This window comes from Girardinichthys multiradiatus, chromosome 10, assembly GCF_021462225.1.
Source record: "Girardinichthys multiradiatus isolate DD_20200921_A chromosome 10, DD_fGirMul_XY1, whole genome shotgun sequence".
Taxonomy (NCBI): domain Eukaryota; kingdom Metazoa; phylum Chordata; class Actinopteri; order Cyprinodontiformes; family Goodeidae; genus Girardinichthys; species Girardinichthys multiradiatus.
This window is the reverse complement of record NC_061803.1, coordinates 5,143,586-5,284,666: the sequence shown is the minus strand read 5'-3', so window position 1 is coordinate 5,284,666 and position 141,081 is coordinate 5,143,586. Positions and strand designations below refer to the sequence as shown.

Here is a 141,081-nt window from a genome sequence, read left to right as displayed (position 1 = left end):
GCAGCAACCGCCTACTTGAATGATAAAACTTTGTGCCATCTCCGGTAAAGGAACGTTAATGCGACTCTTGCTTCCCGGTAAAAGTCCCAACTGGGGTGAAAATGAATGACAAATGTTTCAAACTAAAGGTTCACATCAGCTGGACGGAGAAGGTGTACTTGGAGAAGTGTACCTGACTGGACGGGGTTCACAAATATGGCAGCGAAGGCGGCGAACAGAAATGGAATAACGAGCGTCATGGAGACGGCAGGTGTTGCCTTCGAAATACCGCAATAATATGGGAATTTCCATTACCAGAAAATTGTCCTCAAAGAAAGCCATCTATTTTCTATTTCACAAAATACGGTTTAGCGTTGTTAACGTTAAAACGTAGTAGTGCTTTCACTTAGCTTTTCGTTTGGTTTATATGTCCGATTAGCTCTTATAAAGTTAAATAGCTATAATTTATCAGCAAATAAGGTTCTAATTAAAATAAAATATGATTTACATTTTTGAGGAAATTTAGGAATAAGATTTACTCACAGTAAACACATGCTGTTTCCATATATTTTTTTCATTAAATAGATGAAAACTGCACAACTCGTGATACTCGTGATGTAAGGTGCAGATTTACGAGATGTCCCTGAAGGCAGCAGAGGAGATGCACTTGAGGCTGCTGGAAGAGATCAACAAAGAAGTCGCAGATGGAGCCCACAGATTTTATTTTAGGATTTTGATGTCGGAAAAACATTTGAATTGTATCTAAAGACTCAACCATGTTTATGTGTTGTTAGTAGATGTGTTTAAACTGGCATTTAACATGTGAGGGGTATCTTTAGAGGTACGTATTAGAAAGAACAATGACAACCCAGTTACAGCCTCTTACAAATATATTAATACACATTAAACTTTTTTATATTGCAACTAAAATCTCTGACATATTTTATAGGGATTTTTGTGATTGACCAACACAAAGTTCTACATCACTGTGAAATCAAATAAAAATGACACATGGTTTTCAAAGATTTCTGCCAATAAAAATGTAAAATGTGTAGTGTGCATTTGTATTAAGCCTTTTTTATTCTGATACGTCTAAATAAAATCCAGTGAAACCTTTTGCTTTCAGAAGTGACCTAATAAGTCAAAAAGAGTCCAAAGGTGTATAATGTTGCCTCAGTATGAATTCAGCTGTTATGTCAAGGGTTCGGGGGTTTGTTTGGTGAAAAAACTGCATCATAAAGACCGAGGAGCACAGATAACAGGTCGACGAAAAGTTTGCGGAGAAGTTTAAAACAGGGTTTGGTTATAAAACAATCTTTCAAGCTTCATCTCACAGAGCTCTGTTCTGTTCTTAACAAATCTGGAACGAACAAAGCCATTGTTGAGAGAAAGCCCCCCTGCTGGAAGGTTCCTCTTTCAGCAGGATAAAGACCCTAAACATACAGCAACTACATATTTATTTGTAGACAATGAAAAGTCTTCCAAAGAAAGCAACACGATGAGGTTATTGATGAAGTTTTTCCCCCCTATCAAAGTTGTTTTGAAAGCCTTAAAATTAATTAATCTGGTATTACAGTAGCATAATCTCCCACTGAAGAAATCTAACCTTTAATTTAAGTACATTTATTCAATTGACAAAATAATCCCATATTAAGGAAAAAAATGTTTTTAATAAAGTCACATTTGGCATAAATGTTACCGATAATCGCTTTAAAGTAAATGTAACTGAAGCATTTTTTTATTTATACTTTGCTTTTTACGTGAATCAGATTTTCTAGGAACTTTCAGTTTGTAATCCATAGATTTCTGTTTCCCTGGGGTATAAATATGATGTTACACAAATACCTGTTTATTTTTACCCACTGGCCAAGAGGGCAGGTGTCTGCCACCTTTACAATCCAAAGAGCTTTTGTTTTTTTTTTTAAAGAGGACTTTTAATTTTTATATATGTACTATAGGACATTTGTAGTCATCTATGAACAACCACCATTTTATTTCTATTTTTAGGTTTTAAAATGAAGAAAAACATAAAACTTTAGCAAAATGAGAATGAATACATTCCCTTTTTGTATATATTTTAGGTAAATTATGATAGTTTCCAACCTACTAACTTGAATAATAGACCTAAAATAATGATGGAATGGAAATTATAACGCAATTATTCAATGAAACATTGCTAAAACCTGCATAATTAGGTCTGTGATGCGTTGGGCCTGTTTCTGTTAAAAAGAACCTGATAACCTGGTTAGAGTGCCTCACACCATGGACTCTGAGAACCAGTGCCCCTTCAGTAGAGTAGAGTTTTTATTGGATTTATGAAACCAACGAACATGGCAGCAATAACTTCAGCTGAACTTGCCGTGTAAAAAAAGACGAATATGTGAAAAAGTGCATAATGCCCACTGAGTAGTACGGTGTAGGATCTGTGATGCTGTGGGGCCAATTGTTAGAGATCATGAACTCTTTCAAATATTGTTTTTTTTAATTAAAGCTCTTATCACTTTTACCAAAAAACTGAAAATGGGCCATCACCAGGTCTTTCAGAAGAATAACAATTCTTAAAATATGGCCCAATGAGCACAGAAATGGTTCACCAGACACAAAAATCAACCTTCTTCCATGGCCATCTCCTGCAGACAACCTGTGGACATTCAAGAGAGATCAAGCAGAAATCAATGAATGTTCCCTCTTTGTATGCTCCAACCCTGTAAAATGTGCTATAGTACAAGGATAAGAGCACTTTTACTGGCAAATGGGTGTTGAACAAAGTGTAAACAGCATGGGTACCACTAATTGTGCCACCAATAATCTAGGTAAAAGCAAACATCTCTTAACATGGGAATCTTATACCAATTAAAAAGGTAGGATTTGTCTAAAATCTTTGCTGTGTGATTATGCTACTGCAGAGAAAGATTAATTTATTGTAAGGTTTTTTATACATCTTTACCAGAGGTGCCAATGACTTTGGTCAGCACTCCGTGGAAGTCTTTAGAGCAGGATGGACATTTTTGCCATGTCATAAACAGGCAGAAAAACTGTCTGGCAATAATAGAATGGGAAAATACTAGAGGAAGTCTGTCTACCTTTTCTATGAAGGTGAGAAAGTACTTAATTTGTAAAAATAAAAAAGTCAGAGGTTGCAAATTAGAAGTTAAACAGTAATGCAACTTGTAGCCACTAGGGAGCAGGAGTATTTTATAAAAAGTTCAACCAGCAGCAGATCTGGGTCTCCATGATTGGAGATGTTTGGAAAACAGGTTTGGTTTAGCACTTTGCTCAATAAGTAATTAAAGAAATACCAAGTTATAGCTTTAAGTCGTATAGGGGGACAGAATAGCTTGTATGATCAATTTATTCATATATAGCTTTTCAACATTCACATGATTGATCAAAAACGTTGCATGTACAAATCCCAATAAAGTGGTTGTTATTAATATCCTGTCACAGTCATAAAAACCGTAAAACGTAAAAATATATATATACAAATATATAGATATTCACATAAAGAGTAAAAATGTTTTCTTCAAAATGTAAATGATTGATTTCTTTTGTTGGAAAACCTTAGACTGCTGTTGGCTGCATTTTTCTTCTTCTCTGATTAGGTTACAGATATCTTGTTTGTCAGAGGGCTCATTATTACTTGGTTAATGTTTCATCTGCTGCGCTGGATCAACCATCCATTTATTCTGTGCTTGTTCTGGTAAAACAAACAGGCTCCAAATTGAAAGAACTTCAGGACGGTCTCAAAGAGTCTTTAGATAATTCCTCAGCACTGCAAAAACTCATGATTAATGATTGAATATTTTCTTCGTTTTGTGATTATTCAACAACCTGAAATGATTGCCATGTTTAACAAAGAGACAAAACCATTGAGATTTGATTTAACATGGTACAAAAAAAAACAAAACACAAAACCTTAATATCTGCAGCAGAGGTGACTTTTTGCCTAAATTTAAAAACCTTTCAGATAGTCTAAAGAGCTTATATGAGCAAACTTTAACAAATCAAAGCTCAACTTTCCTCAGCTTTCAAACCTTAATGTGAGCAATGCAGAAATGTTGTTTAGGTCTTACTTGCCATTGTAGAAACATGACAGATAAAAATACAGGTACAGACAAGATGTGTAAAAAGCCTTAACAATATTTAATCTTCTAATGCTGTAGCAACATAAAAATAATTGTTTTTAACAAAATCCCTGGAGGTAAAGTTATTGATACTTCCAAAAATCAGTTTATAATAAACCATATTAGATTTTGTACACCATCTACATGCCTACTGATTATCTGGGGGCAAGCCAGGATTGAAGTCATTGCTGTTCTACCATCACAAACACAGTTTTCTCTTACTGTGTCTATTAAACACAAAACCAACAAACATGGCAAAAACTAAGCCAGGTTGGGCTGGAGTGAAACGACACTGAAAACATGATAAAGAACTTTGTGTCCACTGTTAGGTACGGTGGAGGATCCGTAATGCCATGGGCCTTATTGTCTTACAAAGATCCTGTGAACCTTATCAGAGTGACTTTATTAAATTGGTATCTAACTAAAGTATTAGCAGCAGGTGAGGCAATAATACGGCCACCTATGACTCTATGAAAAACACTTATTTCTAAATATATTTTCCTGCTACACTAAATAAATTCACTCAAATTAAAGCTGAATTTAATGTTATTTGTTAGGCTTTTTACACATCTTTACCAGACAACACATGTCTCTCCATCTGTAATTTTTTTTTCCTAATCAATACATTGTCTATGTAATATAGAAAATAAAAAAGTTATATAAGTCTGATAAAACCTGAAGGCGTTACAAGCAAATCCCTGACAAGTTATAGAAAAAAAACAAAAGACAAATTCAAATCTAAAACAAAAACAAAATCTTAAAGTTGTCATTCTGGAACAAAACTCTTCAAAACCCGTATTAAACATGAAATCTGGGTGAATACATTCAGGAAATATCTAAGCCGCCCACTAATAATATCCTTTAATATTAACAAGGATTACACATTCATCTCAGAAAGGTTTAAAAAGGCCAGTTGTACAGTATGTCACTACTTTCTCATCTGAGGACATGGGAGTAAGGAAAGCATTGACAACAAGGACCGTGGAGGTCAGACAAGGGCTCCATTGAATGGGCTTCGACTTTCCACTCAGCCAAACGCCAATTAGCATGAAAAAAATAAAAGATGCTGATTATTAACTGGGAGGCAAGTGAGTGGGTTCTCAGTGAGTGGAATTTGAACCATGCATCGATTATCCAACTGGAGCAGGGCATCCTGCAGCAGACGTCTGCTTTTTGCTTCCAAAACGGAAGCAAAATTCTTCAACTTCTGTGAAATATCCACCACAACAGCTCACTGGAGCAGCACAAGCTTGGAACATGCAGAGATTTTTGCATGAATTAGGTGAGTGTCAATCTCTTATAAAACAATATATTTTACACAGCTTATGAAGTCAACTCGCACCTCACAAAGTAATAGCTGCAACCACAACCGCCAACGGCCCCATACATCACAGCGGCACAAAGCTGCTGTCTTTGCCATACAGGACGCCTTTCTTTCAGGGAGCATGCCCACAGGCCAGATGGGCTGCAGGGGCCTGCTCTGTTTGAGACAAAATGGCTTTGAGGGTACTAGAGACCGTCAGGGCCGGACGAAAGTGACCAGAATACTAAACACTATCCTCAATGCATATCATGGTTCATTTTGATTGTGGGAGAAGAGAAAAAAAATACAAGAACTGCTTCATATGTTTTGGAAAAAAACTAAACATGAAAGAAGACAAAGAAAAACCAAAAACCAGTCAATGATTTTTACTATCATCAGATTTTTGTCACGCTGTCATGGGTTTTTCACTGAACTGTCCAAAATGTTGATGAATTCACATGTCACAGAAACCATGTTAATGCTACACTGTGCAGAGGTCAACAGCAAGATTTTTGATAGTCACCTTCTCCCACATCGATGTGGCCAAACTGTGCTCTGATTCAAACAAGGATCCCACTCAGTTCAGTCACAAATAACCGTCTTCCCTTTCTTTCATTTTCCCTTAGAAGAACACAGTCTGCAGTTTCTATCGTTCCTGTTCCTTCTCCTCAAGTATGACCAGTCCAGGTTTCTGCCAGTCCGAGATACTCTGGGTTTTCTGCAGTGGGGGTCACAAACCCGTTAACATGTCTGATAATGTTCCCATCAGTCTCCACTGCTGCAGAGCCATCTCCCGCTGCTCCACCAGGAGCGGCTTTGTCCCCAAGGTCCAGGTAGTATGGGTTGTCGAAGGCAGGAGAAATGGAGTTGACGGGGATTAGGTCCCCCGGGTTTTCAACACTGTGACCGGAGCCAAGACCGTTGGGGAGCCGTCTGTCCACTCTGGATCCTTTACGTGGAAGAGTGGTGGGCCGATCGGGAATCACCGGCCTTGGATCCTGCATCCCCTGGTTTACATACTCTGAGAGTGAGGACAGAGGAGAGGGAAAGTCAGAAAACATTCAAAGCAGAAAATCACAGAGAAATCTGCTGGTGACCATGAGATGCTGTTTGGAAACTCAAAATATACACCATACCCAAGTGTTACCCAGCCACACTGAAAACAACACTCCTTGGTATGCACACTTTTGCTGAATGAAGACCAGTTTGCTATTTTCATCATCAGTGAGGTGGTTAAAATCAAGTCATACGAGCAAACAGATGTAAGAACTTCAATGATCGGTTGAAATACACCTGGTGTTTCTGTGGTTCATTCAGGCTGCAAGATAATGAAATTCTTATCTGTGCATTTCCAGCTATAGATTGGCTGAGAAATTCTCTCCCCAACTCTCCACTCACCTGGCATGGCGTGTTTATGACTGTGGGCGTGACTCCTCCTGGGCAGGGAGTGATGAACGTGATTAGGATGATGAAAGCCATCAATACCATCGGTTTCCATGTTGCACTGGCTCCCATTGGGGTAGGTGGGGTCTTTGCAGTAGCGTCCAGGGCTGGATGGGGGCAACGAGTGTCCATCCGGAGTAACTTCCAGAAAGACGGAGTCAGTCTGTCCTTCCGCTGACATGCTACGAGCCAACTGGGGCCACAGACCGTTAGCGATGCTTTCTCCCATTGGTTGGTTGTGGCTGTGGCCCAGAGTACTCAGAGAGGAGTACATGCTCCGAGGACCACCAATTGCGAAGGGCTCAACGTCCAGACCCTGGTCTCTGCTCTGTTGGTGCAGGAAAGCACAAAGAACAAACCCTTTAAAGGCAACAAAAATTAAACTGATATCTTTTTTACAACTATGGACATTTGCAGCATCATTTAACACAGAAAAAACAGCAACAATGTTTTCATCATCTCAACTGGACAAACTCCTGTTGTAGTTATGCACTCTAAGAAAACAGCAAAAACTGAGCTGCAATTCTGCTGAGACACTCCAAACTGCGTGTATGAAACCAGAAACCCTTCTAACTAAAACTGTAAGTCAGATTAAATTAATAAGAAGGGAAAGTTTAACAACGACATCGTCCCAGACTGACCCTGTACGATTGGTGCCTGGATGGCCCGTTGGAATGAGCCTCCTCTGCCCTGGGTCTGGGGAAAACGTTCGGTTGTGGGACTAGATATTCCTCGGCATCCATCATGTCCCCCACGTTTTCCCCCTCTTCCAAAAGCATCCGGTAAAACTGGCTGTCCACTGGTTTGCTTGTGCTTATCTGATCGTCATTCTGGGGAAAGGTAACAGAATAATACACAGTTCTGGTAAGGACAGTCATCAGTGGCATGAATGTCACATGCTTTATCCAGTTCAGAACGAGCTTCAATGTGTTTGGATCACTGCCCTGTTGAAACACCCAGCAGGGTCCAACTTTCAACCATTTAGCTCTTGATTTGAAGAGCATTTGAAGAATTTGGAGGAGGTTCTACGTCTTTATTATACCATCCATCTTGAGCAATGCACCAGTAACACTGACAGTGAAACAGACCCTCGGCTTAACACTACCACCACCATGCTAAACAGTTGGTAGAGTAGTTTGAGCTTTAAAAGCCTCCCTTTGGATATATATCAAGTGACCTAAGACTAATATTGAGGAACAGTCCTGACCTCAATCGGAAGAAGAAGATGCAGATGTTGTTGTTTATGTTGGCCAATCTTCCTTCTTACATTTCTTATTGCTAGTATTTACAATACCAGGTCCAGTTCAAGAATACCGTTACATGTTTCAAGTTTTAAGGGTTTTCTTGAAATAGACCGTTGGGTCTGCTCTTTCAGTACCACAACAGATCGGAGAAGTTCCCATGTAACTGTAGACATATTCATGTCATGAATGAGGCACCAAGATACTTGAACTCCTCAACGTGAGGCAGCAACAGACCCACGCTAAAAGACAGGCTGTTAAAGGACAGCCTTAATTTCGAATTTTGACTCTGTGTGGGTAAGAGAAAGTCCTTGAAATAATCTTATTCTGGAAAAAGACTAATTAAAAAAAAACATTAAAAGCACAAAGGTAATGGCATTCATTCCTATGATGCTTACTGCATGAACACAGCCACATAAAAAAGATTTGTGAAGACAGTACAGATGAATGGGGCCAACCAAAGGTTAAACATCTGCAGCATTTCTCTCAATTAAATTTACCTTTATGACTAAAAAGCGAGATGGATCTCTTGCCATTGCACTAAACCCATTAACCAGGTCTTTAAACTTGGGTCTGCTGTCTGGATCAATCATCCAACCTGCAAAGCAAACAGAAAATCACACTGTGAACTCCTCATACCCTTCAGAACAGTAAAGAAATGGCTTGGTTAAAACAAACACAAATTAGTGATGCCGTACTGACATTTGACCATGATCATGTAGACGTCAATGGTGCAGATTGGGGGCTGGGGAAGCCGCTCTCCTCCCTCCAGCAGATCTGGGATGTCCCTCGCCGCGATGGTATCATACGGCTTGGAACCAAACGTCATCAGCTCCCAAACTGTAACCCCTGAAACGGACGTTAAAACAGCAGAGATTAGTTTATTAACAGAGATCTACTAACAATCAAGTGTTTATGATGCACAGTTGCAGATAACATGTCTGCACCCCACATGTTACAGCCTCAATTTCCGCTGTATTTTACTGGACCAAGTTAAATCTGACTGAACACCGAGGATCTGTGGCCATCAGTTTTTAAGCCCTACCACAGATCTGGATTCAGGTCTAGAATGAAATATGAATATGCTCTGGATATTCTGCAAGAAGAGGGAAACCTGTTCTCTGTTCCAGGGCCGCCCTGCTGTGGGAGTTCTTGCAGTTTGTTTGCAGTTAACTGTTATATACAAATGCTGCGGTGGGAGGAACCCATGAGGTCCTCCCAGGAGTTCTGCAATTCACCTGTTAAGAAAAGTAAAATGTTTTGGCCTTTACTCTTGCCGTATTGTATGTTTTCGGTGGTTGTCTTGCTGGAAAGTGAACCTTCACATCAGCATAAAGTCTTTAGGAGCTTCTAACAGATTTTCTTCCAGGATTGCCCTCTATTTAACTCAGTTTCCCTGTCCCTGCAGAAGAAAAGCATCCTCCAAATGCTGCCACCTCCATGTTTCACCTATGTGGTTAAACATAGGATGATGTAGGTGACAATCATCTGACCAGCACCCTTGAGAAGATTTGTGAAGTGGGTGACTAATAGCTCTCTAGTTGCAGATTCTCCAACCTAAGCTGTGCATCTCTGTAGCTCCTCCAGAGTTACCATGGGTCTCTTAGCTGCTTCCTTGATTAACACTTTCCTTGCAACTGCTCAGTTTAGGAGAATGGCCACTTCTTATGGCGGTATACACTTAGGGCCGTCGCAGACAAAAGAGGACACTTGACGACACACTGTCTTACTTGGCCTTGTGAGACAGGTTCACACACGGCCGTTGCTAGTGTTTTGCGACCAAACCTATATCTGCTTTCCACAGAAAGAAGAGACTTTAGTGGAGCTTTGGCAGCAGAAGCCTTGTTTGTTTGATGTTTCGTCTAGCAGCTATCATGACAGAGTGAAAAAGGACGCAACATGAAGAGAAGTTGCAGAAGAACTACAACTCCCAGGTGAGCAAGCTAGCACACGCACACACAGAGTGAGATGCAACAGTGCCCAGCAACACCAACCGTAGCTCCAGACGTCACTCTGATGGGTGAACTTCCTATGGAGAATAGACTCCAATGCCATCCATTTAATCGGCACCTTTAAATACAGAAACACCAGTGAAACAAAGGAAGCAGAAGGCCTGAGTTGTGCTTTGCCATCACAGTCCTGTCTCACCTTTCCTCCATCAGCGTGATACTCTGTCTCATCTATGTCCAGCAAGCGGGCCAGGCCGAAGTCCGTGATCTTCACGTGGTTTGGGTTCTTCACAAGAACGTTGCGGGCAGCCAAATCTCTGTGGACCAACCGAATGTCCTCCAGATAACTCATCCCCTACGACGACACAAACACAGATCCATCAGCCACAAGCTAGAGACAAATTAAATGTAAGAGAAAATAAACAGAAGAGAGGAGTCATTTAAGGGTACCTTGGCAATCTGGACACACCAGTTGAGGAGGAACTGAGAACCAATGCGGTCCTTGTTCTCCCTGACGTAGTCGAGGAGGCAGCCGTACGGCATCAGTTGAGTGACCAGCTGCACGGCGGACGTCAGACAAATCCCTAGGAGACGACACACGTAGGGGCTGGTGACCGACGCCATCACATACGCCTCCTGGAAGCAAACAGGCAAGAGCTGCTGGAGGATTCTGGACTTTAATATCCTCAAATGTGGACTGTTTCGTATTTGATTTACACTCACATCAAGAATGTCTTTGTTGCCCTTTGGTGAGGTGTTCTCCCGCAACACCTTAATGGCTACTGGTATTTTTACGTGTTCTCCTTCAGGAGCCCACACTCCCTAAAAGAGCAATTAAAAAAAGCATTATCTTAAATCTTTACATAAAGAACACAAACATAACCTGAGGTTCACATACCTTGTAAACAGTCCCAAAGGCACCTGCACCCAGAGGTCTGAGCTTTTTTAACTCCGTCTCTTTCAGGATTCGCATCTGAGCTTGATTTGGAGACGCACCACTCGGTGTTAACGGCTCCACCAGCTGCATGGAGAAAACGGGCAGATTAAACACAATCACCCAACAGAAAACTGATCCAATCACCGTCAGCGCTCACCTCCTGTTCCTGCAGGAACCTTCTCACGGTCTCCTTCCTCCTCAGCCTCTTCTGTCTCCTCAGATAAAACACCAGCAGAGCCAGCAGGATGAAGAAGAGCACAACTCCACCGACAGCAGCAGCGATGGTTGTGCCCGGACTATACAGACAAAAGAAGTTTAGGGGAACCTCTGAACTACTAACAGTACAGGATTCTTAAGCACTTTTCAAGCATTTATAATATATATTTTTCAAAATTTGCAAGACCTAACAACAGCAATAAATTGTCAGTCAGTCATTTTCTACCGCTTCTTCCATAGTGGGTCGCAGGAAAGCCGGTGCCTATCTCCAGCAGTCTATGAGCAGGAGGCGGGGTACACCCTGGACAGGTCGCCAGTCCATCACAGGGCAACACACAAACAACCAAGCACACACTCATTCATACACCTAGGGGCAATTTAGAGAGACCAATTAACCTAACAGGCATGTCTTTGGACTGTGGGAGGAAGCCGGAGTAACCGGTGAGAACCCACACATGCACGGGGAGAACATGCAAACTCCATGCAGAAAGACCCCATGCCGGGAATCGAACCAAGGACCTTCTTGCTGCAAGGCAACAGTGCTACCAACTGCACCAACGTGCAACCCCATGCAATAAATGGTAAAAAGGCAAACAATTATACATGTCTGCAGCTGATGATGATTTGACCTTCCTCATCCTATAATATTAACATGAATATCAGAGAGTGGGTTGTTGGAAGGCCTCAGAGGATGGAAAACCACATGTGTTCATAGCAAATATAGAACTCCAGAAAATAAGTCGTCTATCATCTTGTTCTCAACAAGGTTTTATTTGAAAGTTACTCCTGGCCGGCGTCTGCTGTTTTGGCAGTGAAACAACTTCTTTAATGACTTGACTGTTTTACCACCTCTTTAACTTTTCAGCTGCATCAAACAAGTGACACCCAATACATTACAGGCATAAAGAGCTTGAATGCATGCGACTACAGTCCTAGCAGTTGTTCCTGGTATGTACATTGTGTATAGTGGTATTGCGATATCAATACATTTGCGATATATTGTGCAGTGCTAATATACACAAGACTACAACACAAGAAAAGGGCACGTGTGTCCAAACTGTAGTGGGGAACTGTACTAACATGCTTAATTAAATCTCTATGAGTAGTTTTAAACAGTTTACTAAAAAAAGCGATAGCTGTGTACTTTGCCAATGCTTCCTTTGACCCAACACCTCAAATGTGGGTGCTATGAAACATTAATTGTGGAAAGTTAAAAGATGAAACCCCTATCAGCTTTATATTCCCAAGAAATAAAGAAAACAATGCTACGGAGAGGAGGTGCAGCTGCTCAAACAGTTGGTACTGTGAGTATTTGGTACTGAGAATCTGTCATAATGTCCGTGTTGACTTGATCAGTCAGGATAAACGAATGCACTGACATGCTTTAAAGTCAGGCATCTGCTACTCAAACTATGCACGCATTGGCAAATCTGGATAGAAACACAAAACTACTTTGGTTTTAATTTTAAGTGCTTTAGTCAATATTTGGGCTCTTTAAAGACCTTGAAAATACCTTTTTAAAATTCAAGCATTTTCAAGGATTTCAGGCTCTCAAAGTAACATCAAAAGCTCAGGCTAGCGTGACTTTACCCTGTCCTGGTATCAATGGGGCAGCCTCTGTCATCCATCGAGGGACAGCTGAAAAGAAAAAGGTCTTCATGTGAGTTCTTCTTGCATGTGCGTTTTGTTTGCATGTGTTTTCCAGACTGGATGCGTGTGTTCACTCACGATAACGTGCAGTTAGTGTTGCAGGGCAGACAGTGTCCTGTAGCGTTGCTGTATTTCCATACGGTTTGTTGATCTTCCTTCACTCCACTGGGACATCGTTCCACACAAAACTTTTCATCCTGATGGTGCAGACACTCAGTGCAATGATCTGCACCCTGAGAGCAGAGGAACGTTTAAAGTGTAACCCCCAAAAGAGATATTTGTTTTCTTTTTTATCTTATGTTGATTTATGTTCAAAGCTCGGGCCATTATATTATAACCCCAGACTTGTCTAAACTTTATTTTATTTCCATGTAACTTTTGTTGTACCAGGTAAAATGTTTGAGAACTAGCGCTCATTTACAAACATAACCTCATTTAGTATAGTATGTCATAGTACGATATAGTAGACTACATAGTAAGGTACAGTACAGTCAGTGCAGTGTAGTGCAGCAATGTACAGTATAGTATAGTACAGTATCGTACAGTACAGTACAGAACAGTAAGCTGCAGGCAGTATAGTGTAGCATAGTCCAGTAGAATATGGTATAAGTACAGCATAGTATAGAATAGTAAAATGCAGTATAGTATAGTACAGTGCAGGACAGTGCATCATAGTGCAGTATATTATAGTATAGTATAGTATATTTTAGTGTAGTATAGCATAGCATATACTTATAGTATGCTATACTACATCATGCTATACTATACTTATAATATACCGCATAGTATAAGTATAACATAGCAGAGTACTATTCAGTACAGTATAGTACAATATAGCATACGTATAATATAGCACAGTGCGCACAGTGCAGCATGCAGCTGTATAGTATTGTGTTGTATAGTATGGTATAGTATAGCAAAGTGTAGAACAGTATGGTATAAATAAATCATAATATAGTGCAGTTCAGTAAGATATAGCATACTCCAGTACTGTATAGTATAGTATTCTGTAAGTATAGTACAACACAGTGCAGTACAGTACATTAAAGTATTAAACTGCAGTGCAACTCTGTACTGTATAGTACAGTACAGTGTAGTATAGTTGAGTGCAGTACAGTACATCACAGCATAGTATAGTGTAGTACATTACAGTACAGTACAATACAATAGTATACAGTACAATAGTATAGCGTAGTGTAGTACGGTATACGTTCTTTTGTGTCGTATGGTTCCTTACTGGGCCGTGGCAAGAGGCAGAGCCATTCAGAGGTCGACACTCTGCATGACAGGAGATACACGAAGATCCATCAATGTATTCACGCACAGCTCTGCAACAGAAAACATACAAGCATCTAAGATCACACCTAAAACACAGTCTGCCTTTAGCTGCATGGTTTTATTTGAAGTTGCAGCCAGAGATATCTACAATTTATTGTTTATGTAATATAAGTGTGTGAAATATTAATATCAAAAACAGTTACATAAGCATACATGTCATATTATAAGAGTCATTGTTCTATAAACTGCTTTTGGGCACCCTTTAAAAACCTTTTCACTGATTTACTATCTGAGTTAAATGTTAACATTTAAAAGTGCACATGAAGTGTGAACGTTATCCTGCATCATTAAGACGACCATTACCCCTGATAGACATCACATTGCTCCACACACACAGTGCCACGCTGGAACGACTTGCAAGACACGCACTGGCCGGGCCCTGGACCCCAACAACCCCCCTTGCACAGCGGATGACAAACGTTCCCCTCCTCCTCTGAAAGCACAAGCAGTAAATGAAACGCACGACATCTTTAAATATCATAATAGCAAATCTATATTTTGAGAACATACAGTCCGCTGCTAAAATATTACCACCCAACAAACTTCTTTTGATATTTTTTCACATTCCAACAACAAACCCCTCTGTATATATCAATGTATTTTCTTAGGATTTTGTGTGTTAGACCAACACAAAGTAATACGTAAGGTGGAAAGAAGTTTAATCCATCCCCATTGTGAAACATGGGGATGGAGTGTGATGTGCGTTTGTTTTCCCCCACACAAAGTATGATGCAGGCAATTGGTTGCACTGGATTTATTTACGGTTGTCGGAGGAAAAGGCAGCTAAATACAAATCCAAGCCAGATTTTCATCCCCAAATCATTTTGAAAAAACTACTTTGTGGGTCTTTCATGAAATCCAAATCAAATGCAGTAAAGGTTGTGGTTGTAATGTGACAAAATGTAAAAAAAAAGTTGTAGGATTTATATAATAAAATCTGACTTGTGTGCAGGACACGCTTCAGATTAAAGACCAACTTTTGCCGTAATCTGGCCTTCAGGTTGCAATGTGCTTACTGTGCGAGTGGTCACCTACCGCACATTTGAGGGTCTCGGTTGAGGCTGACAATGCGGTGGGGACCCTGGGTGGGATGGAGGAGCATCTCCCAGGGCATTGAGTTGGTGTAGCACAGCTGAGAATTGTTGTAGAACAACACCAGGCCTCCACTGATGCTGCGCAGTGAACGTAGCCCGAGAGACTGGATGTGTAGGTTCTGGATGGCCAGTGAAAACACACCCCTAAACAATAGAAAGAAGTCGTTGATGACAAATAAAGCTTGAAAATGTTAAACTGAATTAAATTAAAGTGAAAAACAAACTCATAAATAAGAAACTGAAGTTGCAACAAACATCTAAACCATTCTATGCAACTCAGTTATGTTTCTGAATAACACATCTGACCTGTTTTGCAGCAATAAAAATGCTTCCCAGAGACTTTGGTATTTCCTGCTGGTCAAAGCGTCAGAGCTGGCTAATAATTAGCATTTATTACCTTTACCAGACAGAAAAAACGTGCAAACAAAGACACACTGTGGGTGGGTGGACATTAACAGGCTGGCATTCAGTGTTTTGGGTCTTTCTCGGTTTAATTATTTATTACTGCACAAGACACAAAACGGCAGAGCGTCGCAGTTTCTGGGTTTCTAGTTGCAAAGAATACAAAGGCAAAAGCAGGGACATATATATATAGAGATACAGCAGGAGCAGGCAGTTTAGAAAAGTGTTTATAAACACATGGGTCCCAACCCAAAAGTGGGTTTGAAGACCCACTTTCAGGGGGCCTTTATCAACGCAAAATATGCCAAGAAAATAAAAAATTTTAAAAACTGATGCAGTCCTGTCTACTCTCAGTCTTTGCAGTAGGTAATCATAATGTCCTGTAATGTGAGCCGACACCCATTGTTTCAAACCATAAAAGAAGATGCAACTAAAGTACCTTTAGTTCAGATCTGGTTCTGGTTTAAATGTGGCTCCAGCTTTGGGCTGAGCAGAGGAGCGGGAAGGGCGAGAGAGGCTGGGTCGAAGATGAGCTAGCTCAAAGCATAGTGTGGAGCTCGACATGTCTGCCCCAAGCAAACAACAGTTGCAGGTACAACATTTATCACAAGGAAAGGACATGTAATGGTACAACCCCTCCAACTAGCCTCTTTTAATGAGATATCTTTATATAGCTTCTGCTGCCCTGCATTATGGGCCATGTAGTTTGATCCCAGCTTAAAATATCACTTATTACCCCTATGCCAGAGCTGAAACACATGGAACGACTGATAAAAAAGTTGATGGAAGAAACTATGCATAAATGAGCAAACAAATTCAAAAGGCATTTAGATGATAACATTTTAACACCCTGCGGAAACCATGCTAAAACTCTTAGTGTCTCATCAGGAGAAAAAAAAAACTGCTGAGTTAATCCTGCAAATTCAGGTTTATGGTGTAAGGTTAATTTTTTACGTTTTTCCTTGTTTGTTTTTTTCAGTTTGTGGATAAAGATTGCTACTAAAGAAACCGATTTTTTTCCGGTAGCGCATTATTGGTTAGTTTCAGCAAGAGGATTCTCAGCTAAAGCTGCATAATGTGAGTTTTTAAAAAATACTCCTCTGTAGTTGCACTTTAACTTTATGTATTTTGCATCAGTCTGATAAACATAATTGTTACTGATTACTCTGATTGTTACATGCTTCAAAGACTGAATCTTAAAAATTTCCTTGACTTGGATCATAGCTTGTCAGTAAGGGGTGACGGTGGGACCCGAACCCTAACTAGTTGAGTACCCCCAGCTTTAGAAGACTTACATGTAGAGCATCCTGCCTCTGATCACCTTTAGGTTCTCAAACACAGAGAGGTCAGCCCACTCCTCTGGCCAGGCATCGATGTACAAATAACCTGCATGTGAAAAATCACAGCAATACGCAGACTTTTGTTTGGCCTTCTCCAGGCAACTGAATTGAGATCTGTCATATTTTGCTGGTAAAACCTTGCAGAAACGTTAACAAAGAGTCTGGTACCTGTAATCTCCTCCAGCTTCCTGAAGGCTCTCAGCTGCTCCAAAGTCAGGCCGGATGTGTTGGTCACAGGGTCCCTGAACGAAGAGGAAGAAACACCAACAGAACACTTTTATAATAATCTAGCCTCAGGATTAAAGATGCTTCGAGTTCAACTATGTGTAAGTAAACAGAATAGGTGTGAGGAACCTCCTTGTTTTGTTCTCAAACCCACAGTTTTAATCATTTTCAATATTCACTGATAAAATCTGCAGCTATCCAGGCTTACCCACATTTATTTTTTGATCAATTTCACAACAAATCATACAGTTTTTTAGTTATAACCACATGTATTTTATGGGGATATTGTCTACCAAAAAACAGGAAATAGTGGAAAATTGTGAGTACATAATGTTTGTTTTTTCATATATATTTTTTTTGCGGCACTAGGGGTAATTTTTTGTTGCATTTGTTTTTCCAAAGTAGGCTTACAGTAAGTGGGGTGAATAGAGAGGGAAGACACACTGCATAGGTGCCCGAGGTCAGGACGCGAACCCGGGACGGCTGAGTCAAGGACTGAGGCCTCCGTATATGGGTCAAGCGCTCTACCATTACGCCACGTGCCGCGCACGTGACTATGTCATCTTCAGAAATTTCTTTACAAATGAAAATCTAAGCCGTACATACTGTATATATGACTGTATATATATTTAACTTCCTTTCTTTCTGACACCAGTACATAAAGTCAAATGCAACCATCTGCCTTCAGAAGTCCAATAATTAGTAAACAGGGTCAAACTAGATGTAACTATGTCCCACTATACACCTAGCTATTGTGTGAAGGCCTCAGTAGAGAACATTAGTGAACAAACAGAAGCATGAGGACCAAGAAGCACAGCAGACAGCTCAGGGAGATAGTTGTGGAGACGTGCACAGCAGGGTTATAAAACAATATCCCCAGCTTTGAACATCTCACAAAGCTCTTTTCAATTCATCATCTGAACATGGAGAAAGGATGGACCAACTGCAGAGCATGGATATGGATGTGCACCTAAACTGAGACAGTGGTCAAGGAGAGCATTAATCAGAGAATCAGAAACAATTTGTAACTATATGAACTTACAGAGAGCCACAGCTCAGGTGAGAGAATATGTCAACATCTGAACACTCATTCACTTCACATATCTGGCCTTCATGGACCACTGGCAAGGAGAAATCCATAAGAAGTCCTGTTTCCAGGCTCTCATAAAATGAGACCAAAATATAACCTTTTGGCTTACATGCAAAACATTGAGTGGCAGAAAGCTCCATGGTGAAACATGGTGATGGCAGCATCATGATATGGCGATACTTTAACTTCAACAGGGACAAGGAAGCAGTTAGAGGTTTTTAATTGGTTATAAGTCAGGATGTCTGGATGTTTTGTCTGCATTTGTTGTGTTGATTCACTGACTGAAAGATTCAGAAAAATGCTAGGTAAAATAATGCCAGCCCACATCATGATACTACAGCAAACATGAACCAGCAAACTTTTCATTTCATGTCTAGCAGCAGAGGTCCTAAGTCAGCCTGGCAGTCTGCCGATATTGAAGAAAAACCTTGATGAATCAGAGCCTCACGCTTCCCGTTCAGGAGTGGGGAGGCAGAAATGACCCCTATATATTTATCCCACCTTTTCTTCAGATTTCAAGTAATAAATTTAAGCAACAGCTGAATTATTTGAAAAATAATTTCATGACTAACTGTTCGCTCTAGTTTGTCTCTTACCTTGCAAAGCTCTGAGCCCGAAAGGCGAGGCTTCCAAAAATCTTGGAGCACTTGCTGAAATGTCCCACATTAGCAGATGTTACTATGGTGACGCTGTGGTTGTCCGTGACGCCGAGGTTGTCCATACCCAGACCGTAACAATCTGTGACGGATGAGGAACATGTTCAGTTTTACCCAGCACAAATAAAATCCAGACATAACACTGTACTCATAAAAGATGTTAAGAACTTTCAGTGATTAACATCTGTAGACATAAATGAAATATAAAGTGATGAACAGCTTAAAACAAAGAAAGGATTATTGAGTAGGCTAGCACGCATCAAACTAAAGTGAAAAGATTGATCCTCTTCCTTTAAATGATGTGCCTCTCTGTTACAAGCAACGTTTTAAACAACACATTAAAACAATGGCTAAGCTGATAAATAAGGTACCACTTTTGCCAAACAATTCAACCCAACCAGGTTGAAGTAAAATCTTTGATCCTATTGTAAGAAAGTAATTTTGCCCCTTGAATATCTTCACATTTTATCATGTTTCAACCAAAAACATCAATGTGTTTTATTGTTATTTTATGTGATAGGGCATCACAAAGGCGAAATTGTGAAGTTAAAGGAAAAGTACACTTAATTTTAATTTTATAAAAACAGAATGCAATGATATACAAATCCAGTCCAACCTATATGCAATTGAATACACTGCAATCACAAGATATTTAATGTTTTGTTTTTTGCAAATATTCACTTATTTTGAATTAGATGCTTGCCACACATTCAAAAGCAGCTGAGACAGCGGCAAAAAAAAAAACTGGGGAAGTTGAGGAATGCTCAAAATATACCTGTGTGGATCATTCCACAGGTGAACAGGTTAACTGGAAATAGGTGAGTGTCATGACTGATGCCGTGTCCTCTAGGCCAAAGAGGAAAAGGACTATCTGGATTGTAATCAGCGCAAAGTTCCAGCATCTGTTATGGTCTAGGCGTGTGTTAGTGTCCATTGCATGGGTACCTTGCACATCTATAAAGGCACAATTAATGCTGAAAGGTACATCCAGGTTTTGGAGCAACATCTGCTGCCATCAAAGCAACATGTTTTTCAGCGACATCCCTGCTTATTTCAGACTGGTCTGCCTTCAGTCCAGACCTGTCTCCCACTAAAACTGTGTGGCGCATTATGAAGTAGGTAAAACGATGGAGACCCCGGATTATTGAGCAACTAATGGGAAAGAATTCCACCTACATTGCTTCAGTCTCAAACGCTTATTAAGTGTAAAAAGGAAAGGTGACGCAACACAGTGATAAACATGCCCCTGTCCCAGCTTTTTTGAAACGTGTTGCAAGCATCTAATTAAAAATAAGTCAATAATTGCAAATAAACAACAAAGTTTATCAGTTTGAACAAATATCTTGTCTTTGTAGTGTATTCAGTTGTATTCTGTTTTTTTTTACATTTTACACAACATCATAACTTAATTGGATTGGGGGCATTAGCTCCAACTGACTTTGATGGGATAAAGAGATCCGTAAACATCATTTGTCAAGTTTGCCACATATTTTAATCTTGATTTAGGTCTGGACTTTGACTGGGCCATTCCACTGCTTAAATATATTTTGGCCTAAACTATTCCAGTGGCTCTATGTTTAGGGTCCCTGTCCTGTTGGCAGGCGAACATCTACCTCAGTTTTAAGTCTTTTGCAGCATCTTTCTACCACGATAACCCTGTATTTACCACATCTTTCCTGCATCACCCCTAAGCATGCTGCTGCCACCACTGTGTTTCAAACTGGAGCTAAATTAAGCTTTCAGTGAATGTTTGCGTCCCACCTTTGGCACAGTCTCCTTCACACTTTTCGCATTTCTGCATCTCAGTACCGTCCGGCTGCTTGATGAGGACTTCCTTGTTGGATCGGGGACAATTCAAAGTGCAGGCCACTTCCATAGCCAGGTAGTTATCTACAGAGAGAGAGAGAGAGTTCAAGGAGCAACCCGGAGTCTCTGAATATCTTGTTACACAACCAGGAGGAGGCCTAAAGTGTTTAACAGTTGCTATCAGCTGGAGCTCAATCTCGGTTCTTACAGGGACACATCTTAACACAAGTGGCTCCAAAGTTGAACTTCCTGTTGGGGTTGGGTTTGTTCTGATAGGTGACTGGGTCGTAGATTGTGGGCAGGGGACAATTCTCCCTACACACTCCACTATCGTTGAAGTGACGACACGCCTGAACAGAAGAAGCAGTAGAAGGGGAAACGTTAAGTATCGGCGGCATAAATAAATATAAGTGTGTGGATAAAAGCGAGGGTGTCCTTTACCAAACAGTCTGAGTCTTTGGGTCCAGTGCACCCGGCTGCACACTGCCTGTGACAGCAGTCGTTAGGAAGAGGACCTTTGCATCGCTGACAGCCAGACGCACAGTTTATTCTTGTCACTTTAAACAAGGGGAGATCAGAAAAATAGCAACAGTTTCATTACCAACTTGTAAAAATATTGCAGTATCACCATCAAGAATGCAAGATTTAAACTCACGTGTTTGGCAGTCCTGCTCCGTTTCCCCCCAGCACCTGTTCTCACATGTGGGATGACAGTTTGCACCTGAACCAGAGAAAAACATGCAACAGCAGAAATTTGAGCACATAATTCTCACAGTTTAAGCCAAAGGAAAAACAGACTCAGCTACTCACTAAGAAACGTCACTTGAGTAGCAAGTATCACGAGCTGATTGACAGAAAACATGGCCCAAACAGGGCAGCTGTCAGGAAAGACCAAACCGGCAGTTTGAAGGGAATTACAGTCACAACATACACTGAGAGTCAATGTATTGAAACTAAAGCAGCACCATCTATCTCTCTTATTAAGGCAACATTATTGCTTAAACAACAGTTGAGGTTTTCACCCGATTGTCTGGTAAGCAGTAAACTGCAGGCTGGCTACCTGAGGAGATAGCCTGATAATTAACCGCATAATATCAGCTAGTTATACTGCAAGTAAAAGTAGGTCCTTTTAGGCTGCTCCCTGATTCAGGAGTTGCCACAGCAAGTCGGTATAATGTGCACACAGATTTGGCAGAGTTTTTACGCCAGAGGCCCTTCCTGAGGCAACAGGGACTCGAACCTGGGCCGCTCATATCAAAGACCCAGAAAGCCCACTACACCACCACAGAAATGACTGACCCCTTTCAAAAGAAACTTATTCAAAGTGGTACATTTTATACAAAGTACCTATACCGGCAGGTTGCAGGGGAACCATGTCTACAACGCCTCTGAGCTGCAAGTTCACTTGAAGCAAAGATACTCACAAGTCCAAGTCAAGTATCAAGTCTGTAACGACTGAAATAAACATCTTACAGCATTGCTGTAGGTTAGGATTTAAAATCCTTTACTAATCAACCTAATCAAACACTTGAACATTTATTTTATAATCTTCTAACATTTAATTCAACATGTAAAACAAAAACGATTAAGGCTTGTTGTAAAATATATATAAATGGGACAAACACAATGTTCATCCCTTTAGAGATTTAAATATGTTTTAATGTTGGAAAAAATATAGAAACATTTATTTGTCTCTGTAATGACATACTTAACATCAGTTAGTCCCTTCATGATGTCCACACCTTCACTTGAAAGTCGAAGAGTTTTCCTCTCCTCAATGGATGACAAGCCATTGGAGGATTTTTAAATCATTAGAGAACCACATTCTAAATCAACATTTAAAGCCTCTGTTGTCAAGCCGGGCAATACATTACAACATAATAGGTCAGATGGAGTGTAAATGAGTAAATGAGAGAATTTCAAATGTCTGAATGAACACAAAAGAAAAGGCTTTTATTTTGACAAGCAGGAAGGGTCTTTGTAATAATGCACCTAAATCAAATGGCTGAATTACCTCCTTGGTGTGCCAGCAAGTTTTGCAAAGTTCTGATCATTAAACATTCATTTGATTCAGGTGTGCTGGAGCAGGGATGCATCCAAATGATGCAGGACAGTGGCACTCAAGGACTGGAGTTGCAGACCCCTGTATAACCAATAAACAGCATACGGTCCCCGAACGTTACTGGCTAATAAAACAAACGCACCCTTTCACAGTAAAATATGCACTAGAGGCGCATCAACAGTCAGAGCTGCACTTTGTCACCTATGAACCAGCTAGCTTTCGTTACTAAATAAATAAGATAAAGATTAATAATGAGACTCAAGTCCCAGACCACAAGTCCAAGTCAAGTCTCAAGTCACCATCTCAGAGGAAGTGTAACGTGGTAATATTCAGCATTATTAGTTATAATGGAGAGCAGCTTCGGTTTGGTCTTTTAACAGGATGTCACTGCGTCACATAGTGTGTGTTACTGCATAACGGTCTTCTGAATAGTTTATCTGATAGTTTATCACCGTTCTAAATACATATTATTAAATATTCCTAAAAAAGGAAAATACTTTTACACTTTTTTTAAAAGAACCTAAATCTGATTTACTTTGAATAGGCTGAACCTCTGTGACAAAAGTCTTTTTTTAAAGTTTTAATACTAGTCTAAATTTAAAAGTTTGAGAGGGTGGTACTGAAATAAATTCAATTCAATTCAGTTTATTTATATAGCGCCAATTCACAACACATGTCTCAAATTAAGCCATGTTTTGGACCAGGGATTCCCAACGCGCGGGTCAGGGGGTCGCGAGATGATTTTCAAAATCATCATGATGTGACAGCTGATGTTTTTGGAGGGCCAAAGGGACACATTAAATAAATGAATTTATCATGACATAAATAACTTTGAAAGTCCTATGAAATAAAGAAATTTTCCAGTCAGTCAGTCATTTTCTACCGCTTATTCCATAGTGGGTCGCGGGGGAGCTGGTGCATATCTCCAGCAGTCTATGGGCGAGAGGCGGGGTACACCCTGGACAGGTCGCCAGTCCATTGCAGGGCAACACACAAACAACCACACACACACACTCATTCATACACCTAAGGGCAATTTAGAAAGCCCAACTAACCTAACCTAACAGTCATGTCTTTGGACTGTGGGAGGAAGCCGGAGTACCCGGTGAGAACCCACGCATGCACGGGAATTGAACCCAGGACCTTCTTGCAGCAAGGCAAAAGTGCTATCAACTGCGCCAACGTGCAGCCCCATAAATAAATTTTCCATTCAATAATTAAATAATATACAATGAAATTAAATAATCAAATGTCATTTTTAAAACATAAATTGATTTATAAATACTGTACATATAATTATTTCACTATATTTTATAAATAAATATAGAGTATGTAAATATGTATGTATTTTTAGGGGGTCGGCAGTCTCTGGCAATGTTATTTTGGGGGTCACAAGCTGAAAAGTGTAGGAACCCCTGTTTTAGACTCTTCAGGACAGACCAGTAACCGCAAACATTTTTAAGAGGTACACCAATGAATGTATTAAAGAGGCTCTATATATATATACAATTACAAGATGCAAGACCATTCGTTCAGATGAATGCTGCTCAGTGGCATAAATGCTTAAAGGGAGTTTCCACATTTATTCTAAGTCATATTTGAGCAGCGCATTCCTGTTCTGTACTAAACTGTAAGATAACTGGTATAATAATCAGCAGCTCACAGTTAGGGGCTCGGGACTGCAGACGGTGCGGGCTCTGGTGGGGGGTGTTCTGCTCATCCAAGGTGTCCCTCCATATGATGCTCTGAGGGTCCGGGAAGCACAGCTGGGGGTTCCCCCAAATAGACACCCCACCCAACAAGATCTCTGCAGGACAAACAAGACCAGAACTCTTTTCAAATCTTTTAGTGAATATGAACAAACCCAGCTTGTCGCACAGAGCTGATGAGCCAGAACAGCTCACACAAACCTTACTTTTAGCATGTTTGCTTTTTAACAGACCTTTAAGGCTACGAAGCCGGAGCGTCTTTAGCCCCTGATTGTCCAGCACAGCCAGTGAATAGTTGGAGTTGTACAGCTGGCTGCCTCTTATAATCCGAAGATTGTCCAAAGGCACCAGATCCACTGAGACATGTGCAACAAGTACATACCCCTGCACCTCTATGATCCCCTGTGGAGGGAGACAACAAACAGGAGGACTGACTAAATAATTTACCTGAAAAAAACAACAACTCAAACCATTTCTTCTAGTTCTGCTTAAGCTGGACAGAGAATAGATCTGAAACCTAAAAATCTGATCTGTTTTCCAGGCAGTGAACACAACATACACAAGGACTTACAGGTCAGGCTAACAACAACACTTTTCAGTGTGGAAGTGGAAGACTCAAACTACCTGCAGGAAGGAGAGGTCCGGGTTTCCACTGAGGTATGTGATCTCCAGGTTGCCATGGATAACCTGGCAGCCGGTGTAGAGCAGCCTGAGGGTCTCGTAGTGATTTTCCAGGCTGGAGGGCAGGGCTAGTTTCATGTCTGTACCCAGGCAAACTGCAACACACAAAACATCATGAACACAACTTAGTAAGACACTCCCCTTTATGAGATGCATATACATGCACAATATAAATTAATAAAGACATGATTGGTAAAAGTAAAAGCTGTAGAACATTTAAAAGGGGTCAGTGAAATAGTTAAATTCCTTATATTTTTGGTTCCAGACAGAAACGGGATCGCCATACATACTTTGTGTCAAAAGTCCAAACTTTTTCAGACCCAAACCTCCAAAGCTCCCAGTTCTCCCAGTTTAAATACAAATTTTCCATCTAAATTTACGGCAGATATTTCTACAGAGTTTATTGTAGGGCTGCATGATTTCAGGGAAATATGTAATCGTGTAATATTTGGAAGACAATATGGATTACAACTAACCCAGAGCTGCGGAGCGTAAATGTGGGTGGATGGATGGATGGGATGTGTATGGGACTGGCAAAGTATGGAAATCATACAAAGTGAATTTCTGGATGCTGTGATGAGGATATACCTCATAAGGATGGAATAACCAAACCAACTCCATATGTTCCTACCTTCTCTCCTTTCCTTCTGACTGCCTCCCTTGACTTTAGCATCTGAGCTACCATCATCTAAATGTGGTGTAAGGCAGTTAAGGGGGTGGTCATTTGGAATGACCAAATATAATATTGGCATGCTGAGCGTGGATGTATCACACTTGGAAACATGATAGTTAACTATTCACTGCAGTCCATGCAATCATGTGCAACCCCTGATGTTGCACATGCTTATACTGTAATGAACTGTCTGACATGTTTGCACAGCCCTGAACTTTACTTTGTTACAGCCTATAACTGTTTGCATGCATCCGTGAACAGAATACACTTCCCAAAGCTCCAGAAAGACAGAGAGAGTGAGTCAGTGGAGGAGGGTTGTCTTTCAGAGTGCACAGATTCCCTGCAGAGGGTCCCACACTGCATTGCATTCAGGGTCATGCAGCACTGCAATCCACAAGGGCTTTTAAAAACACATAGCTCTCATGCCTTAGCAGGCAGTCACACAGTGGACAGTCCCTCCTCTTTGGAGGTTATAAATGACTTCCTTTTGGTATCTTTCCAACAGCTCTTCAACAGACAGCCTGCTTTTCTTGCTTGAGCCTCTTTACCCTTCTACCACCGCTGTACCTCTCTCTGCTTTAGGAGAAGAAACACTTACAATTCTCTGGAGGAGATGGAGAAAGTCTTGCCAGGGAATTGGACAGTGATTTGTTTGGTTATGCAGCCAATTTTATCAACTATGAGCATCAATCATGTGTAAAGCTTTATTTGTGATGCCCCAGTGCTCACTGCATGTCAACTTGGCATTGAGGTGTTTCCCAATAAAGCATAAATAAGAGCCGTATTAAAACCTGGCAGCCAGCTACAGCAGCAAACAGTGTGTGATTAAAAAATACACACCCAGTAGTTGGAGCTTGCGTCAAACAGCAAATTAAATGTCTTGTTCGGTCTGGCTTGTTCAGTGAATTCTTCATGGAAAATCATTTTACATGTTCAGCCAAGACGGGAGCTCCGTTTTCGTTTTTAATCATTTTTGTCAAAACAGATGTTAAAAAGGTTGTGAAACGAAGACTCACACACAGACAAGTAATCCTGGGATTAGATGAATGTGCCATGAGAAAAAGCACAACTGAGCAGTTTTTCCTGATTTCTAAAATGAGTATGTAACTCTAGTTTTGGGCTTAACCTTCCTTTATGCCCTCATTGTTTGCTCTCTAGAGGTCTCTCAGCAACGCCTGCATGTTTATATGTGGCCTTTTGAGGAGCTGCCCACTCCTCTGTCTCCCGGCAGCCGAAAATACCCCCTCGCTTTTATCACTCACTGTGCGCCCTGATTGTCCGCTGTCCTCTTGCTAAGATATTCGTGCTGTGCTCCAATCAATCAACTCCCCCTGCCACTCCTCTGTCCATTTCTTCCCATCTATGAGAAGTTCCCTAACTTTTTTAGACAGCGTAATCTCTCAGAAATTTCCACTCAGGTTCCTTGCTTCAAAGGTTTTTGCTTTGCTTGAGCTTTGATTCTTCCGATGCGTACGCTCATAAAAATATCCTTTTGTCGGTTTGAAGCGTTGGTCTACGGACAATAGGCGGGGTACACCCTGGACAGATCGCCAGGCTATCTCAGGGCAACACAGAGACACACAGGACAAACAACCATACATGCACACAATCACACCTAAGCACAATTTAGAGACCAACCCAACAGTCAATGTTTTTGGACTGTGGGAAGAAGCGAAAAGCTATTTGTTCTGGATTCAGTTACACTCTTATTTTGTCTTGCTTTGAAAACCATGTCCAACCTCTCTTGGTTCCAGGCTGCAACATGCTTAGTTCACTTCACCTGCGTTTAAAACTGTTTCATTAATAGGCTTCAAGTCTTTTAAAGCTTCTCATTGGAGTTTTGCTGATGTTTCATTATTTTTCAGTTCAGTTATTGCACATGACCAGTACAGCATGTTCTGCAGGTTGTGTTTCAAAACTTAGGAAAGTGGACAAATAAAGACATATCTGACCTAAAAGGGAAGAAAGAAATATTAAGAAATAGCAATAAACATTCAGAAAAGACCTGAGAGATGCATTAACCTTCTGCTGATTATCGTCTGCATGCCACATTTCCGCAAATAGCTCTTTACTAACCTGTTTGGTACTAAAAATCTTTTGTGTGAAACTGCGTCATCATCTGTCTGATAAGGTGCTTTCAGATTCAGTTTAAAACTGATTCAGTTATCTGATAAGTTTAGATGCAACGCAGGGTCGTCCCGTAAGAGCTTTTTTATGTCTGACTGATTTATAGCTCAGACATAAAAAGGGTAAAACCGGTGGGTTGGCGGTTCGAATCCCTGCTCTGTCTGTCTCAATCGGTGCATCCTTGGGCAAGACACTTCACCCGCCTTGCCTGCTGATGGTGGTCAGAGGGCCCAGTGGTGCCGATTGTATGGCAGCCTCACTTCTGTCAGTCTGGCCCAGGGCAGCTGTGGCTACAGTGTAGCTTACTACTGTCACTGTGTGAATGTGTGAATGAATGGGTGGATGACTGATGTAGTGATGTAGTGTAAAGCTCTTTGGAGTCCTTCGACTAGATAAAGCGCCAAGCACAGGCCATTAACCATTTACCAAACTAGACTGAAAATGAGTGAGAAAGCAACCAAAGTGCAAAGAAAAACTGAAATACCTTAAAAAGCCTCAGGAAAGTTTATTCAAGACCACCAAAATGTGAAAAAAGGTAGAATGACTCAACACTTTTGCACATTATTGCACATATTGACCAGAATATGCCACAATAATTCCACAATTCCACCATATCACTCCAAAAACTCAAAGGGAGCAAATTAGTCATCTAGTGACAGCAGTTAAAGCTTTAATGACAATATTTGCTTTTCAAATTAACGTTGAATTAAGTTTTTCTTACATGTACATGTAGAGATGTCCCAATCACGACTTCTTTTGTCCCCAGAATGGATTTGAGTCATTTAAGGTTCGGCATCTACCATTATCGAGTCGCAGCGCGACACGTTTCAAATTGATCCCAGCTTCAATATGCTGCTCTAACTCATATAAAAACCTACAGTAATGATCAGACATGTCACCTAAAGCATGTATGGCTTTATTTTTTGTCTTTAAATATTTATTTGACTCAGTGAATACAGCAACAGTCATCAGTAACGCTACAGCTTGCTGCTACTGAGAATCTGCTCTTATGTGAATAAGCATGTTTGCTCTGTATTTGTATATGACTCGTTAAAAAATGCTGCCCGCAACATATTTCACTGCTGTTCCAGTGAATTCTTTCTAACAAAAAATATTTAAGAAAAAAATTACTCTGAGCATTGTGAGGAGAGCATTTCGCATCACACAAAAGGACTGGGAGGTGCACCAACCGATACAGTTTCTCTTTCACTGTGAATATCATTATAAAAGGGAGAAAAGACACTTGTTTGGTAAGAAAAAACCCAGATTGGTTGGATCAAGAATTTAATATGAATGGATAATGGATTATAATACAGTTTTGCAAGCCGTGGGAAAAATGCACCTACATGGCCCACTGGGGAAGAGGCCTAGATAAAATTACATACAGTACTCCAATGGGGTGTGGGGAATTTAGTTAGGATTCATAGTTATAACATTTCAGGAAATACCCAACATTTTGTTACCTAAAGATTAAGATGATATTTCATAATTAGGTAGCAATGTGGTTTTTCCAAACTGTGACATTGTGAACACGATCAGTTAACAGTGGATCTGATTTAAAGCGCTTTAAGTGACTCATGAAACACTGTGTCATTCTGGACTGATTTTCAAAAGGAGGTGTGAAAATAATGCCGTACCTCCAGCAAGTGAACACGAACACCTTTAAGAAGGACCTCTGGCACCTGAAACCTGAGATGCTTTTAACTTCTCACTGGTGGGACACCATTAAATTACATAATTACATAATTATTATAATTAAATTTTTTCAAATGGCAAAATTTGAAACAGCAGGCAGAGTTTTTCAATTCCAAAAAATTTTGATTCATGACTCAATCAGTAAATAGACACATAAAATGTGCATTATTTTAATTTACAGCAAATTCTGCCTCAATTTAGTGTAAACTAGAATATTGTGGCTTTGCTTTAATGCAGTGGTTCATCAAGCCATTCAGTTAAATTTAAATGTCTTAGAGGAAAAAAACCAGCAGCTTTACACTTTCTACTCTTCTAAATCCTGCAACTATTTTACAAAAACAGTTAAACGTGTTTTACAAAACAGGGTTTCTGTCTTTTCTAGACAAGAAAAGTGTTCAACCCATCTCTGTCATTCTTTACAGTCACAAGGTTTTAAGGGAAATTTGATTTTGAAATCTTCTACAAGAGTGTATTTTTCTGAATGCCTCAACCTGAATGCTGCATCATTAACCAAAAGACAATATAGAAATAACAGAAAACCTTTCTGGACTGAAAGCATACTGGCAGCGCAACACTGATGAATGCTCAGCTGTTTGTTGTTTCCCTCTCCTCATCCAGATTTCTCATTGCAACACAGATATTCTCTAGATTTTAAATGTTGGGGCTCGGTGGTAAGAAAAGAAACATCTGTGAAGTTTTTTATCGTACATCTATTCACGTTATCCTGCACTGTTTCACCAAATAACGATCTCCTTGAACATCACATGGCAGACAGGAGCACTATTTAGCTCTGAGATCATAATGTGCCGCATTCACTTGCACCCCATCTGATATTTACTCATTTAAACACTGGTTCAAATGGCAAATGCATATAAACATTCCACAGTGACACTGAATACGTTATTTTTCTTTAACACATTATGTTTTCTGTAATTAATTTCTGTAATTAATTATTAATTAATTAGGAGAAGTCAAATTTTCCAGAGCTCAGGGCAACATCCTCATTTGTTCACGTTTGTCTGTTTGGTTATATATAAAGAGAAGAAATAAAAATATTGTAAACGCTGACAGATTTTCTTGTAAAAGCTATTTTTGTAGTAAGAGGTGTGATTGTGATTGCAGTGCCAGAGAGGTTGTTTTGTTTGTGAGCTGATTGTGAGCTGGCAGCGCTGAACTAATGAACTGCATGATGCTGAAGACTGAAAAATGAAGGCCAGTTTGAAGCCACACCTGTGTGTGGCAGCGTTCCAGTTAGCACAAGGAGTGTGCCTGCGTGTTGTTTAGCAGAGCGAGCAGGGCTGGCGACACAAACACGATGCTGCAGCTAGAGGTAGTCAGGCCGGATCAAGGTTGGAAGAGCCTTAGTGTGGCGTAACCAGAGCAATCAGTCAGATCCTCCGGTCTCCACTCTGCTGGAATGGACAGGATCCCTCCAAAGACTAGCACAAACAGACCAAGCTGATCCAACAGGATTTTCCCGGTATGTTTAAAAAGATAACATCACGTTGTAATCCCCACAGTAGCGCTCCTACATGCAGGATCGGGTCCTGCATAAACTACACGACCTTACTAAACAATGTTCTTTTCCGCCTTACGGTCGATAAAGGAAAAAAAAAAAAAAAACAGATATTGCTCAACAGACAAGCAGAACAGGATCTGTACTGTACTCTATGCAGTGGAGCAACAGATATGAGCTCCTTGCTCATTCACGCTGACATGCAGGACAATCACAACAACATACTCAGACGTACAAAAGATTGCAAGACTAGAAAACTTCCTGCTTTATCCCATGCATAAAAAGCCCAGTTGGATGGTTTTTCAGCTGGATTTACACAAGCAGAGTGAAAACAAGAAGGATCAGCAGATAAAAGAGCCTGAGGAGAAAAAGTTCTGATAATTATTATTACTACAATCATTTCACTGATGTATTAGTACAATAAACCAAAAACCACAAAAAATAACAAAGCCTTTTCATCTAGCTAGTCAGTTAAAGAGACAATTTTCCATCAGGATATAATGCTGCATTTGATTTGTCTCATAAACCAGAGCTCGGAGCTGGGAATGACATCACACTGGCTAATATCCATTACCACTATAATCCAATAAAACATATCTCTCTCCATTTTATCCATTCAAACACTAAAGAGTCACAAAACCATCAAGTGTATTGTTTATAAAGCTATATTCTATATGAAAGGATGGGATGCTGACTGGGAAAATTGCTCGGCAAGCTCCAATTTTCCCAGTCAGAATTCTGACTTTAGGGAGGCATTCCAGTTGTTTTTCCGACAGGGATCTTTGAACATCGAACTTCAGAGCCCAAAGGAAATGCATCATCAATATTCCATGAAAATTATAGTGCCTTGTAAAACTATTCAACTGCCTTGACATTATTCCCATTTTGTCACATTACAACCACAAACTTTAATGCATTTTATTTAGATTTCATGTGACAGAACAGATCTAACTAGTGTAATCAAAGATTGATGATAAGTGCAGAGCAAACATGTACAAGAAGGACCTCTGGTCAGATGGGACCACAACTGAAATGTGTGAGAACGGCATGTGTCATGGCAGCCTCATATTGTGGGGAGTTGATAGGAGGATGGATGAAGCTAAACCCCTCTTTTGAATTTTGAGGACCACGCATGGATGGAGCTAAATACAAGGCAACCCTTAAAAAAATCTTTTAGAGGCTGCAAAGACTTGAGACTAGGGTGGAGGTTCGTCTACAGCATGACAACAACCCTAAACATGAAGCCGGAGCTACAATGGAGTGGTTTAGATCAAAACATTTTCATGTCTGTGAATGGCCCAGTCAAAGTCCAGACCTAAATTCTATTGAGAACCCGTAGCATGACTTGTAAATTGATGTTCACAGACACTCTCTGTCTAATCTGACTGAGCTTAAACTACTGGGAGAGACATACCCCCAAAGGGCTTGCAGCTGTAATTGCAATCAGTATCGAGTCCGTGTCATAAATACATATGCACACCACACTTTTCAGATCTTTACTGCATTTCCTTCCATTTCATTGTTATGCACTACTTTGTGTTGGTGTATCACATAAAATCCCAATAAAACACATTAAAGTTTGTAGTTATAACATTACAAAATGTAATAAAAGACAAGGGACTGTAAATGATTACTTAGAATATGTTTCTGTTAATTTGTACTGAACAAACCATCCCCCAGTTCCCCTCACTGCCTCGGTCATCTTATGAGACCAGTCCGTTTTCCACACATTTGGAGCTCAGCATCTACAGTTCTTGCACCATTCAGGTCTCCATCCTGAGGAGGATTCTTACATACAAAATTTTTGCTGTCTTTTTTGTGCCGCTTTCGACAAGCTGCTGTTTCTGAAAAGTCGGACAGAGTAGCGTCTTATGTGACATACAAGATATTGTTCCTTGAATATCACACAAATGCACAACTTTCCCAGTCAGCAACTTTGTGCTCCAGTGTTTATGTTGAACAACTCACGTACTTTCAGACGCCTATGTCCTAATTTCTCCAGTCTGTCTCTCAAGAAAAGTGAATGGATCATATTTTACTTTACTTTTTTGCAAACAACTAAACAAAAGTATGGTATTTGTCTCAGCCCAGCCTTGTCTGGACATTTCTACACTTGTGTCTCTTCACTCATGTCGTTCTGCCACTGCTGCCTGTCCACATCATTATTAGTCCATATCTGTAAATTAATTTGCCAAATAAGAATAACAGACCTACCTTATATTCAGTAACATCACTCTAATAAACTTTTGTTGCCTGTTAGCTGAACCAAACATTAGAAAACCGGGGGCATAACAGTTACTTCAGCCTGATATGAGGACCCAGTTCTTAATACCAAAACGTGCAATAATTAGAGCTTTTTCAACCACAGTGTATGATTATAAGTAGAAAGTTAATCTCTTAATGGGATTATGCAGATCACAATTAAAGACACTTAATAACTTAAGAATCTGGCTGTTGCATTATTTTAGCACCTCATATTTGCAGTAGAGATTTGTCCCTACAAGCCTTACATGCATGATGGCCCCCACCGGTGGCCGCCTCCATCGTTAGGGGTAATTTAGATCACTAGCCCAGTCTAGGCCGGTGACTCATGACTTAGTTATGAGTTAACCAGTGGCTGAGGCCAACATGGCAAGAACGTGACACAGAATATCAGGGGGAGAGGCAGCAGAGTGAGGAATCCCTTTAGTGAATGTGAGACTGCGAGGATTCATCCACTGTGCATGCTGCATTGCCTAACTCTGGAAACCAGTCAGAGCGCTCGTGCTGATCTCCGATGCTTGAAAGATAAACACGGCAGGCTAAAGTACACCAACCAGTTCCCATCAACAATGCATTTGATTTGGAAGCGACATCACCTGTGACTATTGCCTTTGTGTTTGTGCAGTAGTAGCTGCAGCGGTGGGGGCGACCAGAGCAACCCAGCTGCTTATTTTGGGGTCATATGATAGGGTTGTTTTTTTGTTTTTCTACATGCAGGACTCCCTTTCCAACATGCTTTTAATGTGTAACTGTGCACGGCAATAAAAAATTGACGAGTATAAATCAATAAACTCTGCATTTGCAAAATAAAAAAATCGAAATCTCAGCTATCGATGTGTGTATTTTTTCCCCGTATGGTTTAAAGCTTTTAAACTGATCTGACTGGGCATATTATTGACTTTTCTGTTTCGGTCTTACCTAGATGTCAAATTCAATGTAAAAAAACATTAATGTGAAATAATATTGCTATTCTAGTATTTTTTCAGTGCATTTCTGACCGTTAACGTTTCCTAACAGCAAACATGGTCATTATCTAAAAATCACTCAAAGAGAAACACAAAACATTCTGCAGATGCCTTTACAACAAAAATACCAGAAACATTTCCTTTTAAGACTTTAAAAAGCAGGAAAAGTTTTGGGCTTTTTTTACATTTTGTTACGTTACACCCACAAACCTCAACTCATTTTATGACATAGACCAACGCAACGTAGCAAATAAGTTTAAGTGTGTCACTCCTTTGCATTTAGCCCCTCTGAGACAATACTTTGAAGAACCAGCTTTTAATGAAATTACAACTGCAAGTTTCAAGGGGGTATGTCTCTACCTGTTTGTACACCTAGAAATGAAACATTGTTTCAAATTCCTCTATGCAAAATTGCTCAAGCTCAGTCAGACTGGATAGAGAGCGTATGTGAACGCTGATTTTTAAGTATTGAATCTTGCTGCTGTAGCCTTGAGTCGTTTGTCACCTCTAACGGGTTTTAATCCAAGACTTCCCTTCATTTAACTTCATCCATTTTACCTGTTTTAGCTGAAGAAAAGCATCCCTAAGCATGATGCTGCCACCACCATGTTTCATAGCGGGGGATGCTGTGTTTAGGTTTATGTGCATTGTTTTACAAAGCATTCTGGATGAAGGTGCAAGAGTTCAAATGGACCTTCTTCCACATGTCTGCTACGTTCCCCTACAAGGATTGTTGCAAGCTGCAAAAAGTACTACTTGCTTCATGCCAGATCTGTGGAGTGCACAACTTAAAGCTCTCCTAACGCCATCATTTTGATTGTCATGTATAATTTTCCATCCAATTCACAATTTTGCACACTTTTTTGTTGTTTTCTCAGATAATATCCCCACAAAAATGCCTTCAGGTTTGTGTTTTTAATGTGAGACAAACAAACAAAAGATCAAGGGGTGTGAATACTTTGGCGAGACATTGTATGATTTGTTTTTCTGCAAATCTGCGCTTGCACTTTCAGTTAGCTCTTGTTTTTCTGGCTTGCAGTCAAGCTCTAAGTGTAACAAGTGGCTCTCTGTCAGACAATGTCCCCTTCAGAGCCAGCAGTGAATAATTGACATCGTCATGATCTTTTAGGACACAATGCACGGCCTGTTGTTGTTGTTTTGTTTTTATTTACAAATACAGGGCGGGGAAACAGCTTGTAGTACACAGCTCAGCTGCAGGTTTTCTGATTTCTTCTACATCTACATTTCTAGATCTGTTTTTTTTTTATTATTATTATTATTATTTATGTAACACAGCGAGCTGGAGGTTCCTGTGAGTTTTTATGTCTCCAGTGGGACTTGCAGCGTGACAGGTGTGATTTCCCTTCCCGATCTGCGCTTCCTAAACCCTGCGAGCCCCAGCAGGGACCGACTGCCTCTGCGGAGTCACGGAGGAATGTGGTCCTGACCAGAATCAACCATGGAGCATTTCACAGCGAACTCTAGCTGACAGAACTCCTAACCGGTTCCGGTTAGATCCAGTCCGCCTTCCCGACAGCGGAGGCGCTAGAGACGTTAAAAAGTTACCCACCTTCCCTGCTCAAAGCGCCCGTCGCTCCGAGCAGAACGGCCCCGACCAACACCAAACTTCTCGCCGCCTCCATCTGCGCCACTCAGTCCATATTCCCAAACTTGGATATTGTTTTTAAATAAATCCTGGTGAGTAAAGTGAAGCGCTCTGACCCCTTCCCTTCCTCAGGCTGAGTTTGGTTGTTTTTCCCGGTCCTGAGCAGAGTTGTAGTCCGTTTTCCAATCTCAGTGACTTCCTCCCATGGATTCCGTGCCTGTCGGTAGTAAAAGCGTGACTGCGCACAGGAGTAGAGGCGCGCTCCCGTGAAGGCCAGGGCTGGGAGTGGCAGGGTTCACTATTAGCCCGCCCTCACTCCAATGCAATGCTGCTGCTGACATCCCAGAATTGCTACAAACATCTGTCTGCATCCAAGCACCTGGAGTCCAGATGCAAGCAGCCTCACAACGAGAAGCTGGATTGTAAATTAAGAATTTACAGCCAAAAGGACATAAAAATCAAAGATGATCAGAAATCAACAGAATGTGTGGATAAACCACCTCCAATCCAGCCTCAACTCCTCCAATGCTTCTATTAGGTTTTCCCCCAGGGTTACCCTGTATTCAAATCCATCCATCTACCCATCACCTCTTACCAGGTTCCCGTTCCCGCTGAAGAAAAGCATCCCCAAAGCATGACTCGGCCACCAACGTGGTTCACCATGTGGATAGTTTGCAGTCTTTCCAGTGTTTTATCAGCAACACAGAGTCTGCATGTAGGTAGTTTTAAATTTTGGTCTCATCTGATCAGAGCACCTTCTTCCACATGTTTGTTGTTTCTCCCATATGGGTTATGACAAACTGCAAACTGGAATTATTGTGGCTTTCTCCTTGGCACTATTTGTGGAGGTTGGATCTCCAACCTGAGCTGATTCTGCAGCTCCTCCAGAGTCTTTTCTCTGATTAATGTCTGTATTATGTTCTGGTAGGTTTGCAGTGGGGTCATACTCCATTATTGGATAATGGATTGAATAGAGCTCTGTGAGATGTTCAGAACTTGGGATATTGTTTTATTACCCAACCTTTCACTTTACAGTTGTGAATTATGTTGTGTCACATAAAATCCCCAAAAAATAGAAAAACAAAATGTGGAAAAGTTCAAATGTCGGCTGACCTTACTTGTCTCGGGGAAGGTCAGAGTTCGTGATTAAACAATAAGAAAGAGACTGGGCTAAAATGTACCAAGGCGAAACACATTTGATTAAAAATATACTAATACCCAGGAGGTTTACGCAAATATCGTCAGAAAGAGACAAGACTGACCCATGACAACTGGTGTAAAACTAACAGCATTACAGAAAAAGAACGTCATAAGCACATTCAAACATGGTGGTGGTGTGATGTTCTGGGTCTGCTCTGTTGCTTCAGGATATGGACGGCATCCCTGTGCAAAGTACAAGATTAACCGTTTAACGGCCCAGTAAAGGGTTAATTGATGCAAATAAACATTTTGCTTGCAGAAAATCTGGGCTGCACAGTGGGTAGCACTGTTGCCTTCAAGCAAAAAGATCCTGGGTTTCCAATTCTAGCCTGGGGTCTTCCTGCATAGTGCTTGCATGTTCTTTCCGTCTGTTTTCTGCTCAGTCTAGAAAATGACTGTTAGGTTAAGTGATTACTCTAAACTGCTCTTAGGTATGACTTAATGTGGATGTTTATTTGTTGTGCATGTCTCAGTGTTGCCCAGTGATGGGATGGACGAATGGACAGATGGATGGATGAAATAGAAAATCTTGAACAAAAATGCCATCATTTTATGACCTTATAGGCTAAGTTCACTTGGGTCATGCAGCATCACAACAACCTATCAGCCCATCCACCTCTACATGAATCCAAAATCCAAAAACAAGGTTTTGAAGATGCCCAGTCAAAGTCTCGACTTAAATTTGATTAAGAAACTGCAGCATCACCTTAAACAGGCCGTTCATACTTGAATTAAATCAATTTTGCAAAGAAGAGTGGACCAAAATTCCTCCACTGTGATAGTTATCGTAAATGCCTGACTGCAGGTTTTGCATCTAAGGGTTGCACATCCAATTTCCAGGTTGGTTTGGTTAGCTTTTTCCCTTTAATAAATAAAATCCTCATTTGAAAACATATTTTTTGTGTTTACTCAGGTTTTCTATGCCTCAGATTCAAATTTGTTTGATCATCTGAAACATTTAAGTTGGACAAAAAGCAAAAAAAAGAGGAAATCTGTAAGAGTGCATATACTTTTTAAATGCACTGTGCAATGTCACTAGAGGTCCCAGTTCAATATTCTTCTCCAAGGTCATATTTAAAGTTGACGGGATCAAGTTGTTGGATATGTTGATAATATCAACATATCCAACAACTTGATATCAGTAAGTTGGAATGGATTTAGAAGCTTCAGCTTTAATTGTTGGGTGACAAGATGAAATCAAGCCACGCAGTTTTAGTTTTTGATTAAGATCATAAAAATGTGCTGTCTGCAAACTTGCAAATAAATGAATATTGTGCTCATGTACATTAAGCAGCTGAAGTTATCAACAAATTATCAATATAATATTAAAAAATCATCTGATACTGTAATGACTGATTTGCTACATATGCCAATGTATTTTCTTACGTTTGTCATATATATTTATTGGCAGTTTGCAAAAGTTTCATGGGAGTCAAGATTTACAAGACTGTAAATTAAAATAAGGCAGTTATGGCTTTATAATTTACAAACTTAGTGAGATTCTAAAATAAGCTTCTGGAATGATGATTGTTCTTCCCTGGTGCTCAGTTTACAAAGAAGGAGGTATTCACAATATGCCATCATTTTGGAGCATCTTTACATTTCTATCAGTTTTCTCATGCTCTCCAGTCATGCAGGAAGAATAAACTCCATTCATTCCAGTCGATCCAGTCTCCCCACCCACAGCAGCTTGGGTCAGAGTACGGCCAACTACGCGGAGCCTCCAGAAAACAACAAAAGGCTCCCCTCACTTTGCCACACAAAAAACTAATTCTACATACTTTTTACAAGGTGAAGGGGTGCTGCTCAAGCTAAAGTTTTTCTTGTTTTGTTTCCAGGAGAAAATGTGGCTGCAGGGCCGATTTAACATGGTGGTGAGCTTCTGTGAAATGAATTACTTGAGCTTCATGGTTAGTTGTGATGCATGTAAATCTTTTTGTTACAGACCTAACTTTAAAAGTGACAGAAATTTGGACAGAATTGTCTGCATTAAATATTAATATTTAGAAAAAGGTTACATGGGTTGAGGAGAGATGCTGTGGGAAAGCGAGAACATTAAAAGACTGTACTAATCTTTGAGATTAATCTTAAAAAAGGCTGCAACAGACTACTTCCCTTTGTACATCAAGTCATTTCCACAGAAAACTGTAAACTTACTGAAGAAGACCTTATCCTCATGTTTCCTGTGTGCTGGTTAACCTTCCTGAGCTCAGCAGATGTAAGGACAAAGAAACAATCCTGTTTCACATTAGCAAAAAAAGATGGGCCTAGGAGAATCTAGTTCTTTACTCTTTATCAATTAAAACAAAGCCACCAAACAAAAATGAAAATATACATACATTTCCAAGCACAAATTAAATTATATTAACTATTATTGAAGACAAGACAGAAATGCTGAAGTTTATGTTAAAGCCAGGCTAAAGAGATTTTTAATTAGCTTTGACCCCAGAACAGCAGTACCACAGGTAATAATTCAATTCAATTCAGTTTATTTATATAGCACCAATTCACAACACATGTTGTCTCAAGGCACTTCACAACAGTCAGCTTCATACATTCCAATTAATCCTAACAATTGAACAGTGCAGTCAGATTCAGTTATTTATTCAAATTGGATAAAAAGTTTTTCTGTCTAAGGAAACCCAGCAGATTGCATCCAGTCAGTGACTTGCAGCATTCCCTCCTCCTGGATGAGCATGTAGAGACAGTGGACAGTCACTGGCGTTGACTTTGCAGCAATCCCTCATACTGAGCATGCATGTAGCGACAGTGGAGAGGAAAAACTCCCTTTTAACAGGAAGAAACCTCCAGCAGAACCAGAACCAGGCTCAGTGTGAGCGGCCATCTGCCACGACCGACTGGAGGTTAGAGAGAACAGAGCAGAGACACAAAGAGAACAAAGAAGCACTGATCCAGGAGTACTTTCTATGAGAAGGAAAAGTAAAATGTTAATGGATGTAGCTCCTTCAGTCGTTTCACCTAGAAAGAAAGAACAGATAAACTCTGATCCAGTTTTCAAGGTTAGAGTCTGAAAGAGAGCACATACAGTTAGTTACAGTAGAAGCTCAGTCAGTAGCCATGTCTAGGAGAGAGAAAGGGTTAAACACTAAAAGACATGACCATGTGGATCATCGGTAGAGGGTGAGCATTAAGTTGTTTCCAGCAGAAGCTTGGAAGATGCCCCTCTCCAGAAAGGTGTCACAGGTAGACACAGAGTCAGGCCAGGTGTAGCTTCTAGGAAGAGAAAAGAGAGAACAAAGTTAAAAGCTGAAATAACAGCAAATAATGCAAAATTGGAGAGTAGTGTGAGAATGTAGCGAAGAGGGTGAAAGTGGTCATTATGTCCTCCAGCAGCCTAAGCCTATAGCAGCATAACTACAGAGATAGCTCAGGATAACCTAAGCCACTCTAACTATAAGCTTTATCAAAAAGGAAAGTTTTAAGCCTAGCCTTAAAAGTAGACAGGGTGTCTGCCTCACGGACTAAAACTGGGAGCTGGTTCCACAGGAGAGGAGCCTGATAACTAAAGGATCTGCCTCCCATTCTACTTCTAGAGACTGTAGGAACCACCAGTAAACCTGCAGTCTGAGAACAAAGTGCTCTGTTAGGAACATATGTGATTGACTAAGCAGTTTCTTTTTTTAAAGACTCCGGTCCAAAGATGACAACTTCTGTCTTGTCTGAATTTAGAAGCAAAACATTTTAAGTCATCCAAGTTTTTATATCTTCAAGACATGCTTGTAGTCTATCTAACTGGTTGGGCTCATCAGGATTTATGGATAAGTAAATCTGAGTATCATCAGCATAACAGTGAAAATTTATCCCATGCTGCCTGATAATTTGACCTATTGGAAGCATATATATAGTAAAGACAATTGGCTCAAGTACTGAACCCTGTGGTACTCCACAATTAACCCTGGAGTTTAAAGATGATTTATCATTTACATGAACAAACTGGAATCTGTCAGACAGATACGATTTAAACCAGCCTAGCGCTGTTCCCCTGATCCCTACAGCATATTCCAGCCTTTCTAAGAGAACATTGTGATCGATTGTATCAAATGCAGCACTGAGATCTAACAGAACCAGAACAGACACAAGTCCATTATCTGAGGCCATAAGAATATCATTAGTGACTTTCAGCAGAGCTGTTTCAGTGCTATGATGAGCTCTGAAACCTGACTGAAACTCTTCAAACAGGTCATTGCTGTATAAATGTTCACACATTTGATTAGCAACTATTTTCTCAAGAATTTTAGATAAGAATGGAAGATTGGATATAGGTCCGTAATTTATTAAATCATCTCGATCAAGTGAAGGTTTCTTAAGTAAAGGTTTAATTACAGCTAACTTAAAAGCTTGTGGTACATATCCATTTACTAAAGATAGATTAATCATATCTAAAATGGGGCTGGTAATCAGAGGGAACACTTCCTTAAATAATTTGGTCAGGATTGGGTCTAACATACAAGTTGAAGGTTTAGATGAAACTAATATTTCTGATAACTCAGGAAGCTCCACAGGATCAAAACAGTCCAAACACAAATCAGGTTCTGCAGTTATTTCCAATGTTGTCTCACTTGCTGAGGATGTAGTAATCATCTTCGGGAGTATGTCAAAGATTTTCTTTTTAATAGAATCGATTTTATTTTGGAAGAATCCCATAAAGTCATGACTGCTAAGAGCTAAGGGAATGGATGGCTCAACAGAGCTACGACTCTGTGTAAGTTTAGCAACTGTACTTCAGAGAAACCTAGGATTATTCTTGTTCTCTTCTATTAATGATGAGAAATATGCTGTTCTAGCTTGGCAAAGTGTCTTTTTATACAACAGTAAGCTATTTTTCCAGATTAAGTAGGAATCCTCTAGGTGTGTAGAGCGCCATTTTCTCTCCAATTTTCCCCACATTGTGCTTTAAAGTACACAGCTCTGAATTAAACCATGGAGCTAGTCTCCTATGAACAATTACCTTCTTTTTCAAGGGGTCTTCATTGTCTAATGCACCACGCAATGATGAAGAAACACTATGTACAAGAGAATCAATTTGTGAAGGGGAAGAAACAAAATTATTGCCCTCCATTGTGTTTTTCTGTGATAATGAGGAAATTAAAAATGGAACAGATTCTTTATAGGTTGTTACAGCATCGTCTGATAATGATCTACTATAATGAAATCTTCTTTCAGGTGTGGAGTACTCTGTTAAATTAAACTCAAAGGTTATTAAGAAATGGTCAGACAGGTCAGGGTTATGAGAAAATATTGTTATGTCTTTACACTCAATGCCATATGTCAGCACAAGGTCCAGAGAATGAAGACAAAGATGGGTAGGTTTGTTAATATTTTGAGCAATGCCAATTGAGTCTAAGATAGCATTAAACACTATATTTAGGCTATCACTTTCATTGTCAACATGAATGTTAAAATCCCCCATTATAATAACTTTATCTGTATTTAACACTAAATCAGATAAAAGGTCTGAAAACTGATCTAAAAATTGAGAGTAAGGGCCTGGTGGATGGTACAAAACAACAAACAGAAGAGGTTTTAGTACTTTGCAATTTGGATGAGGAAAACTCAGGATTAAATATTCAAAAGAGTTGTAGGTATTGATTGGTCTGGGACTAATCAATAAATCCGACTGAAAGATGGTTGCTACTCCTCCTCCTCGCCCAGTATTTCGAGGAATGTGAAAATTTAAATAATTAGTAGGAGTTGACTCATTTATAGTAACATAATCCTCTTGCTGCAGCCAGGTTTCTTTGAGGCAGAATAAATCAATCTGATTGTCAGAAATCAGGTCACTAACTAGCAAAGTCTTTGAAGAGAGAAATCTTATGTTCGGTAAACCACATTTAATTTTTTTATTTTTATTTTTAGTCTGAGTTGTGTTTGTTTTTATGAGATTTTCCTAATTTCCTCCTTTTAGATTATTTTTTAATCTATTCAATTTTGGCCGTGGGCGAGACACTGTCTTAATAGGGTAATGGGTGGGTAGCAGTACAGAAGCTGCAGAGAGGAGTGATAAACTACGACCCTGCTTCCTGGTCTGAACCCTGGGTTTTAGAAAACTAATAAATTCGGCCAGATTCCTAGAAAGAAGAGCTGCTCCATCCAAAGTGGGATATAATATAATATATAATAAGGAAGTGATACCTCGCCATTAATCATAGTTTCAACTTAAGATACAACCGGACCTTCTCAGAAGACCTCAGGGGCCCGTGGGGCCTGCAGGGTGAAAGCAATCACATCAACAGGTTAAACTAAGAACATTATGAATTTTAAATGCTTTTTTATATCTGTTCAGCACTTTGGTCAATTGTGCTATTTTTAAAGTGCTAATAAATAAATAGGCATAAATAGGCATGGCTTAAAAACTTATTAAGTACCTTTAAATAGATTCTATTTTCATTGGACACAATCGAATCCTGCAAGAATAAGGGGTGTCCTCAAACACCAGTTCTGATCCTCAGACTTTTATCTTCACTCTTTGTGTCTTTGCAAGTAATCCCACAAAACAGACAAGATTTTAAATGCACAATGTCCAGCATTGCACCATGTTAAACAGAAGTGACCAAAACAAGGACGACTAACAGCAGTTGTTCAAATATAAATGTTGTGTCAGGTTGTAAAATATCATTTAGTTAGTACTGTAGGTTTACTTGTATAGACTTTAAAGACACATGTACATCTTAATGTGTAAGAATATCATTTAAAAGTTCATTTATTTCAGTGATTCAATTCAAAAAGTGAAATTCATGTGTTATACTGGTTCATCACACACAAAGTGATATATTTTAAGTGCTGACTTTTGTTAATTGTGATAATTATGGATGACAGCTAATAACAGCTGTCCAGCAGACAGTCTTTGCTACCCCTAGAAAGCAGGGCAAGCCACAAAGTCAGTTAAAAAACTGTTTAAAAAAACAGAACTCTACATCTTATCAACAAAAACACTTTTATTTAAACCACATCTGGTTTTTTGTTTGGTCAAATATTAGATATGAGGTTGTTGAAAGTGCGCTCAGTGGAAGAGGTGGTGTTGCACAGGGCGGCAGGCAGGGGGCAGCAGAGATGTGTTTACTACTGAGGAAGACATGATTTATGGAAATGATCTAAGAGCCAAAATTGCTTTCAGGCTATTAAAAGAGAGGTTTTAAATTGTCCATTGATAAGTTTGAATCTTTATTTATGATTTCATAAACATATTCACAAATATTTATATAATTTTCTTTTACTTCAACATTCAAAAATTAATGGTTCCAAAGTATGGAGCCACAAGCGCCCCAAACGTTTAATTTTTTATGTGATAACTTAATTAAAATTGTATACAATCATATCAAAGAAATCAATTATTAATTATCTAAATGTGTCGGTTTATTAATTTCAGTAATTAGATATTAAACACTTTTATAATTATATAAATTATTATTATAAATTGAAACTTTAATTACATGTTGCAATTATGTAGAAATATTTCATGCTTTCTTTCATAGGTCCTGCACTATTATCCATAGTGAAATTATTTAAAGTCTCTTATCAATTAAATCCTGAGTTCTGATTGGTTAACCTGCCTTTCATACCAATCACCTTTACTTATGTGTTTGCCCCACCCACTCACCAGTTAAACTTGATTTGCTGAAGCACAAAACTAATAAATAAGTAGTAAAATAATTTTTCTTGTAAACAAAAACTATTTTAATTCTATATTCCCTGATTAATCTTACTAATAAGTAATATTGAAAGGAATCAAGAATGTATTGAATTATGTCATTTAGGTTCCATGTAGATATGGAGGGAAGTTAAACATAATTGGTCCAAAGTTACCTGGCTGTTTAGGTTAACCAATCATGTTAGGGTCAATCTGATGGGCCAAAGTTCATTTCGTGATGGACTGAAACAATGAAATATTGAATACAGAGCTGTAATGATTCCAATCTAACTGTATATTTATTGAACATTTAATTATGGAAAAGTTTATTTATGAATTTTATGTATTTATTTTCAATTTCATTTAAGTTATCACATATTTATTTATGTTTTGGATCATGGCACTTTTGGCCCACCGTACAAAGGATCCAGTCTTTCTTTCAACCTTTTAAAATGGTCTTGATCAGTAGTTCCTCTGAAGTTTTTCTTTGGACTATGGCTCCCACAGTTGATCACCCTCTTAGACACACAAACAGGCATTCAGTTTTTAATGGCAAAAGCAACAAAATGTCCAGAAAAGGCAACATGTTTCACGCCTCCACACTCCTCATTGTCTACGTTCTCATTCAGACGAACAACGGCAAAAACACGTGAATGGACGCTTAGTCGATAAAGTGCACATGTGGGAGTGTAGCTCAGAGGGATGAAGAAACATCATTTCACCTCTAGTAGGAAAAATAAAGATCTGAAACTAAAAAATAAGCATGCTCATGGACTAGAAGGTTGGAATCAGAAGTGTAAGGCAAACATGGATCGAGGACGATTTGTTTACCGGACTTTAAGGTTATCCAGCTGTTGTAATGTATGTGTGGGGAAATATGGAAGAAATAAATCAAAATACAATAAATAATATTTAAAAAATGAACACTGGAGCGCTCAGTCCAACTTACATCTAAATCCAGAATTTGGTAAAAACTCATCCTTCGACTTCGTTCTCCCACATCAATCCTTCCTCATGCTAAAAGGCAACCCAGGGGAATGACAGTATATTCATCTCATCATATCCCACCCAAAAAAATATTCAAACTCAGAAAAAGCACGGTGCAATAAAGGCAGAATTAAGCACAAACTGGTCCAACACAACAAAATCAAATGAGGCGGATGATGAAAAGAAAACTCAACAAAAGGAGTTATGGAAACAAGAGAGGCACAAAAATAAAGGTGTGATGGTGAGAACAAAATAGCAGTCAGCTAGAACAGCCTCCAACATAAAGGCCCTTCCCCGTCTTTCCAGAACAATCAGCTGGCAGCCTCCTCTTCATAGGAGGGAGCCTCTCTGTGTCCATCAGTCCATTTTTGGCAGACGACGGCCCACCTTGCAGAGCGGATGCAGGCCTGATAACTGATCTGCTGCCATCTATTGACTGCCGCTGACAACGACTGCTGTTGCAGATTTAAACCTGCGGTCATTGGAGTCATTTCTCAGGTCAAGGGATTCATTTCACCAGCGCAATTCAGGGACAGCTGGAACTCAACTGCACCTCTTCTTTTTCTTTTCAAGTACCTCTTTCCCAAGAGTTGTCTCAAAATGAGTGGTTGTGATAATAGTGAATGTAGCACATGTGGCAGTGCAAGGCAAAGTAAAAGACAACTTTAAAATGAGAAAGATGACACTACAATAAAAAATAGAAAAATGTAAACAAAGTCTACTTTGATGTGAGTCAGAGGTGTGATGCGTGCCATCTAGGAGGCGGAGCTGCTTCTGTGTTCAGGTATCTGGGTGCCCTGACTGGAGACGTGAGCGAGTGGAGGTGCAATGAAGAGGCGGTCAACTCCTCCTACTCCACTTTAACCCCCAACTTCTCTGTGTTTAGTAAGTAGAGGCTGTCATCTATCAGGAAACTGGAAGCAGAAAGAAGTCAAAATCATTCCAGATCAGGTCTGTTTGGTTTTACTTTCTAATCACTTCTTCAAGGATCTTTGAGATCTAAAGAGACAGGAATCGGTTCCTTTTTTAGCTTGATTGCCTAGTCAGAAATGTAACAATCAGACCTTTTTTCCCAAACAGTGAACCCATGATATGTAAGCACTACCAGGTCATGGTAACACCAAAAGTCTTCGGTGTGGAAGTGGTGACTGAAGGAAGACAATTCAAAGTTTGCTATGTTTAGTATCAGTGAAGCATTTAAATATGAAGCCAGATGAGCTATTAAAATTAAGCTGTATTTTCTACATTTGCAGTTCTTTCAGGCTGCAAGAGAGTGAGAGAGAGCAAGATGTTCAGCTGATAACATGAAGGCTGTATATGTTACAGCAAAACAAAGTAGCTCTGTTTTATCCTTTTGAGCTTTCTCCCTGTTATGGAACATGATGGGTTTGGAAATGGAAATGAAAGTTGAGGCAAAGATCTATGTTCTCCAGGAAGTACACAATTTTGATGAGTCATCTCTAGCCAAAACCATTATTCACACCCTTGTATTAAGCTACAAAAACACAGGTCGGACAAACCTGTAGAAAAGGAAGTGTACTGGGATGGTGCTGAGGTGCCACACAGCATGGGCGTCTAAGACCCAGAACAGCGGCGGAAAGTCCAGCAGCTCCAGCAGGGCCAGGCCGTGAAGCAGCAGCACCACTAGGCCGCACTTCCACCAGTACGGGAGAGTCCGTCGGTTCTGCCAGCACCAACACAGCCACCACAGCAGGTTCACCATGCCTTCAGAAACAGAAAAAAATATTAATATGTACTAAAATGCTGGTGCTTCAAAGTCATTGATAGGTTTTATGTGAGCTGTAGAGGAAAGGACATAATATAAGTGGAAGGAAGCAGGAAAGTGGGCAAAATACTTATAAGAATAAATAATTTAGGGACAACTGTAAGGTCATTTTTATTACTTTCTCTTAACACCCAGAATATTTTAATCTGGAATACAATAAAAAAAACAAGGAACTTGTGCCGTTTAATCACAATATTTTTCTGACATGTATTTTAAGTGATACAGCAACACAAAGTAGAGCATAACTGTGAAGTGGAAGGAAAATGATACATGGTTTTAAAATTTCTGAAAGGTGTGGTCCACCGAGGATCACCTTCTGGCGGGGCAGCGACCCTAACCATACAGCCAGAGGTGGTCTAATGGTTTATATCAAAGCATCGAAGTCCAGACCTAAACCAAACTGTGAATATGTTGCAAGACTTAAAAACTGATGTTTACAGATGCTCTACATCCAATCTGAGCAGGAGGGATTCTGCAAAGAAGACTAGGCAAAGATTTTTGTCTATATTTGCAAAGCTGGTAGAGACATACAGCAAAAGACTTCCAGCTGTTACTGCAACGAAAGGTGGTTCTACAAAGTACTGACTTAAAGGGGCTGAATACAAATACACCTCCCATTTTTCTGTTTTTATGCATCATTGTCCTGCCAAATATGAACAACCTAGTGTTGGTCTATCAGCAGGACACTTAAGTTAACATGTATTAGGTAACAAGAGTAATTTCCTCATTAAACTCTCAACAGAAACCTGATTTATTGAAGTGTGTGTTGTACCGATAGTTGCATTGGCTGCCATGTTATAGCCGTAGTCGAAACTGACAAAAGTCAGATAGGACACGTGGGATGTAAAGGTCAGGATGAGCAGAACCCCCACCATGCTGGACACACCTGGTCGCCTCAGACCCAGGGTTCTGGAGATGAGTCAAGGTTTTGCAGTGAGTTATAAGGTAATAACAGAAATAATAGCAGATATAGAAACACACAATTTAACATGTCTTAAAATATAAATAGGAAATATAATGTAATAGTAAATCATGGCACTCCAGCTGCAGACAAGAGCACCTTGCAGAGGATAGTGAGGGGAGCCAGAAGGATCAGTAGTCTTCCAACATTCTGCCTGTCTGTTGTATGCTATAAGTTATACCACAAAATGACAGCAAATTGATTTGATCTGAAATGTTAATGAGGAGGACTATACAATAGGGACAACTTCAATAGTCCACCCATAGGATTTTAAATGATTTTCAGGCTAATTGATGCAGGGTTAATGATATGTCTACTGATATTTAGCTCCCAAAACTTTTCTCCAACATCAGTCTGCTAACAAAGGCAAAACATCTGCAAGAAATCCAGATTTTCCAAGGTTACCTGACACAACAAAGGTAGATTGAGTAAAGAATCACTGCTGTTGCACAGAAATAGTCCATTTTCTGAAAGAGAAAAAAAATTAAAATGTTTTTGCATCAACTACTATGAAGACCAATTACTGCACTTTATGTAAAACAAATTGGGCAGACCTCAACAGTTTGTCAGTAATGGCATTAGGGTGTTAATGATTTCCTAAGCTCATTAGCCAACAAAAGAGAAGAGTTAATCTCAGCGGGGTGGGGCAATCTTTGCCAATTTCTACTCAAGACACAATAAAAAGTTTTGTTTTTTAATAATAAGTCAATTAACAGGAGTTTACCATGCGTAGATCACTGGATCTCATATCGGATCGGCTATTACCAGCTCCAGATACATGCTTTGGGCATGAGAGTCCAGCTGTGGATAGAAGTTGCTTTAAAATTGCAACCATTACCTCAGTGAGATATGTGTCCCGGGTGTGAAACACTGTAGACCAGAACCAAGCATTCAGAGATACCTGAACAAAACACACAGAGAGGTTCTTGAGAAAATGTGGTCATTTGCTCAGTGGGATGAACAAGGCGGAGGTTCTTTCCCCTAAACTTACCAGAGAGAAGGCGTTGATGGTGTGGTACATGGGGCTCTGGCGTGGCACCGTGCTCCGATAACGCAGCAGCATGAGCAGGCAGGCCATGCCGTTGAGCAGAGACGCCAGCGCAGATGCGGGCTCCTCAAAGCACAAGACGCGCACAAACGGCCACTGCAAGAAGCACATATAAATCTAAAATGTACAATCTGTAATGATAATAACAATGATGATCCAGTAGGAGTTTGTTGCAAAAGTCCTCCCTATTTTCAGGTCTAGATTATTGAGACAAACCTTCCCATGGAACTGTGGGACTCTGTAGCCCTCAGCCAGGTAAAGGCCAACGGTGGTCCACATGCACTGATATTTACAGTCGTCCCGGCATGTCCAACCTGGGATGGAGAACAAACAGCAGAGACAGTTGAGCTCAATGAATCAGAATGAAAATTTAAATAACCACCAGGCTTGAGGGATTGCTGCGAAGCAAAATACCTTCAAATGATGCTTGATGACAGTTGGTTCAATATAAATAAACTGAACTGAATTCAGCCGTTTGAATGAGGTCTTTTGGAGCAGGAACGGAAACACTGGACTGAACCTCAAAGACCAGAATTGCCCAGCTCTACATTATGTCATACATTTCCCTGCATTGTCCTATAATTTGGATCATATGCAAACTGATCTGTATCTAAATATATGTAGTAGAATGGACTGAACCCAACCTGAATTTAGGAAGAATTAGATTCCATATAATTACTTATGAATAGGAACTGTTTGTCTTGTTATGCCTTGAGATGATATCTGTTGCGAATTGGCGCGATACAAACAACAGTATTGAATTAAATCAGGTTGTGTTTTAAAGCCACTGTTCCTACCAGAAAATGTTTATTTTAGGGAGACGCCAGAAAAAGTGCTGCAGTGACCATCATTTCTCCAGCTGTAAGAACAATACAGTGAGGCAGAGCTCCCTCTCCCCCACCTGTTGCTGTGCACTGACAATCAGCTGCCAAAAAAGGCTACTACACTTCTCCCTTCCTTACAAGGAAAACAAGCCGACTTGTTGGTGTATCGTTTATCCATCCCTCCAGTGGCAAGTTGGCAAGCTACAAGCTGCATTTTTGTAAGGCTGTCAACTCTCAGCTAGCTACCTGAGCTGATAACCCAACTAATTAACTAGTTAATACGAGCTGGTTAGACTTGTGCTACTTTATTAACAGAACAGCAACTATTTTAAAAACTACTACCAAATTCACCAGGTAACATCAATATCAGCATAACAGTGAATATATTTTATAGATAACATTATCATAACTATAATAAAATAAATATGTTGTATTATTTTAGCAGTAGTATGAATGATTTTTTGTTAAAGAATAAAATATTTGGACGCATTATGAAAGCTTTTAAACATGTTAAGATTGTTTAAAATACTGAATATGTTTCTAAATAATCATCTATTGAACATACTAGTTTGAAATCTTTTTGGTATTTCCTTCAATAGAATTACTAATAGTATCCTTCAACTACTTTACTCCAGTTTTATATGTTGCATATAAACCTATGTTTTGCTGATTTAACCCAGCTAGAGTTAGGAGTTGTGTTTTCTTTTTCTTTTTAATAAATAAATTGTTAATATTACTTGGGTGGCTTCACAATTGTGGGCTACAAAATCAGCCTACAAACCTGATTCTGTTACAATGAAATAAAAGGTTATTGTTGCTTTTTGCTGGTGAAAACCTGTTTAAAAAAAGAAATAAAATAGGCGAACAAGGTTGGAATTACAGAGGGACGGTATAGGGACACCTTTTTGGACCAGAAAAACAAGTTTGTTATGTTTTCTAATATGCAATTGTTAAATGTTCTGTGAAGGACATTATTAGCAATTAAAATGATTAAAGTCACAAAACAAGGTAGGGATGAGCTTGTTAATAAAATGTTAAAACATAGTTATAATAAAGCTGAACGTGGGAAAGCTAACAAGCTAAGTAAGCATCCCCCTCACCTGCTAACAACGCCTCACCTGTCAGAGTCATGTACTGCGGCTGGCTGGACTCGAAACCCCGCAGCCGGGCACCAGTACAGTTCATGCGGACACAGAGCTTAACACAGTCCCGGTACACCGGCTCTTTGTCGCCTTGAGAGGATTGCACAGCGGTCACCGACATCAGCAGGAGGATGACGGCGACCGACACGGAAAGTCTGACAGATGTGCACCGGGGAAACGACGCTGAGGCCATGGCGGGTGATTCGGGCCCACCAGGACTCATGAAGGCACAGCGGGGTGACAGCGGCTGAGCGGAGCCAGCGGTGGACATTAGCGCTGGCTCATTCTAAGTCAGAGGGGACAAACCGGATAAATAGCTGCACGGTTACAGTTCCGCGTTCCCCCCCCCTCCTCCCCCGTCCTCAAACCGGGAGCAGATTTTACAGCTACACAACTTCCGGTTGCCGCTTCAAAATAAAAGTAGCTACTTTTAAAAGTAGCTTGAATTATCCGTGAAAAAACGCGGAGTTCATTGGTAACAACAAGTTAGTCTGGTCTACAACTTAAATATGAAAAAATTAAATGTAATCAACTTACTTTTTAAAATAAAGGTATTGTTTGCGCCACGAATTGTGGTTTGCTTTATTTTGAAGGTATAGTTTTTTTGTCACAGTGTGGCATTACATCCTGTTACAGGAAAGCAGCCATTATGACCCTAGCTTTGTTGTCTAACTTGACTTTTTCACTCATAACATTTCCAGTTTATCTCATAGCTTTAACTGAAAAACGTAAAACGTGTTAAACGTAAGCTCTGCGAATATATAAATATCCATGAATCAATGCAAGGGTTTCTGCAATTAAACAATTGTTTTTCAGTTTTCTGAAAATATGTTATATTTAATTATGTAGATAAACGTTATTACTTACTTTTTTACTTCAAGGTTTAGGTTCAGAGAGTAAATGGGTTACTGAAAAATGAAAAAAGGTATCTGTCTATTTTAGTTTTATATTGTTAGAAATGTTTTAAACGTATACATTTACAAGTTTTATCACAGGTTTTTCTTGATAATTAAATATTCTTTTTAAGGCTAATGCACAGTAGTTTTCCCTGTTTTATATACATTTTGATACATTATCCTGACAAAGACAAGTGAAAGGCCTTTAAATTGAATTAATCTTAAACACAATCTCAAACTGAAACATTTACAAAAATCCAGTCCTTAATTTGAGAACATTTATTCAGTTGGAAATAAAAATCACACTTTAAAAAATAAATGCTTTAAACAACATAACAGGGCATAACTGGCCAGTTGTTATAAAACAAGTTGATTACAGTGTCAAGAAACTTTTAATTTGCAATATATGACTTCCTAATTTCCTTGGGCCTAAACAGTGGCGGTTCTCTCATAAAGCACCAGACTGAGGCCCCACAATGATCTTAATTTCAGTTTTAACAGAACAAAAACAAAATAAAGATTTAACAAATCTCAAACCATGTTTTAAAGAGTTTCTTATCAGCACAGAAAAATCCAATTCAGGTTCTACCTGTCAGAATTTTAGATTTTTACCTAGAAATGATAAAATTTAGTTATCATTTGATTGAAAAAAGGCAAATGGCTCTTCACAGAGTTAGGAGCTTCAAATCAGATACCAACTTCAGCGTCCCTACCCAGCCTAAGGTGCGCAGCTATATTTCCTTAGTTTTGGCAAAACGTGGCAAATTAGTTGTACAAAATGGATTGAGACCACTGCTAACATGACTTTTCCCTTTTTGTTGACCACCCCCTGAGAGGATGGCACCCTGGGTGAGCATTCCTCATATCCAAAATCATCACAAGGTATAAATATGACATTTACATAAAGAGGCCTTTTAACTTCAAAATGGGCAAGACAAGATTACATACTACGTGAGTTGATCTGTGTGTCAGGAAATGGTTTTCACAGTTCTTTTTAAACAAATGCAGTCAGTACATTTGTAGGTTTTTGTGCTACTGACCACATTTTCTATTGCTCTGTAAACTCAGCTCTTCAATTAATGTAAAACTCACTGAATATCAATAAAATGCACTAAGGTCCAGTAAGGCTGCAGGTTTTCCATGAGTCATTTCAGAGTCAGAGAGTTCTTCAGATTTGAATTGGCTCTTCTGGTACCGTCATGGTTAAATTACTTTAAGAATTGAGGAAACAGCTACCCGACCATGTTCTGCTATCTCATGGTCTTCCTCTGCTCTATTTTTAATTATCAGAGTGGTAGCTGGGTAATAAGTTGTGTTCACTCGTAGACGTATAAGGACATAAATAAAGCCTTGAAGCTGCTCTTGAGGAAGGGCAGCATCTCAGAATTGCATCTTTAATGCCCTACATTGTGAAATAGTCTGAAAATGGCCTCTGTTTGGCAGTATGGAACAAAAGTTCATTATTTTAATCCCAGATCTGAAACCTGTTAACATGAGCGTTCTACAGTAATTTAGTCTAGTTTTCATTCACTCAAACCATCAGACTCAGTGTTGTACGAAAGATAGTGGATTTTATTTGTACTTCTTTCTTTCTTACAGTGGGGACAGAGACATAGTCACAACAACAGGAGCGAAACACCAGTGAGAGGGAGGACGATGAGTTAAAAACAAAGATTTCTTTCTTTTTCACTTTTGCTTATAACTTTTCTCCCCCTCCCAACTCACAATCTTTCACCATCTCTTTCGCTAGTTACAAGATTAAATGCTTTCCTCTTTTTAGTGCAGCTCTTCATTTTGTACCTTTTGGTAAAAGAGAGAAGTAGGCAAGCTATTGTAGTGTGGTACTTCCACTCTTTTACTCTCCCACAGAGATAAAGGCGAGGGAGCCATTAAGCACTCTGTGTGAGGTTGAGACTAACAGACCCGACTGGGTCAGACTGCTCACTTGTTTCAAGCAAGTGGCCGCGCAGGCACCAAAGCATCCAAGAGACATTTTGACCAACCGCTGTACACACTGGACTGTTTGTGCATACAAGTAGGTCTGATGCATGCACTGTTGGTCTCAACACAGAAGAACAGAGTGAATGATGGAGGGAGAGAAGGAGGAGGACAAAGAGGCAGGGACAGAGATAGGGAGAGAGTTTCAGCTTCATAAGATTATTTTTATTGAAAATAATCCCATGTTATGCTGTTGTTCACAAACCACCCCCGCCCACAGCCCCTCCGTCCTCTCGCTGAGCATCTTCGCAAGAGAGTGAAGTCTTTTGGCGAGAGGAAAGGTTGGACCTGGGCGCGGAAGTTTGCAAAGGTAGGTCGTGGCGTCGGAGAAGGCATAGAGAGTGGATGGTGGCACAGAGCGAGTGTTAATAGAGGTAGAGATCTCTAGAGAAGAGGGGATCTACTCCTCCTTGTCCTCTCCGTGTGTGATGACATAGCAGATGTTCTTGTAGTCCACATTTCCAGCCACATCAGGGGGGAAGGCAGCCCACAGGTTGGTCATCTGAGGGGGAGGAGATCACAGAGAGAGGTTACAACCCTGAACTAGAGAAGCTCTGCAGAAAACATGCGTGATTAAAATCTTAATCTTCAAGCACACATCGAGTGTACTGTTTATTAGTCTGACTGCAAATATGCTGAAGTATAGGCCTACTTGCGGCAAACTTCCAAAATAACAGTTGGAAGTATGTCCAACTGTTATTTTAAATACATTTGGACATACATTTATATTTCACCATGGAAATACAACAGAAGATATCAAACAGATAAAAAATTATAAATAATGAAAATAATAGTGTGGGTGCAGTCAACATAGTTAGTTTTTCATATCTTTATTATTATTATTATCACTTCTGATATCAAGCCCTCTTTGTCCCTAATTCTCGACTGTTTAATATGCTCCCCAAAACCAGATATGCGATATTGCACCATTAATTTAATAAAGTCATTTGTGCAACAGGATAAATATGTAATTTTTACACTGATGCTGCAAGGCAACCAGACCCACCATACTGTTTCCCTAAGATGCCCGGACAGGACACAAAACACATAAATAAAATGGAACACTGTCATTTTTTAATAAATTTTTTGTGCTAATGAACAGTAATCTGTTGCTCAAGGCAAGAAGTTGTTGCCAATTTAATTATAGAAGCGGCTGGGCTCTATGTAGTTTTGCCCAAAAGTGATAAAAAAAAAGAAAACTAGGCCATGTTTTGAAATAGCATTTTTTCCGTGTTTTACATAGAATTTCCACAACAGAATGATACTAATTGTACAAGGAAACAAGTTAATTTAGCAGCAAACTACATGTTTTTTCTTCAATTAGGAACATTTTATAATGCTAAATATTTTGCCTTGCTCTAACTCCTAAAATAAAATATAAAACTGCAGTTCTTTCATTTAACCATGAAACAAATCCCTTTAATACAGCAGGTGCATTTTCTGAAGGCTTATGTAGTTTTTGCTGTTTCAGACACATTTTATTTATTGGGAGTGAAGAGACGGACTTGAAAGCTGAGAAAGAGGTTCAAGGGGAGAAATGGGATGTAGCTAAAGATGCATCAGCTCACCTCCTCAGCGCTGAACCTGTCACACTGGGTGGTGAGGAGCTCCTGAAGGCTGGAAAGGGAAAAAAGTATATTGCATAAACCTGAGACAAAAAAAAACCAAAAGTCTGAGATGTGATAAAAGCTTGAGATAAAAGTTCTTACAATTCCTTCTTGATGGTGCCTGTGGCCTCAGGGTCAAGGACCTTGAAAGCGCTCACAATGACGTCCTCGGGATCAGCACCTAACATCAAAAGAAAGTTTATCTCAATGGAAAATAATGTGCACCACAAAGTGAGAGAGGCTGAATATTTTGTGTCAACAAACCCTTCAGCTTCTCGCCGAACATAGTCAGGAAGACAGTGAAGTTGATGGGGCCGCTGGCCTCCTTCACCATGGCCTCCAGCTCGTCATTCTTCACATTCAGCTGGCCCATGGTGGCCAAAACGTCCCTGAGGTCGTCCTTGCTGATGATGCCATCTCTGTTCTGGTCGATGATTGTGAAAGCCTGTCGGAAGCAGGGCCGTAATGACTCACAAAGTTCAAAAACTAAAATAAGAAAAACGTGTAAATGTGTAGCTGTGTATTTTAAGCATGTGAAGCATTCACCGGCCCTTTGTTTGTAGAACTTTAACCAAGATGTAAGATTCTCACATTTCTCACAAGTCCTTGTCGTAAGACTTGTTAATAGTGATTTTAAGTGGGAGCTAGTCTGCCAATGCAAACGTGTAAATGTGGAGCCGTTAGCCGCTTCCCTTGTCACATAGCGTGGCGTTTCACCCCCCATGAAACCAAAGATGGCATTGAGAACCTTTTGGGACTTGGCAGCTGGTCGCCCACTTGTCTCTTGAAGGTGTTAAAAAGGTTCTGGAATGTGAGACAAGCCCCCTTGCGACATTTAAGGAGAAGGTATTGATTACAGCTGTCATCCTTTTGCCTTGTGACCGAATCTTCTGACCATGTCACCAATGTTCGTTCACCTTTGGTGCCAGCTAAGCTACTGTTGGCTTTACATTTTCCAATCCCAGAGATGCTTAAAGAGACATTTCTACTGAAGATCAAAGCTGTGACCCTTAGATGCTAAAAAAAAAACTGACTCAAGGGGCGAAACAACCTTGATAATCCCTGAATGTTGACTCAACTTGTATGTTTTTGTATGCTTTGTACTTAGAGCCTCTCTTTCCTGCTTTGATTAAATAGACTTTCCACCAGCTGTTGGGTTGCATTCCAGTGGCGTCATAGAACAAAGTGTGTTCGAGGAGAATTACTGAGCTAACACAGAGGAGAGGAGGTACTACTTGTCTCCAGAAACGCTCAGATTTACTGTCCTGTCCTGCTGAGAAGAATATGTTTGCCCTTGTCAAGCCACGCAAATATACATTATTCAGAATCCCTCTCATGAAACTACAGAAGGTCAAATCATACAAACTTTACACAAATTCCTAAAAATCTGACTTCCAGAAATCATGTATGTGTGTGAGGCGATAAAATAAAAGTTACCTCCTTGTACTCCTGGATCTGGCTCTGCTCAAACATGGAGAACACGTTGGAGGAACCACCCTCACCCTGCTGCTGCCTCCTCTTGGCCTTCTTGGGTGCCTGGGAGATAGAGGAAAAAGATAAAACACACACATAAAACAAAAACTTTTACACATCCTTACGAAACAAAAATAAAAAATTACATCTAATGCAGGAAAACTCCACAACCTTAACCCCAGATCTAAAGGTGTATCATATTGTTAATTTCTGGTGACCTGCAAGAGTCACATCAAAGAGCAAAGAAAAAACTTTAATCTAAAACGCTCTTTCTCTGTTGCTTCGGTGTTAATAAATAATATTCCTAATCCATTATCCAGTTTAAAAGGTTGTCTAATAATTTTGGGATAAATCGACTAAAAAATGGCAAAGATCCCAAAAGAGATAACATTTCCAGAATTTCTTCATGATTAGGACTCGTATGGGTTAAAATCCAAAGTTTGAAGGCTTGATTTCGGAAATTCCAACAATCTCACTTCATCGGATGTTGGTAGTCTAGATTGCAATATGTTAGTGATGCGCTCTTCTCATCAGCTCTTAGAGAAGATCCTACACATCCTGCAAACTGAAGCTCCAAGGAACGTGGCCACACTCACCATCTCTAAGGTTTGTGGGGCTGTTGTTGGTCAAGAAGAGAAGCCTACGCCAAGCCGATGTGACTGACATGTATGCATCGACCCCTTGAGGTCTTATATATTAGCTCAAGGGGGGCTAACTTTAGCCACACCATCAGGTTTGGCAGGAAAGCAGAGCCGAAGAAAGAGAAACAGGGGAGGAGTGAAGAGGCGGCTGGGCAGATCGGCTTACAGGGGCTCCAAAATAGGTCAGAGAAGTCTTGGAATGAGGTGAATTCAATGCCAACAGACAGAGATGACTTCGGTGTCATCAGTGGACAAATAATGTCAAACGGATGCACAGGGCATGCTGAGGAACAACTGATTCATCTTTGTCTTTGTTGAGGCAGCGACAGAAGAAGAAAGCCCCAGTGTGTGATGATATCGCCAACAGCAGCTTTGTTCTAACCCCAAAACAGATGGGGTCAACTTAAGCTCTGCTTTCTATTAATTAATCCTCTCGTGCTGGTCGCTGCGCTGACGTGCGATTGGTGCGTACATATTTCCAAATCATCACGTGGATAAATGATAGGTCTGCGACTCACCGCCACATACGTGATTGCTGTTAGGCTGTATAAACAGCAATGAAACTTGAAAACAGTTGGCGGGAGGATGTTGGACCGGCTCCAACCATGACACATGACAGTCAGGCCTCATGAGAAACACAAGCAGGCCTTTACTACTGAAGCAGCTGCTGGGACCAGCTTTGTAAATAGAAATAATCATTGTTTAACTTTTAATTTGTAATACCATAAAGCAGAGAAAATGTTGCTAAAATACTAAAACCCTCTAGAGTCCAATAACTGTGATTATTTTCTACATTACGAAGCAAAATTCGATTGGAAGGCATTCTATTTATCTTTTAGCAGCCGGAGCAATGGAAACCCAAAGATTTAGGATTATTAACTACTTGAGCAGCTTTCCAATCATGGATGCACTTATTTTGGTTGCTCTTGGAGGTTTCACAACAGGAGGACCATAAACCCACCCAACTAACACCATATATGATCTCCATAGGCTCCCATCAATCAGGCCGCTATACAACCAAGGCATGTATGGGGAACGGCAAGGCAAGACGGCGTCTTTACGCTATTGTAGGTTGAGTGTTTTTAACGTGCCGTATGTGTGACCCAGATTTTCTCGTAAACAAGGACTTCATTTAAAGTCCTTCTCAAAGCACATATTTTCTTTTTTATTCTCCCCCAGATATTGTCTTGAATGTGACAGGAGAGGCACAGAGGGAGAAGTCAAACACCATAAAAACAAGACAGCTGTACAGACTGAAATAGCTGCGCTGCCCCCACATCACCACCGTTCTTTTTGCAGCCATTTCGACCCTGTTCTAACATTTTAACACCATTCACTCTACGTAGCATGCTTTTTTGAACCCACGATCATTGGGCTTTATTTAAACTGACTTATCTCTAGGCAAATCAGACAGGATTAAGAACTCATGAGATATTTGGCATTGGTTGTAATTTAAAACATTCATATATTTGGTGAAGATTTTACTTAATATAAAGGGTAAATATAGCTCTTAAATTCAGTTCTTTTTAGTCAACAAAAGACTATTTTCTTGGGTTTTTAATTAAGCTTTTGAATCTTTCCACTATGGTGGAATAATTATACAACTTCAATTTATTTGAAATACAAGAATAGGGTCATTAGATGAACTTCAATTAATTCACACATGGTGGGAATTATACTATACATCGGGACTTAAATATGCAGACACCCCCACTACTACTTGGTTAATTGGCCCTTAACATTTTCAACTCAACTCCAGCTTAGTGCATAATTTGGCCACTCTTCTAATCAGATTAGGCAGAATTTGTTATAAACTAATTGCTTTCCTGGCTTTTAACTGCCTTTCCAGAAGCTTATTTTTAGCCTGATTTCTCCACTCCATCACCAACTTTGATGTGTTTTAGGGATCACTGCCCTGTTAAAACACACCGTTTTCTAAGTTTCAAACGTTTGACCCAAACTGTTACTATTAGAAGAAAAGAAACAGGTCAGGATCTTCAAGAAGAACCAAGGAACTGCCAATTGAGGCCAATTATAAACTGAGAAATGGTGAAACACTAGTGTCACTGTCCAGTGAAACGAGTGAGGGACAGAAGAACAACGCAACTCAAAACTGAAACCTTTAAACTCGACAGGAATTTGGATCTGCCACAAGCCAATAGTCTTTTGGAGAAAGGTCTCCTAAAAAAGGTTAAACCCCAACTGAAAATATTAGTTGAGGAATCCAATAAGAACACTGTCCCAACTGTCAACCAGTAGGGCTGTGGGGGTGTTTCGGCACCAGTGGTGCCCAAAATGAATATGGCACTCATGTTCATGGGTATTGTATGCACACTTTTGACCAGAGCTTTAAATGAAGCATTTAAAAGCAATATTTGTAGCGCTTCAGTGTTGTAAAACTATACATGTAACAAAGAAATAATTTCACACTAATGACCAACAAAGTAAAAAGATCATAGATCGTTTATTGATTAATCTATGGCAGAAAAACAAAACAATGTGCTTGTAATTAGTAAATACAATAAAAATAACTTTTCCAATTTCTATTGACATCAAAGGTTTGAAATGTTGCAAACATGTTTTCACATTATGATTAAAAACTCGGAACTTAAATTGTTTTCTTTATCCAAAATCTATCAAGGTTTCCTCCAGCCCTACTTCACCACCACCTCTTTTCCTGGACCAATCAGCAATCAGTTTCTTTACTTCCCTTCCAAAGTCTTCATGCAGTTTAATGAAATCCTCCTCTTGATCTAAATACAGACCTGAGCACTCAAACATAGGCAGAGCAGGGGTCCTGACAGGCACCATGTTGGAGTTTTTCTTGGGCCACAGTTTGGGCGATTTCTTAGAAACTGCTCTGGCTGCTGAAATGTTTGAAGGCTGAAGCATTTGGTTGGAGCTCAGAGAGGCTCCTCGTCCCACACACTGGCCTGCAAATGAAGACCGGATGGAAATATTTGTGCTCGGAGAGGTTGTGGGATAGTTTGGTCCTGCCAAGTGGAAATTTGGCATCGTGAAAGGTCTGTGGCCTTCACTGGGATGAGAAAGCAATGCATCTAGGGAAGAGGTAGAGAAAGATAAGATTGGAAGAAAAATTACATGCGGAGCTGATTAATGCTGGCCTATTTAAGGGTGATAGTTAAAACCACCACTTAAAAATCTGTTTCTAGCCACTGTAACAACACCGTTATTTAAATTGCAGCTATTTCAAAAAAAAGTTTTGTTACCAATTTTCTACGATTTTCTACATATTTATAGACAAGCTCTTTTGAATTTACCACAGTAATCTAAATCTCTACAACCGTTTTGCCAAAAGTAACAACTGTAACAACCTCTGCAAGTTTTATTCATTTTATTACCACAATAAATATTAGAGCAGAAGCATGTTTTAGGTGTTCCCCTGCTCCCAAACACCTGTCCTAAATGAATCGGTGATTAACAGGCTTCTGCAGCAATGGATGGTTTGCTGAGCAGGTAATGCAATCATTTAAATCAGGTGTGCTCAAGCAGAGGCACATCTAAAACTTCAATAACAATAGACCCCGAAGACCAGGAACTGAGAACCACTGTTTTAGAGTAAAATATATACAGTAGATCATTGAGAGCTCAAGCTTTTAGATGCATCCCTGCTTCAGCACACTTGAATCAAATGGCTAAATTCCCTCATCAGCATCCAGTCGGGTCTGCAGAGGCCTGGCAATGAGCCATTCGTTTGAGTCGGGTGCCTAGGAGAAGGGATGCATCTAAAAGTTGCAGTATAGACGCTCTCCAGGACTGGACTCAGGCACACCTGCTCTAAAAGGATGTACAAACGAAGCACAGTATACCAATGTTTTTCAAGCCTGGTCCTCAAGGCACACTGCCCTGCATGTTTTAGATGTTTCCCTGCTCAGCATACCTGATTTCAATTGATGGTTGATCAATAGGCCTTTGCTGAAGTGCAATTAACTGAATCAGGTGTGTTAAAGCTGGGAAACTTCTAAAACACGCAGGGCAGTGTGCATTGAGGACCAAAGTTGAAGAACACTTTTAACGTATCATCATGGGATGAATGCCACAGTATTTAGGGGCTTTTAATGAATTATGTGTGCTATTTGTCCCTTGTAAAGGTCATTATGCAGCATACAATTTTATTGACTTTTAAAAAACAAAAAGTTTGAATTTTTTTATGAATTTCTTCAACTCCACAAAGGTTCCAACCCACAGCAATATTTGGTTATTATAAAGTGCCTCAGACCAAACATTTTCTGTACCCGTCAACAAGCTTCTGGCATAATTCAGGTTGGATATTTAACCATTATGTTTAGCAGAGTCAGTAAAGGTCATTGAAACTTGATCCTGGTTGAGGTCAAGGCACGGCAGATTCCAGCATTTCAGTGTTAGCCAGCTTTATCCATTCCAAAAACTTTATCCATTGTTCTCTTGCGTGACCCACTGGTGTCCACGTTACAACAATTAGCTGTTGATCTGAGGTGACATTTAAGAATTTGGAGGTAATCTTCCACCCCTTATTACTCCACCACCGATATACAATGCATTAGTTCTAGCATGATGCTCCCACCACCATGCTTGACAGCTGCTGGTTCCTTCAAAAATACTGCCCGTCATTGTGGCCAAACATCTCAATCATCGTCTCATCCGACAATGAACCTTTTCCCCAGAAGACATTTAGCTTGTCTGTGCAAGCAGCTGTGAATTTCAGCCGAGCTTGAAGGTGTTGATGTTGGAGCAGGGCCTTCTTTCTAGCTCAGCACCCTCTGAGTTCATGAGGACGTTAAATTGCTTCATGGTGGACAGCGACACTCCTGTTCCAGCATCTTCCATATTTCAGCTTTGGGGACTCTCAGCCTGTTCTTGTAATTTCTAATCGATTTTCTTTTTAACTGTGGCAGTCTGGGTCACATTGTTAAAATCCAACAGAACATGGATCACAAACAGACATCACACCTGTTTTGGGATGGATAAAGCAGGCTATTTTTTTTTTGTTCTGGAATGATTTCTGGAATAAAAAAAGGTACGGGCTATAATAAAAAGGGCTCTGTGCCAGAACACCAACCATCTTAAAGGAGCCCCACCAATTCTGGGGAGAAATTTAACTCCACTCGGGCACTTTAAAGACTATTTAAGGGGTCTTGAAAGCTTGAACCTGTTTTTATCATTATAAAATGCTCTGTTTGGAACATTGTCTGGGATTTTACTAAAATGATTAAAGCTGCCCAGCTTTATCCATTAATGACATTTGAATGGCTTTTATATGCAAGAAACTGACTGAATATTGATTTGAAGATGTCTTTCATGAAACCTCTTTTTATAACATGTTCATTTAAGTTCTTAAATATCCAACCAGAAGTTTGTTCATGGCTGTAAAATTTGTGTTTTATTTCTGCAATTTGCTGAAGGATATTTAACAAACTATTTACGTGGATTGATCCAGTATTAAGGAAAATTCACAATCATTTCAAACCTGTGCACCCAATTATTGTTTGTTGTAAAAATCATTCTATCCAGGGAAAAAAATGGCTGAGATAAATAAATAAAAACCTAAAAATAAATCTATGCCTATGATGAGTGTATGTAAACTGAATACTACTAAAGCTGATAAAAACAACCTGCAGCCACAGTAGACCTGAACCTGGCTCCACGTTTTTCACCTTTTATAGCGGGTTTTAAGATAAAAGTAATTTAAAACCTGATGGCAGTAAACGTTATAACCCGATTAACCAAATCTGTAATACTTTCCCTGTTTGAAGTAAAACCTGCCCTCAGCGAAGGTCCCTTGTTTGTTTTTGCTCTACCAAACGGAAAAAATGCTACAAAAATGTGATTCCAGGTAAAAAATAAATGTTAAAGAGATTTGGTTTATTGTTGTTAAAGCATGAAACCAGACCTTCATGATCTGATATCATACATTGAGATATTAAGTTTGTATATTCTGTACCAGAGCGTACACTGTATCAGATGTAGAGGCTCTAAACAGTGACTCGGTGCCTTTCAGAACAAAGGTCGCCCTCTTTTCTAGCCTTCCCTCGTCCCTCACCTCTGTACTGCTTCTCCATGTCCACCACCAGCAGGGCCAGGTAGCTGTGGCTGGCCGACAGCAGAGCCTTGATCCAGCTCTCCTGGCTCGCCTGGTCCTCCGCCGCAAACTTGTACGTCCTCAGCCCTGGCTCGCTCCACACCAGAGAGAAGGCGAACTGCTCCTCGGACTCGCACAGCTGGACAGTGCAGCCCTCCAGAACAATGACTCCAATCACGTCCTTCTCCCCCGGTCGCTCCTTGTAGAAAAGGAGGTTTCCCTTCAGCAAGAACCAGCGCTTCTGATAGGAAGTCTTTAACTCACCCTGTGATACAATCCATGGTTTACTGAACAGGTTAAACATTTCTTATGTACTCAACTTGTTACTCAACTACTGTGAGGCAATCTACAGCTTGCAAAGAGGTTAAATCACACATTTTCTTCATTTTTAATTGTAAAACATTGCATTACTTTGTATGTAATTACCAGAGATGTTGAATCAGGTTAAACTAAAGTCACAAAACAGATGATTTTAGACTGGACTGAATAAAATCACAAAAGACTTACTTAACTTGGATTTGAGCTTTTTGACTAAAATATACTTGGTGTCTTACATAAAACAGAAGGTACATTAAAAAAGAGCCACTGATATATTTCTTTGACCAACTGATGTCAGCTATATTAGTTTTCAGGCAAATCACACTAACAAACGAGATCTAACACAACACACAATTAGGAGGCAGAAGAAAAGCATAAAGAGGTACAGTGATGTTACAGAGCACCTGGACCTAAACTATGGAACAAAAATGTGTCTCCAGAGTTGCACTTTTCAATCACTTTTGAAAAGCAGGTGAACCTATCCAATAAGTCTGTCATATCCTTAGGGCTTAGTTTTGTATTATTCTTATATATTTATTGTATCTGTTTTTTATGTTTTATAGACCTGTAATTTTTGTGTTTTTATATCTTATACAGCTTTTGGTGACTGTCTGTGAAAATCGCTTTATATGTGGACTGAAAATGATGGACCGAGAGGCAACTGACTGGGCTTGAGCTTGCATGTCCAAACCTGGAGCTTGCACATCTGGACTTTGTATTGGACTTGGGACTAGCACATTTTGACAGACTGGACTTGGAACTTGCCTGTCTTTAATCTGGATTTACAGGCCTGAATTTTGGCCTTGATTTGATACTTATCTTGACTTTTGACTCAAATTGGGACTTGTAAATGTTGATTTAGGACTTTGCTTTAGACTTACAGGTCTTGCCTTTGGATTTAACATGGGTATCTTGACTAAAGAGCTGCAGGTCTTGATTTTGGACTTAGGACTTGCAGGTCTTGAATCGGGCCACGACTTCATACTTGAACGTGTTGAATATGGGACTTGACTCTAGACTTGCAGGTTTTGACCTTAGACTAAACTTGGTACTTGTACAGGTCCTTCTCAAAAAATTAGCATATTGTGATAAAGTTCATTATTTTCCATAATGTCATGATGAAAATTTAACATTCATATATTTTAGATTCATTGCACACTAACTGAAATATTTCAGGTCTTTTATTGTCTTAATACGGATGATTTTGGCATACAGCTCATGAAAACCCAAAATTCCTATCTCACAAAATTAGCATATTTCTTCCGACCAATAAAAGAAAAGTGTTTTTAATACAAAAAACGTCAACCTTCAAATAATCATGTACAGTTATGCACTCAATACTTGGTCGGGAATCCTTTTGCAGAAATGACTGCTTCAATGCGGCGTGGCATGGAGGCAATCAGCCTGTGGCACTGCTGAGGTCTTATGGAGGCCCAGGATGCTTCGATAGCGGCCTTTAGCTCATCCAGAGTGTTGGGTCTTGAGTCTCTCAACGTTCTCTTCACAATATCCCACAGATTCTCTATGGGGTTCAGGTCAGGAGAGTTGGCAGGCCAATTGAGCACAGTGATACCATGGTCAGTAAACCATTTACCAGTGGTTTTGGCACTGTGAGCAGGTGCCAGGTCGTGCTGAAAAATGAAATCTTCATCTCCATAAAGCTTTTCAGCAGATGGAAGCATGAAGTGCTCCAAAATCTCCTGATAGCTAGCTGCATTGACCCTGCCCTTGATAAAACACAGTGGACCAACACCAGCAGCTGACACGGCACCCCAGACCATCACTGACTGTGGGTACTTGATACTGGACCTCTGGCATTTTGGCATTTCCTTCTCCCCAGTCTTCCTCCAAACTCTGGCACCTTGATTTCCGAATGACATGCAGAATTTGCTTTCATCCGAAAAAAGTACTTTGGACCACTGAGCAACAGTCCAGTGCTGCTTCTCTGTAGCCCAGGTCAAGCGCTTCTGCCGCTGTTTCTGGTTCAAAAGTGGCTTGACCTGGGGAATGCGGCACCTGTAGCCCATTTCCTGCACACACCTGTGCACGGTGGCTCTGGATGTTTCTACTCCAGACTCAGTCCACTGCTTCCGCAGGTCCCCCAAGGTCTGGAATCGGCACTTCTCCACAATCTTCCTCAGGGTCCGGTCACCTCTTCTCGTTGTGCAGCGTTTTCTGCCACACTTTTTCCTTCCCACAGACTTCCCACTGAAGTGCCTTGATACAGCACTCTGGGAACAGCCTATTCGTTCAGAAATTTCTTTCTGTGTCTTACCCTCTTGCTTGAGGGTGTCAATAGTGGCCTTCTGGACAGCAGTCAGGTCGGCAGTCTTACCCATGATTGGGGTTTTGAGTGATGAACCAGGATGGGAGTTTTAAAGGCCTCAGGAATCTTTTGCAGGTGTTTAGAGTTAACTCGTTGATTCAGATGATTAGGTTCATAGCTCGTTTAGAGACCCTTTTAATGATATGCTAATTTTGTCAGATAAGAATTTTGGGTTTTGAGCTGTATGCCAAAATCATCCGTATTAAGACAATAAAAGACCTGAAATATTTCAGTTAGTGTGCAATGAATCTAAAATATATGAATGTTAAATTTTCATCATGACATTATGGAAAATAATGAACTTTATCACAATATGCTAATATTTTGAGAAGGACCTGTACAGGTCCTTCTCAAAATATTAGCATATTGTGATAAAGTTCATTATTTTCCATAATGTCATGATGGAAATTTAACATTCATATATTTTAGATTCATTGCACACTAACTGAAATATTTCAGGTCTTTTATTGTCTTAATACGGATGATTTTGGCATACAGCTCATGAAAACCCAAAATTCCTATCTCACAAAATTAGCATATCATTAAAAGGGTCTCTAAACGAGCTATGAACCTAATCATCTGAATCAACGAGTTAACTCTAAACACCTGCAAAAGATTCCTGAGGCCTTTAAAACTCCCAGCCTGGTTCATCACTCAAAACCCCAATCATGGGTAAGACTGCCGACCTGACTGCTGTCCAGAAGGCCACTATTGACACCCTCAAGCAAGAGGGTAAGACACAGAAAGAAATTTCTGAACGAATAGGCTGTTCCCAGAGTGCTGTATCAAGGCACCTCAGTGGGAAGTCTGTGGGAAGGAAAAAGTGTGGCACAAAACGCTGCACAACGAGAAGAGGTGACCGGACCCTGAGGAAGATTGTGGAGAAGGGCCGATTCCAGACCTTGGGGGACCTGCGGAAGCAGTGGACTGAGTCTGGAGTAGAAACATCCAGAGCCACCGTGCACAGGTGTGTCCAGGAAATGGGCTACAGGTGCCGCATTCCCCAGACCTGGGCTACAGAGAAGCAGCACTGGACTGTTGCTCAGTGGTCCAAAGTACTTTTTTCGGATGAAAGCAAATTCTACATGTCATTCGGAAATCAAGGTGCCAGAGTCTGGAGGAAGACTGGGGAGAAGGAAATGCCAAAATGCCAGAAGTCCAGTGTCAAGTACCCACAGTCAGTGATGGTCTGGGTTGCCGTGTCAGCTGCTGGTGTTGGTCCACTGTGTTTTATCAAGGGCAGGGTCAATGCAGCTAGCTATCAGGAGATTTTGGAGCACTTCATGCTTCCATCTGCTGAAAAGCTTTTTGGAGATGAAGATTTCATTTTTCAGCACGACCTGGCACCTGCTCACAGTGCCAAAACCACTGGTAAATGGTTTACTGACCATGGTATCACTGTGCTCAATTGACCTGCCAACTCTCCTGACCTGAACCCCATAGAGAATCTGTGGGATATTGTGAAGAGAACGTTGAGAGACTCAAGACCCAACACTCTGGATGAGCTAAAGGCCGCTATCGAAGCATCCTGGGCCTCCATAAGACCTCAGCAGTGCCACAGGCTGATTGCCTGATTGCCTCCATGCCACGCCGCATTGAAGCAGTCATTTCTGCAAAAGGATTCCTGACCAAGTATTGAGTGCATAACTGTACATGATTATTTGAAGGTTGACGTTTTTTGTATTAAAAACACTTTTCTTTTATTGGTCGGATGAAATATGCTAATTTTGTGAGATAGGAATTTTGGGTTTTCATGAGCTGTATGCCAAAATCATCCGTATTAAGACAATAAAAGACCTGAAATATTTCAGTTAGTGTGCAATGAATCTAAAATATATGAATGTTAAATTTCCATCATAACATTATGGAAAATAATGAACTTTATCACAATATGCTAATATTTTGAGAAGGACCTGTATGTCTTGACTCGATACTCCAAAGCAGACTTGACTTGGGACTTAATACTTGAATGTCTTGACTTTTGACTCAACTTGGGGACTTTGAAGCATTGATTTGGGACTTGACTAAACACTTGCACATTTTTACTCTTTATCCAACTGGGGACTTGCATGTCTTATCTAGACTCAAGACTGAAGAGAGAAAACCTGAAGGATTTGGTCCCACCTCTGGTAATTACATTGTGATTCAAAGACACAGATGTGTAGCAATGTGTCACATGTAGAAACACTGAAAACAAAACTAAGATGTTTTTTTTATTTGGCAAAACTTTTAAAACGTTCGTGTTACCTTTTTGGAGAGGTATCCCTCTTTGTCCACAGGGGAGTTGCAAGATTCAAAGAAGCTGACAACTTTTTCATCAAGCTTCATTTCAACATTGCTGGGAGTTCAGAACATAAACCTGCCACACATACACAGTTATGAACAAACAAACCCATTCAGGCCACTTCCGCGTTGGTTTTCAGACAACTAAATATGACATGGAAACTGTAGCTCAGGTCTGAAGGACCAGACAGGTTGTTTTCTGTGTTTCACAATAGAAACCCTCTAACTTTCTGTCTTTTTCTTATTTTTAAAAGTGAATGAAGTTTGTTTTCCACAACAATAAATAATTTTATTTATTTAGCCGTGCTGCTGCCAGCTCCCTCCGCCATTAATACCTGCCCAGCTGTTTTATTTAAAGCAGCTTTGATAAAAATTAAAAAAAAAACAACAGAAAGTAACTCAGAATCAGTTTCTGTTCGGAAACATTAAAAAAATTAGGAAGCGAGAAAACGTCTCCTCACTCGTAACAGCCGGTTACTCACCTTTCCGAGGAGCGTGTTGCAGTTTCCTCCCCCGGGAGAGCGGGTTGGGTCAGGCAGCTGCTTCCTGGTACGGAAGGTTTCAGCAAAAATAGCCTTCACGTTACCAAAACATGTGCAAATAATCAATACTAGCTTACAGGTTTAAAATGACTCTCTTTATTTAAGGCATTTTCTCCCTATTATTAGAAATAAAATCATGTTTCGCTTTGTGTAACAGGGTTACGTCATCATGCGGTTTGTCTTGCAGAGCAACGCGCTCCGTTTCAACATCTACTTTTAATTGCCTCAGGTTCAATCTGCGTGGCAGCTTTCAAAATAATAGTATTGGAAACTGCATTGCATACGTGTTTATGAAACATTTTAACCATGCAGAAAACCGTAGGTAATATAAACAAACAGTACATCTAGAGAAAGTAACTTTAAATTTTAATTTCTACAATGTAATTTTGAAATAATGCATTTAAAGGTGAGCAGAAAATAGGACACCCCCATATTTATTCTCCCTTAAATGGCAAAAAGCACATGCACTAAGTTGATGAGATCATTAATTAGCATTTGGAATGAGGTTTGCCCCGTTTAAACCTCAGATATTGAGTTTATAGAGTTCTCCTGGCTGTTAAAGATTAAAAGAGCTAAAAAACAGAAAACTGGCATATTAATGGATTAAATAGCCTAAATGGCAAAGGAAGATTGATCTTTTAAAATCCAGAAGCCTCAAACATTCAAAGCCACAGTAAAGCACGGTGACTCAGGCATCATGCTATGGGGCTATTTTTTATAATATGGCCTCTGGCCTATTTATTGCATACCAGGGATCATGGATCAGTGTGAATACATCTAAATACTTGAAGCAATGAAATGCACTGGAATTGTAGAAAGTCAACCCCATTGTCCTGGACTGGAATGCCTGGTCAAAATGCCAGAAGTTGGTCAACTGGATGCAACACAGATGTGAAGGAATTCCCCGAAACAGTGGATGTACAACTAAATATTAGCTGAGTTACTCAGAAGAAAGCTAAATCTCCAAACATTATTACATATACAGGAAATGTTGGTTTGATTTGTTTCGAGTTCAGGATAATGGTGTCAACCAACAGCTGCAGCTAGATAAAAAGCTCCTCACATTTATTTAAACTCCCCATGTGCGCAGCCTAACATTAATTTTTCTTCACTTTCTGTAAGAAATGTTTCTTCATGTTTTGATTTGCAATGAATTTTCCATGTTTCCAATGCATCTGCATGTATGGAAATTTTGAGCTTCATTCACTTTATTTAGATGTTTCTGACACTGGTTTCCTCACTAATTGGCATAATTAGATGTACATGTGTATATTTAGGTTGGCGAGAAAGAGACAGGAAGTGATTTTAACTTCTTGAGAAAACTAAGAATCCCCATTTATGGGTTTTCACACCTAGCCCTAATATCAGTCCTGAACAATCCAATCACATCTGGATTAGGCTAAATACCAACAGTGAACCCATCAGAACATTTCAATCATTTCTCTTTTAGTCTGCATTAGTTTACCATGCTGAACCCAATCTGCCCCGGGACCACTGACCTGATGTAACTCCCCTCATGCAGCAGAGTTAATACCTAGATGTCACCCAGTGTAAAAATGTCCAATATAAAGTGATTTAACAGCCATCTGAGAAGATAGGATTTTTGTTTGGTAGAAATATTATTATTTTGGAGTTCTTGTGCCGCCCCTGACAGAATGACACCCTGGATAGGGAGCCATTGTTGCTTGTATCAAAAATATCACATTTACAGTAATGAAGAACAAAAAAAGTAACTTAAAATAATTATTCGTAGCTATCTTTATTGGTTAATTTAAATAAAATCAAGACACCTAGTTTTTTACTCTTAAGGAACTGTAATGTTACCTTTTTGTGCATTAAATTCATATATTACTCTCAGATTACTAACAATCAGGTAAAACTATGTGACAAAACCACATTGGCTACTTCAACAAGCTTGTAAGAAATAATAACCAGGCTGCTGTTACAGACCTAACTGGTTGAAAATCATTAACTCAGCCATTTGTGTTTGGGTTCACTAAAACTCACACATGCAGAAATTCCTACACAGAGCATCATCATAACTGAGGCCTCTATGTGCAAAAAAGAAGAGTATTTTTAATAGAATGAGTAGCAAAATAGTCGGACACTAAGAAGTCTTGACCAAATACATTGCTTCCACAGATTGAAGAACTGTGCTGGGTTCATTGACTTTTCAGCAATCTCCCTATTGCAGCTCCCTCAATGCTCGCTGTAGCTGCAGAGTCTCTCCAATGTGGATCCTTTGGTGTCTCTTCAGATTCTCCCCTCGGCTAAAGCTCTTTCCACACTGGCTGCAGTAGTACGGTTTCTCCCCTGTGTGGACCCTCTTGTGTTTCTTCAGGTCTCCCGCCTGACTGAAGCGCCTCCCGCACTGTACACAGCCGTAAGGCTTTTCTCCCGTGTGACAACGCTGGTGGATCCTCAAGTTGGCGACCCTGCTGAACGTCTTCCCGCACACGACGCACAGGTGGAGGTCGCTTCTCCCAAGATGCTCCAAACGGATTTGTCTTCCACTGACTGCGGCCCTGTTGGTGTTTGCACTTGCTGTCCTCCGATGTGGGGTGGGATTTGAATTGACACAGACGAGTTCATATCGTTCTGTGCCAACTTTTGGTGCATGGTTCTTAGTAGAGGCGCAATGAGAAGAGCTGCAGCTTAAGTCTACACATCCAGTTTGCAGCTGTTGTTCTGGTGTTGTGAAGAGAGCTTGCTCGGTTTCTGTTTTTATGGCAGGAAGGTGAATCCCGCTGGTGTAGGAGTTGCACACATTATTTGATGGTGCAGCTTCGGGTTCCCTGGTTGCACAGTGCAACGTGTGAACTTCCTCACTTGTTTGAATTATTTCCTCTGGTCGTGCTTTACAATGCTGAGCTGCTAATTCGAGATCGATTCGTTGCTCTGGTTCTTTGGATTCCCGCTTTACACCAAGATTGTGTTCGGTGCCGTTTATTAGTGGCTCTGTGGTCGTTTTATCTGGATTATGCTTTTGAAATAGGCTCAAATCCTCATTTTGATCCTCCACATGATCTCTTTTTTCAAGTAATGGCTTAGTTGTAGGTAGAACAGCTGCAATTTTGGATTAAAAAAGGGATGTTTATCTATCACGAATTAGACAGATTAAGATGACGGTAAATACTTAAAGATAATAACACTTAACCCACCTGTGTTTTTTTTGGTTAATCTGACCTGAAGCTCGTGCAATTTTCTTTTCAGACTTTCGTTTTCTCTCTGTGTTCTGGAGGTTCTTTGTTGGTACTCTGACACCGTCTCTTTCACCACCTCCAGAACCTCCTGCACAGCCTCAGTCAGCAGCCTGGCCACACGGGCATTCAAACGTTCCAGTTTAGACATCCTAAAAAATAAAGCCAAGCCAGGGTAACAAAAGTGTGACTGAATGATTAAATTATTTAAATATGAAAACTTCCTTCTAAAGAATTACATCAGATTTTTTTAAAGCGAGGTTCTGTGAAGTTATTATCAGTAACAGTTCACTTACTGGTAGTAGAAAGATGTGAAATCGGTGTGAGTTTATAGAAAAATTGAATTAATCCTCAGAGCGATGGAAGGCTAATAGCTAGTCAGACGGGACCCCCATTTTAGCCAATATTACTCTTTCAAAACAACTCAAAATGAAAATATTCATATGTGCAGCGCACAAGGCTGTATTAGATGTGCAACACCAACACTTTCACGAGACAAATGTTAAGTTTGTTGCCATTTCTCAGGCGAACAACATCTGCGTTAATACGCTGAAGTCATGGGCTGAGGCAACAATTGACACAGACAAAACAAAACTGGACCATACGATTGGGAATATGTTGCCTGTTATGATAAGTCTCAATTTTAGCAGCAACATTCCAAAAGTCGGGTCAGAATTTGGTGTAAACAACAAGAAAGCATGGATCCCCCTGCCTTGTGGTGGGGGTGGTGTAATGTTGTGGGGGATATTTTCCCCTTAGTACCAACTCAGAATAGTTTAAACACCCCAGCCAACCTGAGTATTGTTGCTGACCATGTCCATTTCATTATGACCACAGTGTACTCATCTAAATAGAATGATGTAGCATGTTGCAAAGTTTAAATCATCTCAAACTGGTTTCTTGAACATGACAACAAGGTTAACTGTGCTCTACTGGCCTCCACAGCCACCAGATCACAACCCAACGGGGCACATTAGCGATGTGGTGTGCAAACGATAAATCTGCAGCATCTGTGATGCTGTCATGTCAATATGGACTGAAATCTCTGAGGAATGTTTCCAATACCTTGTTGAATCTATGACACAATGAATTAAGGCTGGGCTGAAGGGTAAAGGTGTAGCTAATAACGTGGCCGGTGAGTATTTAAATATGCACAGACCTAAAAAAAATAAGTGGAATTTTGACTGACTGAATAAATATATAGGATTAAAAAAAATCATTTTTCAGTATATGACCGGCAGACTAAAACAAACTGTCTGGTTTGATCACAGGTCGATTGATTAATTCATCAGTAACTTCTTTTTTCAAGAAAACTTTGCCAATCTATGACAAAATAAATGCGGGGTCTTGGCTCTTACTAATCAAATCCTGGTCTAAATTTCAAACAGCAATAAATAATAACTTTAAACTCCAATTATGTAAAGCTAATTATCTCCAAGCCTGACATTCATTATAGGTTTAATACAGGTATCATTTCGAAATTAAACTTACATATACATCTAATATGAAAATGTATCTGATACAGTTAACATTTTCTTTATAATTAATTCAAATAAAAATAAAAATATAAAGATTTTAGTATAAAGCTCGGGTAAACTTGTGTCCTGTCTGAATCTGCTCTAAACAGCTGGTGAGCCTCTGCTCCTGTTTAACGTCACTAACATGGGCAGCTAGCATTAGCTACATTAGCTCCGTTCCGTTAGGATCTCCTGAAACATCCCAACGGTCGAAAGATGCAGGAACAAGGCGACATTTTTACCCGGAACCATTTTTATTTTATTCAGCTCACAGCAACCAGTTCTATTTATTTATTACAATGATAAAATACACAACCATACTAACCTATGAACGCCACAAAAACTCCAGGAAGCACAGCGGAAATGATCTCAGGGTAGGGGGCGTTTTCAAAATAAAAGCCTAATCTGAAGCTTGAACCACAAAACATTGCGTGGCGGACGGTTTTGTCTGTGACCAAAATTTTTTTGTTTATTTTTGGAATATTGTGCAGTGTGAGAAATATTAAGAAATAAAAAAAATTATGTATTTTTGCGCTCGCACGCAATTATCAACTAGCTTCATTTCAGTAGTTAGCACAGGTTAAGCTGCCAAAGTGGACAGCTGGAGTTGTTCTATCAGTCTAATTGGCAGACCGATTGCTTTAAGAAGGCAGATGTGCTTGAAATGACTACCTTCCTATGTAAGCATTTGTTATATCTAAAGAATAGCATGGAGCTTTGCATTAAAATACCTCCACATGCAGTAATGAGCTTCATGGGGTTTTTCCCCTGACGTTTTAAGGTAATTGTTTTGTGTAGTCGACTTCCTGCACTCCACCAAAACAACCAAAGCCCACCAGTTATCATTATCAACATCCCCAGATGTCTTTATCAATTAAATGTATCTAGTTTACAGTGCATTACTGCCATCTAGTGGCGATGATGTAAAAGCAACTCACTAACCACAGCTTGTAACATTTAAACTGAAAACAAGAACTTACATGAAGAAAACAAACCAGACTAGTCAAACTTTATGTTTTTGGAAGCTTTATAACCACAGCACGCACCACAAGTTAAATATTTCCTTTGCAGCTTGTGGGGAACATTACTCTATAGTCCATCATGCAATTGGTAACTTTTTGGAATGTAAATCATGCAATGCCAGTTGGCAAACTGCATTTACACAAACATAAATTGCGGTAAGGTTTGATTACACATTCAAACCCTTTCTCTGAATCAATTCTTTAAAAAAATAACACTTTAAAAGAACCCACTGCAGAACTTATAAAATGGCAGGAAAAACCGTTCACACAAACCCAACACTGCATCATCTCTTTATGACACTTTTCAAAGAGGGATGAAAAAAATGCTCTCAAGGTTGTCCCTCCAGAGTTGTTTCTTCAAACAGGCTGAGCAGGTTCTTTGGTTCAAAGTTAGATCGTGGTACTGCCTCGTCTGGGCGGACCCGGTTACGATTGTGCCGTTCGGAGGACCTGGTGGACGAAGAGCTTGGATGAGGCTCTGCATGTATGGGGCTAATGTTGGGTGTCAGTGTTTGGCGGGAGCCGTTTGAGTGGATGCTGGATGGAGTCAGAGCCAAGTTACAGGACGACCAGTCACCCAGAACCGACGGTGTCGATATTAGGGATGTGTGGACAGGGCTTTGGCGGTTGTGAATCGGAGAACCTGGGAGAGGAGTGGATGTGCTTTCCACTGACAGCCGGGATTTAATCCTGAGACAGAAAAAAAAAGAAAACCGGAATAAGACAGGGAATACCACAGAAATAATAAAAAAAATGCTTCAGGCAGAGGCAAACTAGCTAGCTAGACGGTTTATGAAGAAAAATCTTCATATAATTCCAGTATAAAGTTTACATGTGGTGTGAGAGGATGCTGACCCAGAAAAAAGGGCCCACTCCAAAGAATGAACACTTTTAAGCAGCCCACATACACAAGACGTCTCGTCTCATCATGAAGCTTTCCAGAAGCTTCATGATGAGACGAGACAAAGACTGAACTGTTTGGCTACAATGACCAGAAGAATGTTTCAAGGAGTCAAGGCAAGGCTTTTAAACCTATGAAAACTGTAACCAACCAACAAGCATAGTGGTGGCAGCATCACGCTGAGGGTTGGCTTTACTGCCGGCTGTACTCTAGCTTTGACTAGCATTGGTGCAGTAAAGGAGGCAAAGGATCAACAGCTAGATGGTAAATTTGGACAGTTTGTTGTTTCAACAGGATGCGGCACTCAAACAAATGTAAAACTGGTTTAGAATTGGACAAAGCAGGTTCAAGTTATGCTTTTGAAGTGGCCTCGACCTGAACCCTATAGAAATTTCATCGAGTATGCTTAAAAGCAATTAAACCCACCAATTTAAAGGAGGAGGAGGTCTACTAATTAATACAGCCAGACAGGGTGGCTGACTATCCAGCTAAAATCATAAAACAACCGTTTCTCTGCAATTTACTAAGGGCCACCCATTGAAACATTAAGTGTGAGTGTATGTAGAATTGTCCTGTTGTGTGGACTAAAGCAAAGTTCACCTAGCAAATACTTCTCTAGGATCCCCAAAACGACCCCTGCTGGTACACTGAATGCCAACATGAGTCCGTACCTGTGTGAAAACGTGGGGGAAAGATCTGGGTCTGTGCAATGCAGAAAAACTCCATCATCCTCAGGACTTCCTGGGTCATCATGCAGGGAACTCAGGGACAGCGTCACATCTCCGTCCCAGCTGTCCTTAGGGGGCGTACAGGGCTCAGGCTTCGACCAGCAAGGCAGAAACGGTATGCGAACTGAAGTTAGGAGCTTGCAGCCGAAGCACACCACAAACTGTGGGGAGAAAATCAATCATTGAAAATCTTTGTGTAGATCAAATTTATTTATTATCCAGTGTGTACACTAGAATCAGTACTCGGCAGAAGGAGACCAGTGTCAGCATGGTCTCTGCAACCATGAGATAAATGTGCCTTTTCCATCTGCGCTTCCTGACAGAAGGCAGAGCAAGAAGCTCAGAGACTGTTGGTCTTTCAGATGGTTCTGGGGCCAGCATCATCCTCAGGACTGACTGAAGCTCAACGGAGAGGCCTGCAGATACAGACGGAAATGGTACAAATGTTCGTCTTTTTATTCAGCTTCGTTACTGAATGACAGAGAGCAGATGTTACCGTTGGTGAACTCTGAGGGAAGGTGGCCCTGTCTGAGCTGCTGCCATCCCTTGCCACCGTTTGGAACTTCAAGGTTACAAGCAAGCTCGAGAATAGAAACACCCAGACTAAGTACATAAAGAGAGTTTTTGTTAAGTTTAGAATATGTACAAGGGTTGGACAATGAAACTGAAACACCTGTCATTTTAGTGTGGGAGGTTTCATGGCTAAATTGGACCAGTCTGGTAGCCAGTCTTCATTGATTGCACATTGCACCAGTAAGAGCAGAGTGTGAAGGTTCAATTAGCAGGGTAAGAGCACAGTTTTGCTCAAAATATTGAAATGCACACAACATTATGGGTGATATACCAGAGTTCAAAAGAGGACAAATTGTTGGTGGACGTCTTGCTGGGGCATCTGTGACCAAGACAGCAAGTCTTTGTGATGTATCAAGAGCCACGGTATCCAGGCTAATGTCAGCATACCACCAAGAAGGACGAACCACATCCAACAGGATTAACTGTGGACGCAAGAGGAAGCTGTCTGAAAGGGATGTTCGGGTGCTAACCCGGATTGTATCCAAAAAACATAAAACCACGGCTGCCCAAATCACGGCAGAATTAAATGTGCACCTCAACTCTCCTGTTTCCACCAGAACTGTCCGTCGGGAGCTCCACAGGGTCAATATACACGGCCGGGCTGCTATAGCCAAACCTTTGGTCACTCATGCCAATGCCAAACGTCAGTTTCAATGGTGCAAGGAGCACAAATCTTGGGCTGTGGACAATGTGAAACATGTATTGTTCTCTGATGAGTCCACCTTTACTGTTTTCCCCACATCCGGGAGAGTTACGGTGTGGAGAATCCCCAAAGAAGCGTACCACCCAGACTGTTGCATGCCCAGAGTGAAGCATGGGGGTGGATCAGTGATGGTTTGGGCTGCCATATCATGGCATTCCCTTGGCCCAATACTTGTGCTAGATGGGCGCGTCACTGCCAAGGACTACTGAACCATTCTTGAGGACCATGTGCATCCAATGGTTCAAACATTGTATCCTGAAGGCGGTGCCGTGTATCAGGATGACAATGCACCAATACACACAGCAAGACTGGTGAAAGATTGGTTTGATGAACATGAAAGTGAAGTTGAACATCTCCCATGGCCTGCACAGTCACCAGATCTAAATATTATTGAGACACTTTGGGGTGTTTTGGAGGAGCGAGTCAGGAAACGTTTTCCTCCACCAGTATCACGTAGTGACCTGGCCATTATCCTGCAAGAAGAATGGCTTAAAATCCCTCTGACCACTGTGCAGGACTTGTATATGTCATTCCCAAGACGAATTGACGCTGTATTGGAGGCCCTACACCATACTAATAAATTATTGTGGTCTAAAACCAGGTGTTTCAGTTTCATTGTCCAACCCCTGTATATTTAATGTCATTGTTTAATATTCTCTATTTTTGCAGGTGTACCTAAAAACATCTGCAGCAAGTCCGTATTCACCACGGAGCAGCTCAGGAGCCATGTATCTTGGGTCTCCCTCCTGGACGTCATCCTTTGCCTTCCTGTTTCTGCATTCTTCACCCGCCTGATTGGTCTCCAACATCAGCCCAAAGTCTCCCAGCTTGAGACGGCCAGAATCCGTGATTAGGACATTGGCGGGTTTAAGGTCCAAATGTATGAAATCATGAGAGTGCAGGTGCTGCAGAGCAGACAGGAGGTCGCACAGGTAGCCCCACGCTGCTGGTTCATCTGGATTCACCAGGTTTTGGGGGGGGGGGGGGAGGAGGAGGAAAAAACCGCTGTCAATAGGTCATGAAATGAGACAATTTTCTAAAAGTCATACATAAACATCGTTTAAATCTGACCTGGGCCAGGGGGCTTGTTCTCAGCATGATGCAGCAAGCTGGTGCAGCATAACTCTGTCTGAATGTACAGTCGGCCACTCTCCTCCCACGCTGCCACAAAGTCCAGAATGTGAGGATGACGACAAATGCATTCATGGTTCCTGGCTTCTTTAATGCTTCGCTTTCTCTCGCTGTTACCCCTGAAGCGCTGAGCAGAGCGCTTTACAGCATACAGACGTCCATCTTTGTTGCTTTGCACCTGCAGAAAACAAGTCAAAACCTGAAATGTGGCGCATCTCTTTACTTTCAATCGTTTTTACTTTCCTGAAGACACCATCTTATTATAGGTAAGCATGGTGGTGGCAGCATCATGGTATGGCGATACTTTTCTCTAGTGAGCGACAGGGAAAAAAACTTGAGATTGGGGCGAAGGTTTAGCTTCTAGCAGTCCCTGAACATAGAGCCAGAGCTAAAGTTGAACGGTTTAGATCAAAACACGTTTATGTGTTAGAATGGCCTAGTCAAAGTCCACGCTCTATTCCATTGAGACTTTGCAGTAAAACTTGAAAACTGATGTTCGCAGCCAATCTTTCATCTGACTGAACTTGAGCATTTTTAGAAAGACAAATGCGCCAAGGTTTCAGTCTCTATACACACTGAATGAACCAAGCAGCTTCGCACATCATCAGACTGAAATCTAGATATTCCAAAGTATCTGGAGCTGTAAATGAAGAAGGTGAAGGTGAAACAGATGGTGATTCCACAACGTTGTGACTAAGGAGCCAAAATCTGCCTTTGTGAAAACTTGAAAAACTACGTATCGTTTCCTCTCCACATCACCATTATACACTACTTTGAGTTGTTCCGTCACATAAAATCCCAATAAATTACAATAACCTAATGGTTGTAATGTAGCAAAAACGACAAAGTTCAAGACCGATACTTTAGCAAGGCACCGCGTCAGCCCATTAAAATCATGGTCATAGTCAGCAGGGAAAAACATTCTGGGATGTCTGCATTAGATTGCCCTGTTCTTTATGTTTAGGGATAAACATGAATTTAACCAAGTGATAATTTAGCATATTTTATTAACGTTAAAAAAACAATATCATGTTGTTTTAGTACTTGCTGTCCAGAATTATGGTTGAACAACTGCAGATGTCACCGTTTCCTATAATATACTGAATGTTTACCAACCCTAAGTACCTTCAAATACTTATTAATACTAATAATGCTCACCTTATAGACCTCTCCAAAGGATCCTCTCCCAAGAAGGCCCAAATTAGTGAAGCACTGACCAAAATAGGATTTATGCTTAACGGGATCATACACAGAGCTCGGAGGGGGAGATTTACTCAGAGAATCGGACAGCGGTGTCCACGGGGACTGATGATGAGGGAACATCCTGCTCAGAGTGGGGCATCCCTTAGATGGTGGCAGTGGAGGGAGGCAATAGGAGCCTCGAGCAGGGGAGGAGCTGGAGGAGTTGGATGCGGACGATGAGGAAAATGGTAATCGGCGCTTTTTGAGGGAGAAGGACTGCTCTGCATGGGAGAGGTGGGCTGGGAGAGGGAGAGGCACCCTGAACGTTGTAGTTTCCACTGCAGCAGACATTGCGTGAGGATTTCTTTAGCTTTTTTCAATAAAGATAGCGGCTGGAAAATATAAAAACAAAACATTAAAAGACCCTAAATGTTTGAATGAATGCAGGACAGATTTGTATCTAAAGAAATGTAAAACTTTGAGAAGGAAATACATCCAAACCCTAAACAATTTGTTACAAAGAAGAAAAAGATTGCATGTCTCGTTTAACAGGTTGTGGCGCAATTACTTGGTATCTTTAGGTCATTTAGACACCCCTGATGATGCAATGACCTCTGTTGTTGATTATCAAGTCTTACTGGCCTGAAGATTAATGAACAGACCATTGGGTAACAGGTCCAACAGCTCAAATTAACTACAGATACTTACTAAGGCCCCATAACTAAAATATGAGCCCAAACCAGGTAACATGCAGAAAGTCAGGTAAATACCACCAGGACTATGTTCAAAACACACATTTACATTTCACAATTCAAAACCATCAGATCATTTCATCTTCGAGACATTTTAACGTCATCTATAAATAGGTTTCATTTCTTTCTTTCTTTTTTTTATACAGGGTTGGTGATAAGGTACATTATAGCTCCAAACAAATAAACATGGTTTCTCTCATTCATAATCGTCTGATCAACTTTCCCTGACAATGCATGAAAAACCATAGATAACCATACAAGGTCTCTAAATAATGAGATCTGGCTCGATTTGTAGTGAAAAACTGTGAAATTATCTTGTTGTATGGAGAACTGGCCTCGTTATTGGATCTCACCAGTATGAGATATCAAAGCAAGTTTTTTTAAGAAAATGAGTTAATATATCTAGTTATATTAAAAGAAACCGGGGCAGTAATGCTAGGTGCTAGGTAAAGATGAAAACATGCCTCATTGATAAACGTTGCTTACTGTTATTTATTATCCCTTTCTATCACTATTATGAGAGTGAAACTGAACATGACAGCTGGCGTGACACAAGAGTCACTCATTTTCTGTAATAAAGATGCACCAATCAGTCAAAATCTGCCAATATTTTCTGGTCAAATAATGAACAAAAATCTTTCCTCTTCATTAAATGCATCAAACATGAAACTCCTACTTTTTCATCAGTTACCACCAACACCCCAAACATGAAATACATCAAAACAAAGAGTTCCTGCCATTATTAGTGTATACACGTTTTAACTACCAGCATGTACTTTGAGCCACTTCTTTGCTTAATAAATTGGGACATTTTTGTTATTCCTTTATTTTCTTCCAAATTTAAAACTACAACCTCTAATAAAGAACCTGAAGCTATATTTATTTCTCATTTATGTGGACACATCTTTGTCTTATGTTTGGACTTCAATTGGGTTTACCCAGCAAGTTTGCTTGTATTATAGTCTTTAAAACGAAAAGCAAAGAGAATCGGTGAAAATCAGGATCCACAGGTCAGACCTCAAACAACGCAGGGAATCCATACTGACCAGTAAAAAATAACCCTCCCCCCATCAAGTTGATCTTGAGAAAGCTACACATGACTGAAAAGTAGTATGTATGGCCGTCGTTACCTTCAACAGCCTGGGATAAAAGTGTATATGTTGTTTGCGTCTAAAACATAGAAAAACATTTTGCCAATATTTTGTTTGTTTTCAGACTTTATTCGATTATTAAAACAGGGAATTCAAGGAGCCTTCTGTTAGTCTTTCTTGTTTTATAAAATAGTGGGAATTTTAAGATAGAACTGAAATAGCAGGAAAACTAAATGTGCTTTCTTGTATGCTAACATACAAGATATCGGTACCTTGGCCGTCTTCAGAAAACAAGACAACGTTTATCTTTTTGTCTTCTTGGGATACAGTGACCTAAACAGGAACCCAATACTATCTGATAACGAGACAAATAGATGCAAAATAAGGCTAAAACTGAGCAGTTAAAACCGACCAAAACTGAGCTACATAGTGCAAAACAAGCCAAGTGTCAAATATATAAACACAGCAAAAACGTCAGTGTTCCGCAGTTATCACAATTACAGTTAAACTGTCCGACTTCACTGAGAGTCAAAAGTATTCTCGGGTAAACTTTTGCTCAATGATCACAAACATGGACAACTGTCACCTCCGTAAAACAAAAAACAAAAACATTTAGCTAACCAAGGCGGAGCAGCGACAAACATAACGTCGCTAGCAAAATAATGCCCAGTCTAACCCCCTGACACCTGAGGGTTTACCAAACATTAATTAATACTCAAATGACACCAACCATAACCCAGTTTTCTAAACGGTTTCCGCCATAATCCAGTTTTCCAGCGCAGATAAATGTTTGTTGGTATCTGCTTCCAGATCTGCGCGTGCACACTCTCTCCCAGCTCGTAATCGCCTCGCGCCAAATTCTGAACAGTTTACGCAGCGTCGCGTAGCGCAACGTAACTGTCTTCTGTGAATACAGTGTGCGTACATGCGTTGCGCGATTTTCGCAGGCGTTGGTGCAGTACTGTCGGGGCTGGCGTAACTGGCTAGCTAGCTGATCCCTTGAAATGGTAACTTTGTTTATTGATGATATTATGAATTTGGGCTTAAGTACAGTAAATAACTTAACCGTAGCTGCCTTATATGAAAGTATTTATGATTTAGAATGTTACATTAACTTTGTTTTTGTTATACTCCTCAAGCTAAACTGGCTGTGTTAGCTTAGTTTTCTTATCGCTAATGTGTGTAATGCTAACAAGTTAGCTACCTTATTAAGCTTATTACGGGCAGCTGAACAGAACTCTACTCTCATTATCACGTTTTTAACGTCGCTTTTTGCGGTCTGGCTTTATTTTAGTTGAATACTTAAAGTGGACACATGCTAGCTTACAGCTAAATGTGCGTTGAAAGGGGCTATGTGTTATTCTTTGTTAATCCATGTTTTGTCCGCAGCGTGAACTGTATCCTACCGATATTCGGGAAGCCTCCTGTGTTTTTGTTGTTTTGTATCATTAGTTCATAGCGAAAGTACACGTTCAATTGGAAATGCATAGTTCAGGTAAAATCGAAAATAAAAATGTTGAATGCTACAGTAATATCGTTTTAACGTCATCTAAATAAGTTAGAACTGTCTGCTTTAAGGAAGGCACAGAAATCCTTTTAGCAAGGTGGGTTTATTTGTAAAGCACATTTCAGCAACCAGACGGTTCAAAGTGTTTTACTGAATGAAAAGAAAACAAAGTGCATTGCAGTGGCATAACAAAGGGAAGTTCAGAAAGTTTGGACTACACATTGAAATTTGATGTTTCAGTTAATATTTTAAATAGAACCGTCAAAAGCAATTGTAAACAAATGTGTGTTTTAATCTTGATTTAACAGGCTTTCAGTATTTACCGTTTGGTTCAGATTTGACATTGTATTTGACTGGGATGATAACCTCTTCAAATGTGTACCTAATACAAATAAAAATTAGCCATCATTTTACAATCTTCTAATTTTTCCTTCTCCTGTCCGGTTTGATCAGTGATCCATAGTTAAATACTGAATATTTAGGAATCAAGTCCAAAATAAGAAGTCAGTATTTACAGCTAATCAGTACATCAACTTACATTTTAATGCTGTTTCTTGAGTTTAATAAATATCAGATGAAGGTTAGGGATTTATACTTTTTGCAGAAATAAAAAAAGATGATCTTGAAACTCCAAACTCTAAACGTCCACCTTTTATCAAGAAACCTTCACCACATTTCTTTCATGTGTTATAAAATTGGAACCTGCAGGTCAGACTTGTCGGTGCTTCTCTAATTAAAATCCATAGACAAGATCATAACTTTCTGTTTATTATGCCATTAATCTTTAAATGAGGTCGGTTGTAAGATAAAGGGTCCTGATGCCATGTTGAATAGTCCGTAACTGTATGAAAGTGGACTTTTGACTTTTTTTCTTAAACATGAGCTTTACCATCTCATCCACTAAGGTGAAACCTCTGATGTGATCGTTCAAGGGAGTCAAGAGTCTATTCTTCTGGCCTACTATATTCTACCCAATTCTGCACCCTAGCAGTGCTTTACGGTTGCAATATTGCACACTACGATATTACGAAGACGATTGTGATTAGATATATTATGACGCACTACTTTATAAGTTTGAAAAAGTATGGGGGGGGGTTAGTGTAGAAACACGTTTGAGTTTCCAGGCTTTTTTTTTCTTTATTTCAGTATCTAAAACATATAAAAATATGTAATTTTGAAAAGTAAGCAACTTTTTACCTTGATTTATGTTTTGTGTTTGAATTTTCACAACCAAGCACAAGATAACACAAACTAGCTTTTGAAGAATCAGTATTTAGTTTTGGACATGCCTGTCTAGATTGTGCAAGTCTAATTGTTATGGATTAGAGTTCATCTAAATTTGTGTGGATAAAACTAAAATGAAATAAACAGCCTGCAATGTTTAAGCTGGAGGCCAACTAAAGTGGAAGATACGGATAGTAAAACCTAATAGAAATTTGTTTTGTAATCAAATTCGCTCAGAGTTCTGGAAAACGTAGAAATTTGACTGGAAAAGTGTGGAGTGTATAAATAGAAAATCTTTAAGAGCCCTCAAGAAATGAAGTAAATTTAATCTACACGACAAAGCCAGAATAGAACTGATAAAGCAACTTTATCTGCTTATTTTATAAAACATTGGTCTACCGTCCAAATTTAACGCTCGTAAAACATCCGCTTGAGGTTCATAATTATGGCTTCTTGTTTTTGACCCTGATGACTTTTGATTTGTTGTGATTTTGAGCACATTCTACATTTACTGAAGGTCTGTCTCTGAACGATCAACATCATGCAACAAACAGTAACATATGATTGTGTGCTAATTATCTTCAAGGACGTATTCCTAATGATCCGGCGTCACAAGACGACAATCTTCACAGACGCCAAGGAATGCACCACTGTGTATGAGCTGAAGCGGATTGTTGAAGGAATACTTAAAAGACCTCCTGAGGACCAGCGGCTCTACAAAGTGAGTTTAAACCTCGAGAACACAAAGTTTGAAATTATCGAAGCAAGTTTTCTGCACTTTAAAGCCGTTGGGGGGGTTTTGCTTGTGATGTCTTGAATTCTTGTTCTGCAGGATGATCAGTTGCTAGAGGACAGCAAAACTCTGGGGGATTGTGGATTCACCAACCAGACTGCCAGACCTCAAGCACCAGCTACAGTTGGTCTGGCCTTTCGTGTAAATGGTAAATATTGTTTGACTAATGTGTTTGCCTCTAAAGCAAAAGAATGTGTTTCCCTACTTTAACCAGTGTTTTGTAGGCTTTGTTTTTTGTAAATGGGCAACTCTAAAGTCTTATTTTGGGCCACCCTTGTTTTACCAAATCACAACATTTTTGGATAGAATAAAAATAGCTGGAATTTAAATGTACTTCTTGGGAGTTAACCATCTAAAACCTCTTATATCTGATTTTTCATAGAAATATTTTTTACTTAAATATAAAATTAAGTGGCAGACAAAGGCATATAAAGGAAAAGTGTTATCCCTTCTGTCATTCTGGACATGGGAAATGGTTGAGTTGCTTACCATGAGGGAAAAAGGGTTCACATTCGATTCATATCTCCATTTCATAGCCACACCTTAGCAGATCGGCTGTATTACTTGACCATTGTGCATTAGTTTTTCTCTTGGTAGTTGAATAGTTTGATGAATATTGAAGAACAATAATCATAAAAATGCTCAAATCTACAGCCATTTGGTAGATACCTGTTAGTCAGATTATTACATTACCCTACAGTAGACTATGAGCAGATCACAAGAAACTAGCTGTAAATCATCACTTGTCAGAGTAGATGAAAAAGACCCCAAGGCAGATAAAAACGCACTCCTGGTCAGTATGAAACATCTCGTGGCAGACAGCTCCTTCATGGACCTGCAAAAGCTGGGTACAACAACTGCAAAAATGGGATAAAACACAATCACCAGGAAAAACATGATTCAAAAATTCAGCATGAAATCTCTCCATTTGGTTCCACATCTTTCTGCATTTTTGTAAGAAATGAAAAGGTTTTGCTGTCATAGGGTGAAATTTATTTGACTTAAGGGTTAACCTAACCTTTGCATGTGCATACCTTTGTAATTTGGGTTGTTTTGAGTACAAAAGTACTCAGTCAGTTTGTACTCACCAGGAGCACCTTTTGCACACTTTTTAACAACTGAAGATTTAAAGTCATTGTTTGTGGTCCACTGATGTCTATGGCTTACAAATGTCTCTGTAAACAAAAATGTTTAAAGACTAAGAGGTAAATTTTCCCAGAGGTCTAAAAAACAGTTTATAAGTATAGTATAAATGCTTTTGTTTTTTCTTTTATACAGACAACTACATCTAGAGTTCAAAAGAGACGTTCAGTCTGTGACCTTGTCGTCAACCCAACTCATTTTACGTAGCTAATTGACTTGTCCAACTATTTGATGTTGATTTATATTCGTGTGTTGATGTGTAAATGCTCTCTGCAGCAGTTCTCTGACATGATTTACACTGCCCGTTAAACTCCACTGTCATGGCGAAGCTCATGTTTCTCCGTCTCCTCTGTCCTCCAGATGAGATGTTTGAGCAGCTGCACATCGAGGCCTTCTCCAGCCCCCCAGAACTCCCTGACGTGATGAAACCTCAGGACTCTGGTAGCACTGCCAACGAGCAGGCGGTACAGTGATAGTGATGGAGGGAAGAGGCTAACGACGGAGGGAAGGATGGGAGTGGGTGTGTGTGGATTCACTGGAGCGAAGAAGTAATTTAATTTAATGAATGCGGACATTATAGGTAACCAAGCCTGCCCACGTTACCTTCATGCCATCACATCAGCATCCCACCTCCGCCCCCTCGCCAAATTACTTCATAATGTCTTTCTTTTTATCTCTGGTTTCCACACCATGTGCAGCCCTGCTCCTTGAATTTACTCTAAAGCATCAACCGTCACAACATTTGGAGTAAGATTGATGGTTTGGAAAGTATGAGTGTATGTAACCGCGTGTCTTTGAGTTGTTATAATTATTATCGTTAGCATTTTGGAAAAGTTGGAGGCATAGTTGTCACAGTGCTGTAGATGTAAAATGCTCGGGTATGATTTCAGTATTTGAATCAGAAAACTGCATGAACCTCAAAGCAAAAGGTTTGAGACCGACCACTGAGTTGTTTACTAGGTCTGATCCTCACAGTTTTTTACTCCTCATTACCAATTTGACACATCTAGAAACAAGTTTGTTTAATTAGTATGTATGAGTCGTCAGTCAGCTGTGTTTCTTGCACTGAGACCAAAGGCAGGCAAGCAGAGGGATGTATTTGGTTAAAGCACATTTGCTCTGTGACATACAGTAAACACCGAATGAGAACTTTCCTGTGTTCTACTTTAATTTTTTTATATGCTTACATAATGTCACTAACATTATTCTGGCACCTTCTAACCCCAGGCACACAAACGAAGCTTGTAACTGTGAGCTCGCTTAATTAAAAAGTTTTTCCTGTTTTGTTTTTTCTTTTCATTCCTCTACCCAGCAGTTCTTTGAAACACAGATTTTTATTTATATCAAATGACAGTTAAAGCATTTTTTTCTGGTAATTAAAAAGTTTCTTAAGTCAATGAACAAAGAAAAATAATATATAATAAATATAATATTTAATATTCAACTGTTTCAGTAAATCATAAAGATTATGGCTTAGAATTAAAGGCAAAAATTTATATTTTGGGATTTTTGAATATTATTCTAATTCACAAATCCCAGCCTGCTGGTCCATGTACTGTACAGTATCTGCATTCAGTATTTTCCCTGGGCTCCTTCTCCATTAATAACTGCATCAGTGCAGTGTGGCATGGACTCATTCAGTCTGTGGTTCTGCTGAGGTGTTTGGGAAACCCAGGGTTCTGTATTAGCAGCTTTCAGCTTGTCTGCCTTGTTTGGTCTGGTGTCTCTCATCGTTCTCTAATATTTCCTGGTAGATGGCTGCGCTACCTTTGGACTTGATAAGACCAACACCAGCAGATGACATCGCTCCCCAAATCATTACTGATTGTTGAAGCTTCACACTGGAAGTTGCAGTCACCCATGTAGCTTGTGCAGCTTGCCTACCACACTTCGTCCTTCCATTCAACTTTCCATTTATAGGCTTGGATTGGAACAGCCATCTTCATAAGCAATTACCTTTTGTAACTTAGCCTGCTTATAGAAGGTTGTAAGTGACTCTTTGCAGGACCAGAGATCTATCTAAAACATGAAGGACAGTGGAATTAAGAAACACTGGTACAGGCCATAACTGTTTGGTACTGAAAATCCCTTATTTATTGGATCTTTGTAATATTATAGACATTAAATTGCATGTTTTTGTTCTAATGGGTCTTAAGAGCAAACAGAAAGTTGGTTCATACTTTTGTCTTTTACACTGGCATCCAGAAAGCTTTTCAGTGTTGGCTACAGAGTTCCCTGTAACAAGTGCAACTGAAGGCAGATGAATAAACCCAAGGCAGCAGGAAGTTGCATTGCGTATAATGGCTAAAAACTTGCCAATGCAAATTTATAATTTAAGGTTGCTTTTAAATTTGAGAACAAACATGTTGTGATGCTGCTATTGGACGACAACGATTTTTGACAGGAACGGAGGCATAGGTTGACCAGGGGTGCCCATGACCTCCATGGATCTGAGCCTTGAATTTTCACTTCGACGTCTTTACACAGCCAAAGGTAAAGTATGTAAGGGTTAATCATGTAGTCATTAACAGTTTATGAACACATTAAACAACTTCTTGAAAAATATTTAAAAACGAATGCTTAATGACTTTTATATCTTTTATTTCTGAATGTTGCAAAAAAAAAATTCTGAATGTTGCATACGTTTTTACTTTAAACCTCTATATTGCAATAATACCTTTTAAATAATGAATTGGATAAAAAAAAAAATTAATTAGAAGGTCTGGTTTTATGACAGAGTCAGAGCAGACCTAAAGTGGCAGTGAATGAGCTACTTGAAGGCAAAATTACTGCACAACAATTCAGAAAATGGAGATTCTAAAACGCTAAGTGAGCTTTCCGAAACTGCTGCACAAATACTGGCACAATCAGCTTATTTAATGTATAAAACCAAAGCCCCAGAAGCTGTGCCTTCTAGTTCCTGTAAAATACTAATCTATTCAGGATAGATAAGGAAAAGTCTGATTATTGTGTTATTTGCTAAATAAACCTATGGGAAATATGGCAGGAACATGTTTCTGATGTAAAGCAGTGGTGTACCGGTGCTTCGGCTGCTTTTAATGATACTCCGGAAGAATGTTGGCATCAGTTACTTTCATCGTAAATTTGAACAAATAAATGATATTTTTTATTTTAATAACGCTGTACATGATCTGTGTCTGTCTTCACGTTGATCCAAATGATGGCCCCGCCTGTGAAGGGCGCAGTAAATGGTTCAGTCATCCTTCAGCTCCACAGACACTGGGTCGCAGCATTGCTTCATGAAGCCGCTCTGAATCCTGAGTTTTCTGTCCCAAATATGGACCGGGAATGTCCAGGATGACGTCATGCGTCGGCTCGGTTTGTAACCACATTTTATTTAACTACACCTCCGGTCTGAAGTCATGCTGGTAGGCACTGGACAGGAAGAGAGTTGGAAAAAGAAACAGGACGCCCTCCCTCGCCTCTCTTCTTCCTCCTCCTCCTCTTCTTCCTCCTCCTCCTCCTGCTCTCTTCGCGGATAACGGTGTCCAAGAAGTTATTCAGGACCGAGGGAGACAAAAGCGTCCAGTCCGCCTGTCCAGCGTCGATCCACGGCCATCATTCATAAATGTTCCGCCTTTAGAGCGAAAAGCAGCCGGCTGTGATCAGATCATGGAGGATTTGGGTGAGTAGAGCAGCTGATCTTCGCTTCATGCTTTGGGATATGTTGAAGGGAATCTGTGGGAAGGGGCGGTCTGCCCAAACAGAGGAAATGTGGTCTCTGTTGATCCTGGCAGAGTGCAGTTAGATTTCACACACAGACATGTTAGGAGGCTTTAGAATAATCCATTGCAGAAGAAAGGGATGCTAAAAGAATCCATCAAGGATAATAGTACAATGTATATTTTAGTTTTTATTTAGTCGGGCTGAGTTAAGTTTGTACACCCACCTCTCTAGTTTGTCTCTACTAGCGTTGCACATCTCAGTCTCGGTCTCAAGTCTTTTTCAGCCTCTAACAGGGTTTCTTCCAGGATTGTCCTGAACTTATCTACATCCATCTGCCCATCAACTCTATGTAGCTTCTCTGCCGCTGCTTAAGGAAAGCATTCCCACACCATGATGCTGCAACCACTGTGTTTTACCCTGGGGATGATGTGTTCAAGGTGTGTCATAGTAAAAGGGGCTGAATACATATGTTTTCTATCAATTCAGGAAATTATACAGCATTTTTTGCCTTCTTTTTAGAAGTATTGCCTCAGATGCATATTATCGCCACTGCATAATGCATTTTTGGTGTCACCTGACCAGAGAACCTTCTCCCGCATATTTGTCTCCTACATGGCCTGTGAAAACCTGCAAATGGGAATTCTTATGGCTTTCTTCTTGCCTTCCTCCATAAAGGCCAGATTTGTGACGTGCAGATGACAGATTGAACAGAGCTCTGTGAGATGTTCAGATAAAATCTCATTAAAATATGTTTTAGTTTGGGGTTGAAACGGGACCACATGTGGAAAAGTCCAAGCAGCTTGAATACCTTTGCAGAGCTCTATATATGCTGAACAATTTATTGCAGAAATGCGGTTTACAGGTATGAAAGCCACACATAGACCCACAACACCTGAACCAATAAATTACTCCACATTTGCCCGACCGCCACTGGGTTTTTCATGCATGGCCTGCTAATTCGATAAAGTCTTTGTAAATTAGATTTGAAATGATCCACAACTGTCCTCTCCATCCATTATCACTGACAAGCTGCGGACGAAGAGAAAAAACATGCTCTTTTTAACAGAGATGCTTTGTCTAAAAATATAAAGGGATCTTTATTTTTTATTTATTAATGCTTTTCTTTCTTGAAAACAACATTCTTAGGGAGATAACGCTCCGTGTTTCAGAGTAGCTGTGTTAGAAAGGCCTTGAAATAGCCCAGAGCAACTCTTCCATCTCAGCAAGCCACATAGTTCGAGGAAAAAAAGGAGAAGGTTTTTGTCTCTGCCGCCCATTCGCCATTTGCTTTTTTCTTTTTTTATGAGAAGTCATCGGGCACTTTTGCTTCTCAAGCTGTAGAAAGGGGAATGGCAAGATGTAGCACATCTGGGCACATCTGGATCGGATTGCACGCACCGAGGTAGTGTTACTGGACTAGTGTTCCTCTCAGTTTACACAGTTTTTGTGTGGATCGGGCAAAACTTTCAGTGAGTGAGACCACTTGTTAGAGGGGCTCTTTGGCCAAGACAAACAAGTCAGCAGGCAGAGCTAAATATGGTCATAATTCCCATTAAGAGAACTTCAACTCCTTATATGTGCAGTCTGTATAAGTGTGTGTGTGTGTGTGTGTGTGTGTGTGTGTGTATGTGTGTGTGTGTTTGAAAGACTGCGAGACACAGCAGGCCATATAGTCTGTGCACGAGCTTCCAAACACATAGCCATACCACAAGTGTGAATCATCTGGGTGAGAAGGTGACCAGAGGGTTGATCCAAGGCATGTATACGATCATGTCCTTCATGTTTCATATCTGATTCACACAGTAAATTTCACAAGATTTCATGAGTGGTTCAAACGTTCGAGAGCTGAAAGAGAAACTGGGATCAGATGGACTCTGGGAAAACACAGTAACCGCTTTCAACAAATAAAAAAGGCAAGGGTAAGCTGGACGGACTCAAACATCAGAACAAAACACAGAAACATTTTCCATCCTATCTTACAATAAAAGTAATACGATATTAAAAAAAATGTAAAACAGAAGTAGAGAGAAGGGATGAACCATTTTTAATCAAATATGCAGCCCACCCCACACATATCTGCAGCCCTGGTAGAGATGTTTTGATAGCCCTATAATAAATGTATCTTTTATTGAGTAGCATGATCTCCCAGCGAAAAAGTTTGAAAAATCCAACCAATGTTTGAGTGCATTTAATTACTTTGGGATTACTTACTTTACAAAATGACTAAAATGACGAAATGACTAAAAGTATTTGTACACAATCTTCATTGCTGTAATGTTTTATTTTTCTATCTGTGGAGCCGGCTGTGACACATAGAGGTATAGTAAACAGTAGTTATCGTTACTAGAAACACTTGGCTTTGTTCTTGGGGTGCGACTGTGGCTCATTGGGTGGAATAGTCATCTTGCAATGTGAAAGCTGTCGGTTTGATTCTAGCTTCCACATGTCAGTGTTCCCCTAGGCATGGCACTTAACTCCAGGCGTGCTACCTATCTCTGCCTCAGGGTAAGAATGATATAAACAAGGTTTTAGTGTAAAGCGCTTTGAACGGTTGACCTAAATAGAAAAGCATTATAAATTTAGTCCATTTACCACTCTAACATATATGAATTACCTTCTGTAAGTATTGGTTTCAAAGCTTTATATCGTTAAAAACTTTGTGTGAATTTCCAATTTGTTTTAAAGATGTTCTTTTTTTTTACTCGTACTCGTTATTTTCCACTTTATCTGGGACCGGGTCGCGGAGATAGCAGATTCAGTAGAGACGCCCAAACCTCCCTCTACGCAGACACCTCCTCCAGCTCCTCCGGGGGGACCCCAAGGCATTCCCAGGCCAGTCAAAAGACATAGTCCCTCCAGCGTGTCCTGGAACGTCCCCTGGGCCTCCTCCCGGTGGGACGTGCCTATAACACCTCCCGGGGGAGGCGCCCAGGAGGCATCCGGTATAGATGGAGCCTCAACTGGCTCCTCTTGATGTGCAGGAGCAGTGGCTCAACTCTGAGCTCCTCACCCTATCTCTAAGGGTGTACCCAGCCACCCTGTGGAGGAAGTTCATTTCAGCCACTTGTATACGGGATCTCGTTCTTTTGGTCATGACCCAAAGTTCATGGCCATAGGTGAGGGTAGGAACGTAGACCGACCGGTAAATCGAGAACTTCACTTTTCGGCTCAGCTCTCTCTTCACCACAACGGACTGGCACAGCGTCCTCATTATTGTGGCAGCTGCACCGATCCGTCTGTCAATCTCCTGCTCTATTCTCCCCTCACTTGTGTACAAGTCCCTGAGATACCAGAACTCCTCCACGTGAGGCAGGAGCTCCCCTACAACCAGAAGAGAGCAAGTCACATTTTTCCAGTTCCATGGCCTCGGACTTGGAGGGGCTGATCCTCATCCCAGCCCCTTCGCACTCGGCTGCCAACTGCCCCAGTGCGTAGATCATGGCTTGAGGGGGCCAGCAGGACCACGTCATCTGCTAAAATCCGCTGGTCCCCAAACCAGACTAATGTTTTATTTTATTCTTTAAATTACCAGAACTGGAACATTACTGTGTCTTTATGTCTGTCTGATTCCATCATTTAAAACTGTTACTCAATACTTGAGTAGCTTTTTTACCAAATACCTTTTTACTCTGACTTGAGTAATTTTTTGAAGGGCTACTTTTTACTTCTACTTGAGTAAAAATATACTGAAGTAATCCTACCCTTGACTACAACGTCTGGCTGCTCGTCTTCTATAATATTTCACAAGTTTGGAACAAACAGAGAGAGGGATCTTTGATGAAACCTCCTTGCAAAATCTTTGTAAATCCTCCAGAGTCATCCATCTTCCTTTATGATCTCTTCTTTCAGATCATCTCACAGGTTGTCTGCAGGATTTAGCTGTCTGTGATGGTCCTGGAAGAAGGTTGATTTTATGTCTGTTGAATCAGTTGATTTGGTCAGATGTATTATATCATTATCCTGTCAAATGAAAAACCAAATGAAGACCCATATTTCGTTTTCTTGTAGAGGCAACTGGGTTTTTATTTTAAATCTGCTGGTATTTCAAACAGTTCATAACACCATGCTCTCTAACAAGGTTCCCAGAGAAACAGACCCACAGCATCACAGGTTCTCCACCATACTTAACAGAGCCCCTGTAGAGGTTTTCTACATTTTCATCTTTATTAAAACAGCCAGAGCGTTTGTTGCCAAAAAGCTTGACTTTAATCTCATTTGACCAAAGCACCACAGTCCCAGAAGCATTTTGCAAACTGCACACATTTATGTTTGTGATGGTAGGACAGGAAAGGTTGACATAATGGAGTCTAGTGGTTTTTACTGAGACTTGGTGACCCTGAGAGGCCACAAGTTGCTACAGATGTCTTTCCAACCCTTCTTCTCTCTGTGCATGTTGGCAAGATAAACATGCATCCTTGTTTGTCACAGTTCCAGTTGTCTTCTACTGCATAATCATCACTCTAACTGTAGATATGAGCAGGTTCAGGGGAGTGGCTGTTTTCTTGGAGTCGTTTCCTTACTTGTGGGAATCATTACACATCTGCTGCCTTGTTAAAATGTATATATTCTTGTCTTACCTATTTTGAAGAGCGGCTTTGAGAAATGGGAATCTGTGTCGGGTCATATTTATAGCCCCGAAAACAGAAAGTTATTAATTACTAATTAAAAACCCCAAATAAATATACTTGAAAGTTGGATTTCTCTAAATCTTTCTGTGAAACTTCCATTTTAAGTCTTTTAACATAATTTTACCAAGGGTGCCAGTGAGCACATTGACTACTGTGGATTGTCTGATTTACAAAGTTTATATTATTTTCATTTAATTAAAGCAGACTGGAAAGTGAGCCGAAGAATATTGAGAACATTCTGACTAAAATGATTATTATTAATAAAGTGATGCTATAATTGATCTTATACCATTTATACTTAAACTCATTGTAAGTTAACTTGATGTCACACTATCCTCTTATCTGCATTAAAAGGTTGGTGAATTTATACTGGGAACAGTCAAAGCTTTGCATCTGTGCTTTTGGAAGAAGTTTGAATTGTTTTGTTTTTATCAGAAGGATCAGTGACAACTCGCTTACTCTCAAATAAGCCCTCACATCTGTTTCCATGCTGTGATTTATAATCCTTGGCACCTCACAAAGCAGTAATGCAGGAAAAATTGCATGCCTCACATCAGCCAAAAATGCTGTTTGGTGAAGTTAAACCTAACTTTAGGGAATACGCTGCTTTATTGTCAGGGTACAGTGAGGAACATCTCAGAAAATTAAAATGTCGTGGAAAAGTTCAATATTATTTTTACTCATTTCAGAAAGTAAAGCTCATATACTTTCATCAAGGCAGCGTGGTATGGAGGAGATCAGCCTCCTCCAGACTCTGCTACTTTGATTTCCAAATTCAATTCAGTTTCAATTCAATTCAGTTTTATTTATATAGCACCAATTCACCACACATGTTGTCTCAAGGCTCTTCACAAAAGTCAGGTTCATACATTCCAATTAATCCTAACCACTGAACAGTGCAGTCAGATTCAGTTATTTATTCAAATTGGATAAAAAGTTTTTCTGTCTAAGGAAACCCAGCAGATTGCATCCAGTCAGTGACTTGCAGCATTCACTCCTCCTGGATGAGCATGTAGAGACAGTGGACAGTCACTGGTGTTGACTTTGCAGCAATCCCTCATACTGAGCATGCATGTAGCGACAGTGGAGAGGAAAAACTCCCTTTTAACAGGAAGAAACCTCCAGCAGAACCAGGCTCAGTGTGAGCGGCCATCTGCCACGACCGACTGGAGGTTTGAGAGAACAGAGCAGAGACAGAAAGAGAACAAAGAAGCACTCATCTAGGAGTACTTTATATGGGAAGGAAAAGTAAATGTTAATGGATGTAGCTCCTTTAGTCGTTTCACCTAGAAAGAAAGAACAGATAAACTCTGAGCCAGTTTTCAAGGTTAGAGTCTGAAAGAGAGCACATACAGTTAGTTACAGTAGAAGCTCAGTCAATCGCCATGTCTAGGAGAGAGAAAGGGTTAAACACCAAAAGACAGGGCCATGTGGATCATCGGTAGAGGGTGAGTATTAAGTTGTTGCCAGCAGAAGCTCAGACGATGCCCCTCTCCAGAAAGGTGTCACAGGTAGACACAGAATCAGGCCAGGTGTAGCTTCTAGGAAGAGAAAAGAGAGAACAAGGTTAAAAGCTGAAATAACAGCAAATAATGCAAAATTGGAGAGTAGTGTGAGAATGTAGCGAAGAGGGTGAAAGTGGTCATTATGACCTCCAGCAGCCTAAGCCTATAGCAGCATAACTACAGAGATAGCTCAGGATAACCTAAGCCACTCTAACTATAAGCTTTATCAAAAAGGAAAGTTCTAAGCCTAGCCTTAAAAGTAGACAGTTTGTCCATGTAGAGCCCACTGATGGTCATTGTTCTACTAAAAACCACAAGGATTGGGATACCTCTCTCTGTCAGATTGACCATAACCATTGGAAAAGAGAGGGGGTCATACAGGTAGCAGAAATGGAGGGTGTGTTCGCATCTGCAAATGAAATGCAAACATTACTTTCATCTGAAAACAGGACTTTGGACCACTGAGAAACTGCAGTTATTTTTGTCCTTAGCCAGGTAAGATGCTTCTGACAACTCTGGTTCAGGAGTGGCTTGACACGAAGAATGCAACCTTTGTGTGTAGGATGTGGAGGATGCGTCTCTAGTCCTTGTGAATTTCTTCCAAATTCATGAATAGAGTTGAACTGACAATCCTCTCAAGGCTGTGGTTATCCATGTTGGTGCACCTTTGTCTACTGCACATTTTACTTCCACTCAACTTTCTATGAATACAGTATTTTACTTTTTACAATATTCTGATTTTCTGAGACTGAATATTAGTAAATCAGTCTTTAATCATCAGACCTTCGGCCGCATGTTTTGGACACTCGGGTGAAGAGAGGTGCTGAGCTGTCCACTGATCACCACCTGGTGGTGAGTTGGATCCGCTGGGGGAGGAGAAAGCTGGACAGACTTGGCAGGCCCAAGCGCATAGTGAGAGTTTGCTGGGAACGTCTGGCGGAGCCCTCGGCCAGGGATGTATTCAACTCTCACCTCCGGGAGAGCTTTGACCAGATCCCGGGGGATGTTGGAGACATAGAGTCCGAGTGGACCATGTTCTCCGCATCTATTGTCGATGCTGCTGCCCGTAGCTGCGGCCGTAAGGTCTGCGGTGCCTGTCGCGGCGGCAATCCCTGAACCCGGTGGTGGACACCGGCAGTAAGGGATGCTGTTAAGCTGAAGAAGGAGTCCTATCGGCTGTGGTTGGCTTGTGGCACTCCTGAGGCGGCTGACCGGTACCGTGAGGCCAAGCGTGCCGCAGCCCGGGCTGTGGCAGAGGCAAAAACTCGGACCTGGGAGGAGTTCGGTGAGGCCATGGAGAAGGACTACCGGTTGGCCCCGAAGCGATTCTGGCAAACCGTCCGGCGCCTCAGGAGGGGGAAGCAGTGCTTCGCCAACACTGTTTACAGTGGGGGTGGTGAGCTGCTGACCTCAACTGGGGACATTATCGGCCGGTGGAAGGAATGCTTCGAGGATCTCCTCAATCCTGCCATCTCGCATTCCCTGGTGGAAACAGAGCCTGGGGACTCGGGGTTGGACTCTTTCATCACCCAGGCTGAAGTCACCGAGGTGGTTAAAAAGCTCCGCGGTGGCAAGGCTTCGGTGTTGGATGAGATCCGCCCTGAGTACCTCAAGTCTTTGGATGTTGTGTGGCTGTCATGGTTGACACGCCTCTTCAACATTGCGTGGCGGACGGGGACAGTGCCTTTGGATTGGCAGACTGGGATGGTGGTCCCCCTACATAAGAAGGGGGACCGGAGGGTGTGTTCCAACTACAGGTGGATCACACTCCTCAGCCTCCCTGGTAAGGCCTACGCCAGGGTATTGGAGAGGAGAGTCCGGCCGATAGTCGAACCCCGGCTTCAGGAGGAGCAGTGTGGTTTTCGTCTCGACCGTGGAACACTGGACCAGCTCTATACCCTCTACAGGGTACTCAAGGGTTCATGGTAGTTTGCCCAACCGGTCCACATGTGTTTTGTGGACCTGGAGAAAGTATTTGACTGTGTCCCTCATGATGCCCTGTGGGGGGTGCTCCAGGAGTATGGAATCGGGGGGCCTTTATTAGGGGCCATCCGATCTCTGTACAAGCGGAGCAGGACTTGATGACTTGTATGTAAGTGAGAAATTAGAAAAGTGCGATGGAAGTTTGAACTGAATGCTTACAGACTCTGGAGCTTCTTATCTATGCTGCTCACAGTTTTAACAGATGGTCTGCATTACAAATTAAAAACCTGAATTATGTATAAACTGGACTTAATTAGACCCTAAAATCTGTGGCTGTTGGAACTGATTTGTCTATGTTTTAGTGGTGCAAATCTATGTTTTTATGTTTCATTCCCTTAATACCAAAGATAGTTATTTTAAATGTAGTAATCTAATCTCTTATACTGTAAGCCTTAAGGTCTAATATAGTATGTGACCTGAATTACTACACTGTCCAATTAATAAGCGAGTAAAAAATACAACACTTATTTACCTGTTTAGAGTGCGAAACCTTCATGTTTTTAATAAGAAGTTTATGAACATTTACTTCCACTGCCTGTTCTGCAGCTGGAGGTTGTACATAATCTTGGAGCTCATTCCTCAAAGAACAGCCTCACCTTGCTGCAGTTAACATGTCATTGGACCAGGGTCAGCACTTTCATTTATTTCATTATTTTTCCCAAACAGCCTTGTTTCTTTAGTCGTTTTTTCACAGAATTATTTGCAGACTGATGCTGCCTACAGCAACAGCCTTCACATTTATTGGCAACCCGGGTGGTTAAGATGCATAAAAGTATTAATATACAGTAAATTGCTTTACTGCATTACGATATTCTCACCGCTTATTTTAAATCACACATTTAATCCATTAATTAAGTAATTAAGTGGAAATAAATTAAGACATAGCGTGGAAATTATTAGCATATCTAAGAACTGCTGGTAAAATAATTAAAACTGAAGCATTTTTAAATGTTAGGCTTTAATTTTTATTGTTGGTTTACAATGCCTTGAAACATATGAACATGATGCAACACAGAGGCTAATTTCTCTTATCGACTCTTCAAAATGGGGAAGACAGTAGGCAATGCCAGTCAAGAAGATCAGATTGATCTCTGCGTCTTGGAGTAACCAAGCCGAACAACAATTTATTTTAAGGTTTATGTTACTGATCAACAATAACCAAACAATGGTGGTGGGTGCTGTAGTCATTTAAAGACTGATTTAAAGTTTTTTTCTGTTTATAATAGTGTGCCATCTTGATTTAGGGACAAAAAATTTCCCAAAGCAAAACACAGCCACTGTGTTTTAGTGTTGGCAAAAGGCTCACATATTGGAACTCACAGTTTCTTTTCTTTGATGCTTGATGCTTCTGGTTTTAAACAGCAACCCCAAACTTTTTTTCATGTGTTTTACAAGCACCAAACAGCCTGCATTGCTTACTTTGGAGAGCGGAGGCTCCTTCCATCTAACCCTGCCATAAACTATTCTGTTGTTGACATTAGTCTTTTAAATGAGATTTTCAGGCCTTTTCAGATTAAACCCAGAGAAAGTTGTTAGTTTCTGCCCAGCTTCCACTCCTGTCAGCGTGTGAGTGAGAGCGTGGGGGGTGGCTGGCTGGTGGAGTCAGTTTGGATATCAGCAGCCAAGCTCTCTTCCTCCTCTGCATCCTCTGCACTCTGGCATGTCTCAGATATGATTGTCTGTCCCAATAACCTCAGCGTGAAGACGGATTCCCCCCCTGAGTTATGGCAGCCCCGACAGTCCTGTCCTGTGGCTGATTTATCTCTGACGATGCTCGTTGTTCTCTGACTTTCTGCTGCTGTATTGGTCTGGTCACGCTGGCTATCTATCTCTCCTCAGGAGTGTCTGAGCCGCCTAACTACCCTCTCAGTCCTCGTATTGTTGTGTTTGGTACGTAACTGTCTGTGCATGTTCGTGTTGCATCTTTGCTCTCAGTCATGTATTTGCATATCCTTTATTTAGATTTGTTATGTTGCATGTCTTTTCTTCACTTATCTTTACACAATCAAAGAGTATCCTAGCTCTAGAATAATGATATTAGACAGTACACTGTTTAACTTACACAATAAACTGAACTAAACTGTGCTGAAATCCAACAAAACCTCCAACAAATGGATGCTCTCTTCCTTCCAGATGCCCTTCTTGCAGACTTGGAGAACACCAGCTCTCCTCTTCCTCGGTGTCCCGTCTTGCTCACCTCTGACCCTCCTCAGAATCCCGATGCCAACTCTCATGACCCAGCCCAGGCTCGACCGCCGCCGCCTGCCTACACGCCACAGCAGGTAGGCACTCATGCCATGTTATTGTGTTGCTCAGGAAAAAGTAATTTCCTCACCCTTACTGATCATCTGTTTTATCTCTCAGACTGTTTCTGCTGCGATGAAATCTTCAACCAACTCTAACCCAGACAAATTATACAGGTCAGTCCTGTGTGCTTTATCCCAATACTGTAAAGCTCGCACAGAATGTTGCATGGCATATAACATTTCTGCAAACCTAGTGAGGGTTACTAACTGTAAAAGTTTCTTAATATTTTCCTTATGAGTTTGTCTGGGCCTTGAACCAGATAACCCCGTGACTCATTTCCAAAAGAGCAGAGCTCAGCAGTGACCAAGATGAATCCAGGCCCTTTTTGTGAAAGGATGTTTCATAATTAGCTCAACACTGAACTCTGCATGTCTCTTCTGCTTCGCAGCACCGTGTGTAAACCGCGTTCTCCTCGCTCAGCAGATCCTCCGCCTGCCTTCTCTTCCTCCTCACTTCTGGGTGGAGGTCTGAATGAGCTGGATCATCTACTACAGGAGCTCAACGCCACCCAGTTTAACATCACAGGTCTGTGAGTGCATTCGTCTAGGTTTATCTCATGTTTTAGGTGTTTAGGTATACTTAGGTTTGAACGTGTTGTTTTGTCTGCAGATGAGATCCTGGCCCAGTTTCCTTCTTCTAAGAAAGATGAGAGTGACAAGATCAAGGATAAGGCCTCAACCTCTTCCTCCAGGTATAAATCCAAGCTCATTTAATTAATCTATATTAAATGCTTTGCATTTATTTTGAAATTTGCACCTTGCGAACTACATGAGCATCACTCACAGCCCCTCAACAGTTTTTAAATTTATCAACGTAGCTAAATGTTTAATTAGTAATCCATGACTTTCTGTTTCCGTGCGGTACAAATATGATGTGATACAAGGGCCCATTTCTCTCAGACACTCTTGAGAATGGGAAAGACAGGAGAACATGCCATTCATGTTTGGCAGATGTTTGATGATCTTATTATGTATGCTTAAAGTACTCACCTAAACTCGCCTATGTCTACATTCAGAACAATTTTTTAAGACATGGAAGGTGCTAGAGAACATCCAGCCATGTACAGCACAGACAATCATACCCTTCTAAGGGCAGAGAGACCAAACCCTAACTTGGTCCAACAGTTTATGGAGTGTAGGAGAAAGGCAGAGTACCCGGAGAAAACCCACGCATGCATGCGGAGAACATGCAAACTCCATGCAGAAAAGACCCCAGGCTGGGATTTAAACCCAGGATCTTCTTGCTGTAAGGCAACCTTGCAATGAACTGCGCCACCGTGCAGCCCTGTGCTAGAGTACACAAACGTTTACTTTGGATCACAGTTCTGATTACAGCTCACAAGCAACCAAACGGCTAACATGATGCACGGTCCTGCTTCAGAGTCATCTCTAACTACTATTTGATCTTTGGAGTTCACCAGATACCCGCCATAGTACCCATTAGTTGTATGTAGAGAGAATCCACAGTCATCATATGCTACATCTTGCATGCAAGTGCTTTGGCTTGTAGATTACCTCAAGAAGATCCAGTTTCAAGAAGAATTCTGGTTTTTAGGTCCGATTTAACTTTGATGATTTGTCTTTTGTGCTCTAGTTCTTCCAAACCTTCAGCAACATCAGCCACCATGGAGCTGGACAAACTGATGGCTTCACTGTCTGACTTCAGAGTCCAGACTACAGTAAGTTATAGACATCAGTATACACGATTAAAATAATAATTTGCTGAAGCTCGTTATGACTGTTAAGTCCACATTTAGAATATACCTTTTCCATTGTTGCTCGTTTAGTTTCAAGGGGCTAATCCATGTCAGTATTAATGATGGCAGGGAGGAAGTTGTTAAGACCATCAGAGAAAAGAGGAGATGATTAAAGTCATCCTGGTATAAATCAGTCCACATACAGTGCCCCCTTGTGGATTTCTCCTGTTTTTGCTTTTTTCACACATGTTTCAGATCATCACACAACTTTTTATATTAGACAAAAATAACCCGGGTGAATATAAAAAAGCAGTTTTCAAATGATGATTTCATTTATTAAAGGAAAAATCTATTCAAACCAACCTGGACCTATTTGAAGTTATTGACCCTATTGTTAAATAATGAATTAACTGTTAGGGTTAGGTCCTCACAATTCCCCAAAAAAACATTCTGATGATTCCCCAAGACTTTTGGGACAATATTTCCTGGGCTGAAGAGACAGAAGTGGAACATTTGGAAGGTGATTGTCTCGTTTACATCATGCGTAAAAATGACCTTGAATATTTTAAGAAGGAGGTCACACCAAAAGCCAAACGTGGTGTTTGTAGTGTGATAGTGTGATGGTGCAGGGCTGCTTTCCTGCTTCAGGACCTGGATGACTTGCTGACATTTCTGGAGCTGTGAATTCTGCTCCTTAGCCGAAAATCCTAAAGACGACTGTCTGGCCATCAGGGTTTGACCTTAAGCTCCAGTGGACTTATGGTTTTGGGGTGGCCTAGTCAAAGTCTGGAGGCTGTGGTATGACCTCAGACCATTTAGGCCATTAATGCGCAAAATCCTCCAATAAGGCTGAGTTACAACAATTTTGCAAATAAAAGTGGGCCAAAAACCCCACACTAACATTAAACACTCATTGTTAGTTACTGCAAACACTGGGTGGCATAGGCAGTTAATTAGGGGGTAATTACATTTTCACACAGGTTCAGGTTGTTTTGACATGAAGGTGTGACAAAAAAAGCTGAAACAGAGTTAAATAATAAATATATAGCTGGTAGATGTTCCTTTTATTTTGTTTTAGATGAAATAACTTATCTTTGAGGAGGAGAAGAAGAAAGAAAGTTTATTTTCCTCTGTTGAGTTCAGCTGTGGGATATAAACAAAGCGCAGATGTTTATAGGGAGAGTTTTAACCCACTCAAGCTTTTTTTCTGACGTCCGTGGTCTCTAGAGGATGATGGTTAATGACTTTTGGGATTTGTTTAGAGGATCTTTTGCAATCTGAGGTCAGATTGCAGCTGCACAGACCAGGCTTTTAATGACAGATGTGCTGTCTAAGCTTTTTTACTGCTCTTTGTCTTCCAGCCAGCTGCACCTGTCAGCCCAGTGGTCACTGTACAGCAGCAGCCTGCCACCCCGCCGCAGCAGCCCGCAGCTCCACCTCAGCCCTCATCTGAAGGCTCATTGGACAGCATGCTAGGACTCCTCCAATCAGACCTGAGCCGACAAGGTGTTCAGACATCCTCCAAAGGAAACTGTTCAGCCTGTCAAAAACCAGTTGTAGGACAGGTGAACACCTTCATCTTCATTTCTGCTGCCTCCTACACCATGTGGTCATGTGAACCACCAGATTAACAGCAGTGACTCCAACTGTCTTTGTGTAACAGGTGGTGACGGCTCTGGGGAAGGTGTGGCACCCGGAGCACTTTGTGTGCACAAAGTGTGAGACTGAGCTGGGCAGTCGCAACTTCTTTGAGAAGGACGGCCAGCCGTACTGCGAGTCGGACTACTTCACGCTCTTCTCCCCCCACTGCGCTCACTGCAGCAAACCCATACTGAACGTGAGCCACATTTCAACATCAAAGCCCAAACCTACAACAACTGATTATTACTGTTACCTTCACTTCTGGTCGTTTGTGTGTTTAGAAAATGGTGACTGCTCTGGACAAGAACTGGCACCCGGAGTGTTTCTGTTGCGTCAAGTGCAGCCACTCATTTGGGGATGAAGGTAGTGTGAGAATCAGTCTAAATAAATGCTTTACTTCTTTATAGGTTTGGAATATTCATCTGTTAGGTCATGGAACCACCTAAATGAGATGCCTTTCCCCCAGTTTTCCAGAGTTTCCATTGAATAAAAAAAACAAAAAAACACCTTACTTCTGTAAAATCCACAGTGTGCTAAGAATTAAAAAAAAAATGTTACAAATCTTTTTTATGTTATCAAAATAGGCACATTTCAAACTCTGTGGCATACAGGAATCAAAAATAGAGCACCCACCACAATTACTGGCATCCTGTTAAAGATGTGTTGAAAACCCTTAAAAAATGGATGCTTTGGGGGCGTCTAGTGGTGTAGTGGTAAAATGCTTCAGTTGGTTTTCTTTGTTTGAGAAGGAATAATGGGGATTTGTTAAAAACAATTATTTCTTAATGTGGGATTTAATTTCCCCATTGAATAAATGTGGATAAATCCTACTATAACAAAAAAGTTTATTGATTTTAAGTTTTTTAATGGATATACAGGCTCTAATACTACTGAAGGGTGCAGTATACTTTTGCTTTATTAAGGATGAAATCAGCAAATTAGACTGGATTTTCTCACTGTACAAGCTGATTTAAAAAAGGACATAATGTCTTTATCAGCTGCATTGAACAATATATTTAAATCCTGCTGCATCTGTTCCGGAGCTGTTTTAAAGCTATGGTTTTCTCCTACAGGTTTTCATGACCGTGATGGCCAGCAGTACTGTCAGCAGTGCTTCCTGACCCTGTTTGCCTCCCACTGTCATGGCTGCAGCCAGCCTATTCTGGAAAACTACATCTCAGCTCTGAACTCTCTCTGGCATCCACAGTGCTTCGTATGTCGGGTGAGTTTTTGCCATTTAATCAGTAAATCAGTAATGGGCCCCCAGATGATAAATAGAAAATCTGAGCCACCTACAAGTATTTAGATTGGACCAGTCCAGTTTCTTTCCTTATTTATTCATAATTTATTATAATTATATTGATTTGTCTCATGATTTGTTGATTGATTTTCAAAGAACTGGGCTGAAGTTTGCACTAAAAACCCACAAAACACCTCAGAATCATTGAAGAGTACCAGTGTTTCTAGCTCAATCCAAGTGCTTGAGCTGTTTTTAACTTTTTGGAGTCGGTGGCCCAGCCAGACTTCTAACTTGAGTCAAGTAGAGAAGCTGTGGAGGGAGCTAAAGATTAGGGTGCTGGCAGAGAGGCCTTCCAACCTCAAAGACCCAGAGCTCATCACCACACATTAAATGGTCAGAACACCAGTGGAAACATGCTAAAAACTGCTCAGCAATTATGTCATGGGTTTGATTGCTTTAATAACAGTATTTTCCATTATTTATTGAGAGAAGAATAGATAATTTTTAACATTTTTAGTAAAATAAAACGGATACACCTGATGGTCAACCATCAAAAACAGTGGACAGTGTGAATTAGAGGCAAAGAAGAGAGCAGGCAGGGTGGAGTGGATGGAGTGATGTTTGACAGAAGGATAGCTCCAAGATTGAGAGGGAAAAGTCAAAAGTATGATCTGCTGTGATATGTGGGAGGCTGTGCTGAAGGTACAGATACTGAGATGTTTATTGGAAGCGACCACTATGGACAGGATTAAAAATGAGGAAATCAGGGGACCAGCTAAAGTATGGCGGTTTGGAGATAAAGTTGGCTAGACAAGGTTGAGATGATTTGGATTTGTTCTGAGAAGAAATAGTGGATACTTCGGAAAAAAGATGTTGAAGATGGAGCTGTTGGGTAGGAGGGAAGAAGAAGACCGCAGAGAGGATTCATGGACATAGTGAAGGAGGACATGGAGATGGTTGGTGTGACAGTTGAAGAGGCTAAGGATATGGTGAGATGGAGGCAGGTGATGTGCTGTGGTGACCCCAGAGGGGAGAAGCCGAAAGAAATTGTTTCTTGACAAACTCTGACAACAGAAAATAATGCCTGAAGGAGAAACCCATCAGGTTTTACGCATGCGCTGGGTTTTATAAAAATGCTCCTTCATGAGATCTGTCCTGAGAATAACATAGAAACACATGGTTACTGCTGAGTTTTGGAGATGTTGTAACTTCCTCTGCTTTTAATAACTTTTAATAACTAGAATAATTGACCCTGAATATTCCACAACGAAAGAGAACTTGTTTCTCTAAAAGAATTAATTTCTTTTTCTACCGTGAACTAACTTCTTGGTTGAAAGAGAATAATGGACATCTAAATCTGGTCTGAATAATTTGTGGATTTTTAGGTCAGAACTGAAAACTCTCAGTAAAATGGTTTGATGTTTCCTGCTTGTTGTGCCGCATCTGAATCCTCGTCTCTGTTCTCCTCGCTTCCAGGAGTGCTACAGCCCCTTCATCAACGGCAGCTTCTTCGAGCACGAAGGCAAGCCGCTATGCGAGGCCCACTACCACCAGTCCCGCGGCAGCATGTGTCAGGCCTGCCAGCAGCCTATCCTGGGCCGCTGCGTCACTGCCATGGGGGCCAAGTTCCACCCCCACCATCTGGTGTGCCACTTCTGCCTGAAGCCGCTGAGCAAAGGCTGCTTCAAGGAGCAGGAGAGCAAACCCTACTGCCACCCCTGCTTCATCAAGCTCTTTGGTTAAAGACACGGCTCCACAGCTCGGCTCTCATCCTCTGAATCCCAGAATACAAAAAGCCACGTGATGCTTCTATTGCAGTATATCTTGCTTATTCAGTATGGGAGTAAGGATGGAGCAAGGCTCTTTGAGGAATCACCCAACACAGCACATATTTGTTTATTAAAATGCAGCTGTTTTGTCAAAGGAAGTAAAGAAACAGATTAGAAATGTATTGTTTCAGCTCAAGAGATTTAATGTTATGAAAGTAAACTTCTTATAATATATTAGCTTTTTATTGCAACAAGTACACATTTCACTGCATTTGCATTTATATGTTGTTTGCTGAAGTATGTTAATGTAAACTACCTTATGTTTAAAGTCAGGTATCATTCACTTACAATTACTTTGGCAGAATGCCAAAAATAAAAATAATGTTTTTATGATGTTTCGTGTTTTTGTTATTGTTGAGTGTAAATCTAGAATGAAGAACCCAGAAAATGGATCAACAATCTTAACAACTCAAAAAAGGCATTTTTACACTTGCTGCTAGTAAATAAAATACACTGCTCAAATATAAAGGGAACACTCAAATAACACATCCTAGATCTGAATGAATGAAATATTCTCATTGAATACTTTGTTTTGTACAAAGTTGAATGTGCTGACAACAAAATCACACAAAAATCATCAATGGAAATCAAATTTATTAACCAATGGAGGCCTGGATTTGGAGTCACACACAAAATGAAAGTGGAAAAACACACTAGAGGCTGATCCAACTTTGATGTAATGTCCTTAAAACAAGTCAAAATGAGGCTCAGTATTGTGTGTGACCTCCACGTTCCTGTATGACCTCCCTACAACGCCTGGACATGCTCCTGATGAGATGGTGGATGGTCTCCTGAGGGATCTCTTCCCAGACCTGGACTAAAGCATCCACCAACTCCTGGACAGTCTGTGGTGCAACGTGACGTTGGTGGATGGAGCGAGACATGATGTCCCAGATGTGCTCAATCGGATTCAGGTCTGGGGAACGGGCGGGCCAGTCCATAGCTTCAATGTCTTCATCTTACAGGAACTGCTGACACACTCCATCCACATGAGGTCTAGCATTGTCCTGCATTAGGAGTTACCCAGGACCAACCGGACCAGCATTTGGTCTCACAAGGGGTCTGAGGATCTCATCTCGGTACCTCATGGCAGTCAGGCTACATCTGGCGAGCACATGGAGGGCCGTGCAGCCCTCCAAAGAAATGCCACCCCACACCGTTACTGACCCACTGCCAAACCGGTCATGCTGAAGAATGTTGCAGGGAGCAGATCGCTCTTGTTGGAAAATATTCATGCTATGCTTATAGGATTGTTATGGCTATGCTTAAGTATGTTTAATAATGTGTGAAATAAAATGTATTGTGTAACTTAGAGGCCTCCAAACAGGCTTATATTTGTGTGTGTTGGACTTAGATATCATCTGCCCAGTAACTGAAGATATTTTTGGATGTGTCTCTGTAAATCTTCTGCCTAACGACAAGAACATATTTCTGTATGTAACACTTACTTTTGCCCAGTGACAACAAGATATTTTTATATTTCTACATATGTAAATAAAGGTCCAAAGTAGAAAACCTGGAAGTGTCGAAAAGTCAGCTGAATGGGTGTCAGACAGCTCCAGATATGAAATCAGACAGTCGATTAAAATGTATGTTTTTTCATGTACAAGTATACGCCTGGCTTTTGAATAAAGACTGCTGTTCTTGGGGAAGTAATCAGAAGTTTCGGAAGTTTCAGAAGGATTCGGACGATCTTCTCCCTGTACAGGCATCTAAAGACTGCAGTCTCCGTGTTTCTTTTATTACTTTGTTTTTTATTAGTAACAGTATAGGAGGTCTTAGCTTTACCAAACAAACGAGCATGCAGGAGTTTAGGATTAACTCCAACACTCTCCACGGTGTCTCCAGACTCTGTCACGTCTGTCACATGTGCTCAGTGTGAACCTGCTTTCATCTGTGAAGAGCACAGTTTGCCAGTGATGAATTTGCCATGGTGTTCTCTGGCAAATGCCAAGCATCCTGCACGGTGTTGGGCTGTGAGCACAACCCCCATTTGTGGACGTCGGGCCCTCATACCATCCTCATGGAGTCGGTTTCTAACCGTTTGTGCAGACACATGCACATTTGTGGTCTGCTGGAGGTCATTTTGCAGGGCTCTGGCAGTGCTCCTCCTGTTCCTCCTTGAACAAAGGTGGAGGTAGCGGTCCTGCTGCTGGGTTGTTGCCCTCCTACGGCCTCCTCCACGTCTCCTGGTGTACTGGCCTGTCTCCTGGTAGCGCCTCCAGGCTCTGGACACTACGCTGACAGACACAGCAAACCTTCTTGCCACAGCTCGCATTGATGTGCCATCCTGGATGAGCTGCACTACCTGAGCCACTTGTGTGGGTTGTAGAGTCCATCTCATGTTACCACGAGTGTGAAAGAACCACCAACGTTCAATAGTGACCAAAACATCAACCAGAAAGCATCGGTACTGAGAAGTGGTCTGTGGTCTCCACCTGCAGAACCACTCCTTTATTGAGTGTGTCTTGATAATCACCAAAGATTTCCCCCTGTTGTCTATTCTATTTGCACAACAGATGTGAAATTGATTGTCATTCAGTGTTGCTTCCTAAGTGGACATTTTGATTTCACAGAAGTTTGATTTACTTGGAGTTATATTGTGTTGCTTAAGTGTTCCCTTTATTTTTTTGAGCAGTGTATATCTAGAGCTGCAAAACCTTCTAGAGCCTTAGGAAAAAAGCAAGCTTTTATAGGTAAATAAAAAAAAACACAGTTTTATATTTAAGCTTAGGGTTTAGAACAAAAAAAGAAGACAATGCAAACGTTTTTTTTTTTATATTTATAGAAAATTAAGTCAAATAGTTTGCAGATGAAAAGAAATCACTGAAAAAAAGGATTGCTTTTATCAGGGGTGTTCAAAGTGTGGTCCGGGTGCCATTTGTGGCCGCTGGACTGATTTTGTGTGGCCCCCGACTGTAATTCAAGAATGATACAAGTTTGGTTCCCATCACCGGTGCTTAAAACCTGAAGGACAGACAACGAAAAGCAACATCCTTTGAAGACTGCAGAAGAAATGGCGACAAAACCAGCAGTCAATGTCTGCAACTGAAGCAAATGGGATTAATGAACAGGAAAGCCAGACATAAACCATGATTAGCACCCAAACAGAAGAAAACACGGTTCCAGTATGGTGAAGACAGCTGTCACAAACTGTGGCTGGTTAGATGATAGTGGTATCTAGTGATGAAATCTACACTCACCAAGGATCCTTTATTTGAAGACTTTCATACGAAATATATAAAGATGAATGCCTTACTTTTTTCAAAGCAAACCAAATTCTTTAAAATGTCTTATTTAAATATTTATAGTAAACAAGTTGAATTCAGGAAGTTGGTGCAAACTTTCTACACTGTGCAGAAAATGTTGGTGTTGACCACTAGGGGTCACTGTTTGCACACTTTTTGCAGCCCGGGATAAATAGCCCGTAACTATTTTGTTGAATTTGTAAAGTTTAGAACAGAAAGTTGCAAAAAAACAAAAAAAAAAAACAAACAAACAACAAAATTTAGAGCGAAATGGAGCACAGTGCCAGCAGTATGGGTGAGGTGACAGCTGCGTGATGACGTCCACGCTTCTGCGTCTCACAGGTGTGTTCATTTAGACGTTAATGAGCGTCTCCTGGTGTCCGAGCAGAAAAAAGCAGGTAATGTTGGATAGGAAGGCGCTGTGAACGTCGAATTCAAGTGTTAAAAAATGTCCGCAAACACGATGAGTGATTCAGAACAACAAGTAAGTCGGCATCATTTCTCTGTGTTTTAAATGTGTCAACAGTGTTGGATCAAACCTGGTCCTCAGACTTCGAGAACTTCCTCTTTGCTGCATCCTGAGGTTACTTTTCCCCCCTTCAGGAATCAGACAAAGTGAGTGAAGCTCAGTGGCCTGAGAATGGAGATGCGTGGAGTGACGCGGAGAATGAGGCAGGGATGGACTGTGAGCTGCTGCAGGCCATGGCTGAGGAGGACGAGGAGATAAACGTCTACAATGAGGAAACATTTGGGATGGGTGAGTCCATGACACCATTTAACTTGAAGAGCAGAGCAGCAGCTGCTCTGCTGTGGTCTTCTGAAGTAATTCACATACTCCTGCAGGTTCATGTTCTCAAACGATGAAGAGGAGCTGTTCAACCACTAAAAGGAAATAAAGTTTGATTTATATTTTATCTTCTAGCTTTAAAAGGATGCACTGAATGTATGTGAAAAGCTGAGAATATATCTACATGTGGCTAGTTTAGACTCCTTTAGTGCTGGTTTTGACCTCAACACACCAATGGTTTGGATTTTGATTAACCTTTTCTCGGTATTTCAGCTTTATTTGCTCCATTTTGTAACTTATTTGGGATATTTTGACTTTAATTGCTATATCCTGATTAAAAATTTGGAGATCCTGGTCAAATCTTTAACCTTTGTCATAAGTGACAAACATATTGTAATTGTGTCTGTAAACTTTTACTGTTAATGTCAGCAGGAATGGAAGATAAACTCCAGTCTGTGGATGTTCCTAAACTCATTTTCCAAAGATCCTACTATAAATTGGTTACAAGCTTTTTGCTACTGATGATGATGATAATGCAACCTATCAACAATTATCGCTTTGAAATTTCTATTTGATTAAGTTATGGTTGAACAAATCTGAGATTTATTGCCAATTGTCTGAAATGCCAGTTTTGCCAAGTGTAAAAGGAGAAAAAAACGTAATAAAAACACATTTTCATCTTATATCTGCAAACTGGCATACTTACAGTACATAAATCTATTTTAAGAGGAAAACAATGAAACTTTAACTTTAGAAGAGATATTAACACAAGAGAATAAGGGAAAAATAAGTATGGAAATAAATTTGCATCAGTTGGAGTCATTGGAGCAGAAACAAATGCAGAGATGACAGAGCTTGCTCCATATAGTTTAAAAGGTACATCATAGACCTGAAGAATGCAAAAAATAATGTCCCCAAAATGCACAACCTGGCCAGATTTTATGAAATCTGCTCACTGCTAAAAGTATGCAGGAAGGATTTAAAAACCCAAATATTAAAACTGCAAATACTTGATGTTAAAACCTATTTTTCTGTCTTTAACCATCTCAGCAGGCCATCTGAGGAAAGACTACGGCCTTAAAAAGGTGCCTTGATCACAAATAATAAATACAGCTATTCTCTGCCTCTACAGTCACCTGAAACTCGTGACCATTTTTATCAAACTGAGTAGGAGCAGCAGCAGAAAGGAAGTGTTTTGGTTAAAATGAACATTTTGATTTGAATGGCATCTTCATCAGAACTGCTTTCCTACTGGCTTGTGGAGGTGCAGGTGCAACAATAATGAGGTGTTTGAATTTTCTCCCTCTCAGAAGCACCACAGTCTTCACCTGTGTGGTCAGTTCCACCCTGTGGTGTGGAAATGTGACTTTTTATTCCTGTGGACATGCATCCAGAACACACAGTGATGGAAACATATCGTTGGCAAAAAAAAAAAAAAAAAAAGGCTTAAATGCTGTTTAAACAACATTTTGTTCTTTTAAAAACTTCGAGCTGAAAAAAAAAAAAAAAAAATTTTGTGTGTAATCTAGATCTTGATCCACATGGGACGGTAAACTCCTTGGATAATGGTGGTGTTTCATTTGAAGAGCCACTGCCTCCGACACCACCGCCGGCCCCGGACCCCAAATCCTCGTCCCCCCGCGTTGCCCCCTCGACCTCTCCCAGGCAGAAACCACAGTATCCACCCCGGGCCGCACCGTGGCAGCGAGGCAGAGGACCAAGGTGGAGGGGAGGACTGGGTAGGGGGCAGATGTTTGAAGACCCAGCTGTGATGAGGATAGTGGAGGGGCGACCAAGCCTCATGGTGAAGATTGCGGGTCTGAATTCAGTTTAGATGGTTGGTTTTGTAACAACTTCAACTGATTATTGCCCTGTTTTTATCCTTTCAGAGTCTTGACAGCGCTATAGTGGACTGTGGGCATGCCGTGTACAGGAATACTTCTGTGGATGATGTAAGGGAGAGCTTGGACTTGCATTTCCTTTAGCTGAAGTTGGCGCTGCCTAAATGTCTCACTTTTTCTGTCTAGAGGATGCTGCCCGCCTACTGGAAAAACAGGAGAGTCTCTGGATCGATACTTCAGGTTAGGACAAAAACATGCGATCAATATGAAAGCAGGTTTCCCGGTAGGCTGCTTAAATCCTTAAGTCTCGTTTGTTGGGTTCAAATCTTTAGGACAGCGCCATAGTGTGTGTGATCGGCCACAGAGGCCGGGGTCAGCATGTGAGCTCCAGCTTACTGGATCTACCGTATCCCATCTTTTCCTATGGACTTAGGAGAGGAGACCCCAGAGGATCCTACTCCAGGAGGCTGTTTGGCCAAAGAGGGCCCTCTCAGGTAGGAAATTTAATTGGAATATTTTCATAGCTGAGACTTGGAGTTGGACTCAAAATCTCTGATTAATCTGAACCAGGTTTCACCATGTAAAAGGGAATTTTCACCAATTTAGACTGCAATGAAATTTATGATCCAGGTTTTTTTTTTTTTTTGTGATGTAAACATTCAGCAGTTGCAGAGTATAACTCGTTTCATTTTCCAGTGAGAAATACACCTGATTTTGAAGTTTTATTTTTATGAAAAACTGAGAACGGAAATGACAATGTTTCCATATTTGCACAGACCTGATGGACATAAACAAGCATTTTAATGTAACGAGTTATGATTAATCGAGCTGTTCAGGTTGGGCACGGATTAAAACGCAGCTCCTCGATATTAGACGAAGTTGTGTTGATACCATGATACCGCTGCAATGAGTCAAATTATAACCAGAACCACTCAGGCCCAATGATGCTGCCCGAATGAGAACAATGGAAGACTAGCATGCATGAAGAGTTTGGGGTTTGTATATAATTGTACAGAGGCTCAGCGAGTAAAGCGCTAGATTATTAAATTGAGAGGGTCTGAGTTTGAGACCAGCTCCTCCTTTTTTGTACCTGTCAAATGCCGTTTTAACTTCTAATAAATGCATAAAACCAGTTCTAGATGTCAATCATACATTTAGATGTATTTTCATGTTGAAATCCTTGCTGGGTTGTGGGTATGTAAACTTATTCCTGGCTGTTGTAGTTTAATGGACCTGTAAATGCAGAGTAAGCAGCTAGCATAGTGCAGCCTATTATGAACACGCTTTAATGAATGAACCGTTAGAAGCTCAAGTAAATGTAGCGTCCGCTTTGGGGGAATTGATCAAAACCAATGACTGAGCTACAGGACTTTGCAAAAGTATTCACACACAAACATTTTTGCCATCTTACAACAATAAATTTCCATGTATTTGGGATTTTATGACGGATCACAAAGTTGAGTATAATTGAAGTAGAGGAACACGCCTAGTTTTCTAAATTGAAACGCTTTACTTTGATACCTCTTAAATAAAATCCAGTTGCCTTTAAGTTACAGGTCACCTTCACCTGTTCTGTTTCTGGCCTGAGAGGTTTGCTAGAGAACATTGGTGAAGACCAAGGAACGCAGACACGTCAGAACGTTGTGGAGACGTTTAAAGCACGGTTAGGTTATAAAAAAACAATATCCCAAACATCACGGAGAGCTCTGATCAATCCTCTGGAATGGAGAAAGTATGATGCTGCACCAAACCTGACGAGCTGAGTTAGCAGAGCGTTAATTAGAAGAAACCAAGGTAACGCTGGAGGAGCTGCAGAGATCCTCAGATAGGAGAATCTGACAGGACAACTAGTCTTGCATTTCACAAACATGTACTTTTATTTAAGAAGGGGTTTGTTGATGGCCACTTGCAACAGTAAATGTATTACGTTTTTTGCTTGGGATCCATTGTGACAGCAAACATTACACTGCATATCACACTAAATGCTGCATCCCCACTGTGACACATGGTGGTGGCAGCATCATGCTGTGGAGATGCTTTTCCTCAGCAGGGACTGGTCCATTAATAGGAAGCTAAATACAGTGGACTCCTGGAAGAAAACCTTCTAGGGGTTGCAGATAACTTGGATGGAGGTTCACCTTTAAGGACAGTTAGCCTAAACATGCAGCCAGATCAAAGCAGATTCATGTTGGCATGGTCCAGGTGTAAATCCAATTCAGAATCTGCGACGAGACTAAAGTGTTCCAACACTCAGTCTAATCTGACTAAAAAAATCTGGCCAATCTTTGCAAAATTGCTCAAGCTCAGTCTCAGGATGTGCAAATCCCCCAAAGACTTGTGGCTGTAATTGCAATAAAAGGTGTTTCTGTATTGAATACAGATGCACACCACACTTTCAGACTTCTATTTGTAAAAAAAAAAAAAAAAACACTGCTAGAGACTACTTCGTGTTGGTTGATCACAAATTGCCAGCATGCCTTGATGCGTGGTAATCTGCATGCAAAGAGCAGCTAGTGTTGAGCTACTCCTATCATGCTTGATTAGCCTGACATGGGAATGTCCTGCATGTGTTGATCTACACTTACAAGCATGAAGTTGGTCACTGCGTGTTGGATTTGCAATGAAAAATAAACTCTGCAAGATGACTTTATGCCAGAATGGTGTTCCATGGGGAAAATTAAGGATGAGAAATGATACTAGTGTTAGGCTCAATGGAAAGGAGCTGTTTTAGTGTAGTTTGACCTACATCGTTTACAGAATATGAAGTTGAAAAGCTACAGAGCGGCACAGTATAAGTTCATGTGAAATCCACATAAAACCACATTCCCTTTTTAAAACCCAGTTTTACTTGAATGCTTGTAAAACACAATAGTTGTTGGTTTTTGTTTTTCAGGCCATCTACATTTAACCTTATCTTGCAGATGCATGCGCCAATGATGCCAGGATCACCCATCTCACGTCAACCACTGACGCCACGGCAACATTTCAATCAGGTTTTATTAAACCCTTGTTACTTTAGTCATCTGCATTTATCATTACATACAGTTAGGACCATTCATACCCTTGACAGATTTAAATTTGAAATGTTAATTCCATTTGTTTCTGATAGAAAGCAAGGCGCACATCCCTGAAAAGATGATAAAACAATGTTGGGGTATTTGTTTGGCAGTAATGTATACTCAAGTGGGGGAAAAATGTTTATTGGCATTGCAGCAATTAAATCCTTATGACTGCTCATTGATGTTTCCACTGTTTTATTGATGAGCTCCAAGTATTTGAGGTTGGAGTGCCTCCTTGCCATTACCCAAATTTTTAGCCCCTTCATACTGTCTCAGTTTCAAGTAGGTCTTTGGCTGTTCTACTCCAAAATGTTATCCCTTCCAGTCATAAACATGTTGCTAAAATTGAGCGATTGCTTTTAGCCCAAATCTTTCAGGGGTTTTAATAAGTTTTTAGACGTAACTGCACTTATTTAAACTTTTATAACTCTTTGTAATGCTGAATCAGATGGCGGGCTTCATGTTCCCTCCAAACCGCTCTTGCCCCTCCACTCCTCGGCCTCTGACTCCCAAGATGATGCAACTTCGCTTTGGTGCCAACTCTCCCAGACCGTCGCCCTTTTACAGCCCCTCGACTAACCTGGTGCAGCCTTTCAGGTAACTTTATGGTCCATTCCATCTCATAGGGCTATCACAAATTGTCTGAGAAAGTGGTTGTACATGTTGCTCATACTGGTAAACATGTTTATCGAATTCACCAGTTTCTCATTTATTGACCAAATTATACTTCATGGTTTTTGTTGGCATTTAGTGAAAAAGTACTTTAAACGATCACAGGATGCATTAGAGAATTAATTCGGTTGTCCTTTCGATGCACCACCTGCTGGTCCAAGATAGTACAATATCTGGACTCCACAAGCCACCAGATGGCACCACAGTGGCCAGATCTGTTTTAGTCTGAGAACATCCATCTGTGCCATCTCACATGTTTGATTTCAAAGCTCGTTACATTTTTCTGACCCAGCAGTTACACTGGTCCAGTCACACAACTCCATCCTCAACATAAACGGCTTCTCAGTCAAAAACGGCGTCTGTTTCAAAGGTATGTCCTACGTTTACTGAAGGAATTATTTTAAAATGTCTTCCCTTCAAAAACTAATTGATTTCTTAAAGAAAATCTGAAGCCTGGGACCCCTACTGTAACCTCATGACAGCCAAAGAAAAGGAGTGGATCACTCGCTTGCAAATGATTCAGCTGCAAAGTGAGAATCCATACCTCGAGGACTATTATTACCAGGTAGTACAGTAATTTTTTATTTTCTCACATCTTGGTAAGGGTGGGTTTTCAGCTCTTGCACTCTTTTTAATAGGAATATTATCGCCGACTAGAAGCCAAGATGGCAGAGGAAGAGCTGGGCATCAGGAGCAAGAAGGAACCACCCAAGCTCACCACGCCGTACATCACCAAAACTGACGCCTACGCACCAGGTTTCCTTTGGTTTTATATTCTGTGTTCACTCATGCTCTGCTGCAGCTTGCCTGTTTCTGTAAAACTCTTCTGGTCTGTCAGTGGTCCACATTGAAGGCTCTCTGGGTCAAGTCGCCGTGTCCACGTGTTACTCTCCTCGTCGTGCCATCAGTGCAGTTCATGCAGTCCAGTCTCACCGTCTCGAGGTTTGTTGCTCAACACTTGTATCTATAGATGGTGGGGCCTTTTTTTTTTAATGTTTCAATTTGCCTTTTCAAAGGAACAAAAAGACACCAGACAACAGCGACTGGAGATTCTCAGCAAAATAGAAAAGGTAACTGGTATTGTGATGTTACCTCTAAAACCAAAACTTAAATCTTCTGTTGGTAAATACAGATGCACTTAAAATTGTTCAACCCCCACTTCGAGTTCAGTTTATTGGCAAAATATACAAAAGATTCTAGTTTGAGTCAGTAATGTAATTGTAAGTAAACTGGAGTGGACTCTTCTAGTTATTAGAAGAAATTTGCTTTTAATTTGGCTGAAATCTTTGCAATATTTAAATCAGTTTTCAGAGTAGGTGCAAAACGTCTTCAGCCAGCTGTAAATATGTAACTACTGTGGCAAAAATTATTTTTGTTAAGAGCAGCACTAGTTATATTTCTTTGAAAATACAACTTAAAAAAAATAAAAAATGTATGTAGCTGTTCATAGCTCTGCTGGAGGTGGAGGAAACTGAGAGGATGAAGACCACAGTTTTGTCTGAAGCAGAAGAGAGAAGGTTGGTGGAAAAAGCTCAGAGGAAAGTGGAGCACATCTACTCACAGCTGCAACTCCACAACTCTCCGTGAGTCTACCTGCAAGAAGCTATTCAATTTTAATAATGCTACATCAGAAATAAAAATGTTTTATTGTATAAACATAAAAATGAAAGTTTATGTAGAATAAACTGATAAATTCCTGATTTAGAGATTCTGGAGCAGAGTTTCTTCCTTTCTTGAGTGTCTCTAAAGGCAAAACGCTCCTTGCCCGTCTACTGCCCTTCTTGAAGAAGGATTCAGCGTTGAAGATCTTGCAAATCATAGCATCTAACCTCCCTACACTGATGAGCAGAGATACTGAGGAGGTGGGTCAGAATTGAAGGTTGTTGTTGGAACTTCGCTGTGGTAACTGAATGTCTAATCTTGGTCTTCAAAAGTCAATATCAAACATTTCACTTTAATTTTTTCAAGAATTAATTTCAGTTCTTTTAACTTCAGGCCCTTCCAGTACTCTACCCATCTCTCCGAAATGTGATTGGTGGTCTGACATTTAGTCAGCTCATCGACGTCCTCAAAAATCTGACGTCTTCAGAGTCTTTGTCAACATACGAGTGCCTCCCACTGGCATGTCAGAACAAGGTTTGTGTTGCTCTGCAGCTCAAACTCATTTTAAGTTTTTGTTTTTTTTCTCTGATGCTTGTTCTCCTTTCAGTTTGGGCTGACCTTGCTGTATGCTCTTCTTTCCCATGGAGAGAAGCTGCTTTCTTCAGGTGTTCCTCTTGAGCCCAGCATTGGTGACTTTGAGACTTGGTGGGGAAAATGTTGCTTGGTTTCTCTAAATCGCGGTTGTTTGAATGTTGTGACATTTTCACATCCTTGTCACCGTTTTGTTTTTGTTTTAGGACAGACGTCATTTTCCAGGTAGCAGGACAGTTGTCCCAATGTTCGCTGGTAGAGCCGCTCCTCCTTCCTTCAAACCTGCTAACGCTCTTTTGCAGGTACCTTGACAAGCGTACTGTGCATCAGCTAAAAAGCAACTTGGAGTAAGTCCTTGCAAATATCCCGACAGATTTTCACTCTAAATTCATGCATGTATTTTTTTTTCATCACCAAACTTCTTTATTTAGGTCTGCAACTGGGTGCCTGGCACTACCATCTTAAAGAGAATGGTAGCTAATGAGATGCTAAGTTAATGTCCAGGTTATGGTGAGCTCTAGAATGGAAGCAGCAGAGTCTTTGGTACCAAATCGAACGGAAGTTGTGTAATATACCTTTTTTTTTTTTTTGGTTTAAAATCCTCACCCTCACATGTCCCCTCACATTTTTTCACCTTAAACTGTTTCCCTTTTTTATTTTAATTGTTTTACTTTACCTCCCTTTAGCCTCCACAAAGCAGCTTGTTACTTTAAACCCATTTCTTTTAATGTTTCTAACAATATCAGCTCATATCTTTGACATTTAAATTAATTTAATGGCTCTTGAAATTCCAGGACAATCAATTTAGGATGAGTTTCAGTAGATATGGTGACCTGGTGGAGGATTATTTATAATTGTAAAGCTGGAACTATGTTAATTATATTAACCATTGAAGAAAGTTGTCAACCCAACATTAAGTAATGCAGTTTTGTGTTATTTTGTAAAAATGTATTGTGTATGCATGTGTAATGATGCTAAATGGGATCTGTGTGACGCAATTTTCAATCTTAAGTTTCAGTTGTAAAATTTGTTTTATTTATTGTATTAATTTGGAAATGGGAATAATTTAAAATGCACACCTCTAGAGCACTTGCAATATGAATAAAACAAATTCTCAAATTTGCTCAAGAGAACATGAAATGCATTTATTTAGTTGTTGCACAAGCTTCTGCATCACGTTTGGACTGAACATTAAAAAAGCCTTTTAAGATCATATTAGAAAAAAATGTGACACTGATTTTGTTGAATATAAGGTAACTGATTAAAATTAGTGATTTGCATCCTCAGGAACAGGCATAAACTACCCTGAAGGTTCATCCAAGTCAGTTTAATTGCATTGCACCTTTTACATATTTGCATTTTGTGCTGGAACCCTCCTTTGTCACTGCAATATTTCATGCTGGGGTTTTGCAACCCTAGTTCCTTTTTATAAATGTCTCTAGTAAAATAAAAGTGTTTTTAGAGCAGGCATTTACTCAGCTACAGATGTCCTCACATGGCCAACCATGGTCTGGATCTGGACCCAACAGAACCTGCTATCTGGACCCACATTGCTTTTTTTTTTTTTTTTTTTAACAGTACTAGCCAAACCTGAGAAATATCATGAAAGATGGTCGTCTCTGCAAAGAGAAGAACGTAGGTTCTTATTTAAATGCAGGGATTCTATGTTCCATATTTTCAGAGACAATCAGTGCATGGAGAATCAGTTATGACTGACCCATGAGAACAATGATGGATTAGTATAGTAATCAGCAGACTGACTGCAGAACATTTATATTGGTTCAGGTTTAGTTTAAACCAGAAGTTGGGCATTCAATTGGACTGTTTCATGTTTTAGGTCAATTTAATTACCAAAACTATTTCTACTTCCTAATTACCAACATGACAGTTGTGGCGTTTTCTTGTGACATTCTAAAAAGTCAACATTCTATATATGCCTTTAAAATATTTGGTGGAGCATAGATGATTAGGCTATGAGTTTGTGGAAGTAAAATTGGAGGCATGCCTTTGGATGTATTTTAAGGCAACACTTTAGACACACTTCCCTGTGCAACATCATTAGAACATTTAAAGAAATCAGCCAAAATATCAGGAAGAGAGCTGTAGACCTTGAAGTCTGGTTCATCCTTGGGTAAAACGTCTGTATTCCTAAGGTGCCACGTTAATCAGTTTAAATTTTTTGAGAGTGTAAACGGGATGGGACTGTTTAACATTCAGGCAGTCCAGGAAGGAGATGAGTTCTGTGCCTCAGAGAGGAGTGTTTTGGTGTGAAATGTGACTCAACCTCGGAAGAAAAAGGAACAGACCATGTCAAAATGCCAGCTGAAGCTGGAAAGAGTCACAGTGGAACAAGTCTTGCACCAACATGGGCTGAATGGCTGCTGAGAGGAAGAAGCATTATTCCTAAAGCAACTGTACATCTTTCATTCGGGGACAATTTAATTTTGAGACCTGTTCTGTGGTTGGATGAAATTAAATTTGAAGTGTCTGATTTTAATGACCATGGCTGCATTTGGAGAAAAAAGGGGGAAGCTTACAAGGCTGAAAATACCATCTCAACTGTACAGCATGGAGGTGGCAGCATCATGTTGTGGGTGTCTTGCTGCAGGAGGAACGTGTGCAATTCAAAATAAATGGCAACATGAAGTAAAGGCTACTCATTACCAATATTGGAAAAGACTATTTTATTGAGTTAAAGTTTTGTTGTCCATTTAAGCCAAGGGCGGCTTGGGAACCATCTGTGACGCTTGTAATGATTGGGCATCCCCCTATGGCTGGAGCTGAATAGTACAAATTTGTCCTGCCAACAAGTGGTTTGATGCAGCTTCACAGTTTATACTTTTTATTAGTGGGGGGTTGAGATGACGATGCTGCAGAAACGACGTTCTGGATATGTTTATACTGTATAAAAACTGCTTTGACAACACACTGACTGGGTTGATCTGGACGAAACTAGGCCTAGGTTGATTTAATAACCCAGAGTTGGTTAGTATTAGCTTGACCAATTATACAGGGTTAGGCTTTCAATCAAAAAACAAATAAAGGTTAAAATTAGGTGAGAGATGGAGTACACCCTGGACAGGTTACCAGTCCATCAAAGGACAACCAACCACACACCTAAGGACAATTAGGAGAGACTAATGAACCTAACAGTCTGTTTGTGGACTGTGCAAAGATTTGAACCCAAGATGATCTTGCTGCAAGACAATAGTTCTACCAACTGTGCCACTGCCTTTATACAGGCCTTATAGAGTAATGCTTGACTTAATTAAACCTCAATGGAGCACTGTAATATTTGTATAAATGTTCCATTAGTATGTTGCTGTTCACAATTTTTGTAGTTGTCAACAAGGCCACACATAATTCTGGCTGGATTTGGGATTGTTCTTAGCAGAATTGGCAAAACCCGTTTAAACGTGCTCCCCGTTTAGATCATAAGTTACCACAACTATGAAGATGACACAGTTCTACATTACAATGTCACCAGGTGACTATGAAACTTTTCAAGTGTTGGGTCGATGCAGAGAACAAATCAATGCATGGATGTGAAAAACATTTCTTCAGTTTAATAAAAATGAAACGGAAGAATTTGTAGTCCAAAGGAAGAGCGATCGAGAGTCAGCACATAGCTTCAGTTACTACAGCTAGAAACCGCAGATCAGGCCTGAAATCTGTTTGTAGTGATGGGCTCAGACCTAAATGTTAAAGGTTATATAGAGACAAGTCAGACTTCTATCACCTGAAGAACATTTCCAGGATTAAAGGATTAATGTCTCAGCAGGATCTTAAAAAACTCCATGCGATTATCTTCAGTCGAATTAATTACTGGAACAGTGTCTTCACAGATCTGCCTAAAAGTCAGACAACTGAAGCTGATCCAGAAGAATATTTTCCCATTATCGAGACACATAATGGGTCAGAACAGTTCTAAGGGGTTACCTCCTCCCCAGGGAGAAATGCTTGATTTTACGTTAACAAAATATAGTCCTAAAAGCATCAGGTGCATTCATTAGTTTTAGTTTGTAGTTTTCTTTACTTTTTTGTTGCTGAAGTGTTCTATACAAATAATCCTGCCTTGCTTTGCTTTGCCTGAACTGGGACAGACCTGGTAGATAGTCCCATATCTTTATCATGCAATGCACCACTACCACTAGTGACGAATCAAACCCTCAGCATAATGGTACCACTGCCATGCTTAACAGTTGGTAGATGGCGCTTAGATTGGAAAGCCTCCCCTTAACTGCTTCAAACAGACATCCTGTCATTATGGGCAAAATGTTCAGTCTTTGTCTCGTCAGACATAAAAACCTTTTTCCTTTGGGTTGTCCGTGTTTGCAGCAGCATATTTCAGTTGATCTTGAAGATAATGGTTTTAAAGAACGGGCCTTCTTTCCCGGTTGGCACCCTTTCATTCCATGATGATTTATATATTTGCTTCACCCTGGTGTTCCAGTAGTTTTACGTGTGTGGCAGACTTGCTCTTCTGTGGTTCCTGGGTTGTTTTGGTATTTAACCAATTTCATTACAGCTGAGAGGGACAGTTTGGGTCAGTGGTTGAAACTTGGACATGACTAGATGTTCCAGCAAGACAATGTTCCCAGTCACAGATCAGCATTGGTCCTGGAATAAATAAAGCAAAAATAGTAGCAAGTGGTGGGGGCGGCAGAAGGAGGGCTTGCAGATTTACCCAGCCGTAAGTCAAACACTGACTCAGAGCGTTGCTGGGCAGCTTGCCTAACACAGATGTACATACCTGGACATGGCTGCTTGGGGAATCCATTTGGGAAAGATCCCACATTCCAACACTTCAAAGCAAAGCCAACAGCGTTGCGAGTCAGTTTCCACAAACTGGGGCTGATGTTGCCATTCAACATTCTTGGGGAAAGAAAATCTGTGTTTGGACTAAATATCGAGGGATTTACGATGATTGATAAAGCAGTTCTTCATTGTCTTTGGTATCATTATCTTGATTGATGTGAATGTTTGTCTGCAGACCTAAGCAGCCAGAAAAGTCTCTGTCAACAAAAGAGGAGTTTATATCAATGCCACGGATGTGCTTTTAACAATAACCTTGAGTACAATGAGACATAAAATGTTTATTCACATCAATTAGTGAGTGTGAACAGATCGATGACAAATGGAATATCTGGGAATCTTCTACATTTTTCCTCTTTTTGCAGATGTGGAAAATAAAAACATGCAAATGGGTTTTTCTTCATGTCCATACAAATTTATTAGTCAATACAAAAATTCATGACATCCTGTCCGGTGTTACCTGGAAATGAACTAATGTTTCTGTCTGACCGTGCAGAGAGATCAAAAGCAGAATAATCAGCGATGAACTGAATATTTGTTGCCAGGTGGTCGAAAGCTGGACAGACGATTGTGAGTCTGTTTAATGCCAAGTATGTGAGAGGTCTCGCTGGGTGGGGAAGTGAGACATTAACCCCTGCTTGACCTCATAAGAACAGGATTTGGACTTCAGGTGAGGAATCTATGTGAAAGGTGAGACATCTTTCTCTTTTTACCCTCTTTTAGCTTTAAATGCACAAGGAAACTCAAAGGTCTGTGTGTAGTTTAGCGCCACAGAAATTAGTTCACTCTTTCCATCTTGAAGTCATTTCATAGTGACAAAAATGCATAAAAACATTTTTCAGGTTCTAACAGGTTACATGTTCATCTCAATGTATGTTCACTGTATGTATTAACCATTGGTTCTTCATGGAGCTATTTACTTATAGATTACTTATACTGGACCCAAACTGTTTCCTGTGCATGATAGTGGTGCTCCATGCTAGAGTTTAGCTTATTATAATGTTAAAAAATTGGCTTGTGGTGGAAAAATTGTGTGAAAATGGGGTGTGGCATATTTTACCTTTACTCTATATGGGAAATGTATATCGGACATCCATGTATTTTTCACAAACGCATGAGATTTGTATTTTTGTATAAGATAATATTAGCACTACAGCACAGCTAGCTGCTGCAGGAAGCTAGAAAACTACAGTTGTGGCCAGAAGTTTACATAGACTCAAGTTGTAATTTGAGGTCTTTATTAAGGGTGATTTTTGAAAACGAGAACTGGCTGTAAAAGTTTTAATTTATTGTGGATTTTCTCTAATCTGCACTGATTACTCATTACATTACTCAAATGTAAGTCTACAGCCCCACTAATGTTTGGCTAAATGTCCCTTTGTAATTTGCAGAGGAGCCACACGCTTTTTGTAGCCATAGACGAGGTTCATTCTGGCTGGATATTTAACCGCCCTTGTTAGAATTGATGGCATCCATTTAAAGTGGTTGGTTTTATGGCAAATATCCAACTTTTAAACACAGTCTATACATTTTAAATACATAATGTTGAGATTGAGGCCATTCCAGAGGCTTAATGTTAGTCAGCTTTGTTCTTTGCAAGGTACATTTTGTTGTGTTTGTGTTTGGGATCATCGTCATGATCACTATCATCATTAAGTATCAGCCATTTAGCTGCTGACTTGAGGTTATATTGAAGAATTGAACCAGATTTTTTATGGGCAGCTACAAATTTCGGTCTAGCTTGAATGTATTGGTATTGGAGGGTTTCTGTCGTGGTCGGCAGCATCTCATTTTATGGTGATGTGTAAATGACTTCAGTTTGGACAGTTTCAAGTTTACTGCAGGCTTGAACTTCTGTGGTTCCTGGTTTGTTCCTGAACATCCTAACTAAATTCACTAAACTGATTTAAACCTGGACATACTCAGCAGGAACATTATCCCAAACACATCTAAACTGGTTTTTGAAACGATAAAGCAGGCTAACATTGAGCTTCTAGAATGACATTCCCGAAGGCTTGAACTCAACCTGACTGAAAATTTGTGTAATATGCTTAAAAGACCAGTCGGTGCCAGAAAACTGATGAGCTTAAATAAGCTCTAACAAGGAAGAAAAGTTGTTAAATGTTCAGCCAGAAGGCGCGGTGCTGATGGTGTAGGGGTTAAGCGCGCGACCATGTACGGAGGCTACAGTCCTCGAGGCGGCTGTCCCAGGTTCGAGTCCCGGACCCGGCGACATTTGCCGAATGTCTCCCCCTCTCTCTACCCCCTTTCCTGTCTACTTACTGTCAAAAATAAGGGCTGCTAGTGCCGAAAAAACTTTCAGCCAGAAGTCTGTTGATGACTAAATAACTTATTGAATATTAGTGAGACTGTAGATTTATATTTGAACCTGTATGTTCAGTTTTTATTCTGTATTAATTAAAGAAAATTACAGAGCAATGTTTGCATAGGATACATGTTCAGTTAAGATTTATTATTTAAAATGGTAGCATAGTTAAGTTCTGGGGGTGTAAAATCCATAAATAAAGATAAATTGTGATTGATTTAGAGCAGCCAAGTCATCCTTTATTTAGCCAAGAATGAACTTTTGTCAACAGTTCATCAATCTGACTGCAGTCTGTGAAGTGGTAATGTTTTTAGTGGCCAATAATCCAACGTGTGGGCATGTTTGTTCTCCTTGTATGCATCTCACAACAAGCAGGGGAGGATCTGGAGAGGCCGGACTCTCTGGACCAGAGTGAATATTAGTCCCTCGCGACCTGCATACATCTCCCACTCTTCCACCTCTAATCTCCTACTGGGGTCTAAACCCGTTTATTCTTTCCAGGTCCACCATGGCGAGACGGCTTGTCCTTCAAGGAGTACTGATTCTTTGGTTGGTGGAGGCAGCACATACAGGGGGTGAGTTTCTGAGGTGCAGATATGAAAGTCATTTTTTTATTGTTTAACCAGAATATGACCTCATTTACAAAACTACAGTAAATATATCATGAAAGGTTTATGATGTGGCAATGTAAAGAGGTTATGCAAAGGTTTATTCACACTAGATAACGGGACATTTTCAAAAGATGGCAAAGCTCCAAGATGAATCTCTTGGCAGTAAAGTCTGAATATTTGCAGGTTTCTCTTCATTTTCCTGCAAACAGCTTCTAGTTCAGTCAGATTTTTAGACCAAATTGCTTTGATCTGAGGAGGTTTAACTTTAGGTTTTCAAAGATTTTCACGACAAAACCCTCGGCTCGTACTTGTTGAGGTGGTCCAGTTTAGATTTTAGGATCCTTGTAATGTTTATTCATCCGTGGATCCTGAATAGATTATAGTCTCAGAGTGAAATGTGTTCGCACATATTTTTCCATGTCTTGGCTCTGCTGTAGCGAGAAGGTGAAATCCTCAGTGTGAGGTATGAGCTGACCTTCAGCCAAATTTGGAGATGATGGAGCTGACAGTTCTGTTAGAGTTAGTTAGCCCTTCAATTTTTTTATTGGGATTTTATTTGATAAACCTACACAAAATGGCTGTAACTATGAAGGGGAAAATGATAGATTAATTTAAAGTTCTTGTAAAGTTAGTCCCTTTACCCCCGTATGCCCTCAATAAAATCAAGTGCAACAAAATAATTGTGCACTCCATAAATTTATAGAAGCTTACCAAGAAGAAACCCTACAAGACAAACCTGGAAATAAACCTGTTGAGGTTGAGGTAGGACAGCAGGACAACAGCCCTAAATGTACAGCCAGAGCTACAGTGCAATGGTTAAGATCAAAACATAGTCATGTGTTAGAATGGCCTATTCAAAGTTCAGACCTAAATCCAACTAAGAATCTGTGGCAAGACTTAAAAGTTGATGTTCGCAGAGGCTCTTCGTCCAATCTGACTGGGCTTGAGCTATTTCGCCAAGAATGGACAGAAATGTCCGTCTCCAGATTTGCAAAGCTGGTGGAGACGGACCTTAAAAGACTGGCAGCTGTAGCTGCAGCAAAAAGTGGTTTGGCAAAGTATAAATGTAAACCACACTTTTCAGAGTTTTGTTGTAACATGCATCATTTATCTTTCTACTTCACAATTACAGTATGTGCTGTTTTGTACTGGTCTATCACATAAAATCCCAATAAAATACACAGACCAAATCCTGGAAAATTCAAAGGTTATGAACACCTTCACAAGGCACTGTTACTACGACCAGAAAAAAGTCATAAATCTTTATTTCTTGCTGCAAGTACTTGTAGTCCACCCCAGTGACCTCAAGCAGAGAGCCTCCCTAACTCTGAAGTCTGAATTAGGGATGCCGTTTCAACACATGTTCAAAGCACATTCAGTGTATTTTTTACTTTTTTAATTCACAGTCTTGAGCTGATTTACCAAGAAGCCATTGCCATTTAGTGTGACAGTGGAGTCTTGGGGACTGGAGGGAGGAATGAGACAAATGTCTTCCAGGTGGTCGGGTTTGTCTGTCAAATTTCAGACAGTGATGTCAAACTGGAAACTGCAAAGCTCAGTGTCACCAACCCTCTACAAGGTTTTGGTTTCAGCTGTGACGATGAGAAGCAGCTATATATCAGTTTGTACAGTCAAAGGTAGTTTGGCTTCAGTGGCAGCAGCAGTCAAAATCTGACATCTATCTGTGAGAGGAGGATGGTTTTACTGATCTTAGACAGTCACTCCAATAACTGCTTTTAATGCTTGCCAAACAAATGACTCCACCACAAAGACTTCTATTAAAAGGGTTCGTAATTATAGCTGATTAATCATCTTCAATTTAGCAGCCGATTCATTAAAGGTGCAACTGCAAGCTCCCTTTTTTTAATGACAAACTGCACTAATGTTGTTAATGAAAACATGTATATTTGTAAAGAATGTAAATGCAGGGCTGTATCTGTAACTTGTAAATCCTAGCATTTTAAAAGTCCAAACAGAGCAAATAAAAGATGTCAACCAGAGCAAAGAAGTATGATTTCACAGAGAAAGATCCTCACTAGCATTATTAAACTGGGTTCCTGTAAATGTTTCTTTTGATTTCAGTGTTGGTAAAGGTTTTTTTCGCTGCTTTTTTGCTTCATTCATAATAATATTCATATTCATAATAAAAAACCTGGACTGGATTATTTTGCATTAAATGTTTTTTTAACAACAGGTTTTAATATTTTGCTACATTTTTATTTTTTGAAAAATTTGAATTTATTATTAGTGATTTGACATCTAAACCAGGCCCAGTTAAATACCGAGAGGTTCAGTTTAAAAGTTTCATCCAAAAGGGCCTTAAGGCAAAAAAAGCTGTGAATTATGTGTATTTTTTTGTTGGTGTCTAAAAAATCAAAATAATCGAGTCAGACATAAAAAAACAAGAAAATATTGATGGGACAAACCAAACATAAAGAACATAGAGTAAAAATTAAACAATGTAAAAAACTTCATGTTGTTATGAAATTCAGAATTTTATTTTTGATAATGGGGTTAGGGATAAAGTTCACTCAAATGTCTTTCTTACATTCTGGTCCAGACTTGAAGAATCATACTTTTGTGCAGAAACCTCTGCTAGAAGAGAACATAACCTCGTCATGAGATATCCTAATATCATAAAACTCATACATGTTTACACAGGCAGATATAAAAATGACTTGGAGGTAGGGGTAATTTTCCTAAGCACTGGAATATTATGGGTTCTAAACAAGTAGCAAAAGCATCTTTGTTGCCCCATTGGTTAGAGTTGATTGTCAAGTAGAAAACATCTAGAAATCAAGCACGCAGGTTTATTGCAGAAATTTATTTGAGGCAAAACCACATTTTAATTAATTCATTTTTTGGATTTTTAAGGTTATATTGCCTCATATGGAGCTTCCAATGGACAAGGACCTCGACCTAATGGTGATCTCCTTAGTATAATCTCATATTTTGATTATTTATTCAGCATAACATGGCTTTTGTTCAGTTAATCGTGATTTCTAACTCTTATAGGAAATGTACCACAGAATGGTGGCCGAGTGGGATCATTCCTAATTCCATCAAAAGGTAAAGAAGAGCTACTTAATTCAGCTTCCAACTCATCTGTTTTGACTAATTCCAGACTTGTTCTTATTTAAATAAGGTGTTGGCCGGACATTGGGACAGCAAAATGGATATGTTGGGTATCCTATGAAAGGAATGGGTCAGTCATCATGCAGAAAATTAAATTGCATTACATTTTTTTATCATCGGATGTCATCACATATATATTTTTCGTTGAAGGTTATGAAGCAGTTGCTGGGATGAACAAAGGAGTAGGAATGGATGGTAAGTTCACTGTATTTAATCTGTTAAATTAGTTTAAAAAAAAAGATCTGTCTCTGAGGTAATGAGATTCCAGTTTAAGCCCATATTTTCTGTTGACTTTAAATTGCTCCACTTTAAATTTAAATGCACATAAACAGTCCAGCTTTGCAACGCCTTGAGCAAACAGCAAGTGTAATATAAAAGCGTCGAGGCAATTTGGTCCCAGGTAAAAAATTTTCAGGGTGGTATAACACAAATAAATCTTCATGAACGTCATTGTGTTATTTTTTTTCTTTCACTTTACGTAGGTGATCTCTAAGGAAAAGCGTAAAATAAAAAACTGGTTTGATATTAAAAAAAAATCATTGACTTTAAATAAAACAAAATTTGTGCTATTTGGTAAACATAAGAAAAATATAGAAGCAAATATATGTATTGATAATGCAAATATTGAAAGGTTTACTGAAATAAAATGTCCTGGTGTGATGTTAGATCACAAAACCTACTGGAAACCACACATCAAATATGTTTGAGGGAAGCTAGCCATCCTGGGGAAAACTAGCCAGAAATCTCTGTATGCATTGTATTGTACAATAAGATTAATTAACCAAGCTGGTTACAAAGACCACACAAACCAACTTTGTATAAAAACGGGAGCTATAAAATTTCCATGCTTGGTTCAGTGTAAAACAACAAATTATATTTAAAGCGAGAAACAATTTACTTTCTAAAAAAATAATGAAATTCTTTGCAGAGAGGGACGTAGGATATAATTTAAGAGGGAAACCAAATTAAAAAATCCATTGTGTTAGAACGACTTTAAAAAGTATGTGCATCTTAATAGCAGGAGTTAAATTATGGAACAGTCTAACAGAAGAATTAAAGTAAAAACATAAGATGCAAATTCTATATACATGTAAGATTGGAGAGGAGCAGTTTAAACTGAGACGGTAAAGGAAATGTTTAAAAATATAAATGAGTCCTTTGTTTTCTTTTGTTTTGCTTTCTCTACCTAGTATAAAACGTGTTACTTGGACAAACATAATTTATTGAATTTTTGATTGCTAGAAATTGTGTTCAGGTATCTTATTTTTCTTCTTGTGAAAGAAAAAGTGTTTTAAATTGTTTTTTTAATAATTGTTTTTCTTTAAATGAAGAATAATGTTTAAAGTAAGTTACAGATCTAAGGGGGTAGGGTCAAATAAGTTTATACTTCTGCCTACCTTTTTTTTCAATCAAATGGTCATGTAAGTATGTATCATGGTGTATGAATATAAATATGTTTGAAACAAACGTAATAAAACCCTTTTCATCTAAGCCATAAAGTTAATTGCTTTATACACAGTTAATGATTGTCCCCAAGTAATGAAAAGAAATTATTAGCTGAAAAAGCCATTAAAGAAGGCCAGTTTCCCTGGTGTGTCAGCCAGTCCAAGCATTCAGCATGCTGAAGTGAGTGAATCTCCATTAGTGGAGACCAAGCGTCTGCATAGCGTACTGTGGGAATAGGTACGAATATAATTGAAGTAGTGAGATGTAAAATTACCGTATTTTCCGCACTATAAGGCGCACCTGATTATAAGGCGCACCTTCAATGAATGGCCTATTTTAGAACTTTTTTCATATATAGGGCGCACCGGATTATAAGGCAAACGTTTGACTGGGGTTGCGTTATGCATCTACTAGATGGAGCTAAAGAGAATGTCAACAAAACAGTCAGATAAGTCAGTCAGTCAAACTTTATTAATACACTACAAACCAGCGTTCTGATAACTCCATTCACTCTCATGGTAAGGTCTCCTCTACATAGAATTCTATTGAATAGAGCCAACCGCACGTTAGGAATGCATTGGAGTCTATGAAGTTGAAGTTGAAATCAAACGTTAGTTAAAACGTGAAAGGGAACTTTTCCCTGATTCAGTAAACACGTAAAAGAAACAGTTTGATGCACTAAATCAAACGTTAGTACATTCACAATATAGTAGCGTTAACTGTTGAATTCTCTCGCTGCTGCTCTATTCCCATGTTCGACTGCGTAGCTGACAGCCTTGAGTTTGAACTCAGCATCGTAAGCGTGTCTCTTGAAAGGTGCAATTTTGGGGTCGTTATACACGCACAAGTGGTGTTGGACTAGGAGTAAGCACAGTACAGGTGTTTACCGCTATTACTTCGGCGACACCCCTGACTACGGTAGCCGTAATGCTGCAAGCGGTGCGGCTTTGTAGTTTACCAGTCGTACTGAAACATTTTGACAGAGCGCCGTGTACAACCAGTATGGATCAACCAATTAACCAATTGATCCATAAATAAGGCGCTCCGGATCACAAGGCACACTGTCATGTTTTGAGAAAATTAATGGTTTTTAAGTGCGCCTTATAGTGCGGAAAATACGGTAAGTATTTTGTAACGATGGTGCATATGTGCATTACGTGTGGTATGGCTAAGGTGAAACACTCTGTGGTGGCCTGGTTTAGCTGGAGATCGCATCTCGTGTTGTGCTGTAAGTGTGGAAATTTGTTGTACATCTTTGCGTACCATAGAAACACAAGGCAGATATGCAACAGTGTGACCGGGGTATTTTCTTCTATATGAGCTTTCATGCAAATAATACTATACTTTGCTGCTGTACTGATTAGACTTAACTCTTATCCTTTGCAAATAAGAATTACTGTTTTCCAACTATTCTAATATAGATCTCGGTGTGCATTGTGCATCTATTTTAGGAGGAAATCAAGCTGCTTTATCCACTAGACATGGAGCCATGACTAATGGTAGATATTGTGTTTTGGTTATGTTTCTACAGTTTTCCAATTTGAGCGTAATGAAGCAAAAAATTAACTTAGAAATCAACTTGGACAGTAACATAATTGACTGTATTTACTGTAGGATATGGACTGAAAGCCGGCCCATCAATTGGACAACAACTGAAAGGTGGAGTAACTCTGGCAACTTATTTCCTAATAACTGTCCAAACTCAGAACTACATATTTTAATTCAGTTTTTGTTCTCGTTTCAGGTTACGCTACTCAGACTGCTGCTTATGGACGACAGGGGACTAAAGGTAATGGTACTTAAAACATTTAATTTGAAGATTTGACGTGTGCCACAGAATAATTTATTCACAAGTTTATACTCTAAACTAGTATAAAAGGCTTTGTCATCAATCTTGATCTTATGATTTTTTTTTAGTTGTTGGAGAAATCCTAACAGTTTTAACTCTTAAGGTTCTTTTTAGATATTTTAGATTTAAGTAATAATTTTGAAATTACAGATATTGGTCTTGGTGAGGGAAAAAAGCACTTTCATTTATTACCCTCAGATCCCTGACAATGACCTTCTGCCATCACTCTTAATTGGCTTAAATGAGTTTTGGTGTACCTCAGGGGAAGGTGCTCGACTCCTAGCATTCTTCATATGCTTTTCTTGGACAGCTGACTCAGAACCATGATACACATTACCATCTTACCATCTCTATGCAGGTGACACTCAGCTACACAGTGTGGTGGCTGACAGGTGCAGGCATGCAACAAACTGATAAACATGCTGCAAACACATGAATGATGCAAACTCCAAAACACACAAACACATCAAACAAATGCAACAGAAAAACATTGCAGAAGAAAAATCCTGCAATCACAGTAAAGAAAGAGAATCAAAAACCTACAACCAACAAAACAAGTGCAAAGGAAAAATGCTGCAAATAGAAACAACAGAGGTGCACTAGACCACTAGAGGGAGTTGACCACAAATAATATGAGGTAAATATGCTGCTGTTCCATAATACTGTAAAATATCACGACCACTGGTTTAAAAAAGACATGAAGGAATCACACCCATTCTTTCAATTATTAATTTCTAAAATACAAAGGAAATATAGTGATTTTATGCAGAGTATATTCGAGTCAGAAGTCTTCAGAAATCGTTTTGCAGTATTTGTGGGTAACTGTAAAAGCAGTGCTTTTAAATGGAAAACACTGCTTTTCATCAGTCTGGGCTTGTTTTAACTCCGGAAGGAAATTAGGCCGTTTTACCTGGAAGAATTGCAGCCACTAATGATAGCCACAGATTTTCTGTGTCTCTGTGGTGGAAAATAATTAAGGTATTTTATCAACTCTTATGCTTAACTTATTCATCATTTTCTTCTTTTTTGCAGGATATGGAGTTAAAGCCAGACTAGCAAATCCACAAAAAATGAAAGGTGTTCCAACACATAGATGAGGGGTTCAGTGTGGCTCTTACAAGTGAATATTAGTGTTTATAAGAGTCATGAGAGTGATGATGAGAAACTGTGACGTTGTTTTCTACTTTTAGGTAATGGTGCTGAAGCTGCTTTACAAAATGGATTTGGAACCAAAGGCAATGGTATGGCAAACACTTTGACACCTTTCTAACACATGTTTAACTGTTAATAATCAATATATATTTGGGTTTTCAAAATTTTGAAGATGAGCGGTAGAAAGTACCACTGGAGATTAGTATTTCAAGCAATAATACTGTTGGAAAATTACTCACTGTTATAAGGTTATTTTAAGATTTGTGTTAATTTTAAATTAGGTCACTTGAAAAATTAAGACTTGGATTAAGACAACTACACTAAAAGTAGTTTTACTTCTGTGGTTGCTGCAGATGAAATTTTCCATTAAAAACAATAGAGTAAGTCATTTGCATTCTTTCATTTGTTTTATGGCAGCTTATTTCTTACTGGGTAACAAATATTCCAGCTTTTGTTACAAAACTAAATATTTTGTGTGTTGTTTCAGTTATTTCTTCAATGTGAGGAAACAATATTAAATACCTCTTTTTAAATTGTGTTTAAACTGTATTAAGACATTATTTTTGTTGCAGGATATGGAGTTATATCTGGACCAACCACTGGACAACAAATCAAAGGTTGCACAACTTTTTTAATTCACACACACGGTTCCATTAAAGAACCTGTTTTTGATTAGGTTTTACTCCTGTTGCAGGTAACGAGGCTCCAGCTGGAAGATATGTAGGACAAGGAACCAAAGGCAACGGTATTTCAGCTTATGATTATGCATACTCCAACTCTTATCAAGAGTATAGTATGGGGGTGCTCATTTATATACGCTGGCAAATGTTTTTGACAATATAAATCAAAAACAGTTTTCTTCCACTCATCGTTAATTGCGTTTGATCTTTTAAAATCATAACTGCAACAAAAACATCCCAAGTGCTCAATTATATGGAGGTCAGGATACTGAGAAGGTCTCTCCCGAATCTTCAATTTTCCCTAAAGTGTTTTGGATCCTTGTAATCTTGAAACATATAAGTTCATCCCACCTGCAGCTTCCAGGCTGATACAGTGCCTTGCGAAAGTACTCGGCCCCTTTGAATTGGTCAACCTCTTGCCACATTTCAGGCTTCAAACATAGAATCTCAAAAAAAGTAGTAAAATGTACGCCATGAGAAACAAAGTACACAACAGAGTTGGTTTCAGCAATAGCTTCTTCAATTGCTTTGTTTAGGAGAGACAGGGTTAGAGACAGAAAGACAAAGTCAAGAAAGAAGGGATTGGCAACAATAGCTCAGCCGATGGCCCCCTTCATGAAGGCATCAGCTAAACAAAACTAAATGCCAGGCTAGGTGTAACGTCAATGAAGATAAAGCAAACAGAGAATATAAAGGCAGTAACTGTAGATACTGTATAATTGGAGAGTAGTAGGAGAAAGTGGCAGAGTTAGGAAAGGTGGTCAGTATGTCCTCCAAAGGTCTAAGCCTATAGCAGCATAGGTATGGAGCTCAGGATAGTCTTTGGCTTCACCCAACTGCTGATTATGAGTGAAAGAAAGGTGTTTGTAAATTCAGTCATGTCATCGAGAAAAGTGCCAAAAAAATAAATCAGAAATACTGCCAGGGCAGGTAAACCTGAGGGCACAACTGTAGTCTAAATGGAAATAAAGTTTGTTTTAATTTGTGCTTTGTCTTCATTACAGATTATGGTGCTAATGCTGGAGCATATGGTGTACAAAGATATAAAGGCAGTGGTATAATATATGTATTTGACTATTCAAATAATGAAATGTTTTTTATGATAAAATAATGCTTTCTTAAGCTCACATAAACTGAATAATGAAACTATTGCAGGTTTCGGGGCTCAAGCTGGTGGGTATGGAGGACAAGGCACAAAAGGAAATGGTATTTTTGTTATGTGGACACACTGATCAAAATTAGCACTGAGTTTAGTATTTGTATTTTTGTGGCCAAAACCATAGATTGTTTTTCATTTTCCTACAAATATAATTGAGTGAATTTGTATTAGGTCAAGGACTCGTAGCTGGACCATCCAGTGGCAACGGAGCAAGGTCAGATGGTAAATAATCTAAAAACCAAAAGAAAAATTTACTTTCATAAAACATATGTTTTGTCTGCCAAATGTTTACTTTAAGCATAGATCCTTATTTAACAGGTCAGGGGGGATACGGAGGAAATCTCGGGAAGGGATATGGCCGACCTCCTTATAGGCCAGGTAATGTTACCTACCTTTTTGCCCAGGAACCCAGAACTCTGACTATGACAAAACCTTTACATATGTTCCTCTGTCACTGAATGCCCAGCTGTGGAAATGGGACATTTTGGAGGTCCCCAACCTGCCAGAAACCAAGGGAAGGGTAAGTGCAGTCCCTTGCTCAATGCTGAGCCAACCAAATAGTACACTTGTAAAAATATTTGTATTCGTTTTTACAGCATATGGTGGTAATGGTTACAGAAATCAACCAACTAAAGGTGAGGAGATGCCTTTTGACATGGTCACATGCAATAATATCACTTAATACATTTTTCATAACCCCTGAGCTTTTCCAAGTTTTGTCACGTTGCAACCACATACTTCATTGTATTTTCGTGGGATGTTATGTTATAGCCTTAATTATGCAGTAGAAGGAAATGGATATGCTTTTTTTATTCCTTCCAAACAAAAATAAAAATCTATGGTGTGCATTTGTTTTCAGCAGTCAGTATTTCGTAGAAAAACGTCTCCCTGCAGTTACAGCTTCCTTGTTCCTGCTGAGTAAAAACATCCCTATGCTATGATGCAGCCACTATGGATTTATACTGAGATTAAATTACTCACAGGTGGGCTCTATTTACTGAATAGGTTATTTCTAATCACACTAGATTATATTTAGGGGGATCAGAGTAAAGAGGGCTACATTTATGTCCAAGGTTTACTTTCTTACAGTTTTGATAATTTTTCTTCCCCTTTACAACTATGCACCACTACCTGCTGATCATTCACCTAAAATCCCAATAAAATCCATCAAAAGTTCTGATTGGAACAAGGAAATATGTGAAAAACCTCAAGGGGTATAACTAGTTTTACGAGGCACTGTTTATGTCTAAAACATGTTAAAAGGCTTTGGTGGAAGTTATGGTGGGGCTGGTTTGAGTCTGGGACCTCGGTATGGAAATGGAGCAAAGGGACCAATGAAAGGTATCAGAATCCCGTTGAGCATAAACTACTTTTTTCTGACCACGTTTCCATGTTTTTCTGTACAGCACAGTTTGATAATGTTAATATTTTAGGTTACAGTGATTCAGCTGGTGTATCCAATGGAAAAGGTTCACAATCCAATGGTAAATATAACTTAAATATGTGACAAAAAATGAGATACAATGACAAATTTTCCAACACATTTCAAATCATTGTCCTGTAAAAGGTCATGCTGGAGTCAGATCACCAAATAGTAAAGGAGCCATGCCAAATGGTCAGTTATTATATTTACTAGTATAATTAGATGTGTAGAGTAATATTAATACTAACTGTGGTTGGTTGTGTAACTATTTAGGTTATGGAAATCCAAGAACTGGAGTTGCCAAGGCTGCTAAAAGAGGTGACTTAACCACAGGGAAATGTCTGCAGTTTTTATTTATATAATAAGGAAACAGTGTAACACTTTACCTTGTAAAATGAGGATTTCTTTTATAATTCTTCATTATTTTACTCCTTACTGATGTTTTTTGCTTATTTTTATGTCATTTTTTTAAAGGATTTTCCAATATCTTGAATGGTCATGGTGCCATACACAATGGTAAGAACTTTTCTGATATTTTATAATAATATCCACTTAAAACAAAGAAATTGCATACACTGTATGAAATGACACATATTTGTTTTTTCCTCACTGCCTGACATTAAATCAGAGTAAAACTTTCCTGTTTAAGGCCAGTTAAGATTAACATAATTATTTTTATTTGCTAAATGCCAGAATAATTAGAGATATATTTTTATTTTCTTTAAATTCTGAAGCTTGCATACATTTTCTTATTATTTGGTAGAAATGCCTTTGAAGCTGTATGACTTGGTATGATGTTTTGGGTCTCCTTCCGCAAGTTTCTCACAATACTTGTAGTTGTAATTTTGGCCCATCCCTTCTGACAGAACTGGTTTAATTGGGGCAAGTTTGAAAACCTTCTTGCTCCCCTAAATGTTTTCAACTGTTCCCACCATTTTTCTGTTTGAATTTTTCTGTTTGATATTGAAACTGTTGGCCATTTACCACTTCAAAAGCAATTTATGCGAGCAGATGAATGAATTTAATCAATGAAAAAAGGAAAACTTACCGGTGCAGGTAGGACATGAAAAAAACGAGCAGGTCAAAGGACATGGATTGGGTAGTAGCAGGGTAGTATTCAAGTTAAGTTTCAGGAGGAACCAGTGGAGAACAATGACAAAGAGGGAGTATATGTACTGAAGGAGAGTGGAGAAAGGACAAATGAACACAGCGAGTTAATCAGAGGGATAAGCTGGTGGGAGAGAGACTAATTAACACTGATGATGAGGGAATGCAGGGAGGTAACAGAAAACATCTAAGTGAACAACGGGACTGCCAAAAGAGCATAAACAAGGAGGAACTAGATCTATAAGGAAATACTAACTAAAACAATACATAGGAATAACAGAAAGTAACAAAAACCTCAACACTAGAATGAATCTAATAAACATGAATGAACTGAAATAAAGCTAGTGAAGAACGTGGCAGTGCAGAAAAAGTAAACAGAACACAACTCAGAACCCCATATACAGGCAAATTATGACAAGTATACATTATTTGAGTATTGTCTGACAGAGTTGAAGTATTATGCTAATAATAACCTTTACCAATATCAATATAACTCACCACACTTCCATGTAGCTCAACTTAAGACCTAGCTTTCATTTCAAATCACAAACATACTTTAGGTAGTTAATGTTAACATTGGGTATATTACAGGTCCTTCTCAAAATATTAGCATATTGTGATAAAGTTCATTATTTTCTATAATGTAATGATGAAAATTTAATATTCATATATTTTAGATTCATTGCACACTAACTGAAATATTTCAGGTCTTTTATTGTCTTAATACGGATGATTGTGGCATACAGCTCAATAAAAGAAAAGTGTTTTTAATACAAAAAACGTCAACCTTCAAATAATCATGTACAGTTATGCACTCAATACTTGGTCGGGAATCCTTTTACAGAAATGACTGCTTCAATGCGGCGTGGCATGGAGGCAATCAGCCTGTGGCACTGCTGAGGTCTTATGGAGGCCCAGGATGCTTCGATAGCGGCCTTTAGCTCATCCAGAGTGTTGGGTCTTGAGTCTCTCAACGTTCTCTTCACAATATCCCACAGATTCTCTATGGGGTTCAGGTCAGGAGAGTTGGCAGGCCAATTGAGCACAGTGATACCATGGTCAGTAAACCATTTACCAGTGGTTTTGGCACTGTGAGCAGGTGTCAGGTCGTGCTGAAAAATGAAATCTTCATCTCCATGAAGCTTTTCAGCAGATGGAAGCATGAAGTGCTCCAAAATCTCCTGATAGCTAGCTGCATTGACCCTGCCCTTGATAAAACACAGTGGACCAACACCAGCAGCTGACACGGCACCCCAGACCATCACTGACTGTGGGTACTTGACACTGGACTTCTGGCATTTTGGCATTTCCTTCTCCCCAGTCTTCCTCCAGACTCTGGCACCTTGATTTCTGAATGACATGCAGAATTTGCTTTCATCTGAAAAAAGTACTTTGGACCACTGAGCAACAGTCCAGTGCTGCTTCTCTGTAGCCCAGGTCAGGCGCTTCTGCCGCTGTTTCTGGTTCAAAAGTAGCTTGACCTGGGGAATGCGGCACCTGTAGCCCATTTCCTGCACACGCCTGTGCACGGTGGCTCTGGATGTTTCTACTCCAGACTCAGTCCACTGCTTCCGCAGGTCCCCCAAGGTCTGGAATCGGCCCTTCTCCACAATCTTCCTCAGGGTCCGGTCTCCTCTTCTCGTTGTGCAGCGTTTTCTGCCACACTTTTTCCTTCCCACAGACTTCCCACTGAGGTGCCTTGATACAGCACTCTGGGAACAGCCTATTCGTTCAGAAATGTCTTTCT

The 141,081-nt window shown here is 40.0% G+C and overlaps 11 protein-coding genes across 15 annotated transcripts in view; 4 read left to right on the top strand and 7 right to left on the bottom strand.

Moving 5' to 3' along the window:
• LOC124874654 (DDB1- and CUL4-associated factor 7-like) overlaps positions 1-199 on the bottom strand; it is a 5,223-nt gene extending 5,024 nt beyond the window's left edge. The window contains exon 1 of one of the 2 annotated variants that reach the window (XM_047376101.1): positions 1-199. This exon is cut by the window's left edge and continues 200 nt beyond it. The gene's annotated coding sequence lies outside the window, so the exon portion shown is untranslated. The other variant, XM_047376102.1, reaches the window with a different exon arrangement.
• A 3,114-nt stretch (positions 200-3,313) lies between these two features.
• On the bottom strand, positions 3,314-36,332 carry erbb2 (erb-b2 receptor tyrosine kinase 2). The gene is made up of 27 exons (XM_047377273.1): positions 36,054-36,332; positions 25,189-25,340; positions 24,798-24,966; positions 24,519-24,662; positions 21,449-21,514; positions 21,235-21,350; positions 21,002-21,143; positions 20,749-20,877; positions 18,928-19,069; positions 17,185-17,258; positions 16,972-17,062; positions 15,216-15,418; positions 14,484-14,613; positions 14,080-14,170; positions 12,921-13,075; positions 12,783-12,830; positions 11,134-11,272; positions 10,938-11,060; positions 10,763-10,861; positions 10,490-10,675; positions 10,239-10,394; positions 10,085-10,160; positions 8,793-8,939; positions 8,591-8,688; positions 7,491-7,679; positions 6,805-7,177; positions 3,314-6,427 (listed from the first exon to the last, which is right to left on the bottom strand). Exons 1-27 carry the CDS (start codon positions 36,124-36,126, stop codon positions 6,075-6,077), a joined length of 3,864 nt encoding a protein of 1,287 aa, XP_047233229.1. The 5' UTR covers positions 36,127-36,332; the 3' UTR covers positions 3,314-6,074.
• An 8,126-nt stretch (positions 36,333-44,458) lies between these two features.
• pgap3 (post-GPI attachment to proteins phospholipase 3) lies at positions 44,459-52,231 on the bottom strand. Of its 2 annotated transcripts, none has more exons than XM_047377956.1 (8): positions 51,644-52,231; positions 49,936-50,033; positions 49,663-49,815; positions 49,510-49,572; positions 49,077-49,138; positions 48,483-48,619; positions 47,445-47,649; positions 44,459-46,838 (listed from the first exon to the last, which is right to left on the bottom strand). In XM_047377956.1, exons 1-8 carry the CDS (start codon positions 51,954-51,956, stop codon positions 46,775-46,777), a joined length of 1,095 nt encoding a protein of 364 aa, XP_047233912.1. In that variant the 5' UTR covers positions 51,957-52,231; the 3' UTR covers positions 44,459-46,774. The 2 variants fall into 2 exon arrangements, with proteins under 2 accessions (XP_047233912.1, XP_047233913.1); XM_047377957.1 differs by having other exon boundaries at positions 51,662-52,227.
• Positions 52,232-54,132: 1,901 nt separating this feature from the next.
• Positions 54,133-58,395, bottom strand: mylpfb (myosin light chain, phosphorylatable, fast skeletal muscle b). The gene is made up of 6 exons (XM_047377881.1): positions 58,256-58,395; positions 57,624-57,722; positions 56,451-56,631; positions 56,289-56,367; positions 56,148-56,196; positions 54,133-55,081 (listed from the first exon to the last, which is right to left on the bottom strand). The coding sequence occupies exons 1-6, from the start codon at positions 58,256-58,258 to the stop codon at positions 54,980-54,982; spliced, it is 513 nt and encodes a 170-aa protein (XP_047233837.1). The 5' UTR covers positions 58,259-58,395; the 3' UTR covers positions 54,133-54,979.
• A 2,350-nt stretch (positions 58,396-60,745) lies between these two features.
• On the bottom strand, positions 60,746-70,063 carry LOC124874714 (sesquipedalian-1-like). Its single transcript, XM_047376191.1, has 4 exons — positions 69,789-70,063; positions 69,271-69,382; positions 64,341-64,644; positions 60,746-61,359 (listed from the first exon to the last, which is right to left on the bottom strand). Exons 2-4 carry the CDS (start codon positions 69,349-69,351, stop codon positions 60,923-60,925), a joined length of 822 nt encoding a protein of 273 aa, XP_047232147.1. The 5' UTR covers positions 69,352-69,382; positions 69,789-70,063; the 3' UTR covers positions 60,746-60,922.
• Positions 70,064-71,588: 1,525 nt separating this feature from the next.
• On the bottom strand, positions 71,589-75,253 carry LOC124874713 (zinc finger protein 570-like). Its single transcript, XM_047376190.1, has 3 exons — positions 74,891-75,253; positions 73,010-73,200; positions 71,589-72,914 (listed from the first exon to the last, which is right to left on the bottom strand). Exons 2-3 carry the CDS (start codon positions 73,197-73,199, stop codon positions 72,034-72,036), a joined length of 1,071 nt encoding a protein of 356 aa, XP_047232146.1. The 5' UTR covers position 73,200; positions 74,891-75,253; the 3' UTR covers positions 71,589-72,033.
• Positions 75,254-75,574: 321 nt separating this feature from the next.
• pkmyt1 (protein kinase, membrane associated tyrosine/threonine 1) lies at positions 75,575-83,512 on the bottom strand. The gene is made up of 8 exons (XM_047376187.1): positions 83,379-83,512; positions 80,782-81,197; positions 79,564-79,801; positions 79,168-79,447; positions 77,713-77,819; positions 77,460-77,632; positions 77,160-77,377; positions 75,575-76,277 (listed from the first exon to the last, which is right to left on the bottom strand). Exons 2-8 carry the CDS (start codon positions 81,154-81,156, stop codon positions 75,917-75,919), a joined length of 1,752 nt encoding a protein of 583 aa, XP_047232143.1. The 5' UTR covers positions 81,157-81,197; positions 83,379-83,512; the 3' UTR covers positions 75,575-75,916.
• Positions 83,513-83,525: 13 nt separating this feature from the next.
• Positions 83,526-88,596, top strand: LOC124874715 (elongin-B-like). Its single transcript, XM_047376192.1, has 4 exons — positions 83,526-83,655; positions 85,966-86,100; positions 86,212-86,320; positions 87,676-88,596. The coding sequence occupies exons 1-4, from the start codon at positions 83,653-83,655 to the stop codon at positions 87,786-87,788; spliced, it is 360 nt and encodes a 119-aa protein (XP_047232148.1). The 5' UTR covers positions 83,526-83,652; the 3' UTR covers positions 87,789-88,596.
• A 1,799-nt stretch (positions 88,597-90,395) lies between these two features.
• Positions 90,396-108,164, top strand: LOC124874712 (transforming growth factor beta-1-induced transcript 1 protein-like). 2 transcript variants are annotated; one of them, XM_047376188.1, is made up of 12 exons: positions 90,396-90,961; positions 100,958-101,008; positions 101,252-101,400; positions 101,483-101,538; positions 101,814-101,950; positions 102,035-102,116; positions 103,019-103,103; positions 104,483-104,686; positions 104,785-104,958; positions 105,044-105,125; positions 105,836-105,984; positions 107,479-108,164. In XM_047376188.1, the coding sequence occupies exons 1-12, from the start codon at positions 90,949-90,951 to the stop codon at positions 107,743-107,745; spliced, it is 1,449 nt and encodes a 482-aa protein (XP_047232144.1). In that variant the 5' UTR covers positions 90,396-90,948; the 3' UTR covers positions 107,746-108,164. The 2 variants fall into 2 exon arrangements, with proteins under 2 accessions (XP_047232144.1, XP_047232145.1); XM_047376189.1 differs by lacking the exon at positions 100,958-101,008 and having other exon boundaries at positions 90,477-90,961.
• Positions 108,165-111,422: 3,258 nt separating this feature from the next.
• Positions 111,423-120,754, top strand: patl2 (PAT1 homolog 2). 2 transcript variants are annotated; one of them, XM_047376502.1, is made up of 19 exons: positions 111,423-111,563; positions 111,683-111,836; positions 113,396-113,670; positions 113,756-113,818; positions 113,894-113,947; positions 114,040-114,201; positions 116,629-116,700; positions 117,215-117,363; positions 117,734-117,808; positions 117,880-118,003; positions 118,077-118,194; positions 118,277-118,380; positions 118,455-118,508; positions 118,879-119,021; positions 119,144-119,300; positions 119,434-119,574; positions 119,648-119,745; positions 119,838-119,978; positions 120,063-120,754. In XM_047376502.1, the coding sequence occupies exons 1-19, from the start codon at positions 111,528-111,530 to the stop codon at positions 120,094-120,096; spliced, it is 2,154 nt and encodes a 717-aa protein (XP_047232458.1). In that variant the 5' UTR covers positions 111,423-111,527; the 3' UTR covers positions 120,097-120,754. The 2 variants fall into 2 exon arrangements, with proteins under 2 accessions (XP_047232458.1, XP_047232457.1); XM_047376501.1 differs by having other exon boundaries at positions 117,731-117,808.
• A 6,468-nt stretch (positions 120,755-127,222) lies between these two features.
• Positions 127,223-141,081, top strand: part of LOC124875385 (glycine-rich cell wall structural protein 1.8-like) — an 18,539-nt gene continuing 4,680 nt past the window's right edge. The window contains exons 1-23 of the mRNA XM_047377519.1: positions 127,223-127,347; positions 130,258-130,308; positions 130,399-130,452; positions 130,529-130,588; positions 130,669-130,713; positions 133,416-133,463; positions 133,579-133,623; positions 133,709-133,753; positions 134,846-134,890; positions 135,004-135,054; positions 135,538-135,582; positions 135,660-135,710; positions 136,650-136,700; positions 136,801-136,851; positions 136,976-137,026; positions 137,123-137,182; positions 137,271-137,324; positions 137,401-137,439; positions 138,068-138,145; positions 138,238-138,288; positions 138,372-138,419; positions 138,501-138,545; positions 138,702-138,743. Of these exons, the coding sequence (XP_047233475.1) occupies positions 127,281-127,347; positions 130,258-130,308; positions 130,399-130,452; positions 130,529-130,588; positions 130,669-130,713; positions 133,416-133,463; positions 133,579-133,623; positions 133,709-133,753; positions 134,846-134,890; positions 135,004-135,054; positions 135,538-135,582; positions 135,660-135,710; positions 136,650-136,700; positions 136,801-136,851; positions 136,976-137,026; positions 137,123-137,182; positions 137,271-137,324; positions 137,401-137,439; positions 138,068-138,145; positions 138,238-138,288; positions 138,372-138,419; positions 138,501-138,545; positions 138,702-138,743 (1,177 nt within the window). The 5' untranslated portion in view covers positions 127,223-127,280. The remainder of the gene's footprint in view (positions 127,348-130,257; positions 130,309-130,398; positions 130,453-130,528; positions 130,589-130,668; positions 130,714-133,415; positions 133,464-133,578; positions 133,624-133,708; positions 133,754-134,845; positions 134,891-135,003; positions 135,055-135,537; positions 135,583-135,659; positions 135,711-136,649; positions 136,701-136,800; positions 136,852-136,975; positions 137,027-137,122; positions 137,183-137,270; positions 137,325-137,400; positions 137,440-138,067; positions 138,146-138,237; positions 138,289-138,371; positions 138,420-138,500; positions 138,546-138,701; positions 138,744-141,081) is intronic.

Excerpts from the sequence above, each read along its gene's own strand:
- erbb2 (XM_047377273.1), bottom strand. The coding sequence starts at position 36,126 with ATGGAGGCGGCGAGAAGTTTGGTGTTGGTCGGGGCCGTTCTGCTCGGA. Across the intron at positions 20,878-21,001 it reads TTGTGTTAAGATGTGTCCCT|ATAACTACCTGGCTATGGAA; the intron begins GTAAGAACCGAG and ends CTCTCTCTGTAG. Across the intron at positions 11,273-12,782 it reads CCCATTGATACCAGGACAGG|TCCGGGCACAACCATCGCTG; the intron begins GTAAAGTCACGC and ends TTGTCTGTATAG.
- pgap3 (XM_047377956.1), bottom strand. The coding sequence starts at position 51,956 with ATGTCCACCGCTGGCTCCGCTCAGCCGCTGTCACCCCGCTGTGCCTTC. Across the intron at positions 49,573-49,662 it reads CCATCAACGCCTTCTCTCTG|GTATCTCTGAATGCTTGGTT; the intron begins GTAAGTTTAGGG and ends TGTTTTGTTCAG. Across the intron at positions 49,139-49,509 it reads GGGACACATATCTCACTGAG|AAAATGGACTATTTCTGTGC; the intron begins GTAATGGTTGCA and ends TTTCTCTTTCAG.
- mylpfb (XM_047377881.1), bottom strand. Across the intron at positions 56,368-56,450 it reads GTTCGGCGAGAAGCTGAAGG|GTGCTGATCCCGAGGACGTC; the intron begins GTTTGTTGACAC and ends TTTTGATGTTAG. Across the intron at positions 55,082-56,147 it reads ACAGGTTCAGCGCTGAGGAG|ATGACCAACCTGTGGGCTGC; the intron begins GTGAGCTGATGC and ends CCTCCCCCTCAG.
- LOC124874714 (XM_047376191.1), bottom strand. The coding sequence starts at position 69,351 with ATGAAGCTTGATGAAAAAGTTGTCAGCTTCTTTGAATCTTGCAACTCC. Across the intron at positions 64,645-69,270 it reads AGGGATACCTCTCCAAAAAG|GGTGAGTTAAAGACTTCCTA; the intron begins GTAACACGAACG and ends ATTGTATCACAG. Across the intron at positions 61,360-64,340 it reads CATGGAGAAGCAGTACAGAG|ATGCATTGCTTTCTCATCCC; the intron begins GTGAGGGACGAG and ends CCTCTTCCCTAG.
- LOC124874713 (XM_047376190.1), bottom strand. The coding sequence starts at position 73,199 with ATGTCTAAACTGGAACGTTTGAATGCCCGTGTGGCCAGGCTGCTGACT. Across the intron at positions 72,915-73,009 it reads ATTAACCAAAAAAAACACAG|CTGTTCTACCTACAACTAAG; the intron begins GTGGGTTAAGTG and ends CCAAAATTGCAG.
- pkmyt1 (XM_047376187.1), bottom strand. The coding sequence starts at position 81,156 with ATGTCTGCTGCAGTGGAAACTACAACGTTCAGGGTGCCTCTCCCTCTC. Across the intron at positions 77,820-79,167 it reads CTTGCTGCAGATGTTTTTAG|TCTGGGTGTTTCTATTCTCG; the intron begins GTACACCTGCAA and ends TTATGTACTTAG. Across the intron at positions 76,278-77,159 it reads TCCCCCACGTTTTCACACAG|GATTAAATCCCGGCTGTCAG; the intron begins GTACGGACTCAT and ends TTTCTGTCTCAG.
- LOC124874715 (XM_047376192.1), top strand. Across the intron at positions 86,101-86,211 it reads AGGACCAGCGGCTCTACAAA|GATGATCAGTTGCTAGAGGA; the intron begins GTGAGTTTAAAC and ends CTTGTTCTGCAG. Across the intron at positions 86,321-87,675 it reads TCTGGCCTTTCGTGTAAATG|ATGAGATGTTTGAGCAGCTG; the intron begins GTAAATATTGTT and ends TCTGTCCTCCAG.
- LOC124874712 (XM_047376188.1), top strand. Across the intron at positions 104,959-105,043 it reads GCAGCAAACCCATACTGAAC|AAAATGGTGACTGCTCTGGA; the intron begins GTGAGCCACATT and ends TTGTGTGTTTAG. Across the intron at positions 105,126-105,835 it reads CCACTCATTTGGGGATGAAG|GTTTTCATGACCGTGATGGC; the intron begins GTAGTGTGAGAA and ends TTTCTCCTACAG.
- patl2 (XM_047376501.1), top strand. The coding sequence starts at position 111,528 with ATGTCCGCAAACACGATGAGTGATTCAGAACAACAA. Across the intron at positions 118,195-118,276 it reads AACTGACGCCTACGCACCAG|TGGTCCACATTGAAGGCTCT; the intron begins GTTTCCTTTGGT and ends CTGGTCTGTCAG. Across the intron at positions 119,746-119,837 it reads ATTGGTGACTTTGAGACTTG|GACAGACGTCATTTTCCAGG; the intron begins GTGGGGAAAATG and ends TTTTTGTTTTAG.